The sequence below is a fragment of the Mauremys mutica genome, chromosome 1 (genome assembly GCF_020497125.1).
Source record: "Mauremys mutica isolate MM-2020 ecotype Southern chromosome 1, ASM2049712v1, whole genome shotgun sequence".
In the NCBI taxonomy this organism is placed as follows: domain Eukaryota; kingdom Metazoa; phylum Chordata; order Testudines; family Geoemydidae; genus Mauremys; species Mauremys mutica.
The window spans coordinates 198,734,229-198,863,898 of record NC_059072.1 but is presented as its reverse complement, the minus strand read 5'-3'; the positions used below and the strand labels follow the sequence as shown (position 1 = coordinate 198,863,898).

At 40.3% G+C, this 129,670-nt stretch overlaps 1 protein-coding gene and 1 long non-coding RNA gene across 3 annotated transcripts; one reads left to right on the top strand and one right to left on the bottom strand.

The window, feature by feature from the left end:
* Window positions 1-9,454: 9,454 nt before the first annotated feature.
* SYNJ1 (synaptojanin 1) lies at window positions 9,455-126,596 on the top strand. Its single transcript, XM_045002329.1, has 31 exons — window positions 9,455-9,575; window positions 11,093-11,238; window positions 38,805-38,891; window positions 40,327-40,594; window positions 44,380-44,605; window positions 45,886-45,969; window positions 46,701-46,762; window positions 47,246-47,342; window positions 50,396-50,565; window positions 52,354-52,435; window positions 55,854-56,006; window positions 59,249-59,414; window positions 67,511-67,702; window positions 67,831-67,915; window positions 72,520-72,660; window positions 73,113-73,305; window positions 74,501-74,659; window positions 76,842-76,998; window positions 77,395-77,512; window positions 77,951-78,166; window positions 83,233-83,311; window positions 84,929-85,088; window positions 92,632-92,844; window positions 94,348-94,485; window positions 95,076-95,114; window positions 103,212-103,259; window positions 104,971-105,009; window positions 105,108-105,178; window positions 110,037-110,145; window positions 112,803-113,026; window positions 123,459-126,596. The coding sequence occupies exons 1-31, from the start codon at window positions 9,469-9,471 to the stop codon at window positions 124,311-124,313; spliced, it is 4,884 nt and encodes a 1,627-aa protein (XP_044858264.1). The 5' UTR covers window positions 9,455-9,468; the 3' UTR covers window positions 124,314-126,596.
* Window positions 102,286-110,652, bottom strand: LOC123362055. Of its 2 annotated transcripts, none has more exons than XR_006576330.1 (3): window positions 110,574-110,652; window positions 108,049-108,211; window positions 102,286-103,241 (listed from the first exon to the last, which is right to left on the bottom strand). It is a non-coding gene; the product is annotated as an uncharacterized LOC123362055 (long non-coding RNA). The 2 variants fall into 2 exon arrangements; XR_006576331.1 differs by lacking the exon at window positions 110,574-110,652 and adding an exon at window positions 110,247-110,290.
* Window positions 126,597-129,670: the final 3,074 nt, after the last annotated feature.

Genomic DNA, 129,670 nt, shown 5'->3' with positions numbered 1-129,670 from the left:
GTGATGGGCCAGTTGACAGACATACTGTCCCTCTTCCGACGACTCGGTCTTCTCATCAACACCGAGAAGTCCACCTTGATCCCGTCGCAGCGGGTAGAGTTCATTGGAGCGGTCCTCGACTCCTCGCTGGCCCGGGCTTGCCTACCGCGATCTCGACATCAGACGATGGTCTCCCTCATCCGGGACCTCGTCTCCTTCCTGACCACAACGGTGCGCTCCTGCCTCCGCCTACTGGGCCACATGGCATCATGCACGTATGTCACCGCATACGCGCGGCTTCATCTCCGCCCATTCCAGACTTGGCTAGCGTCGGTGTACCGGCCGCATCGAGATCCCATCGATATGGTGGTCACAGTCTCCAGGCCGACACTCAAGTCCCTCACATGGTGGCTGGACCCGGAGATTGTCTGTGCGGGAGTTCCGTTCCAGCCTCCTCGCCCGTCCGCCACTCTGACCACGGATGCCTCGGCGCTCGGTTGGGGAGCTCACTTGGGCGATCTTCACACCCAAGGCCTGTGGTCGCCCCAGGAGCTCGCTCTGCACATCAATGTCCGCGAGCTGCGAGCGATCCGTCTGGCTTGTCGCACCTTCTGCACCCACCTGCAAGGCCGCTGTGTGACAGTGTTCACGGACAATACATCTGCAATGTTCTACGTGAACAAGCAGGGCGGAGCCCGCTCTTCCCTCCTCTGCAAGGAAGCGATGCTCCTGTGGGACTTCTGCGTGACCCACTCCATTCACCTGGAAGCGTCCTTTCTTCCGGGAGTGCAGAACACGCTGGCCGACCATCTGAGCAGGTCTTTCTTCTCCCACGAGTGGTCTCTCCGTCCCGACGTCGTACTCACGATCTTCCGCAGGTGGGGGTTTCCCCAAGTAGACCTATTCGCATCCAAGGCGAACAGGAAGTGCCACCGGTTCTGCTCGTTCCGGGGTCACGCGCCGGGATCCCTGTTGGACGCCTTCCTGTATTCCTGGAAGGATCACCTCCTCTACGCCTTCCCTCCGTTCCCGCTCGTACATCGAGTGTTACAGAAGCTTCGGAGGGACAGAGCTTCCGTCATTCTCGTAGCTCCGGCCTGGCCGAGGCAGCATTGGTACTCCCTGCTGCTCGAGCTCTCCGTTCGGGATCCCATCCCCCTCCCGTTGTGGCTGGACCTCATTACTCAGAACTTCAGCAGACTCCGCCATCCGAGCCTGCAGTCCCTCCATCTTACAGCTTGGTACCTGAGTGGTTGACCCACGCAGAGAGGGACTGTTCAGTGGCAGTTCAGCAAGTCCTCCTAGAGAGTAGAAAGCCTTCCACTCGCTCCACCTATCTGGCGAAATGGAAGCGGTTCGCGCTCTGGTGTGACCAGCGAGGCCTCAATCCGTTCGTGGTCCCTGTCCCTACCATCCTGGACTACCTCTGGTACCTTAAGGAGCAAGGTCTTGCGGTCTCCTCCTTGAGAGTTCACCTGGCAGCAGTGTCCGCCTTTCGTCCATCCGTGGAAGTTCGGTCCATCTTCTCCAACCAAATGGTTTCCCGCTTCCTTAAAGGCCTGGACCGCTTGTACCCACCTGTGCGGCGTCCTGCCCCGACCTGGGATTTGAACCTCGTGCTGGCCAAGCTGATGGGTCCTCCTTTCGAGCCCTTGGCCACGTGCTCCCTGCTCTACCTCTCATGGAAGATGGCCTTCCTCGTCGCCATTACGTCAGCGAGACGAGTGTCTGAGCTCCGCGCTCTGACGGTTGGTCCGCCATACACCGTCTTCCACGGGGACAAGGTGCAGCTTCGACCTCATCCGGCCTTCCTCCCAAAGGTGGTGTCAGCCTTCCACCTCAACCAGGAGATCTTCCTCCCGGTGTTCTTCCCGAAGCCGCATGCCTCACCTCGGGAGCAACAGCTGCACACCCTCGACGTCCGCAGGGCGCTCGCTTTCTACATCGAGCGGACTAAACCATTCCGGCGTTCGCCCCAGCTGTTCGTAGCGGTTGCTGACCGCATGAAGGGCGAGCCGATATCCTCCCAGCGGATTTCCTCTTGGGTCACTGCGTGTATCCGGACCTGCTACGAGCTTGCTCGCGTGCCGCCTCACCGCTCACTCCACGAGAGCGCACGCCTCGTCGGCCGCCTTCCTGGCCCATGTCCCCATCCAGGACATCTGTCGAGCGGCCACCTGGTCTTCGGTCCATACCTTCACCTCCCACTACGCGTTGGTGCAACAGTCTCAAGACGACGCAGCCTTCGGCTCCGCGGTATTACACTCCGCCACGTCTCACTCCGACCCCACCGCCTAGGTAAGGCTTGGGAATCACCTAACTGGAATGCATAGGAGCAATCACTCGAAGAAGAAAAGACGGTTACTCACCGTAGTAACTGTTGTTCTTCGAGATGTGTTGCTCCTATCCATTCCAGACCCGCCCTCCTTCCCCACTGTCGGAGTAGCCGGCAAGAAGGAACTGAGGAGCGGACGGGCCGGCTGGGGTATATATTCAGCGCCATAGCGGCGCCACTCCAGGGGGCGCCCAGCCGGCCCGCCGGATTTGCTAGGGTAAAAAAGTTCCGAGATGCCGTGCACGCGTGGCGCGCACACCTAACTGGAATGGATAGGAGCAACACATCTCGAAGAACAACAGTTACTACGGTGAGTAACCATCTTTTCTGCATGGTGCCTCCAGTTGGGAAAGGTGTGTCAAAGAAGAAAAAGTGGACTGTGCATTATCCAAACATTCCATCAGCTATACACCCAGTACCCCACGGAGAAGGATGAAACTTCTGGTCCTGAACCATCAATGTCACAGGACCCACATTTTCTCCCATCCTCCTCCTCTGAACCACACCTCATAACACAAGGTGAACTGAATGACCTTGTCAGGGATTTGGAACTACCCAAGAGTAAGGCAGAGCTGTTGGGCTCCAGACTACAGCAGTGGAATCTCCTGGCAGGTGATGTTAGGGTTTCCATGTTCCGTGACCGTCAAAAGGATCTTGTCCCATTCTTCTTCATGGAAGGTGATCTTGTAGCCTGCAACAACATCGATGGTGTGATTGCAGCCCTCAACATCGTTCACGATCCAGATGAGTGGAGACTGTTCATTGATTCATCGAAGACAAGTCTTAAAGCTGTTTTACTGCATAATGGCAATGTTTTGCCATCAATTCCAGTTGGTCATGCAGTCCATATGAAGGAAACCTATGACAACATGAAACAACTTTTGAGGTGCATAAACTATGACCAACATCAGTGGCAGCTTTGTGGCGATTTGAAGGTTGTTGCTCTCTTGCTTGGTCTGCAGACTGGATACACAAAGTACTGCTGTTTTCTCTGCGAATGGGATAGTCGTGCAAGAGATTCCCACTACATCAAGAAAGATTGGCCACTCCGACAGTCATTGGAGCCTGAGAGGAAAAGTGTTCAGCATCCACCACTTGTTGACTCAAGGAAGATTTTGTTACCACCCTTACACATCAAGCTGGGTCTGATGAAGAACTTTGTCAAGGCCATTGACAAAACACAAGCAGCTTCCAAGTACCTCCGTGGAAAATTTTCAAGGTTAAGTGAAGCTAAGATAAAGGAAGGTGTCTTTGTTGGTCCTCAGATTCGTGAACTTCTTCGAGATGATGCATTTGACCATGCACTGCGTGGCAAGGAAAAGACGGCATGGAAAGCCTTCCAGTTAGTGGCAATAAATTTTCTCGGAAACAACAAGGCAGACAACTACATGTTGTTGGTGGAAAACCTCCTCAAGGCATACAAAAGCCTTGGTTGCAACATGTCACTAAAGATACATTTTTTGCACTCTCATCTAGATTTTTTTCCACCGAACTGCGGAGCAGTGAGCGACGAGCACGGCGAGCGATTTCACCAGGACATTGCAACAATGGAGAAACGCTATCAGGGCAAATGGAGCCCATCAATGCTTGCAGACTATTGCTGGACAGTGACAAGAGATGTTCCATTTAATGAATACAAGAGACAAGCCAAGAAGCGCCGAGTAGACACTGAATAGGACTAAACTATGTACATAATAGTTTTTTGCCTTTTGTTTCATAATAAATTTTAGTTATATAACCCTTTTGCTGATTTTTAAAGTGCTACATAATCAGGACAGGTGAAATATTATCATGTAAAGCAACCATAAACACATGAAAAGACCTAGGTTTACAATTTATGATTAAAACTCTATCTACACAATATACATAGACAAAATGTAAAAACTTAAATATCTTAGAAATGGTAGCCAATCAGTTGTTTTAATTGTCATATTTGAATTCAGCACATCAAAATACATAATAAATATCACATTTTATCTCTGAAGCAGATGACTTCTCAAAAATTGTAGACCAGTGTTTTCTGTTGACAAATAAGGAATTTAAATTTGTACTGCAGTCACCTTTACAGAACTACAAGTGATTTGAGCTTTATAAATACTTGAGCACACAATTCAGCTAGAGAGAGAACCTTATTTGTTTAAAAGTGTTGCATTTCTAGTGACAAAATTTAATTAATGTAGCATTTATCTCAAAGCACTTTATAAACTATATATGCAAGAATCATTCACGCAGCAATGCTATACAGCTATCTTGAGAGTGGGATATAATTGCACAGCACCATAATTTAGGACATGAAATAGGACAGTTGACAATTAAAATTGCTAGCTGGAGTTAAGAAGGTCCCTAGTAAATAAATACCAAATTGGCATTTGGCCAGAAAAACCTGCACTCCCTAAATTTTCCAGTAAGTTTTATGGGGTCTCTAGTGGCCACAGGTCATTAGACCCTCAATTTTAAATTCACTGGAGGAACATCAGGGTTACTGGGCTATTAAATCAATAATGATTTGGGGCAGATGATGTTTTACTAAATTAATTACTAATCTCCCCCATCTGCAGCACTTGAGTGATTATTGGATTATTCTGAAAAGGAGCCTTTTTGGTAAGATAAGAGCAAAATCATTAGCAATAAGAAAAGGACCTACCATCCAAATAACATAAAGGGAAGTGAAATTTGACATTGAAAAGTTGGGGGTGGGAGGGAGAGAGAATTTAGCATCTGATCTTTTCTCTCCTTCAGGTACCAATCTTTGCATGAGTTCTTAATCTGAGAGTTCTCTCTTATTTACCCCAAAATATTCCACTGAATCTTTCAGAATGTTAGAGCCTCAAAATTATTTTAAGGAACCTGCATGGAAACATGTGGCTATGATGTAACAATGCTTTTATATGAAGTCTTTAACCTCATTTAGCTACCTAATCTTGCAGGGCACCATTACTGCATGATACAAATTATGAAGTTATATTTTTTTTCTTGAAAGGCAAACAAACATGACAATGCTACCTGTTCATTTGATAGTTACCCAAGTGGAAATTAAATATCCCATGATCATGTTTCTAAAAAATGGGGACTAAATCCAGTGTCTAAGATGACAATCTGGTTTTAAATGTAAGTGCACAAATTGTCATTCTATTTTAGAGTTAATAGTTGAGAGATACAAGCCTGAGAGAAATGGGAACTATAACTAGGAGGCTCCATAAATTTGTAGCTGCAGATAGAGAGTCATGTTTTACCTGAAACTGAACCTCATGTTAGTCTAGTAAAATGGATGTTTTGTTATGAGAGTTGAACATCTTTCTGCATCCAGCATACCTCAGAAATAAATTCTGCAGTGGCATTAGCTGTGTTAATCGCATTAGTGTGTTTCCATTAGATTGTTTAATGGCATTTAAACATTTCTGTATTTATAATTTTAAACCTTTCATTTAGAGTAAAGATGTACGAAATACATTAATCAAAGTAGAATAATAAGAGGGGCAAAATGAATAATAAAAAGGTTGACAAATTAAAAACCCAATCCAACAAATCACATAGAATATACTCTGACTTCAGTAGGACTACTCATCTGCTTACAAATATGTGCTTAGGTGCTTTGCTGGATCCTGGCCTGTGAAATCTGGTAGGGCACTCTCCATTTTGACTAGTGTTTTATGTATTACCAGAGCTGCACAGAGATGCCCCAGCCAGCTCAATGGCAGTTCAAACACACAAAATGCGGACATGGTCCCTGCCCTGAAGAGTTTACAACTGAGGAACCTCAGCCTGCATCCCCATTTTGCCACAGTTATTTTTAGTAAAAGTCATGGACTTCCCAGAATTCTTGTTTTATTGCCCATGACCCATCCTGTCCTTGACTTTTACTAAAAAATTACCATGCAAGTTTTCTCGGCAACCACCCTGCCAGTCAGTTAAGAACATAAGAATGGCCATACTGGGTCAGACCAAAGGTCTATCCAGCCCAGTATCCTGTCTACCAACAGTGGCCAATGCCAGGTGCCCCAGAGGAGTGAACCTAACAGGTAATGATCAAGTGATCTCTCTCCTGCCATCCATCTCTGCCCTCTGACAAACAGAGGCTAGGGACACCATTCCTTATTCATCCTGGCTAATAGCCATTAATGGACTTAACCATGAATTTAATGGTTTAAAAGAGAACTAGATATAGTCCTAGCCATCATAAACTCCTCAGGCAAGGAGTTCCACAGGTTGACTGTGTGCCATGTGAAGAACTTCCTTTTATGTTTTAAACCTCCTGCCCATTAATTTCATTTGGTGGCCCCTAGTTCTGATATTATGGGAACAAGTAAATAACTTTTCCTTATTCACTTTCTCCACACCACTCATGATTTTATATACCTCTATCATATCCCACCCTAAGTCTCCTCTTTTCCAAGCTGAAAAGTCCTAGCCTCTTTAATCTTTCCTCATATGGAACCCATTCCAAACCCCTAATCATTTTAGTTGCCCTTTTCTGAACCTTTTCTAATGCCAGTTTATCTTTTTTGAGATGAGACCACATCTGTCCATAGTATTCAAGATGTGGGCATACCATGGATTTATATAAGGGCAATAAGATATTCTCCATTTTATTCTCTATCCCTTTTTTAATGATTCCTAACATCCTGTTTGCTTTTTTGACTGCTGCTGCACACTGCGTGGACGTCTTTAGAGAACTATCCACGATGACTCCAAGATCTCTTTCCTGATTAGTTGTAGCTAAATTAGCCCTCATCATATTGTATGTATAGTTGGGGTTATTTTTTCCAATGTGCATTACTTTACATTTATCCACATTAAATTTCATTTGCCATGTTGTTGCCCAATCACTTAGTTTTGTGAGCTCTTTTTGAAGTCTTCACAGTGTGCTTTGGTCTTAACTATCCTGAACAGTTTAGTATCATCTGCAAACTTTGCCACCTCACTTTTTACCCCTTTCTCCAGATCATTTCTGAATAAGTTGAACAGGACTGGTCCTAGGACTGACCCTTGGGGAACACCACTAGTCACCCCTCTCCATTCTGAAAATTTACCATTTATTCCTATCCTTTGTTCCCTGTCTTTTAACCAGTTCTCAGTCCATGAAAAGGCTTGGGGGGAGGGATAGCTCAGTGGTTTGAGCATTGGCCTGCTAAATCCAGCATTGTGAGTTCAATCCTTGAGGGGGCCATTTAGGGATCTGGGGCATAAATCTGTCTGGGGAGTGGTCCTGCTTTGAGCAGGGGGTTGGACTAGATGACCTCCTGAGGTCCCTTCCAACTCTGATATTCTATGAAAGGATCTTCCCTCTTATTCCATGACAACTTAATTTACATAAAAGAGCCTTTAGTGAGGGAACCTTGTCAAAGGCTTTCTGGAAATCTAAGTACACTATGTCCACTGGATCCCCCTTGTCCACGTTTACTGACCCCTACAAAGAACTCTAATAGATTAGTAAGACACAATTTCCCTTTAAAGAAGCCATGTTGACTTGCCAAACAATTTATGATGTTCTATGTGTCTGACAATTTTATTCTTTACTATTGTTTCAACTAATTTGCCTGGTACTGACAGACTTACCGGTCTGTAATTGCTGAGATCACCTCTAGAGCCCTTTTTAAATATTGGTCATTGGGTACAGAAGCTGATTTAAAGGACAGGTTACAAACCACAGTTAATAGTTCTGCAATTTCACATTTGTTGGGTGAATACCATCTGGTCCCAGTGACTTGTTACTGTTAATTGATAAACTTAAGTCCAAAACCTCCTCTAGTGATACTTCAATTCCTCAGATTGGTCACCTAGAAAAGACAGCTCAGGTTTGGGAATCTCCCTAACATCCTCAGCCATGAAGACTGAAGCAAAGAATTCATTTAGTTTCTCTGCATTGACTATCATCTTTAAGTGCTCCCTAACACCTGCATTTTCCTAATGACTGGAATTCTTTCCCACAGAGAGGTAACCTTAGTGTGAGAGAATACCCCAACATCATCTGGAAGGAGGGTCCCGACTATGGGAAGGTTTCCCTCTACTCCCGTTGACTACTCTCCTTCCCTGGACCTTTCATCCTCCTTAACAGCACAGGGTCTGTCTGACCAGAGGTGGGACAAATCTACAGTGTCCCAGAAAACCTCATCAACATACCTCTCTGCCTCCCTTAGCTCCTCCAGTTCCGCCACCCTGGCCTCCAAAGCCCGTATGCGGTCTCTGAGGGCCAGAAGCTCCTTGCACCGAATTCACACATATGCCACCCACCCATAGGGCAGGTAATTATACATGCTGCACTGAGCACAAGAACAGGATAGCCCCCACTCTGCTGCTGAGCTTTTACCTGCATTCTGTCCCACAGCTACCTAGGTTAATGAAAGGGTTTTTGTTTAAATCAAGAAGTTTTGATTATAGTTCGGTTTAAAGAATTTCAAGTGTTCCTCACACCTTCCAAACTCCCTCTCAAAACTCCCTGTTAGCAGCCCCTGGTCACTTGCTCATGGCTTTATAAAGCCCGGGCCTTCCTGACAGCCCCGCCCCCTGACTAAGGCTCAGCCAATGAACAGAGACCTCCAAATGCCGGCACAGGGTCCTTCCAACACACACACAGGCTCAGCAGGCAGCAAGTAAAACCCCCCAACACACACACGACAGGGAGCCATGTAGTTGACAGTTTTTTAAAGAAAAGCCGATTCTCCCCCGATCCCAGGACTCCAGGGGACGAGGTTTTAAAATCCGAAGCGCTGCCCAGGCTGCAGCAGGCTCCCCTGGCTCAGGCTGTTTTCCCAGGCCCCGCTGTTTTCCCAACCCCAAGCCCAAGGCTGGGCTAATACCGCCCAGCCCTGCCCGCTCCCACCCACCCCGGGGCTCAGCCGGCCGCGGGGGCGGGTTCCCGGCCCGGTCGCTCATTTTAGACACACATTTAACTCACATTCCCCTCCCCGTGTGCGCCCGCGGCGACCACCCCGGCCCCCGGAGTGCCCCAGCGCGCGCCATGGGGCGGCGCCGACACTACCCCCAGCCAGGCCTGCAGGCTGAGGCGGGGGGGGGGTATCTCGCGCGCCCCTCCGCTTGGAGGCTCGTGAGCGCTTATGTAGGTGACAGCAAACGGCCCCGTCTGACTGCCTCGCGCACCCACCGCAGCTCTCCCCTCCCTCCTCGCCCCCCCCACTTCCGGTCCCGGCGGCGCAATGCGGAAGAGACGGTCGGACCAGAGCGGAAGTGAGGTAGCCGCTGTCGCCGGCAGCAGCGGCAGCAGCAGCAGCAGGAGGCGCCCCTGGAGGTGGCGGCGAAGCCGGTGAGGGGCCGGGGCGCTGGAGGCTGCGCTGTCACTGGGGCCCGGGGCCGGGGGGAGGCTGCGCGGCTCGGGCCCGGGTGCGGCCGGCGCGGGGCTGAGGGAAGCGGCGCCGCAGCAGCTGCACAAGATGGTGGATCCTTGAGCGTCAGCCCCCCACGGCCGCTCTGTCTGTCCGCCCGCCCGTCCGTCTGGTGGGGGAGGCGTTTGGGTCCGTCCATCCGTCCGTCCCCGGGGGAGGGGCCGGGCCGGGCCGCTTGTCTCCCAGCTCTCGGGTTTGCCTGTCCCTGCCCTGGGCGGCTCTGCGTCCTCTCCCGCCCTCCCCCGGCCCCCGCGAGCTGTTCACCGCCCCCCGCCCCCGGGCATTATCCCAGGGAGCCCCGAGGGGGCCGCACCCGGGGTGACCTCGCCCGTGTCTCGTCCCTTCCCCTCTCCGCAGCTCCGGCGCTGCCGTTCGTCCTCCGCGGCGCCTCTGGCCCGGGGCCGGGGAAATAATCCGAGCATGGCAGAGGGCTCTGTGCCCGCTGCGCCCCCGCGCCCGTGAGGAGACAGGTAAATATCGGGCCCTGTCTAGAGAAGGGAATTGAGACATGGAGAGGCTCAGGCGGTACTGCTAGGATAAAAGGTAACCCAGATGTTTTAAAAAGGCACGTTAGCTTGCTAGAATAGTGTTCTTTATTTTACTTTTCCCCTTTTGTACTTTCCCCCTTTCCTTTTTGTTTTGTGTGATTAAAATTAGCCTAATGACTAAGTTCCCGTTTATTTATAGTCTCATTTTAGCGAGTTTCATCTTCTGGTTTCTAGTCAATTTCACTAGCCCAGTGTGGTAATGATTGAGTCATAGTAAATAATGTAGAGGAAGGTTTAAATCCAAACAACAACAACATTCTGCGTCCATTAAAACGACAGTAGTACCAAAAACGTTTCTGTCACCACTAGGTTTTGTAAAAATAAACAGGTTTTGGGCTTAAATTATTGACAGTGGCCCTTTGCTCAGAGTCACTAATAGAGCTAAAAATGGAACCTATCTGGGCTCCCAGTCATCTACTTTCATCATTAGGTAGTTGTCACTCTTTGCTCGTCGTGGTCTGTTTGTCAAGGACTCCCTCTCATCCACATCTGACGAAGTGGGTATTCACCCACGGGACTCTTTGCTCCTCTTATCCAAGAAATCATAGTCTGTTAAATAATGTTTGTGAAATGGTTTTGTTAGCTTGGTGAAACTTGCAAATGAGCTCTTTTAAAAGTTGCTTATTTAGGTGCTTATGTTCTAAAAAACAACTCATTGTAATGCTTGTCCCTTCAATACATTTTTCTGAGCAAACTGAGCTTTATCCTAAATCATTCAGCCCTTGTGTGGGTTCTGTCTTCCGCATATTTCATGTCTTCACCCTTCTCCACCCCACTCCCAATTAGATACTCTCTTAAAATACTTGAGTGAGGATAAGAATTGGGGCTGCTTTGCAGTGAGAACCCTGAAGGTACAGAAGCTTTCACTAACATGGTCTTGTATTGGACAGGGCTGCCTCTGATAAAGGAAAAATGGCTTTCAGCAAAGGATATCGGGTCTACCACAAACTGGATCCACCTCCATTCAGTGTGATAGTGGAAACCAGAAATAAGGAAGAGTGCCTCCTGTTTGAGTCTGGAGCTGTGGCTGTCCTCTGTGAGTCAATATGTTTTATTAAGTACAATGTGAAAAGTTGACTGACATGAAAATGCATTCTATCAACTATTTTTTTATTTATATTTACTTAACTTACAGAAGATGAAGATGACTTGTTACATCACTTAGTCTGTTCTTTTCCCAGTGTTAGATTATTCTCTTTTATATAGTAACTAGTGTTCAGTCTGCTTTCAAATGAGTAAAATGGCAAGGCTTTTCTACCTGCTTAAGAGAGAATTCTACAGTTTAAATGACTTTACTGTCAAAGTTTGTGTTGCCTGACATTTATCCTACGTTTTTCCTGCATTTATTTAATTCTGTTACTCCTAGTTATATTTTGTTCATCGTAATATAAATTCCTCTTCCTCTGTATGTGCCATGCAGTTTTTTCCTACTAATCAACTCCTATTTCCTCACAAAAATTCCATATTTCTCATTTGTTTATTTTCTAAATTTATTTGTTCTCTCTGATCTCTGATGGTTTTCATTTCTTAATCTTCAGTTTTGTTTGTATTATTGCTTTGTCTTGTTACTTTCTATAACAATATATTGTCCATTTCCATTCCTGAGGCCTGTTAAGAAATCACAAATGTGCATATATGCAGTACATCTTAGATTACTAGTAAGTAAAATTATTTTGAAGAAAGATATCTTTACATAGCAGTCACTTTTATAAATATTCAGTGAAGACTATATAAAATGATCAGTGTAATTTTCACATGAAAATATTTACTGTTTTTGAATCACTTAATTGCTCACAAGCATTTGGCATCTGCAGAGTGACATTCGATAGATGCAGTTGTAGGTCTATAAGCCATTTCAAGGCCTTTTCTGTGGTGTGGTGGGTATCATCCAATTCACCTTTGAATCCATGTTTGGAGTACTGAATTATGATGTGTTTGATGGTTTGGATGTTCTCACCGCAGTTGCCTGAAAATGAGTCTTGATTTTACACTTGTGCATCAAGTAGTTGTATCTTCCATGGTTTGTTCAGATGCAGCTCAATGTGGTCGAAAGTCTGCATGGCAGGTTGAAATTGGGATGGCGACTTGTTGGGTCTTGGTTGGAATGATAGATGGGGTCCAGATGCTTTGCCATTCCCAGGCTGCATTCATAGACATGAGGTGGTCATGAGTTTTCATGATTTCAGGCATTGTTGGGGTATGTTATCCATAATCTGCGATGGTCTGGGTAATTTTTGGTGCATTTGAGTTCTTGTGCTGTGGCTATATCTCTGTGGATACCTGAAGATTTGATGTTTGCTAAATAGAAAGCCATGGTAGAGATGTAGAGTTCCTGTGATGATTCAGCTGCCCATCCACAAGTTAAGTATGGAAGCTTTTTGTCCACGCCGGTGCACAGTACTCTGCAACTGAGTATGCCAGGGCCAAAGCCAGTGTTTGTAGCACCGAGGCAGTTGATCCCCAGCTTGTTCCCACTAACTTCTGAATAATGTTGACGTGAATCTTTGCTTTAGAGGCTACTTTTTAAAGGTAGTCATGAAAGGTGAGTGTGTGGTCAAGAATGACATTGAGATATGTTTGCTTTGCGTCATCATGCACAGTTTCACCACAAAACTCAACAGTTAGTGTTTTGTGTGATGCTGTTGTCAAGGTGGAAAGTAGAGCTTACCTATTTGATCTCAGCTGCAACTTGCCTCCATGATCTTAAGGTCAGATGTAAGGGTCACTTCAAATTCTTTAAAGCTATGGGCCTGAATTGCAAGTGCCAAATCATCAGAATACAAAAACTTCTGCGCCATCATTTCAGGCATATCGCTCATGTATACATTGAAGAGTGTTGGAGCAAGTACAGAGCCTTGTGGTAACCCATTAGTCAAAGTGAGCATCTTGCTGGCTTGACTTCTGAGGTACAGTATATGCTCATGGTGTTCAGGAGTCTGAAAATCTGCACATAGGGGATCTCTTTGGCCAGCTTCAGTAGCAGGCAGCCCTTCCAGACTGTCATATCCTAACAGATTGATGAAAGCAGTACTGTTCTTGAGTTTTCATTGGAATATAGCTTTGATGTTTATAGTGAGGTCCAGGACCTGGTCACAGCAACTTCTGTGCATTCCAGCTTGCTGCTTGGGTTGGTGTGCAACCACTTGGGCCTGATTTGGTTTAGAATCATATGCTCCATCACCATGTAGGTGGTCCTCAAGAGAGAGATTAACCTGTAACTAGAAGGGTGATCTGCAGGTCTTCCAGGCTTTAGGAGTGCAATAACCGTGGCTTTTCTTCACACGTGGGGATTTCACTGGTCTTCAGGATGTTGGTGAAAAGTTGCATCATCTATTTCCATGCCAGTGAACTCAGGATGGACACCATCTTTTCCTGCTGCTTTTCCCAATTTCTTGCATCAGTCTCCTTACCTGTGAATGGTCCAGACCATTGGAATGCTGGAGGGCATGTGGATGTCACCTGCCAAAGTCAATGCTGGACTTGTTTGCGATACTGTTTGTTCACTGGCTGTTTTGATGTCCACAAAACTTTAGCAGTGAGAGCATTGACGTTCATCTGCAGCCTAGTGGCATGTGAGGATTTGCAGCCCCGAGGTGTCACAGCAAGTTCTAGGCATGTCTGCTCAAGTGTGTGAAGTTTAGACCTACGCTTTCAAGCCACTGTTTCTGCCTTGCTGCTGGATCCTGTGATGCCAGGAGTACCTTTCCAATTTCTAGGTCTCTAGAATCATCATATTTGTGGAGGAGCTTGTGTTGCTCTGTACCTCTGGGAAACACCCTGTACCCCCATGTTCATCCCTATAATATGATTGTGTGGTATCCAATGCAAAGTTTGTCATGTTGGGTGTCTTCGGAAGGCTCATGATGCACTGAGTCCCATTGTTATAGTAATGTTATAGGTTGTAATTTTATGTATATAGTTAAGACTGAAAATATGTCCTCATGGCTTAAAACATGCGCAGGCAAAAACTCTCCAGGAGCAGAGGGGCAGTTCATGCCTCATCAGGGCCATGTATGGGACAAGCCCAGCCCAGCCTCACAGGAACAAAGGACACTGGCCTAGGCAGCAACAAAGGATCTGTTGGACTCTTGAGTGAGTCACCCCCCTTTCCCTTAGTTAGTTTGGGACTACAGTGAGGTAATGCTCACCTAACTCTGCAAGGGGGTTGGGGGGCAAAGCCAAGAGGGAACAAAGGACATGATAAAAGGGGGAGACGTTTGCCATGTGCGCTCGCTTTCTCTCACACGTCCATCTACAGACACCACTACCAAGTGACTGAAGCACTGATCAAAGGAGAGAGCCTAGCTGAGCCCAGCTAGCGTGTGGTGAGAAGCATCTAAGTTTGTAAGGGCACTGAAACTGTTAAGATCAGCTTAGAATGCGTTTTGCTTTTATTTCATTTGATGAAATCCGACTTGTTGTGTTTTGACTTATAATCACTTAAAATCTATCTTTGTAGTTAATAAATTTGCTTGTTTATTCTGCCTGAAGCAGTGCATTTGGTTTGAAGCTGTCAGACTCCCCTTGGGATAACAAGCCTGGTACATATCAATTTCTTTGTTAAATTGACAAACTCATATAAGCTTGCAGGGTCCAGCGTGCATAACTGGACACTGCAAGACAGCAGTTCCTAGGGTTGTATCTGGGACCGGAGATAATGGCTAATGTCATTCGGTTGCACAATCCAAGCAGCAGCTGGCCAAGAGTGCCCACTCACGTAGCTGGGAGCAGCTTACATGCTAGAGGCTGTGTGTGAACAGCCTGGGAGTGGTGGTTCACAGCAGAGCAGGGTAAGGCTGGCTCCCAGAGTCGAGGATTGGGGTGACCTAGCAGATCACTGATCCAGATAACACCAGGGGAACGTCACAGAGCTCTTGGCTCTCTGCAGTCCAGCAAGGAGTGTGCGATGATTTGAGTCCCTGGGGGATGTTCTTCTTTGTGGTGGAGATTGAGTGCAATAAAACGGTCAAAAGTCTTTGGCGTTGGGGAACTGTCGAAGATTGTGTTGTCCACGGTCATATTCGCTTCTTTGATGTTCCAGCGCAGTGCTGGATTTGAGTAGAGAACTGGGATTTGAATGCCAATATGGTTCAGTATTGGTCTGGGCTGGCTGTTCTGGAATTCACTGAAGACCATCTGCGATGCAGGTATTGGTGTGCCTGTATCATCTTTAGAGATGAATGACAGGTCAGGGCAATATTGTCTACCCCATCTTGCAGAGGGGAAAGTGACGCACTGTTTTGCATCAAAAAGGAGGCGCATATCATTTGCCGATGCCTAGTGTGTCAGTTCTTCGCCTGCCATGCTGTTTGCTGCATAGCCCCATTGCGTGTGGTGACTATTAAAATTGCCCATAACTACAGCAGGGTTTGGTGCATTCTGCAGAGGTGGTTGAGGCCACTGTGCACCAGCCTCTTACAGTGTCAAATTTAACTGTATTCATATTTGAATAATTAAAAAATAAAATGCACTAAACATAAAATAATTCATCCTTGCAGCAGTTCTTGTTGCCATTTTAAATTAAACTCAGTACTTTCAAGCTTCCCATATTCTGAAGAAATGCTTAAATTCAAATTTAATCAAATCTGAAATTAAACTATCAAATCAGTAGTTTATTGCTGAGTAGCATTACAAATTTGCAAACTTAAAATGTCATTATTTTTGCTATCTCTGGCAGACATCTCCATTGTGGTACAATGTGGTTAGCCTTTTAGTGTTTTTCTCAGAAAGTGATTCCTTCTTGTTTGTAAGTAGATGTTTTATATTTACTGAGCTTCTTCCCTGTCAGCTCTGTAGACACCGAGAGAAGACATAACGGTAGAGCAAGCTCTGCCACTTTAGGCACTCGTCCCTTCATAACATTCCAGTAAGCGTAAAGATCCAGTGGGCTCATGTTGAGAGCTGCGCAGAAACACCAACCATTGTTCACACAGATCTGGTGAGGGATGAGAAGTGGTCGCTTGCTGTGCTGATCAGTGTTTTGTTGTGTGTCTGGAGTCTGCCTGGGACCTGCAACTCCTGGTGTGAAACTGACACCACAAGGAACTGAGTTCTCAGAAGCTGCCCTTAAATCCCAGATGCTGACCCTTCTCCCTGAACGCCTACATTCCTTTGTGGCCCTAGCCCCTGAAACCTCCTCCCCACGACTGTTGGTCTCTTACCTCCAGCAGCTGCATGTAGTTCAGTCATGCAGCCTGCCCTGCCCACCTTCCACTGCAGTCCTAGTGCTGGAGAGAGCCTGGATTTCATGTTATTGTTTTGATTCTGCAGTTCCATCCGTATTCTTGTTAATGTGGATTTCATAGAGCCCTACCATGGTAGAAAGTCCTCTTTTGCTCATTGCAGGCAACTGAAGGGTGGAGAGAGCATCCCACTCACTCCCCTTGTTGATTCACTATAGAGGTGCTGGGAGGGGAGTCATCTTCCTGACCAGATAACTGCTGCTCTCTCTATAGTGCATAAATATTTCATGACAACTCTTATTTTAAAACATAGAAATGTATAAGTACTTTTGTTTACTAAATGGGATATAATTGTATAGCAGCCTCCAACAAAACTCTGAACACAGGAGCTGTAGATATGCTTACATTTACTGCTAAAGCTCTGAGAGCAGTGGTTTTCAAGCTGTGGTTCACAGACCTCTGGGGGTCTGCAGACTGTCTAGGATTTCCAAAGGGTCCGCACCTCCATTTGAAATTTTTTAGGGGTTCCCAAATGAAAAAAGCTTGAAAGCACTGTCTTAGAGCAGCGGCTCTCAACCAGGAGTCCACAGCTGGAGCCCTGGTGCTCACCCTGCTGGGCTCTGGAGTTTTAATAGTATGTTGGGGGTGGGGTCTCAGATAAAATGGTTGAGAACCCCTGTCTTGGGAAACCTTAGAGAAAGCATGTTTGTGGGCTCCCTGCAAAGCAGTACAAGAGAGTGTGATGGCTTCATAGTAATGAATGACTAGAAAGTGAAACTGACTAGACATACAGTACCTTTAAATGCACAAAGGAAATATGTTTCCTCTAATCTTTCAATGATAATAACTTCCTTGTTACAAGCAATACATAAAGTTAAACACTTTAGACATATGAGTCTTGAACTGCATTCCTTTTGTTGTTCAACAATAACTGTTCCGAACCATTCCCATTACCCGTTTCCCCTTTTACGTTTTCCCCTCGACTGTTTGTTTGAATGTGTTGTCTTAAATCACACATTCAGTGCAGATACAACTTGCACTGAACACTACGTAGTCAGTGTATGAAATTTTAATGCTAGCATAGAGCACCCAACTGAAAAGCCTCTGAGCCTTTTAAGGTTAATACTTTTATCCCTTCCTTTCCAAATGGGAGGGGGATGGGCTTCTGCTAAGATGACGTTTAAGGGGGTCCCGTAGGTTTGCACACCTTTCTTCTGGTCCAAGTTCAAATTTCAAAACCTGTGTGTTCTGGAAGGTGCAATGTACTCTGAGGCTGGCAGTACTGAAGCTGGTAAATATCTTCTAAGACTCAGTACATTTCATTTGAATGTGTAGTGTATCATTGACACTACATATACCCAAGAGTTATGGTTGTTAATGGAGTTGTGGAGAACATAAAACTACATTTTCTACTTCTGGGCATTTTAAATCCAAGCCACAACCATGTATTCATGTTTAATGTATCATAAATTGGGATTATGAGGGAAAAATACTTTTTCTTACAATTTATTCTGCAGTGCTGCATGCTATGAATTCTACAAAAAGTTACTTTGTCTGCAGCACCCAGCAAAAGTATAGTGTGTGCTTTCTGTAGTTTGAGCTGATGCTCTACTGTATTTAAATGGGAATGTGCTTTTGATTTGGCTACACCTGCTAGTTGTTTCAGTTACACTTTGCAGCTATTTAGGCAGCTTTTCTGCAGACTGTTCTTTCTTCTTTTTCCCTTGCTTGCACTGTGTGTGGAACATCTGGAGGCTTCTGTATTGGAATGGAGAGCTTTTGCTTATTCCTTCCTTGTGATTGGAGATTTGGAGCAGTAGTGCATTGCATAACTTCCCCCAAAGATAAAGAGAGCACAATTGCTGCTATTTCTGAAAAAAGTTTAAAAAAATATATACATTTTGAGGAACTGCTGACGTGTGGATAAGAAGAAGGCTTCAAAAGAGAATAAAAAATGAAGGGTTAGGTCTGGAATTGGATTCTAGTTCTCTTCTGTTTTCAGTTGAAGGCCAGATCCTCACCTCCAAAGCTTCAAAAGATTTTGATCCAGCAACTTTAGTGACCATCTCTATTCATGACTAGCCATGACAGCTACACTTTCCTTGGACAGAGCTGCTTGCAAAGCCCAGGACAAAGAGCTTGATAAACTTAATCAAGGGTGTTCAACAGTAGAATGATTATCTGGAAGATCAGACTAATTGATACTCTTCATATTATGCTGCAAGATGATTCTTTTTGACAAAGCATTTGTACCATAACCAGGATAATAATTATAGATGACTTCTAGAAATTGTATTTTCCCAATAGATGTTCCGTTAATCAGGAAGGGAAGAAGAGTAGAAAACTCCAATAGGTCTGCTAAGTAACGAATCATGCAGTTTTATTTTTGGAGGGAAGGGCTCAGATCTGTGTTGTACATTGTACAAAATATGAGGAGGAAAGATGGAGTTAGTTCTTAAATTGAGACTTAATTTCAAATGATTAGGACTCAAACAAGACTATTAAAATTATTTAATCAGGACAAGTGACCTAGTGAAACAGTGATAACTCAAAGAAAATAACTTCAGATTCAAAATCTATATCTGGCAGCTCCATTAATCCAGATTCATTTTGTATCTACAGTTTAGAGGGATTAAATTATAGATGCAGCCAAGAGGAAGAGAAATACTTAGTATTAATGGATTTTCCCCTCAGACTTGAGTGGAACTATTCAGAAAGAAGAAAAATGTTTCTTTAAGGGTTGAATTAAATAAGTAATACAGGCAAAGAGTCTATGCACTGCGAAGTTATGGATGACATAAATATATTTTTTCCTTTGATTTTGATAGCTCATTTTAAAGAGCTCATAAATCAGTTAATTAATGGATTCTGATGTTGGTCTGCTTGAGATTGTTGCTTAAAGTTAGAATCTCTTGCTCATTTTATGTGTTTAATTCAAAATTTTGGAATATTTGCTTGAGTAAGATCCTTTGGTCCATTTAGTCTTTGCTCCTGTTTTCCCTGGTGTCTTTGTCTAATGAAAAGATCTTAAAAAACAGTGTTTCTCAAACTGGGATCGCCGCTTGTGTAGGGAAAGCCCCTGGCGGGCTGGGCTGGTTTGTTTACCTGCCCCATCTGCAGGTCCGGCCGATCGTGGCTCCCACTGGCCGTGATTCACCACTGCAGGCCAATGGTAGCTGCTGGAAGCAGTGGCCAGTAAGTCTCTCGGCCCGCGCTGCTTCCAGCAGCTCCCATTGGCCCAGAGCAGCAAACTGCGGCCAATGGGATCCGCGATTGGCCATACTTGCGGACGGGGCAGGTAAACAAACTGGCCCGGCCCGCCAGGGGCTTTCCCTAGACAAGCGGTGACCCAGTTTGAGAAACACTGCTTAAAAACAAAAAACAAATCAGTAATAAGTGTGGAACAGTATGTAGCTTTTGCAAATGTATTTTTTAATTAAATAAAATGCTAATATGTGGTTGTAATTACTCTTTCCAGTTATTTGTCTTAAGGTATTCCTTACATATGTTATGGTAATTATAAGAGCTAAAAATTGTAAATATCTGATTGTAGCTTGTGCACAATCTATTCTCATATCTCCTTTAAAACTTTTATTTTTTGTGAATGCTTTTCTGTTCTTCACTGTACGATGTCTCTGCACCACTGTTTTCTCTAACTTTATACCATATACACAGTCTGCCTTTTTACTTGTACAAAGCATTTTAAATACAGGCTGTATGAAAGACACTAAAATCCAGAGGGATGGAAAATATATTGAGTTATGGCTAAACTCTCCATTCAGAAAATGATTGTTAAGGTTGTATACTGCACTTCAATCTTGCCCCTTGTGTGGATTCATTATGGTTAGGTTTGGCAGAATTCAATTTTTTTTTTCATAATTTTGATAGATATCAATGTTTGTTTTAAAGCATTTTTTTCAATTATCAATTTAAATTTTCACAGGCGTGCAAAACTATGGGGGGGGGTCAGACTAATGATTGTAGATGTTAAAGTTAAAACTTTATAACTGTTGAAACATGAATTGTCATGTCAGAATATACAAAATAAACAACATTAAATCAAACTGAATTCTCAAACAGCATTTTTCTTACTTTGCCTATCTGTAAATTTTGATTATCATTGGTGGAAATATTGGTTTGTATGTGTACCATGTAACTGACACTTACCAATTAAAATCTAATCCCTTCCAAACCTGATTATGGTGCAGTATCACATGAGCCTGTGTTAGGTTTGAAATAAACAAACTTTTATATTGTGTTATAATTCCTTAGATACAAATGTGCATCATCTTTTAATATTTTCTTATGGTTTTTCTACTTAGATTATATTTGTCAATGTTTCAGTGTATCTGTATTATCTTAAATATTTGATATAAATTCCTTTTTGTTTAAGATATGTGTTCTGACTTCATAAGCATCCATGTAATATACACTTTTCAACCAGCCATTCAAATTTGCTTCGGTACAATGCAGAGGATAAGGCATTTAACAATAAAAGTAATTTTGATGGTCTGTATGTTTCATCGTGTAATCTGACAACTAGACCAAGAAATCAAAATTGCTGAAGAGATTGTTGATTGTGATAATATAATGTAAAAATCATGTGGTTGATCTAAATATTCACTTGTCTGATTGTGGTTTTGTTTCCACTAGAGTGGCAGTAGTTGAAAGAATTTAAATTTTCCAGATTAATGAACTGTAAAATTGAAGTGGTATTATTCAAACAGGTATCTTTTAATGCACTTGTCTCTCATGTATCTTTATTCAGAACTCAGTGTTTTTACTGGTTTTCAGTATTAAAATGTAATGGCTAGGATCTGAAAAATCTGTGTTTTTTGTTTTGGTTTTTTTGTTGTTTGATTTTTGGTTTATTTTATTACTGCATTGAGATCTTTGCTTTTTGATTCACTCCTCCTCCCCGCAATCTTGAAATGTGTGTGTTTGTGTGGGCTGTTCTATCCTTTAAATGTCTCAGCAATGAATAATTATATCACCACAATGTACTGAACTATGGAAGTGAAACTAAAAATCATGCCTAATAAGTTCAAAAGTGAAGATACAAGCTATGCTTAAAATTGCTCAATCTGTTTATTTCACTCTTTTAAGCAAAGCATTAAAGATAATCTGCAGATGTATTCCTTAATTAAACCCATCCTGCTCCTATTGAAGAGGAGCAGTGTTGCCAACTCGTGACATTTTTTTCTAAGGCCTCAGCTCCTTGAGTTACTTAATTATGTGAGAACCTCAGCTGTAATTCAAAAACAAGTGTTTCTAGTCCTCCTAATTACAAAGACAAACTTGAAAACATAAATCCTAAAGGCTCAAAAACCTGAAGATGCACAAAATGAACCCTAAAATTATTAAAGCTCTCAAGGGTTTTTTTTTGGTAGTCCGACACAATTTTTTGAACCTTTTGAGGTGGTAATACTATGAATTTTGTCATTGATTTTAAACAGTAACAGTACTTGGTCCTAAATAAACTAGATGCAAGGGTAAGAGTTACACTTTTTAAGGCTCCCAAACTATCTATCTACAGAAAGTGGTAGCCCCTTGCTACATAAATATAATGCTGCTTACCTGATTTACTATAGACCTCTTTCATCCTCTTTGTGACGGGTTGGATCGCAGAAACCCCCTTGGGAACTGCCACCTGGTGTGCCGAGACTACCTCTAAGCCCATTTTCCCTGGCAGCTTGGGGCTCCAGTGCCCTGCCTGGTTGGGCTAGACATGCTAGCCTGCTACAAACACAGACCCAGGTCTGAACCACGTCCCCCAAAAGCTTCAGGCTTAACTGAAAACAGCTTAAGAAGTGTTCCTGTCTCCAACCCTCAGATACCCAACTCCCAATGGGCTCCAAACCCAAAGTAAATCAGTTTTACCCTGTTTAAGCTTTATACAGGTAAACTCAAAAATTGTTTGCCTTCTATAACACTGATAGAGGTATGCACAGCTGTTTGTACACACACACGCCCAGGTATTAATACATACTCTGGGTTAATTAATAAGTAAAGGGTGATTTTTATTAAATACAAAAAGTAGGATTGAACTGGTTCCAAGTAATAGACAGAACAAAGTGAATTACCAAGCAAAATAACATAAAACATGCAAGTCTAAACCTAATACAGTAAGAAAACTGAATACAGATAAAATCTCATTCTCAGATATTTCAATAAGCTTCTATCACAGACTGGACGCCTTCCTCGTCTGGGCACAATTCTTTCCCCTGGTACAGTCCTTGTTCCAGCTCAGGTGGTAGCTAGGGGATTTCTCGTGACCACAGCCTCCTTTGTTCTGTTCCACCCCCTTATATATCTTTTGCACAAGGCAGGAATCCTTTGTCCCGCTCTGGGTTCCTGTCCCTCCTTCTAAATGGAAAAGCACCAGGTTTAAGATGGATTCCAGTTCAGGTGACATGATCACGTCACTGTAAGATTTCATTACCCACTTGTGAGCACACACATATACAGGGAGACTTACAAGTAAACAGAGCCATCTACAGTCAATTGTCCTGGTTAATGGAAGTCATCAGGATTCCAAACCACCATTAATGGCCCACACTTTGCATAAATAAAATAGGCCCTCAGTTATATTTCATATTTCTAGTTTCTGATCCATCCATCCATACATCCATCCATACATACATATAGGATGAACACACTCAGTAGATTATAAACTTCGTAATAATCACTTACAAGAGACCTTTTGCATGAAGCATATTCCAGTTACATTATATTCACACTCATTAGCATATTTTCATAAAATCATATAAAGTGCAGTGTCATACTCTCCACGTCCAACAAATTGCATGGAAATAAGTTGTGTATTTGTAAACTGGAATACAGTAATTCCTCGCTTAACGTTGTAGTTATGTTCCTGAAAAATGAGACTTTAAGCAAAATGATGTTAAGCAAATCCAATTTCCCCCTAACGTTAATGTAAATGGGGGGGGTGTTAGGTTCCAGGGAAATTTTTTTCACTAGACAAAAACATTATATATATAAGTATATATATATACTTATATACTTATATATAAGTATATATATAAAAATTAAACACACAGTATAAGTTTTAAACAATTTAATACTGTACACAACAATGATGATTGTGAAGCTTGGTTGAGGTGGTGAAGTAAGAGGGTGGGATATTTCCCAGGGATGCCTTACTGCTAAAAGATGAACTAGAACAGCTGAGCCCTCAAGGGTTAACACATTGTTGTTAATGTAGCCTCACAATCTACAAGACAGCACAAATGGAGGGAGGGGAGACAGCATGGCAGACAGACACACATACCCTGTGTGTGTGTGATAGAGAGAGATGCGCATTGGCCCTTTAAGTATGCTGACTCCATTCTAAGTAGATCAGCAAGATGAGACAGCCCCTGCTGCCAGCATGCTCCCTCCATCCAGAGCCCTGTCGTGTGTCATCCCTCCCTTCCTCACCCCCCCCCCCGTTCTATGGAAATGGGGTAAGCAAGGGGCAGGAGCAAGGGGGAGGTGGACACCCTGCTATTAGCCCCCCTCTTTTCCTCCGTTTTCCCCCTCACTCCCCCCCCAGCAAGCAGGAGGCTCTTGGGAGCAGCTCCAAGGCAGAGGGCAGGAGCAGCACATGGCAGTGGGTGGGAGGGACAGCTGAACTGCTGGCAATTGATTGCCTGCTGCACAGGGAACTTAAGGGAACAGGAAGCTGATAAGGGGGCTGCTGGTCCACCCTGATTCTAAGCCCCCACCGCTAGCTCCAACGGGCTGCTCTTTCTGCAAGCAGTGGACAAAACAGGTGGCTGCCAAACAACATTATGTGGGAGCATTGTGCAACTTTAAGCATGTTCCCTAATTGATCAGCAACAAAACAATGTTAGCCGGGACGACTTTTAAGTGAGAAGTTATCGTAGGCTGCTCTGTGGGCCCAGGTGCCTATCGCTTAGCACACATGATATCCAGCCCCTTGGTTCCCTGACCAGGTAGTTGTGGTTCTTGGTTCCTGATCTTTGGCCAGGAATCTTCTGGCATCCACTTGTATCTGGGCTTCAGCTCTTAAGGGGAAGTGGTAAGGGGACCCCGGCCCTCGCTCTCTAGTGTGTCCTAGCCCAAGACCCTGTGTGAAGCAACTACGGCAAGGTCCTTCCAGCACAGTCGAAGTTTACTGCCCCGACTATTTCCTACATATGTCCCTTCAGTGTGGGGTAGTCCATACAGTCTGTAGAATTATATAAACTTGTTTTGAGGTCTAGAAGGAGGTGAGGCAAACCAGTTGATAGTCTCTGGGTGAAGATGAAAGGCAGATGAGGGTTGGAAACAGAGGTGGCATGATGGTAAGGGTCTGCTATAACCCACCAAATCAGGAGAAGGAGGTGGATAAGGCATTTCTAAAACAAATAATAGAAATATCCCAAATAAGAGACCTAGTAGCGATGGGTGACTCTAACTACCCAGAAATCTGTTGGTCATAGGGTGACCAGATGTCCTGATTTTATAGGGACAGTCCCAATTTTGGGGGCGTTTCTTATATAGGCACCTATTATCCTCCACCCCCGTCCTGATTTTTTTTTTTACACCTACTATCTGGTCACCCTAGTTCCGGGGTCCCCAACGCAGTGCCCGCGGGCGCCATGCAACTGCGGGGGCATCCATGTGCACCCGCCTACTGGCCGCTGGACAAGCAGCCGCCGAAATGCCACCAAGAAGCGGCAACATCAAGAAGTGCTACCGCTGAAATCTTGCTAAATTTCGGCAGCATTTCGGCGGCAACGCCTCTTGACGTTGCCGCTTCACGGCAGCATTTTGGTGGCTGTTTGAGTGGCAGCCACAGTCCTTGGCGGCTAGTCGTCCAGCACCCGCCCCACAGAAAAGGTTGTGGACCACTGCCCTAGTTGGTTAGGTAATACTGCAAAACGCAAAGTCTCCGGACAACTTTTTGTGTCAGAAGAAACAGCGAGGCGTCCTTGCGGCAAAGCTTATGCCCAAATAAATCCGTTAGTATCTAAGGTGTGCCACAAGGACTCCTCGTTGCTTTTGCTGATACAGACTAACACTGCTGCCACTCTGAAACTTATATCAGAAGGTAGAGGAATAACCGGAGGCCAGTCATTTTACACTTGATTCTGGCTAACAGGGAGGAATTGGTTGCAGAACTGAACGTAGGATGCAATTTGGATGAAAATGATGGATTTCATGCTTCTAAGGAAAGGAAAATGTGAGAGCAGCAAAATAAGGACAATAAACTTTTTTTTAAGCAGATTTTAAGAAGCTCAAAGAACTGGTAGGTAAGATTCAATGGGAGAAAATCTAAGGGAAAAAAGAGTTCAGGACAGCTAGCAGTTTCTCAAAAAGACAATATTAAAGGTACAACAGCAAACTATCCTGATTCATAGGAAAGATAGGAGGAATAGTAACAGGCCAATATGGCTCCATCTGAAGCTCTTTAATGGCGGGAAAATCAAAAGGGAATCCCACAAAAATTGGAAACAGACAAATTGTTAAGGAGGAGTACAAAAGAATAGCGCAAGTATGTAGGGACAAAATCAGAAAAGCTAACAGAGAATGAGTTGCATCCAGAAAGGGACATAAAAAGGCAATAAGAGGTTCTGTAAATACATTAGGACCAAGAGGAAAAAATAATGAACGTGTAGGTCCACTACTTAATGAGAAAAGGAGCGCTAACAAAAAAAATCTCAAAAAGGCCGAGGTGCTTAATGTCCTTTTTGCTTCAGTCTTCACTAAAAAGGTTAATTGTGACCAGATGGTTAACACAATATTAACAAGGGGGAAGGAACACAAACCAGCACAGGGAGAGAATAGGTTAAAGTTATATGAATTCAAGTCATTAGGGCCCTGTAGCATTCACCCTAGTACTTAAGGAACTCGCTGAAGCAATCTTGGAACGGTTAGCAAGTATGTTAGAGAACCCATGGCAGGGTAATGTTCCAGAGGACTGGAGAAGGGCGAGCCTAGTACCTAGCTTTAAAAAGCAGAACAATGAGGATGTGGGGAATTATAGACCATTCAGACCTGGTTGGTAACTGGAATGATACTGGAACAAATTATTAAACAATCAATTTGTAAGTAACTAGAGGATAATAGGGTAATAAGTAATAACCAGCATGGATTTGTCAAGAACAAATAATGCCAAACCAACTTAATTTCCTTGTTTGACAGGGTTACTTTCCTAGTGGATGGGGGGAAGCAGTAGATATGATATATCTTGATTTAGTAAGATTTTAATTTGACACAGTCCCACATGACATTCTCATAAATAATCTAGGAAAATGTGGTCTAGATTAAATTACTATAAAGTGGGTGCATAACTGGGTGAAAGACCATACTCAAAGTGTAGTTATCAATGGCTTGCTGTCAAACTGGGAGGAAATGTCTAATGGGGTCCCACAGGAGCATGTCCTGGATCTGGTATGAGTCAACTTTTTTGTTAATGACGTGGATAGTGGTGTAGAAAGTATGCTTGTGTAACCTTCAAATGACACAAAGCTGTGAGGGGATTGCAAACACTTTGGAGCACAAGATTAAAATTCAAACCAACCTTGACAAATCTGAAATCAACAAGATGAAATTCAGTAAAGACACGTGCTAAGTGCTACCCTTGGGAAGGAAAATCAAATGCACAAATACAAAATCAGGAATAACTAGTTGAGAATCTGAGGGTGATAGTGGATCACAAATTGACCAAGTCAGCAATTTGAAGCAGTTGCAAAAAAGGTAATATTCTGGGGTGTATTAACAGAAGAGTCCATATGTAAGACATGGGAGGTAATTGTTCCACACTACTTGGTGCTGGTGAGGCCTCAGCTGGAGTATTGTCCAATTTTGGGCACCACCCTTTAAGAAAGATGTGGTCAAATTGGAGAGAGTCCAGAGGAGAGCAACAGAAATAAAAGGTTTAGAAAACCTGACCTATGAAGAAAGGTTAAAAAAACTGAGTATGTTTAGTCTTGAAAAAAGAACAACGAGGGGGTGCGGTAAGTCTTCAAATATGTTATAAAGAGGACAGTGATGAATTGTTCTCCATATCCACTGAAGGCAAGGACAAGAAGTAATCAGATTAATCTGCAGCATGGGAGATTTAGGTTACCTATTATGTAGCCTATAGAACTAACCTGCTTGCGTGTGTGTGTGTGTGTATATATATATATATATATATATATATAATGTACTGTATTTGGTTTATTGTAATAGGTTTATCAATTTATATTTGTAAATTCTGTGAAGCCAAATTCGGGACAAAAACTTATCTTCTAATCAAACAAATTGGCGATCCTAAAACCCATACTATTAATATTATAATTAATTATTATTAATTAATTAAATAAAATAAAATTAACTTAATAAATTAAATTCCCATATTATCCACATTAATATTATTAGTACACCTTAAATCAGGCTACAGACTGATGAGTCAGCCAGGAGTATCAAAAAGTGGGATTCCAGGCATCCTTAAACCCCTGAGAATCTTACCTAAAACATAAGTAAAAAGTTAAAGCTACAGAGAGTTGAAGAGCAAGATTGTGTGTCTTACTCACTCTTGAGAACGCAAAAACCTAATTTCCTGTGGCTGCGGTTTGGCAGAAAGCCCAGTATTTCCTGTTCTGTATAGTGGTTTAACTTAAAGTTTTACTTTTAAGGTCTAAAATTTAATCTTGCAAAATAAAAAGTAATAGTGTTTATTTAATGTAATACACACATTTAAGGGGCTTTGTTGAAGGTTGAAGTTGTAACGAATGGTACCAATAAAATATAAGCAGTAACATCAGGCCCAATAACCCACACTAAGTGGTGGCGGGGAAGTTAATAAATCTATGTATTAATTACCGCCAAAAGGCTGCAATAACTCAGAACTTGTACAGTTCTTCAGTCCCCACAACTCTCCCAGGCTACACCTCTAATCCATCTGCCTCAGTTCACCAGCTGTTCGGCATGTCCCAACCAAAAAAAACCCTCTCAATCAGCTACAAGTCATTGAGGGATCAAAAAAAGGGAAACACACCACCATCCCTCTATCATTTACTTAAAACGTATTAAACTAGGTGTAATACTGTTTTAGGGTATTGTTTCCTCTTGTTTCTGTAAAGAAACGCCTTCAGTTACAAAGTAAAACAGCAAAGGGTTCATTATAGTTTATTACATAAGCTAGTAAAGTGTTAAAATTCCAACAAGTTCTATGTTACGTGTTAAGGTAAGTAAAGTAAGGGCAAAAGTAAAGTCTGTTAAAGTTACCAGCAGTATGGCTTTAAAAAACTTTGCCAAAAAATACATAAAAAAGGTTTAGAACAGCTAAAAAATAGCTGTTGATAAAAATAATCTCTAAGCATCGTAACCCATGGGGGTTTTGTAAGTAATGTATTTAATGTAAAAACAAAGCGCAAAAAAACCCGGCTAAACTGGTTTAAAAAAAAAGCTGTTAAATGTCTGCTCGTAGCTTGTAGTTCGCTTAAAAAAAATTTAAAAAATTTAAGTAACTCAAAAAAGCCCAGCAAACTTTAAATGCCAGCTTAAAATCGCTGGATGGCTATAAATCAAACTGTGGTCGGCTTTTAAAAAAAAATAAAAAAGTTTAAAATAAAAAATGGTTCCCATCCCTATTGGCATGGTGGAACTGACTAAATAAAATAAATAAATAAACCTGCAGGGCCAGTTACTGAAAGTAGGGCAAAAAAATTAGCTCAGGCTAAAACAGTATCTTTAAAAGCAAAATTAAAAAATTAACAAAAAAAAAAGTTTGCAGTGCAAAAGCTACCAGCAGTCTGCAAATAATAATTAAAAAAAAAAAGTCTCAAGGTGGCACCACAAAAGGTAAAATTAACTAGTAATGTAAAAAATAAAGTAAACAAAGGGGGAAAAAAATCCTCTCCTCTGTTAGTGTCTACCCCAATAGTAAAAATAAAGTGCCTTTAAAAAATGTAATTGTTCAAAAACTAAAAAATGTGGTGTCACAAGTGATATGGGTAGCTAGTGCTTGTAATGTAGGATACAACAACAAAAAATACTACAACCAAAAAATGCATTGGCATATAAACAAATAAATAAATAAACAGCCCCTTTTGTGTTAACACTTACTGGCATTTGGGCAACCATCCACATTACCTAGGTCCCTAAAATTTCGTAAACCCTTTAAGCCCCCTTGGTGAATGCTGGTATCATCTGGTGTACCGGTAAAACACCCTACTACACCAGATCTTAACAAACAAACAAAAAAAAGTCCTGTGTCAGTGTAAAAATGCCTTAAGTGTAAAACATAAAGGTTTTATAAAAAGTAACCCTGCTCATCCAAAACTATCTCCACTGCAATACTTCAAAACCTACAAACTAATACCACTGTAAAAATTAAGAAACCCCCAGGGTTAAGCCAAGGTGTTCCTAAATTCCCTAGGTACCAGCATTGGCAAAATATCCCTAACCCACGTAGTAACCCTGGAGTGGGCATGCCCCTCGACAGGGTTATTCATTTAAATCGCCATATAGGGGACCAAAATGCCGCACAAAACAATTCACGCCTGCAAAAACCCAAGTCAATAATAAAAACTCAGTTGTAATAATGTTTAAGCAAATGCTTAAGTCTCAACAATAAAATATTCAAAAACTCCAAGCCCATGTAAATAAACTAATAAAAAAAGGCTAAGGGCCTGGCACCCTCAAACCATCCGGTGGCCTCCATTAACCCATTTCCTTTTCTCTGATAAACAGCCTCCAAAAAAACCGAACCCTGTACATTTGTCTGCATACTCTACAAATTACTCGGCATAACACCAATAGGCCCCAAGTACAGTCATAGCCCCATTTAGGCAAAAATGCAAGCAAAAAACCCACAGCATCTGCAATGGTAGGGGGCCACCACAAAAAAATTATTATAAATAGTGTGAGAGCAATTAGTATTATCCCTGTCAAAAATCCTGAATCCTCGTCTCTGTCATCAGGGTGTACAAAAACACTTGCAACTTTTGCAAGTAATCAGGTTGTTACCACACTTCCTATACCCATTAAAGTACAAATAGGTCACCTAAAAATGTTTATACCTTTGTGTTAATAAAATTAGCAAACCCAGAAAATTGTCTATTTAAAAACTAATTTCCTATACAAACAAAAATGTTGGTAACCAATTGTTGTCTTACTGTAAAATAGGTAAAAAATAACTCAACAATAATCATACCTAAGTGTGGCATAGTATCTCCAGTAAAGAACTCTCAACCTACGGAGTATAATTTAAACAAAATAGTAGCTAATCATGCAAACCAACCTAAGTTATGGGCGTTGCTTTGCAAGCATGTAAATGCCTTTGCTAAACGCAAACAATTGTAAATGTATGGCAGTCACTGTTTTTTTTAAACAACAATAATCAGCCTAAAAACAATATCCTTACCCAAAACAGGCAATCCCATACATTAAAAAAAACCCTATCATGTTGGGATCAAGGAGACGCGGAGTCAAGAGGTTTGTTAAGCAGGCGTCCCGAGCTCTCTTGAGCTGGGTTTTTATTAGTAATTAGAACAAAGAGCATGAGATCATAGTTACTTGTAACATATTGATTGGTTCACCCATAGCCATCTCCCTTTGTGCAATATATCATAATTGGTGAAGGGGCTACGTGAGCTATTGGAGGGGCTACGTGCGCTATTGCCTAGTCTGTGCTTAATCAATAACCTGAGCATTGCTTTACCTTAAGCCAGGAGTAAATGTAATAAACATGTGTGTGGTTTGCCAGCACAGCATATTTTCACTACACTATCAAGTCTTTATTAACATAGGAATAAAGACTTGTAAATGTACTTCCACTGACAATTCACCTATTTGACCTGTAAAAAAACCAAATGGTTCTTGGCATGTCTCAATTAATTATAAACGTCTAAATCAGGTCATACCCACTTGTGCCCCTACAGTGGCCAAAATGCCAAATCTAATCAAGTCCTTTAATCCAAAGGCTGTGTGGTTTACTGTCCTTAACATCAGTAAACAGCTTTTAAACATTATCATTGGCACACATTTCACAGTACCGTTTTGCATTTAGTTTCTAAAAAGTCCAATATTCCCAAACACATCTACCGCAGAGGTATAAAAATTCTCCAGCTTTATTCCATGTGCAAATAAGGCAGGTACTGTTGCAATTTTCTAGACCAACTGTTTCATTTCAATATGTAAATAACCTGTGTTTAGCAACACAGACCAAAAAAAAAAAATCTAAAAAAGCTTAAGCTCCTACAAATCCTAAAAAAAGCAGGGTTAAAGTGCAATCTGGCCAAGTCACAGCTAATGGCCAACTGTGCCTCTTTCTGGGGTCTCACCCTAACAAAATGGGGTAGAACCCCAGCACAACAAAAAATAAATGCAATCCAAACATTGCCTTTACCACAAAACCCTTTAAGATCCTTTTTGGGTTTAACTGAGTACCACAAAAATTTCATTCCCAATTTTGCTTCCATTGAAGGTCCCTTAAACCAACTATTAAAAAAAGAAAAAAAGTATCCAATAAAATTTACTAAGCAACACACAAAAGCAGTATCCCACCTAAAACAGGCCATTATCAAGGCTCCGGTGTTAATCACTCTAAATCCTAAAATACCCTATTATCTAAAGTTAGCAGTAGGCGTTAATGTGTTGGCGGCTGTGGCTTCACCAAAAAAGGTGGAAAAAAATCAGATCTGTGTCTTATGCCTCAAGTTTAATGTAATCAATTAAACTTACGTATAACAATTATAAAAAGTACCTGTTGGCAACCAGTTGGACCATACAACACCTTTCTTTTCTAATTGGTCTCAGCCCAATCATATTACACTCATCGCACGCTCCCCTTCAGTTCTTACTGTCCAATAGGGTAAAAAATGGGCAAGTCTCAAATGCTCGCCTAGCCCACTGGGCATTACTGCTGCCAAAAATATATATATATAAATATATTGCAGTAAACCTATTAAAACACCATCTTTGTTACTATCTGCTCTACTATATCAAGGGAAGCCACACGTGTCCCAATCTTAATCAATTAAATCTAACAAAAAAAACCCCTCCAACCATTAATCCAAAAAACAGTTTCTGTTAATGGGTATCATTTCTTTGTTAATGGTTCCAGTCATTGCCATCAAGGTAATCCTCATACCAAATTTAATAAATGCAAAAATCAAATAAAAACATAGTAAAAGTAATCCTAAAGATTTCCAAAACAACAAAAAAGGGTCGCTAACAGTAAATCCTTTGTACAAAAAATATGTGCCATTAAAATCTCAGGTGTATAAAGGTCCTTAAATGGCTTTGCAGGTTAACTTTGTAGGTCCTTTGCCAAGAACTCAGAGGTAACCAATATCTAGTGATCAATCCTTTTTCAAAGTGGGTAAAGGCATTTCCTCTTAAGGCCAATACTGCAAAAGCCACCGCCAAGGTCCTAATAAAGCAAGTCTTCTCTCAATAAAAAAAATCCCTGCAAAGGTAAAATCAAACCAAAAATCACATTTAATTGAAGAGTTCTTTAGGAACTATAAATTAATAAAAGTCCCGCAAAAACTACACATCTCATACAAACCACGGTCATTTAAAATGGTAAAACAAACTAATCAAACAATAAAAATAATGTGTTATTAAACAATAAAAAACTGGTTAATGTAACTAAAACACTCTCATGCCTCTAATTTTAATGGCATTAAAAACAACACTGGCTGCATCGACTAATAAAACTCCCTTTAAATTAATAACAGGCCAACCAATGCAATTACCAAAACATTTAATTTGGCACACCAGTGGCACACAATTAAAAACAAATAAAAAAAATACCTACCTGCAAAAACATTTAAATTAAATCCACTTGCAGGTAGCAGCCAAATTTAAAAATCCAAACAAAAGGCAAAGGCTTACTTTAACAAAAACCAAAAAAAAAAAAAACACAAAAAAAATCTTAAGTTAAAAAACAAGTAGTGTTGTTGTTGTATAAATCACCGAAACATGGGCTGTGTAACCAATAAATTGAACCCTTCCGAATCATCGATAAACTCAGTTCAGCAGTGTATAAAATTAAAATAACAAAAGGCAAGTGTAATAAAAACAAAATCTATTATACTAATCAGCAGTTTCCTCCTCAAAACGTAAGTAAATCAGCATCCAACAAAATAGCAAAAACTAAAGCCCAGCAAATTGCAACCATAAAATAAACATTAATATTTCTAATTTACTACGTTATCGTTGCTCTAAAGGTAAAGCTAAGCCAAAATCACAAATTTAAAACTAAACTGTTACAGCCCCATAAAACCAAACAACATGGTCGTGCTCAATTGCCAGAGCATGTAAAACAAAACATACCTACACAAAAAAAAGCAATTTACTGTTTATAATATGCATAACATAACCCAACTGTTTAATAAAACCCAATGTAAAATTAACCAGCTAATCATTTTAAACAATAATCAGCACAAAAATCAACATTTTAAAAAAGATATGTTCTGCATATGAAAAATGTCATAAATGCAATCACTAATGTATTACAATCCTTAAAATTAAAAAAGGTTCCTTAATTAAAAATAAGCAACTATTAAGTTGGTACTGTCCCCAGGTGTTTTTCAAAGGCTAAAAAAAAAACCCTAATCCACATGTTTAAATTCATGCCAGCATTTGGCAGTGGGTGCTATAAAAAAAATAAAATCTGTAACACCTCACTCGAACCAAAACAGTTGTTTTCTTCAAAAAAAAAACCCATGTATAATGGCACAATCTTTGTATGTCTCATGTACGGTCTCGTTACCAGTATTTAATCCAAACAAAAATGTGTACAGGCAATTGGCTGCTGTCCATTCTATAGGTCACCCCCAAAACAACATCTATTAAAAAAGCATTAATGCACCTCTTCTGGTGGTCTGTCACATTCCAACTCAAACTTAAAAAGTGCCACAAATGTTGCTCTTTTTAAAAAAAAAAAAAAAAAAAAAAAAAAAAGCCTCAGTACATCTATAGGTGTAATGTGTTTAAAACAAACACTGTTCTGTGTAAACTACCAAAAAAAAAAAAAAGGTACAAAATTCATCATCGTCATGCCTGGTAAGGCTAACCAAATAAAAAACTCCAATAAAAAGGGTAACCTATGCTAAAAATAACCAATTGTGTGTGGTTACCAACCAAAAAGGTACCAATATAGTCCCTTAAACTCCTGTTACAAAACCAAATTTTTGTTTTACTCCAAAGCAACCTACTTTAATAAAAGATTATTTCTCCTATTCCCACTTTTAAAAACATTACTATTATTTAGTCTAACCCAGCTTATCATCTTTATAAAAATGGGGTTAAAACAGTCCCCATAAATACTTAACCACCTACATCCTACCTGTGTGACAGGGTTCATTGGTGCAAACCACCCTGCCAAAGGGGAGCATATAGCCTATAGAACTAACCTGCTTGCTTGCGCATATGCATATATATATATAATTTTCTTATTGTTTAAGTATTTGGTTTATTGTAATAGGTTTATAAATTTATATTAAAGTAAGTTTGGCTGTAATGCAAAAGACCCACAGGCTATATCAGGGGTCGGCAACCTTTCAGAAGTGCTGTGCCGAATCTTCATTTATTCACTCTAATTTAAGGATTCGCGTGCCGGTAATACATTTTAATGTTTTTTAGAAGGTCTCTCTCTACAAGTCTATATATTATATAACTAAACTAGTGTTTTATTGTAAAATAAACAAGGTTTTCAAAATGTTTAAGAAGCTTCATTTAAAATTAAATTAAAATGTTGATCTTACGCCACTGGCCCGCTCAGCCCGCTGCTGGTCTGGGGTTCTGTTCACCTAGGCCGGTAGCGGGCTGAGTGGGGCCTGCGGCTGGGACCCCAGCTGGCAAGGGTCCGGCAGCCAGAACCCAGACCGGCAGCAGACTGCGGGGCCAGCAGCCGGGACCCTCAGGGCTTCCATCCGCCGGCTCCTGCCAGCCGGGATCCCGGCTGCTGGACCCACTCAGCCCACTGCCGGTCTGGGGTCCCGGCCCTGCCCACATACAGTGGGTACCTACCTTCTCCCTGGTTCTGGCCCGTTCTCTTCCTCTCTCTGCACTGAGCTGAGGGTGGGAGTGGACTAAGCACAGGGCTGGGGGTGAAGGTCTGGCCAGGAGCTAGAATGAGGGATGGGGCTCAGGGTTGGGGCAGGAGGTTTGGGTGTGGGGGCACTTACCTGGGCAGCTCCCATTTGGTGTGAGGGGTGCAGGTGGGAATGTGAGTGGGGGTGTAGGAGCTCCCGTTTGGTGCTCGGGATGGGGATGTGCGGGGTGCATGGGATGTGGGGGGGCTGGGGATGTGGGGGGGTGCCAGAGTCAGGGCTGGGGTCATGGGGTGTGTGTGAAGGAGTCAACAGAGGGCTGGGTAGTACAGGGCTCAGGGCAGGGGACTGGGGTGTGTGTGGGGGTGCAGGGCTCAGGGCAGAGGGCTGGGTGTGTGTGTGTGGGTGGGTCAGAGTTCAGGGCAGAGGGCTGGGTGACTGCCCCCCCAGAACCCCCAACCCCACCCCCTGCTCCTTGGCCTGACTACCTCCTCCTGCGACCCTACCCCCTATCTAAGCCTCCCTGCCCCTTGTCCCCTGACTGCCCCCCTAGGACCCTACCCCCTACCTGTCCCCTGACTGCCCCAACCCTTATCCACACCCTCTCACCCAGACAGAACACCCTGGACTCCCATGCCTATCTAACCGCTCCCCGGCCCCTGTCAGGACCCCCAGAACTCTGGACCCATACAACCCCCCCCGCTCCCTGCCTGCCCCAACCCCTCTCCACACCCCTGCCTCCTGACAGCCCCCCCAGAACTCCCAACTCATCCAGCCCCCCCAGCTCCTTGTCTCCTGACCACCCCCTCCAGAAACCCTCCCACCCTAACTGCCCCCCCATGACCCTCCTTGCTCCCTGACCCGTATCCACCCCCCACCCCCTGACAGACCCCGGACTCCCATGCCCCATCCAACCGCCCCTGCTCCCTGACTGCCCCCTCCAGAGATCCCCGCCCCTAACCACTCCCCCGGGATCCCACCCATCCTGCTCCCTGTCCCTTGACTCCCCCCACCCCTTACCCAACGCCCCCCCCCCCGGCCCCAGACCCCTTACTATGAGGCTCCCTGCTCATCTGGAGCCCTATCGCTGCCACTCGCGCGCGCAGCCCCACCCTGCCCCTCAGAGCGCTGTGCGCGAGGCAGCAGGGCTCCGGATGAGCGGGGAGCGTCTTTCCCTCCCCATGGAGCCAAACACTGCCCCGCGGGAGTGCGCAGCCCCGGCCCCCAGAGTGCTGCGCACACGGCGGCAGGGCTCCAGGGGAAGGGGGGGAAGGCGGAGGAGGGGCCGGCGGCTTGCTGCGCTCGGCCGGACGCTCCGGCCCAGGAGCGCGGACCCTGAGGCTTGCCGCATCGGCAGGACTTTTAATGGCATGCTGAGTCCCAGCAGGCAGCCGCGCGCCATTAAAAAACGGCTCGCGTGCCATCGGTTGCCGATCCCTGGGCTATATCCTGGATGTTAAGCTAAGGAAAAGTTAGCATGTCTATATTAAAACTTTTTACTCAAAAAGCAAAGTTAACCTGTAGCTTGTTACCTAAATAAATAAGTACTTATGCCTATGTCTATAACCTTTTATCTAAACCAATAAACAATAAAGTATGGCATTGGGTTTTTTTCAGTGTTGTACCTGTTAAGTTTGTGGATACATCACAAAAAAACTTATGTGCGTATGTACATGTCATCAATACGCACATACATACTAACCTATAAAGTAAGTGTACCCTAACATTTTGTGAGTAAGAAATACAATTTGGGCATAAAAAAAAATTTCCGTCACTTGTGCCCTATAAAAAAGGTAACCCACCTCGCTAAAGCACTCCGCTCTATCATTCTCACTTACATTCTATTTCTCTATCTATTGTATCTATTTACAATAACTACTAGTATTAGTAGGCTATACTTGTTCTTCTTAAACTTTGTTTCAAAAAAATTAGGCTAATCTTGGTTTCCCTAAGATTTATTTAAGTTTTGTTTATTAGGTTTTAATTTTAAGTTTGTTAGTCAAGTAAACCCTAATTTAGTTTTAATAGCTTTTAGCATTAAATTTTTCTAAGCACTGCATCCCTCACTCAAAAATTAAAAAACCTAAACTGCAAGGCTGGTCCTGTCTCTCTTACCACCAGGTTATCAAAAAAGGGTGTAAGTATATTAACCAAAACTTTGTTGCATATAATACTATATTAGCATATGTATCTTTTAAATAGCAGTAATGCAGTTGTAACTTTGTAACTATAAATATTTTACCATTTACTTACTATTATTAATTTTAATCAAAAGTCTAAGGCTATATCTGTGTCAGTGGAAGCTTCCTGTCATACCCCCAAGGGTCCTTTGTAAATTCTGTAAAGCCTAATTCGGAACAAAAACATTTATCTTCTAATCAAACAAATTAACAAGCCTAAAACTCATACTATTAATATTAGTAATTAATTATTACTATTATCAATAAAATAAAATTAATAAATTAAATTCCCATATTATCCAAATTAATATTATTAGTATGCTCTAAATCAGGCTACAGTTAGGAAAAAAATTCTAACTACAGTTAAGTACTGGAATAGCTTATCAAGGGAGGTTGTGGAATCCCTGTCATTGGAGATTTTAAAAGAACAGGTTAGACATCTGTCAGAGATGGTGTAAGTATACTTTGTCCTGTCTCGGGGTGGGGGGAGAGCAGGGAAAGGGGCTGGACTAGATGACTTCTCAAGGTCCCTTCCATCCCTTCGTTTCTGTGAGTCTATGATTATGCAGTTGAGTTTGAAACTTCTTAAGGGTGTGACTGCTGCTTTGATGGCAGCGAAGTGACGGTGGTGTATTTTTCAAGAAATGTGTTGTCTTGAGTCTACTGACCTGTTTTTTCTGCCACTGGTGCTAGTTCTGTTTCTTCCTGCTTTTTCCATTGTAGGTCATCAGAAAACAGAAGCAATTTGTCTAGGTGATAAGATGGGAAAGGGTGCTTTGGTCTGGTGCTTGAGTAACAGCAGTAACTGAAAGACTGTAGTACTTCACTAAGTCTATTTTTATCCCCCTTTTGTGTCTTGGTTCAAGGTTGACTTTTCTATAAGTAAGTCTTAACATTTGGCAGTGTTCACTGTTTTAAGCACTGACTTGCTAAAGCTTAGCAAAGATAGGAGGCATGTTGTTCATCTTCACATAGCAACACAAGTAAAATCTATTGTAATCCCCAGAAGACAGAGTGGCTACTATTTTAAAATGTCACTAATGCTGCTAGGAGTCCTTAGGAATAGTGACATAATTGAATGAATGTTGTAACTTTCTAAGAGCTTCAGATACCTTAAGCATTATTGTTGTATTTTCTTAAATTTCTAGTTCAGAGTGGAACTATTTTCAGAGCTACACTGTTAAGTCAAAAGGGTATTTTTTTTTTTAGAATAGTGACTTTATCTTCTTTTTTTTATAGCATCTGCAGAGAAAGAGGCAATCAAGAGCACATACTCCAAAGTAATGGATGCATATGGACTTTTAGGTGTATTAAGGTTAAATCTGGGTGAGTTTAAAAAAAAATGAAAAAGGTGACTATTTATTAATTGGAGAAAGCCTCTCTGTCCGTGTAAGAAACCTCAGTCTAACATCTTCTTCAGGACAAGGATTATACTTCCTTTAGTGTTTGTACTGTGCCTAGCATGTTGTGAGTATTACCACAAACAAAGAGTAAACACAAATAACTTCCACTTTCACAACCCCTCTTGCTTTCAATAATACACTCCCCATCTTTGCAATCCCTTAGGAGAAGTTGAGAGCTCACAAATTAGGGGTGCATGTGTATACTTGTTCAAGAAGTGAACACCAATATCTTCCAAGATCACCCACCCAGCAAGGTTCACTGTACTGCCTCTGAATTCGATTTTCACTGTTTAATGAACAAAGTTAATGCTTAACCCAAAACTAGATCTAGTATATAGTTGTTTTATGACTTGTAAAATTATCGTATTGCTATGTCAAAATATTCATGCAAAATAGAATACCAAAAGGAATTGCCTTGGTTAAAAATTAAGAGTACCGTATATACTCGATCATAAGCCGGGTCATTTATAAGCTGACCCCCACAAGATGGATAAGTAAAAAATGGAAAATTTTTATAACCTGTTCATAAGCCGACCCTCTAATTCAGGGGTCAGCAGACTTTGGCTCCCGGGCCATCAGGACGAGCCACTAGCGGGCTGAGATGGTTTGTTTACCTCGAGCGTCCGCAGGCATGGAGGTAAACTTAAGTAAACAAAGTGTCCTGGCGCACCAGCTGCTTAAAACTGACAGGCCGGGACAGCAACTGGTGGGGGAATTTTTTTGCGGGGGAGAAGCTAGGAGTCAGGGGAGTAACCCCTGTGACCACCCCCCACATTACCCTAGCCCGGGACCCCCACACGCTCCCTATCCCACCCCACCTTATCTAGGATGGGCCAGGGGAGGATGTCTCTGACCTGGCTGGAGCTGCTCTGGCAGGCTGGGTGGCATGGCCACAGCATGTTCCGGCGGGCTGGGCCGGGCAGCACGGCCACCGCTTGCCAGTCCTGGAGCTGCAGCTGCTTTGGAGGCTGTGGGGACAGCAGCGTGGCCAGAAGAGGACAGACTCTGGTCCCACCTCTTCCTTTCTGGCTCTGCTGGCTGTGCTGCCTCTCCTTGCTCCCTCTGTTGCGGGGAGGGGCTGTGTCCCACCTCTCCTTCTCTATACCCGTTCATAAACCGACCCCCTTCTCTGGTGCTTCCCTTTTTTACTAAAAAAATTCGGCTTATGAACGAGTATATACGGTAAGTACATTTTCCAGAGCTGTAGAACTAAGCTTGGTGGATGTAACCATTGGCTTTATTGAAATGGCAAATTGGGTTTAGGGGGGAAAGGCTGAAAATCACTGATGATCTCGCTTGTTATTTTTAAAATATTTGTAATCAGAATTCATCACTCAACTATATTTCTGGTTTTACAGGAGACACTTTGTTACATTATCTGGTTCTAGTCACAGGATGTATGTCTGTGGGAAAGATTCAAGAATCTGAAGTTTTTCGGGTTACTTCCACTGAATTCATATCATTACGAAGTGACCCTTCAGATGAAGATCGTATTTCAGAAGTGCGCAAAGTTTTGAACTCAGGAAATTTTTATTTTGCATGGTCTGCTACTGGGGTCAGTTTAGATCTTAGTCTTAATGCTCACCGTAGCATGCAAGAACACACCACTGACAATAGATTTTTCTGGTGAGTTGATAATACATTTTGCCAAGCCTGATATAATGTAATGCGTGTACGTATTGATCTATGGCAAGTTTTGATCATTGACTCTGTCCTGCAAATCTTGATTGTTAAAATTGCACTCATGTATAATTCCATGTTATTTTATTTCAGCCTACTATAAAAGTGAGTTTGAACATTTTCTATAACAACAATCAGACATAGTTCGGGGTGTCGTCTTCACTAAAAGATCAAGTTGTGAAAACAGACAATACTGTACTTTGATCAAAATGCTTGTCACAACAGTGTAACATTTTGCTTTTTGTGTTGCCTGAAGAAACTGATTGAACCTCTGTAAAATGTATCATTGCTTTTCTATAGAAAACTGGTATTGGATGGGAGATTCCAAAGGGCATTTCTTACTTCTGAGCACTGTTGTTTCTAAGAGCTTGTCTACACTGGTACTTTAAAGCGCTGCAACTTTCTTTCTCAGGGGTGTAAAAAAACACCCCGCTGAGCCCAGCAAGTTTCAGCACTGTAATGTGCCACTGTAGATCGTGCACCAGCGCTGGGCACTATGCCCCTCATGGAGGTGGGGTTTTTTGAGTGCTGGGCGGGCTCTCTCCCAGCACCGCGACCACACAAGCCATGTTAAAGCACTGCCGGGGCAGCGCTTTAACTGTTTGGAAACTACATGTTGCATTCGCTCTGTTTGCAGCTCCTTATTACACAGTTTACTACATTGTGTTCTTCCTTGTAGAAAGTAGTTTTAAATAAAATGTATGTGGCTTTTTTTATATATGTAATTCTTGATAAAACAAGTACTACTGCTTTTGTTTCTACTGAGACTGCAAACAAATGGGTCAGTTAGTGCCAATGGTGAGAAATATGGACAGTATTACAACTCTTAAGAGTAAATCTTAGAACTTTTGAAGGTTAGTATACTTGTTCTTATGATTCTTAGGTGAGGTTCTGCTCCAGTTTCTCTTCTCCCCTGCCTTTAGCCTGCCTTCCTTCCATTTTCTCATGCTTAGCGAATATAGGTAACCCTCCTACAACCCAATAGATACAGGCATCTATATAAAACAAAACTACTGAAAGACTCAGCACTGCCCCATTGATGTACATGCACATTAGAAGAGGTGAAAAGCTACTTGTTTCTCACCTGCTATAACTTTTCCACTGACGTGGCACCTTGAGCCTAGAGCAGCTCTGGTTTTGTGCCAGTTCTGTCCTACCCTTCGTGGGAAGTGGAGATAGAGGGATGACAAAGTAGAGCTGTAGTATGAGGTCAGGCATACAAAACAAGGGGGGGGGGGGGATTCTGGGCTTTGAGGAGATGGGTCAGTTCAGGAATGTCTCCACACACAAATTCCAGTAGAATTCTAATCTTTGTGTGCCAATACCCCCAGGAAATTGGCATTGGCTATATGAATAGGCTAGTAACTTAAGTCTTAAGATCATCATGCTAGAGGACCATCATAGTAGCTGACACTATTCAGATCAACTTGGCTTTAAATTTTCTGTGCATCCTTAAATTTCATTTTTTTAATTTAAATCACCTGCTTTTTATGCCTTTAATAGCTAGCTAGTAAATCACTAGTTACAATGTGAAATAAATTAAATGACCCAGATTTGATATCCAGCAAATTAAATACTAAAAATCAGTTTTAAAAAGTGCTATTCTGTATACACATTTTAATCTTGCCAGGAGTTTTGTATATAAAATCCATTTGTCACATTCTGCGAAGAAAAATGTTGTTTACTTTCCCAATCTCCTATTTCAACAGAGCATATCGTTGTACTGTATTGCAAAATAATACATACCCAACCCACAATTTTTGAGGTTTCATTAATAAATACTTGTAAATTTCTCTGGAATGCGTGCTAAAAGTCAGATATGTATTTTGAAAAACAATGGAGACACTATTAAAATAAACAACTAAACTAAAAATAAACCACTAATGCACCGAGAGTGTTAAGAGACAAGTTCTTAAATTATTTGTGGTTACAATAAAATTTTGTGAGAACCAGCTCTCTTACTGACTATCTTTTTTTCCTATTCAATAAACGTTCCCTCTTTTCATAAGTGAATCTCTCACTCAGAAAGAGTACAAAAACTAAACACTAGCTGCAAAACTATAATCTTATTTACCAGATACTGACAATTTATTTTTAAAGTGCTTCCTGTTGGCTCTCAGACATATCTAGTTTATCCTTTTTTCATTGTACTTAATTTTAGAACATTGTGAATGTTATGTTACAACATGTCAGCACTCTGAATTATTGCCCCTCTTTACCTTTTCTCTCATACTAACCCTGCTTCACAGTATAAAAAAGTTGTTTGAATTAACTAATGAAATGCTGCTAATATTACTGTTGTGACTCATATTAATTTAAAATACTACTTTAGATATTTTGTTTTATGAGAATTCTTAGTGTCTATACTGTTGCTTATGAAACACTACTGTAATTACATTGTTTTTGTTACCTGTAGTTAACACTAAACATTATCTGAAGTATGCTAAAGGAGTAAAAAAAACTGAATTCACTTAGTTTTATACTTCATACATTACACAGTAATAACACCAAAGTTATAATTTTTGACTTGTATACCTATTACAAAATCCCATAACCAGTAGTTTAACAAGGTGGATTACACTTCATAATCACCTATCCCATTGTTTGAATCAATGAGTTTTATCATTAGGCTGTAGTGTTGACTAATTCGCAGTAAACTCACAATGGTCATGGGGTGCTTCAAAGAAAACAAGCACTGTTAGCTTAAGCAAACATCTTTTGAACAAAACTGAGATGCCCCAAATACTGATGACAGTCCTAGAAGCCTGTTGAATTATTCTTGCACTACAGGACCTCTGACATGGTAACATGTTCCACGGTTTTAAAATAAGCTTTTTGGGGGAGGGAAACTGTCCTGGGAAATTATTAAATGTGTGTACACAGATTTTTTTCAGTTTGTAGCCAGTCCAAATTCTGTCCTCGTTAGCAGTGTTCCAATTGGTTATTGGGTGGCCTATATGAAATGAGTTAGTGGGTCACACATGACACACAAAATAGCCCCACCATTGGCATTCTGGTTTTATTTTCTCTGAGGCTGACTGACCATGAAAACTCTACTCTCTAATCCCGTGGTTCCCAAACTTGTTCCGCCGCTTGTGCAGGGAAAGCCCCTGGCGGGCCGGGCTGGTTTGTTTACCTGCCGCATCCGCAGGTTCGGCCGATTGCGGCTCCCAGTGGCTGTGGTTCGCTGCTCCAGGCCAATAGGAGCCGCTGGAAGCAGCGGTCAATATGTCCCTCAGCGCCACTTCCAGCAGCTAATATTGGCCTGGAGAAGCGAACCGCAGCCACTGGGAGCCGTGATCGGCCGAACCTGCGGACGCGGCAGGTAAACAAACCAGCCCAGCCTGCCAGGGGCTTTTCCTGCACATGGGGCAGAACAAGTTTGGGAACCACTGCTCTAATCCATGGTTTTCACATTAGTAGGAAAGGATAGGGGTATCTGCAGTATTAACAGAAGATTCTAGGTTGTCAGTTTTTATGTCCATTAAAAATCACTACAGACATTTTTTGTCCTACAGACATCTAAGCTACTGTCTAGAAGGTTTTGCTATGTCAGGTTTGTTTAAATAGAAGTTGTGGATGAAACTGTGCATGTTATGGAAAGCTTTCCTTTTGACATTCCTTATATGGAGTGTGGAGTTTCAGAAATAAGACAGCAGTTGCCTAAACAAAATGAGCCATTTTATTTCTCTCTCATTGTCATTAATTTGAGTCCCTTCTCTTTCTGATAGGAACCAATCACTGCATTTGCATCTTAAACACTATGGTGTGAACTGTGATGACTGGTTATTGCGTCTCATGTGTGGAGGAGTAGAGATTAGAACAATTTATGCAGCTCACAAACAGGCAAAGGCTTGCCTCATTTCACGACTAAGCTGTGAACGAGCTGGAACCAGGTTTAACGTACGGGGAACGAATGATGATGGTCATGTTGCTAATTTTGTTGAAACAGAACAGGTATGCTGTATTATTATAACTATATTGCCCATCTGTCTGTACTCAATATAATGATAGTAAACAATTTATGGTTTTTTGCTCCAGGTCAATAGATTTTGAGCCAGATCCATAGCTAATGTAGGTTGGTGTTCATCTTTTGAAGTCAGTGAAGCTAAGTCAATTTACACTGAGGATTTTGTCCTATATTTGGAACTATTACTATGCTGTAATGCATGAAATTATAGATTATTCTGTGGTAGGTACTTTTGATTGCATTGTTATGAAGAGCCTGATCCTGCAGTTGTATTCATGTGGGTAGGTCATATCTGGGTGAATCTCTGTGCTTGTTCTGAGTCCCATTAAGTTTGCTAGTTTCACCCAGGTGCAGGATTGGGGTCAGCATGCCGTCAAGTTTCTTGAACCATATTTTTCCAGTAAGCTACTTATTAGATGATAAATTGCAGTTTATTTTTATAACATTTGAAATTTATTATTTTAACCTAAGGCTAAATATTAGCACTTTGAGGAAATCTTGAAGTTGACATTGTCAAGTAATGAGTTAATATATTTAAAAAACATGCATCACAGGATGGTTTAGTTACTTTATTTCCATTATAAGTCCCAAATTTAACTCTTGTGAGCTAAGAAGTTACATAACTGAATGTTTTCTTATTTCTGTAAGAAGAGTGAATATTAAATACTGAAAGAGAAATCAAAGCTTCTACACAAACTTTGAAAGAGCCTTATGGAAAGTTTTAAAGATAAACGTGAAAGGGTTCCTAGAAACTAAATTGAGAGAATCAGGTTAAATATTTTTGTCTGTTTTACAGGATTCTTAAATGGGATTTTGTGTAAGAGAAATGGAAAACTTAAGTCTTCTCTATGCTTTTTGTCTAAATGTTACCAAAATATATATTAAAAAGTGGATGTAAAATTAAAAAGTTGTAAATATACTCTGCCTTGCCGTCTTAAAGAAATCTTTACAGGGAAACACTTTTTATGAGAACTTGGAGCAGGACTTAATTTAAAAAGAAAAATACTCTTTCTAAAACCACAATAAACTTGTCCCTGTGGTATATTGTATCTTCTTACTATTGAATATTTATTTATTCAAGTTGTGCATTCTGAGGCATTAGACACACAGGTCATTTAATATGAATTTTTTAAAATAACAAATATTGTTACTCCTGCTTATACTATGACATAGTTGTATTTTATTCACTGTGTTTAGATAATGCAAAAAAGACTGCTTTGTTTCTGCAATTCCCCAGTAAAATTACAGTACTGCTTTTTCTCATCAGGTGATATTCCTAGATGACTGTGTGTCTTCCTTCATACAAATTCGTGGATCTGTTCCATTATTTTGGGAGCAACCTGGTCTGCAGGTAAGTAGTTAAGATAAAGGTTGAGGCCCTGTTGCACTGTTATCTTTTTGGCTGAGCTCTGAATGAAATTCTTGTTTGGGAGAGAGACTTTTGCTTCTTAACAGACTGGAGGTATTGCTGTTGAAGACACTACTTCCTATGGGACCTGAGTACACTATCTCTAATGCTTAGTTTCTTTTGGCCTAGAAGTTTTGAATTATTTGATTTTTAACGATTGCTTCTTGGAACAGGTTGTTCTGGAGCACACAAGCGGAGAGGCGCTACTCTTGATTTAGTCATAAATAATACAAAGGAGTCTATGCAAGGAGTAACTATGCGTGAGACACTAAGTAATAGTGACTACAGTATAATTAAGCTCAACATCCTTGGGAGAGGAATTGTATGAAAATTTAGTACTGTGACACTAAAATAAAAAATGAGGACATTTTAAAAATTCTTAGATGTAGCATGGCAGCTGTATAAGCATACCATAACAGAGTCACAGAAGGCTCATGTATCCCTAAACAAAAAAGCTAGAAGTGCAGTTATATGACAAGATTCAAGAGGTTGTGTCAAAAAGGTGTTCTTCAGAAAACTAACATTAATGAAACCAATAGAAAGAAGCACATATTATGGAAGGAATAATGTATGACAGAAATAGGATTTAAACGGATTTTGGAGAGCAGATTAACCAAACACACAAACAAACAAAAAATTCAAGTATATAACTAAATGTACTCTTCTTGTCAAAGGTGGGATCCCATCGTGTCAGAATGTCAAGGGGATTTGAAGCAAATGCACCGGCTTTTGACAGGTGAAATAGTGGCTTGCATTTTTCTTAATATGATGTTCTGATCAAGTAGTTTTACTGATTTAAAGCTGTAATTCAGCAAACCATGTGAATAGTCCTTTTGAAGTTCAGTGGGCTACTCCTGTGCTTAATATTTCATCTTGTAATCTTTATTTGGCAACTTCTTTATTAAAATTGGAGTTCAGAATTTCATTTCATACTGTATATAACAATGCTTGGTTAAACTCCATGTAACTTCTTGGTATTAGCCAAATGTTTCCTCTTAAGTAGAATTTTTGCTACCATTGACCTAAATAAGTCAGTTGTCACTTGGTATCACTGGGCTAGATCACTTCCTTGGGATGCATTTCAATAAAATGGATGCCATAATAAACGTACAGTGCACTCTAGTACTTCATTCAGATGGGGTTGATTAAGAGAAGATGCTGATTATATTACCTTGTTACTAGTCAAAAGGTGAGTGAGGCTTTTTTCTTCTGTTAACAGGCATTTCCGAACACTTAAAAATGTATATGGCAAACAAATTATTGTAAATTTACTTGGGGCAAAAGAAGGGGAGCACATGCTTAGCAAAGCCTTCCAGGTAAGTATTACGATTATCTCATGCCCTGTATGTTCTCAGAATTGGCTTATGCCTTAGGTGGGTGTTAAATAGTCATTAGAGAATGAAATAGATATGTTATACGCTAGAGTAACTGCTTGTTGTTAAAATAAATCTGTACCCATTTTGCTCAATATAGGATCCTAAAAGCTCACAGAGACATTTCTTAGGATATATACAATGAAATGGATTTTAAAATAGTTTTAATGACAATCAATATGTCTGAGCATGTTAGCCAAAATAAGCATTCTTTTTAAAAATTATAACTGCAATATGGCAGGCCATTGATAATAAATTGTAAATTATATTCCCTTAATACTTGTTTATGTCTAAAGGAAATAACTTCTGCATTCTAATGTTAATATATAGGCAACAGATGTTTTGGTATTTAATACTGAGTGTGCTTCAGGTAAACTATTTTTTTTTCTCCAAAATACTGCTCTAGGAATTCCTGGGTGTATTTTTAGACTGTCGAGAAAAGGACTTCTTGAACTTCAAATGAATACATCACTTGAGGCTTAAAAATAATTTAATAGTTTAGTTGAAATTTAAACTTTTAAAACTTATTCAGAAGACCAGCATTTTGATTGTAACTGACCAGTCTCAAGATTTCTTGCTACTGAGTTATATAGTTGAATAAAGATTCTCCTGGGTTCTAATTAATTAGAGAATAGCCTGTAATATCAGTCTAGTTTCTCTCATATTATCTTTTTTTCACAGCCGAGATAATTTTCTAATTACTTAATAATTTATTTACAAATTAATTGTTTATATTACCAATTTAGACTGTGAAATCACCTGTAAGATGCTCAGTTATACTTATAAAATATATCTAACCTTAAAATAATACCAAGATAGAAATTCCAATAAAAAGAAAACTAAGCTGAAGATGACAATATTGTGTGTCTGGGATACAGAAAATTTTATTTCATTGTAAATGTCACTTGAGTTATTTTTTTAATCTAATTTTAATATAAGATGCTGTTAATGCAGTATAAAGTTTATTTTCATCATTCCATTTTACATAGTACTCTTAGAGAGAATTGTAAGGAATGTAGGAGCTGCCTTAGTGGAACAACAAATGATCAGTCTAGTCTGATATTTAACAGTATCAATGCCATGTTTCAGGGAGCAGCATAAAACTGTGAAATCTACCTCAGTAGAGTGCTGTGGGGCAATGTTCTTGGACTCTATTGGTGTTCTGTAGATACCCTACATAAGAAGAATTTTGCTAGTCTTTATTTTTATTCTACTTAGGTTTCTCCTAGCTACAGATGCTCTTCATTTAAATGTCTATTGTTTCCTTTTTGTTTGTTCCCCAGTATTACCAGGATACGTTTATATTGATTTAAGAATCATAGGCATTGAATTTTGAATAAGTTTAAAAAGGAGAAACAAATTTTCTTCTGATAAAAGCCATTATTTACGTAAGATGGCAACTCTAGTATTCATTCACTACTTCTACCACTGGACTTGCATATTAACACTGCTGGAAATGATTTAATTGGTATACTGTCACCAGCTGTGATCTCAAAATGGACATTTTAAATTAAAACTGTACCAAGTATATTTTCACTTCTGAAAAAATTGCATTTATCTTTGACTGCTTTATGAGCACGACTTTTAACATTCCAAACTTCTGAACAACTTCACATAATTTAGTAGTCTCTCTTCCAGGCTGAACAATCCCAGTCTCTTTACTTTCTCCTCATATAGAAGCTGTTCCTTACTCCTAATGATTTTTATTGCCCCTCTCTGTACTTGTTCCAATTCGAATATATCATTTTTGAGATGGGGTGACCAGAACTACACACAGTATACAAGGGGTGGGTCTGCCCTGGATTTATAGAGTAGCATTATGATGTTTTCTGTCTTATTATCTATCCCTTTCCTAATGGTTCCTAACATTCTGTTTTCTTTTTTGACTGCCACTGCATGTTCTTGGCTAATATTATTAACTAAGTTCCAATGAGCAAAATTTAACTTTGCCTTGGTTAAGCTTCTAAACTCCATTAGAACAGTAAAGTTGTCCAAATGTAACTGAGATCACAATTTGGTTTGCAGATTCTTTATTCTTTAGTGGTGATGTGTGGGCAGGAAAGAACTTAGGATGACTTTCAGAGTTTACGATGAATTTTCAGGCTGGTACATTTAAAAAAAAAAGACGTTGTTTTACTTGTAAAGAGAGCAAATTTGCTCAGAAGGCATTGAGACAAAAACTTGGAATTCCCCTTCAATGCCACTTATACAAAGTTACTTTTCAGAGCAGATTGGCAATTTAAGATGACAAAGAAGCTATGTATAGAATTAAGCTGCAAATAAACAGTCTGTGGCAGGGGATCTCAGACTTCAGTATGGGTCACATCTTAGTAGAGTGCATCTCTTGGACTCATACTCTCACATTTGCAATCCTACAGGCTTCCTCCCCATCTGTTTATGATCACATAACATGTGGCAACTACAGCAACTGTTTACATGCAAAAATAATATTAGGAAATCAGTTAATGTACTTTAGCTGGATTTTTTAAATGTAATTTAACAGCTGAAAACCAGGAGAGTAGGCACCATGTGACCAATCAGCTCCCCATAGACCGTCACTGGTCCACGGGCCACTGTTTGCGAACATCAATTCTAAAACTAGAGAACTTGTCAACATACGTTTTGTTTTTTTCCTGCCGTGGTTGATGAGCTTACTAACTCCTTAAACTGTGGAAGAAAATTGTAATACTTACATTGCTTTAATTATGTTAAAGTAGAAGGTAGAATATAAATCTATTTCTGGTTTTGGCAATTAAAAAACAAAAATTCAGTTGTAATAATTTAGAGCCTTGGTTTATATTTTATTAGAATGATTTGGATTAGTATATAATAAAGTGTGTCTCATTTTAGTAGAAAAAGTGATAATGATAAAGATACTGAACAAATGGAGTTAATAACTTTCTTAACATTGGTGGCATATTTGGCTTATACTAATCTAACATCCTGTTTGTTGCTTGGTATATTTATACTTTTTCCTCTCTCTTTCCTGATATCAGAGCCACTTGAAAGCCTCTGAACATGCTATTGATATCAAAATGGTGAACTTTGACTATCATCAAATGGTTAAAGGCGGAAAGGCAGAAAAACTACACAGCGTGCTTAAACCTCAAGTCCAAAAATTCTTAGAATGTGGATTTTTTTATTTCGATGGAAAGGAAGTTCAAAGGTTTGACTATATAACTTCTGTAACTTTCCTACAATCAGAATATGATCGTAATTTATTTTTTCACTCTTTTAGCCACAAATATAGAAGAAAAATATTTCTGGTTGTTTGTGTGAAGACACTGTTTTTCATTTATCTAGGATGATGACCTGAGACTGAAATATGAACCAATTATTTTGTGTTTATATTATAAATGTATGCCATGTTCTCTTGTTTCTGAATAGTCTCTAAAAGTCTAGGGTGATACGAAATTCATACTGGTATTAGATTCAAGTCTTTGTTTTGAATTCACCATTTTGTCATATTTAATGCAATCTTCCTTGTACGTTATTAGAATAAGGAAGTAACTTTTGACAGGGAAAGCAGAACCTATTTTCCCTGTTGCTGGTACTAACACTGTCTAAATTATCTTTGGTGATGGAGCATAGCGCTTAGATTGAATGGCAAATAGCTGTCAGCCAATGGGTCTGATTCCCTTAAATTATTTCTGAACCTGAGTTTCCCATGTGGTTGTAGAGGGCTGTCCACAAAAATTGACTTTTTTTTTTTTACAGAACAATAAAATATCCTAAAATCTACTCCAACACATGATCACATTTTAATATCGTATTAGCCATATCAGTTTGAGAGTTTCTTTTTTAAAAACTATAATTTTTGCCATTGAGAGAACTAGAATTAGACATCTGTCTTAATTGTGATGTGTGGGTAAAAATGGTTTTATTAGGTTGTCCTCTTGGAAAAACAAACAGCTCTTTTGTCCCGTCCCTCGTCCCCCCTCTGTCCTGGCAAATAAGATTTACTAATACCCTCTTTATTTTGACCAGTGCAATCTTTTTTGTTGACTGCACTAGAAGTAAATATGTATTGTCACAATAAACGTCCATTCTAGCATAATTAGGAGATGGAAAATAAAATAAAACACAATTTAGAGATATTTGTTCTTGGAGGATTATAGGTGTTCAATTGGCTCCTAAGATACATTTTTCCAGTTTTACCCAAATATTGTTTTAGTTTTAACTTTTATTAAAGATAAACAAAATTGACAAGACAAATTATTTTTTTAAAATAACTATTAAGAAGCTGACAAATATAGAAGGTAAGGGAGTACAACAGAAATAAAACATTAAGTTATAACTTGCAGTAGGTATAAAAAAATTTTAAGTTTTGCTATAACTTTTTAAAATCTATTCATCCTATTTGTTTTATCTCTTCTCCATAGGTAAATTGTTAATCTAGTACAGACAATAAGTCACTTCATTTTTCTTTATTCTTTTATTGTGTCAACCTATAGTTGTTTTTTCCCAAAGATAGTGTTGAAATAATGTACTGGATGCAGTTTTATTACATTTACAGTTTACTATAGTCTTACTTTAATTTCAGCAAATCAGGGCACTTTCCTAATGCTTTGTTTTCTAACATTTGTTTTGTTTTATAAATAGTTTGTTTTAACTAGAAGTGAGTACCCCTGAAATACTTAGAAAATGCATGTTGTATTTCCTGGGTTGTCTAGAAAGAGAGTTCATTCCAGCATTACACTTCAGAAAACAAGGACCACACCAAAAAATTTTGTTTTTGCTGGAGATAAATTGCTCTTGTGTAAAGAGATGCCAGTCTTGTTGCTATTGGTGGATCTATAGCTGCCAACATTTTAAATGTATTTTTATAACAATAATATTGCAATTACAGTGCCTTGATTTACTAGTCTCTTTAAGATCTTGGTGTCCTTTGTTGATGATCTTTGTCTTACTGAGTTATTTCAGTGGTTCTCTTTATTTGTTGTACTTGGCACAGATATCAAAGTGGTACTATCAGGACAAACTGCTTGGACTGTCTGGATAGAACAAACAGTGTGCAGGCGTTCTTTGGCTTAGAGGTAGGAAAATAATGTAGATTCTTGATGTAGAACTTACAACCACTGATTGATTCTGATGCTTCTGTAATACTTGAATGACAATATTACCATAATTGTCAATAGGCAAGATTAATTACAATATGCTCAAATTATGAGTTAGAATCTGATTTGTAGCATGGCCCTGTAATTCAGTGGGCTAACATATCTTGGTAGGTCACAATTCTTAGTACAAAAGTTGTGGTATACCAGTTTTAAGGAAAGTATATTTTGAAGCACTACCACTGATGTATTTCCCTTTCTTTGTATGTCCATCTGTTTTTCCTTTCAGTTTCAGGCTTGCAATTCCAAAGGAAGAGTAGTGTAACAGTCCTTCACAAAAGCACTTTACCCATAGCACTTGCTGCGAGTTCAACTAAGATTCTTCAAATTGAACTTACAGTAAGCACTGTGGATAAAGGTCTTTGGTGCACATGCTACTGTCCTAAATGGTTACCAGTACTGCTGTCTAGGAAACCTCATTAGTCCATGAGTTTTGGATTACATAGAGAATGTTACAGTTGGGCCCCCAGCTATGCCCCAAATCTGTGGCTGTGAATTCACTCTAGAATTCAGTCTTTTCTATAAAATTGTGCTCCAGGATATCAGCTTTAATATTTAAAAAAAAAAAAGTTTCTAGTACTCAAGGTTATAAAGCAAAGCTTGAAAAGATGAACTGAATGTAAACTGATGTAGTGATGTCTGTGAGCCTGAAACAATATCCTTGAGAGATTTGGCATGCTCCACTCATCTTAATAAATTATTAATTCTGAAACCTAAACATGAAAGCCTGCAACATATTTAAAAATAGAAATGGATGGACACTAAAACTAAATTAATAGAAAAATAAACAAGACTACTTTACTTAAGATGTTTATTTTTCTTCTAATTCAATAAAACCCTCCAATTTTAACATTTATATGAAAATTCTGCAGAATTTTCAGTGGAAAGCTGTAGAATCCAGTGACTTTGAAGCAAAATTTGAGTCAAATTGTCTGCCAAAAACATAGAGCTTTGATTATAGTAGTTTGCCTGTACAATGATCTTGTAGTCAAATAATCCACTGAATTGAAACTTTATCTGATTTTTTGTTTTCTTCACTGTTAACCTGTCTCATCCATAGGTAAATGGTGGATCTAACCAAAGCTTGAAAGATCTAAGGTTTTGTAGTGTTTCAGCTGCCTGTACTACAGGGAATTATAATTTTCATCTTGTAGAACTCAGAGAAATAAAGGGAAAAACATGCCAGCTAGGGTCTTGGTTGGTTTTGGAATTCTTCCTCTTTCTGTATGACTTAATTCACTGCGTGTACTGTAAAAAAAAGAATTTGATTAAGTATTTGTTCATCCATATATCTATCCCATATTGATCTTGTCATGGAAAAGATACAGAGATTGTAACCTTAAGGAAGATCCTTTTGATCCTAAATCTGTGTCCATCATAGTTTTGAGCTTGACAGTTCATGGCAGACTGATACTCAGGTTCTGAAGTAGTCCGGTTGAGTGAGCTAGGATGACCTGTATTGAATAATCATTTCATGTACATTTCAGTTTTCTGTTTTGTAATAGACACCTGATGCTCACTTGAATCAAAATGTATAGCAATTTTATATTTACAGGTCTATGTTTTGTTCTCTTATACCAGTGTAAATCTGGAATAAAGTCACTAATTTCATTACAGCAGGAATGTCCAACTCATTCTGTAGTAAGGGCCACATTACCATTTCAGTTAAAATTCATGAGCTGTCAATATAAAGCTCACCAGCAAGAGGCAATTTTTTCAGTAGTCTCCAACTGTTGAATGAGCCCCTTGAATTGTATTTAAATGAAATACTTAAAAAAAAAAATAGTGCATGTAGGAAGCCTGTTTTTTCTCTTCCAATTAGCTTATCTCTAGTTCCCTCTGGTTCTATAGCCACACTGTAGGTTTTTTTTTCCCTCCCTTTTCTCCAACCCCTGCCCCACTTTGGACATTTCTCTTCTCCCTTCAGCCTAACCATACCACTTTAGGATTCCTCCCCAAATCTCTTTTTCTCCTTGCATCCTTCATAGCATTGCCAATCCTAGGTGTTCAAAAATCACAAGTAAGGCCCCAAAATCATGAAATTTGAAAAAAATCTTATTTGCCTTCTGTTTTTTGAACATTTAATGTTTGTTTTCAAGCTTATATCCATAACCATAAGGGTTAGAATCATTAAAAGAAAGAAATTCCCATGTGATTATATGACTCTAGAAACTTGGACTTTTATGAAAATACCAGATGTTGTGAGACTCATAAAATTGCAAGAGTTGGCATAATTCTGTCCCTTGGAAGATTCTTCCTCTCCCTTCTCCTGGGGATTTGTCCTACCCCATTTGATGCTCTCCCTGCTTCCTCGGGAATTTTTCTTTCTCTTTTTCTCAACCTCCTTCCCCCACACCCTTTTGTTATCTCCAGGAGTTTTCTCCCCCACAATTTGGAAAATTTTCCTCCTCCTTCTTTTTGGAATGGACAGTGAGTGAGGAGAGAGAACATAAAAGGAGCTGATACCCAATCCCAGGCTTGGGGAAACAGCAGCTGGTACAAGAGGAAGTAGATGTCCAGCTGAGTCTGTTGCAGTAAGGTTCAGTGACTACATCAGGGACTGGAGAGCAAGGGAAATCTCTGTTCCCCTGAGCCTTTTATGTGTGGCATTGTGAAGGTGGCAATGGTGACTATAAAAATTGCTGCTAGGGCCAAGTCAGGCAGATCTCCTCCCACTTTATCTCCAGCTCCTTCCAAGATCTTTTCAGCTACACCTGGCAGATAGATGCTTCTGAGAAGGCTGTCTGGAAGGAAAGATCCTAGGAGCTAGATCTACCTGTGGGACATATATGTCTGACACCTCCAGTTTTAAACTCGTGCAACTGTAACTTATAAAGCTTACTTGATAAATTAACATCCTGCCTACAGTGACTATAAGAATAGTGATTTGAAAATTGTTTCTTGACTCTATTAGACTTTTGAGGGAAGATAAAGTGAACCACAAAAGACATTGCTGTCTTACTCATTTGAGTATCACAGAGCTCTACATCCACTGCATTCTGTTGGGAAAGGTCAGTGATACTCTGAGACTTAGCTGAGGCTCTGATAGGAAGAATGTAGAGTAAACTCTATTTGAATACTAATGCAGAATTAAAGACCTGGAAATAAAAAATAAGGTTAGATATTAAAAAAAGTCAAACCAGAAATAGCTAATTCGATATAGGTGGTCTTTCAATGTTTTAATGTTATGCTGCTGTGAAAAAGAGTTTAACGTGATAGTGTCATTTTCTCCAGAATGCAGAGTTAAATTCCCTTTTTTTTTTTTTTTTTTGGAAGGGAGAATTTGACAATATATATTGTACTGTATTCACTTCATGAGCCTTCTCTTGAACTGTTGCAGATGCTAACAAAGCAACTGGAGGTTTTAGGTTTAGCTGAGAAGCCTCAGTTGGTTACTCGCTTCCAGGAAGTTTTCCGGTCCATGTGGTCATTGAATGGTGATTCTGTCAGTAAAATATATGCAGGAACAGGAGCTCTTGAAGGAAAGGCTAAGGTAAAAGAACTTTTTAATAATAAACATTTAGCAGTATTTGAAGTGAGTGTTTCATTTTACCATAAATGCAATTACTGTGAAGGTTTTCCTTTTATCAAATGTACTTTTGTAAAAAGTAATGGTGTAATAAAAAAAAAGATAAAATTGAATTAAAATAAAAAAGAAGTCCTAATTAACAAACAGTATTTCAGTAACATCTTTCCCAATTTGAATTTCCCCCCTATTCCTGGTTAGTACCCTCTTCAGAGTGTGGAGAGGCTCAGAGAAGACCCACTGGTCAATTCACACTGCAGCATCAGAAGATCTATGTTCAATCCACACTAGTTTCTTTGCATAGTTTGTTTCCTCTCTGGGCCGTTTCCTTCAATTGCATTAATTTCATCTAAAACATCAACTTTCAATTGAACATATTGTGAAAGAAAGTAATAATTCTTGTGTTTACTCTGGTTGGTCTTGTCTTATCTCTTCTATTTACCATGTTAATTTGGCTAGATCAGGGGTCTCAAACACGTGGCCGCCTGCGGAGTTGTTTGCTGCAGTCTGCCAAGCTCCCCGCCCCCTTCGCCTCCCTGGAGTTATTTCCTGTGGCTGCCAAGCTCCCCTCCCCTACCAGCCCCCTTGCCCCCCAACGCGCCACGTCCCTGCTCCTCTGCCTACTTCCAGGCGCTTCCTGCCACCAAACAGCTGTTTGGCAGCGCTTAGCGCTTTCCAGGAGGGAGTGGGGAGGAGCGGGGAGCTGTGCGCTCAGGGGAGGAGACGGAGAAGAGGCTGGGCAAGGGCGAGGATTTGGGGAAGCGGTTGGAATAGGGGAAGGGAGTGGGTGGAGTTGGGGTGGGGACTTTGGGGAAGAGGGAGGGTCCTCGTGAAAGGGATGGAGTGGCGGTGGGGTGGAGGAGGGCTTTTGTACCTTTATATGAAAAGGTGTCAGTGATGTGGCCCTTGGGTCACTGTGCTAGTCCTCATGTGGCCCTAGTGGTGATTTGAGTTTGAATTCCCTGGGCTAGATCATAGTTCATGTTCCTTCAGCTGTACCTTTCTAGTTTTCTGGTTACTGGGAGGAAAAAAACAACCAAACAACTCCTTTTCTAGTTTCCTATGTCTTGTAATATGCAATTCTGTGCTTTTTCCCAGCGTATTGTTCGGTTTATTTCTTCAGCCTATTTTGTCCCAGTTAATACACAAGTTGTTCAAATCACCTAATGCTATTGTTTTCTTATCAGGTGATATATAGCAAATGTTGCATCATAAAAATTAAATCCCTCTCTTAATTCCTCCAGTGTGTCCTTTTTCACTCTCATGCAGTACTTCATGTACAAGAATACTCTTCTTTGCAGTCTTTCAGATCTCCATTTCCATCTTCATTGTGTCATTAATATTTAGTCCTTATTTAACTATTTTGTTTTTCCACCATACTTCAGTTAATCCATAATGTCAGAAATCCTATGCACATGTAGCTGTCAATGGCAATAGGCTCCATAAAAATTAGTTACCTCATGGATCAGATTCTGCCTTTAGATTGGTACATGCAAGTCCCATTGATTTGGGAATTGTTTGTGTTCCTCTGAGGGTAGAATTTGGCCCAGTATTTTTAATTCTATTTTCTGTGCTAGCAGTGTGACCCAGAACCTGGAAACTTAAGAGTTTCTTCTTAGGCCTTATATCTTTGTTTGTTCAATTACATTAATGCTTCCCTGTCATGCTTCTAATTATTTAGCATTTCATTCACTTTACTGGTTTCTATTTAGGCACGCTATATCTTGTTCCTGTTTGTAAGCTGTAAATATTCCTTGTACACCTGTTAACCGTCTTTGCTAGTTCAAAAGTACTCTTTGGTCAGGCACAACTCATTCTACCTGGAAAAGGTCCATCTGTTCTAAAAGAAACAGTAATACTCACAAAGCTCTGCAATATATGACATTATTTTTGGTAACACATCTAGATCCCGCATGAACTATCATCTGCTTCAGGGGCGTGTTGTTAATATACCTAAAAATATTGCTGGTAGGTTTCTATCCTAATTTCTCAAAGCTTGTTTGTAATCTGTATAGTTGTCATTTATTTGTAATTTTGATTCTTCAAGATCCAAGAGTGCTTAAAAATTTAAAAAAAAAAAATCACATTTAAGATATGAAAAGATTCTACCTTTAAATTGAAATGTATAATAGACAGTATATTTATATATAGAAGAATCTAGCTTTAAGGACTATTATATTAATTTACATCTAACACCTTAACTACTCTTTCTTTTGCTTTCTCTGGGTTCCTTTCAATTAATTGCCTGAAATATAAATGGTGAGTGTGTTTTTTAGATCATGTCATACATTCTGTACATTGTCTGATAGAAAGGAAACAGCCTTTTATTTAAAAAAAAAATCGTGGTAAAATAGTGAAACAACTTTACCACAAGAACACTTCATCTATAAGTTTTTGAAATCCATGATTCTGGTTAACTTCCTTCTAACCTTGACAACAGAATAACTTCTTTTGCTATTTTGTATTATGCTCAACAGACCTAAATAGGGATGATTTTGAGCTTTCTTAAAGCTTTGTTTTTAACTATAGTATGCACTGAAGTGTCCTTTACAAACAATTCAAGCTATAAATTTACAATTCTGTAGAGAATATAATCCCATGCAACATCCATGAAGGAATATAGTCTACATGCAGTACTGACTGTGCGTATACCACTGAATGAAATGTTAGGCATGCATGATGTGATTTATATCATCCTCTCATGTCAGCTGACTCAGGCTTGGGCTGTTTAATTGTAATGTAGATGTTCAGGCTCAGGCTCCAGGCTAAGCCCAAATGTCTCTGCTGCAATTAAACAGCCCCATAGTTAAATATAGATATTTCATAACATTAATTATGAATGCATATATTCATGTGTAAATATATTCCATAGCATGGTCTAAACATTGCACTGTGTGAATTTTTTTTTTAAGACCAAGAACTTAGGTAAGGCTAATGTTCTTCTCCCCTCTTTTACTGTAATAATTTGGTTTTTAAATGTACCTTGACATCTTAGAATTGTCTTGTGACTTTTGTGGAAGGAAACAAATGACATAATACAGACATATTACAGTAAACCCAGAAGTTGGAGTTATTTTAGCATTTAAAGTAAATCAACTCATTGATTGTAAAAGTTAGAAATTGAAATTTCAAAATATGTGAATGAGTGTTGCCAGTGTTTTATGAGTTATTTCCAATGTACAATATTTTATAATCTTCCTCTCTAACAGGCTGGAAAGCTGAAGGATGGTGCTCGTTCTGTGACCAGAACAATTCAGAATAACTTTTTTGATAGCTCCAAGCAGGAGGCCATTGACGTTTTGTTATTGGGGAATACCCTAAATAGTGATTTAGCAGATAAAGCACGGGCTCTCTTAACCACCAGCAGTTTACGTGGTATGTGTATTTCAGGATTTTACTCTATCTGATAACTCTTGATGCTAATAAAATTACGCAGATTCAGTTTCTAAGCATTATTTAAAAGTATAAATGTCAGATAATCTGCTTATTTAAAAATATAGATTCTTATGCTTTACTAATATTGCCAGGCTACCCTGCAGTGATGGTTTCTGTGCTATTTATATGGTGTGGCTAGTTGAAGTCGGATGGTACAAGGGATAAATATTTATAAACTACATTTTTAGAAAATAGCTTTGTCAGACAAGTACTGTACTTTTAATAGACAGCTTATAGATGTAATTGTTTTTCTCAAACTTTGTTTTATAGCAATTAGAAACCCAAGTAATTACATATCTAATTTGAGAAACCAAAATTCCTGGTTTAGTAAAACTTTCTACCTTTTTTTTCCTGGTTGGGAGCAGGATGTCGTCATCTGTCATGTCATATTCATAGTGAAGGGAATTCCCAGTATGAAAATATATTCCCAATAAATTTGGTTAAAGGGTTTGGAAAACACCTCTTTTTACAGTCAAGTTTTATTTCAGAATACTAGTGTTTATCGCAATGTCAGTTTTCTAAGGCATTTCACTGAACAATTAAAATAGTGCAGTGATTAGGGGAAAATTAAAGTTATAACTCTGGATGGTGTATTTACTGCTTGAAGCCCTGCAAGTCTTCATCCCTCGGCCCCCTCGTTTTTGCCCTGGTTGACACACACGACTCTGTATCATTGCAGTCTTCCGTGCAGCTGAGGAGTGTTAGATGAATCTCATAGAGCAATTCAGTGTTGCTCTGAAACGGACTGAATGTTGTTCTGGATTGACTCTGCTAGTTTCTTCTCAATCCCGCTGCTGAATGCAAACTGTCTGTTCAGTGCACACAGATGCTGTTAGCCCAAGAAACAAGAGAGTCCCTGTTCATCAAATGTGGATTTTTTTGCATGATGATGTGGCCTAGTAACAATAGGGTTACCTGGCCATCATGCAAATCATTTTAAATTAGAGTTCACCAGGAATAGGAACCTTAGTTTATGACCATTTTGGAGCTTTTTTAAACATCTGGATGCGAATATCAGGATTTTGTAGCACACATAAAGATATGCTTGAACTGATAAAGCCAAAAAATGATGTTACAAAAGTTATATTTCAGTGCATATTCTCATAGCACTACAGTTTTTAAAGCATAATTGTTTACTAATTTCTTCTTGTTTTCTTCTTGCTGCATCCATAGTTTCAGAGCAGTCATTGCAATCAGGTATAGTATAGTAAATTAAGCCAGAAACATCTGAGTAATTATTGTTCTTCCCTAGCTTTCTCTTGGGTTTCTGCTGAAGTATTCACTTATTCCCTGTTTGCATAATTTAAGCAAGAGACCAAGTCTGCTTTGCCTTCAGATTTTTTTGGACTCTGCACTTCTGTACTTACCACAAAGTTGGGGATGGTTGTGTAATATGGGGAAAGCTGATGGGGAGAGGGGAAATAAAACATATTTAATTTGTTTGGGAGTGTGATGACAAATTTAATGGATGTTTTTCAGACTGTTTCTTTCAAGTCACAAAGGAAATTTTTTGTTTTTAGTCAAAACCAATATTTCAGCTAGGATAAGGAGTAATATACAATAGCAATATCTTTAGACCAGTCACAGTTTTAAGTACTGTAACTTAGGCTAACTTGCTTTTAGAGAATATCTCTTCTTACTGGTTTTGTGTCCTTGCGCACATAATTAACTAAGTTCAGAATGTGTCATAGGTAAAGATCTAATTGGTTACCCAGTCTCTCCACTATGTCAGGCACAACTTTCAGTTATACATTACACTAAAGCTTAGAACCCTGCTGTTTAACAATAATATATTGTACTTAGATATATGATGTGTTTTATCCTTCAGATAAAACACAACACATTTTACAAACTTTAATTAACATTTTACAAACATTAAGCCTCACAGCGCCCTACAGTATTATTCTTGTTTTACTGATGGGAAATCTGAGGCATAGAGACATTCAGCATGTCCATACAGAGACTTAGCGTACAGCAAGCTGGGAGGTAAACCTAGAGCACACTAGCCTGCTGTGGATCCTGTTGCCATGTGGACCTTGCTATCATGCACTAAAAGTTCCCTAGTGCAATTTGACTTATTGATGAAGCAACTATAGGTCAAAGCACCCTATGGAACTTTTAGTGCAGAGTATTAGGGTTCACCTGGCCAGTAATGCGCAGCAGGCTAGTGCGATGTAACTTCATACCCTAGCTGGCTTTACACTGAGTCTCCATGTGGACGAGCCCTAAGTGACTTACATAGTTTTACACAGTGAATCATTTGCAGAATATAAGAGAGAGGCAGAAAACATGTTATGGGAACTGAAGGTTCCAGTGGGTCTTGTAACTCTGCCCAGCCTCAAGAACCTGAAGTGTACGTACAGTCATCTTGTTCCTTAGCTACCTAAATGCAGTCATCATATTAGTATGTTGTATAAGACATGTTGTTGACTGGTACAATTATCATATAAAGTGCTTACTTATTTCTACCACAGTACTGTTTCTGCATATAAGAAATATTGTGAATTCACTTGGGTATGTAGCCTCTGAAATGGAGCTACTCCTGAATATGTAAACAGGTGATGTCTGTACTTCAGTAAAACTCCTGTGGCTGGCCCGTGTCCGCTGACTCTGGCTCATGAGGCTTGGGTTAGAAAATTGCAGTGTAAATGTTCAGGCTTGGGCTGGAGCCTGGGCTCTGGGACACTATAAGGTGGTAGGGTTCCAGCCCAAGCCCAGTTGTCCACTCTGCAATTTTATAGGCCTGCAGCCTGAACCCCGTGAGCCCAAGTCACCTGACACTGGCCAGCTATGGGTATTTTATTGCAGTGTAGACATACCCTTAAAGTTTAGTAGCAGTCAGTATTCTCCAATGCTTGATACACAGATAACGGCCTACTATTGTTCCAAAGCTAATCCAGCTACTCCTAATATATGGCGATATAGAGTTGGAAGGGACCCCAAAAGGTCATTGAGTCCAGCCCCCTGCCTTCACTGACAGGACCAAGTACTGATTTTTGCCGCAGATCCCTAAGTGGCCCCCTCAATGATTGAACTCACAACCCTGGGTTTAGCAAGCCAATTCTCAAACAACTGAGCTATCCCTCCCCCCCTCCTGTAGCTCATTTGCATGGATAATGCATGGCAGGGGTCATTATAGTTGCACATGACTTTTTTTCCCTTTTTTTAAGAACTCAGAAATTAAATTTTAAAAGAATGTTACGGTTGCAAAATCAAGCACTCAGCATTTAGGAAATGCAAGAATTAATGGATAGTAATACAAAATGCTACTATATGTAAAGTACAGAATAAAGACCTGGTGCTGCAGCCATTATATTGTCAAAACTCCCACTGACTTGGCCTGAGAGAGAACTACATAATCAAGCCCATGTCTTATCATTTAAATCACCAAAATACCTTGACTCATGGGTGTGATGGTTTGCCTGTAAATTAACAGATCATACTATTTTAAAAATGTCCTTGTGGATTATGAAAGTAAGGCACTTTTGCAACATTCTGAGGAGAAGGAAGAGGGAATGAATAATAGAATATTTGATTGGGTAGGTGCAGGGAATAAAAAGGTTGGATTCTATCTTTAATTTTTTTTTAATCCTTAGATTGTAGTTGTTTTGAATGATTTGCTAGTATACTCATTTTTATCTGAAAGCCACTTTCTACTGTTGTGCAAGCAATATAAATATAATAAAGTTGTGCCATTCTTAATCTGTTGTATATATTATGAGACAATGTAGACCACTTGCTATCTGCCTCTTGTGCAGTGCACTATCTCCCTCTTCCAGAAACTCTTCTTTAAAATAAATTACTCACCCGCAGAGGTGTTAAACTTTTTTTGGACATATATTTTGTACAACAGTTTCTGGGCCTTAATCTTACAGGGCTTGATCCAACACCGGTTGAAGTCAATGGCTTCAGTGGAGTATCCAGCTCCACATGCCCTTAGTCCCTGGGTGAGGAGAGATTGTAGACTTACCCAGTGGGAGAGTCCTTAGTATTGTTCTGCAGAGACCCTTTGGCCACCTGGGGGGCATTGATAGGTAGAGCTGGGCAAATTTTTTTATCAAACTTGTTTAAAAAAAAAAAAAGTAAAGTAGATTGGGTGATACCAAAACATTTTGAAGGCTCAAGTTGGTTGTCAAATTGTTTTGGTTGGGAGGTGAGGGGAATTTCAAAAAAGCCTTTAATTTTATTTTAGCTAATTAAAAAGTCATTTTGAACTAAAAAACTGAAACATTTTATTTACAAAAGTAAACACAAAACATTTTTACTTTTAGGACTTTTTTAAAGTCAATTTTAAAATGGTTTTTCAATTTTGTCCAAGTGAAAGTTTAGTTTGACCAAAAATTATTTTTTTATTTTTCATAATTGCCAGCAAACCAAAAACATTTGTTATTCACATAGACCTCTTGTCAGATTCTGCAAGGCATCCTATTGAACACTTTGCCTAGAGGCTGTTGCCTGAGGCTTTAAAATAATGAGGATTACAGGGATAGGATTTTTGGAAGGAACCCAGGATAACCCTAAAGAGAACTTAATCAAGAATGTATTGCTCTATAGAGTAAATTATTTAAACAGTACTTAAATGTTAAAAGCTTTTTGCTGCTAACTTATAATTAAGCATGTAAATAGACTACAATTGGAGCTTTAAACATGTAGGTTTCCCCCCTGCACCCCACCCCTGGACTTCCTATTAGCTTTGGGAGGTTTTTTATTAGTGCTCATTGCAGCCACTTAACTTTTTATTTAGTATGTCTAAATGAGACCACTAAAACTCTTGTACTGACCTTTTAAAATATGAAGTCTAAAGAGTCATTGGTAATGTATTATTCAAATTAATGGATAGGCTATCATTTTGCAGTTTTAAAAGCATTTTAAATATTTTTATTACATTAAATGTTGGTGATTGCATTTGTGATCTCACCCACTTGAACAACAGCAGTCTGACTTCCCTAATTCATTGGGGGTGACATAAATGTCAATTATTCTTCAAACTATTGACTTAACAGTTCATCACTAGCCTTGTATATGAGTATATATAATCTCTTAAACATGAATATTGAAAATAAACATGCACAGTAATTTTACTGTGTAGCAAGATTATTTGAAGTATATCTTAAATATTTTTTGTTTAAAAAAAAAAAAGTCTAAAATGTCTCAAACGTACACTGCAGTTAAATTACTTTTTCTTTTCTGAGATGTAATTTGAAAGGTAGCTACTGGGTTTGTGGAGTGATGGAATAAGACATTTTTATTGAAAGGAGAAAAAATGGGAGGAGATAATGTTGATAGGGAGTTAAGAAAGAAAATGGGTTCATTAAATCTTTTGGGAATGAGAAGCACAATCTCAAATTTTGTATTTGTTTTCCTTTTCATATATTTCAATTTAGGACAACAGTCGTGTGGTTTAGAAATCTTTCTGGTTTAAAACATTGTTGATTTTATGCCTGTATTAAACATGCTGCTAGCAATCTCCTGAAAAATTAAACCCCAGGCCTGTAAGAAGATATGCCAAAAGGGGCTCCTTGCAAAATCAAGGGCTAAGTGATCAAATATTTAATTTTGTGACACTTTTAAAAAGCTATGTGGTATCAGAGCACTACTTTTTTTAATCTAAAATAGCCACTGTAAATAAGGATGCAAATTTGAGTTGAATAGATGAGAGAGAATTGTGGTACTTTTCCAAAATATGGCCACTTGTTGCCACTTGCAGTAGGTTGTGCAGATGTTCAGAATATGACCGTGCATACATTGATGGGTTCCTTTTTGTTTTTGTCTCATCTTCTTTGGAGTTTGGATACTCACATTGGCTCTGCTAAGCTTCTTGGGCTTGGTTTCCCTTCAGAGAGTCTCAGATGCTTTGCTTGGCTTCCCTTCAGTGGGATTTGGATACTTCTCTGGCATCTGTTGGGCTCCTTGACTTGGCTTTCCCTTGATGGGGTATGGATGTTCCACTAGTCTCTGTTTGGCTCCCCCTAGGTGAACTCAGATACCTCAGGCTCCATTCCTCCCTCTGGTTTGTTGGCCCCCACAGCCCAGGTTGTGGGAAGGAAATCCGTGGTATTCTCCCAAGTACCACCCATTTGTGGTACCCAGAGGAGATGTCATTAAGTACATTGGGCACATCTTGCATAATGGTGATCATCCCTCTCCTTTCTTAATGTTTTAATCAGCAGTGAAATAGTTAAACTCGATAAACTATATTGGTTTACACTCCCTTGACCTTTTGAAGATTTTTCTTCCAAACTGTAAGGGCTAGAAATTTACTGAGGGCTTTTTTTTCCTCTCACAATTTGAAAGCTGAGATTCTGGAACAAAGATGGTAGCTTAAAAAGTAAAAAAAAAAAAAAAAAAATACTAGCTCGCCAAACTGCCATGAGCTGACCCAGTCCGATCTCTAAATATATCGTGATCGGTTGCCCACTGTTTCTCAGTGGAGTACAAGGCTAAGGGAAAAATACAATCGGGCTGTTTGCTTTTTTAAATTTTGATAGCGCACACGCACCATGATGATGGTGTTACAAATATGTAAAATAACTATTAGTTGGTAAAGCATAATGCACATAAGACTTGCTGTTAATCTATTGCATTTTTAACTGTGGTTAAAGGAAAACTACAATGTTAATATAAAAATATTTGTCTCTTTAATCTAATTAGGGAGAGGTATTATTCACTCTAAAAGTGTATGTAAGAAACTTAGTCCCCCAATACCATGGTATCAGAGCATCTCACTGTCATGCTGTCAGGAGTGGCTCACGACCATGAGTGCCAACCTCAGGGAGACTGTCAAAAAATAGAGCAGACACTCCAAACTGGCTCTTCTGTTCTAGAATTAGATTTCCTCCAATCCAGTAACAAGTGTGAACTACTAAACAGTCTTACCAAGGAGTCACAGACAGTCTCCATGGGAATTTGAGTATCTCTTGCCACCCAGGCAAGCTAGACTGTGATATAGATGGTCACTTTACACCAAAAATCACAGTAGTGTTGTAGTTACTCCCAGTCCCAAAGGACCGGTTGCTTACCCCATGTTGTTTGTTCTCAGATCTCTTCCCAAAGACAATGTCTGTAGCCAGTCCTGTTATAAATTAAGTAAAGGTTTATTAACTAGGAAAAGAAATAAGTTATTTACAAGATTAAAACAGGAAACATACACACAAATATGTTAGTCTTAGATTTTAAAAGATAATATGAGCTTCTGTAGTAATCAGTTCTATATGTCCTTTACGGCTGACCTGGGGGGTCTCTTGATTATATTTAGGAATCTTTGCCCCTCCGAGTCCAGACAGCGTGAAGATCCCAGTTTCTCCAAGTCCTAGGCTAGTGCCCTAACCATTAATGAATCTTTCCTCGGCTGATACAGAGTTGGACTTTGGGAATTCATCTCCCATTTCACACACACACAAAATCAGATTTATAAATTTCTATTACAGTGTATGATTAATTTCTATGTGTCTAACCAAAATAAATCTATTAAAATTATAGGTAAGATAAACTATTTGTATAGATTTATTTATTTAAACTCGCCACATTTAATCAGGGTAGTTTTTCAGTGATACAAATTAAGAAACCTGAAAGTCGTCTTTTGTGTGCATTTAAACAGGAACTGAATTTCATTTATTAATCAACATAATCAGAGAGGACTTCATGTTGGGATGAATCATTAAAAATGTTGTTTTCCACTGAGACAATCATTCAGATTAGAGACAGTGCAACAGTGATAGATATTTCTAAAACTGTTTAGAAAATTATCTTAATGTATTTTCTTTCTTAGAAAAGTTAAGAATTTAACTCTAAAACATTACAAATTACTCCAGTTTTGCTTTGTTGGCATCCTTCCCAGACAAGAAACATTCTTATTTCCCATTGTGAAGTACATCCCTCTTTTTCAATACACTGCAGTTTGCTTTCAAAGCTGATAATTTTCTGCATGCATGTGCATGGATTAGTTGCATTTTGTTTAAGAGAAATGTGTCTTCTAGGATCTTGTTCTGTTGAATTTTGTGAAAGTCGTCTTATGCTGACCAATTTTTTTTTTACAGCATCTGTAAAAACGCTAAAGGGTATGTGTGAAAATTTTTATAAGTATTCAAAACCAAAAAAAATTCGAGTATGTGTTGGAACATGGAATGTCAATGGTGGGAAGCAATTTCGAAGCATTGCATTTAAAAATCAAACACTCACTGACTGGCTTCTAGATGCACCAAAGATAGCTGGTATCCATGAATTCCAAGGTAGGATATATATTCTCTTGATTTGCTTGAAACCTTTTGATCATTAGAAATAAAAATTGGGATACGAGGTCTTAGTTATAAAGATAATTGTGAAGAAACAAATAGCTTTTTTTTATACTTAAATGCAGATCGAAGAAGCAAACCTATTGACATATTTGCCATTGGATTCGAAGAAATGGTTGAGTTAAATGCAGGAAACATTGTGAATGCAAGGTAAGTGATATCATTATATACAAATACTGTTCATCTGATACAAGTATAAAGTTTCAAGTTTTAGTAAATATTACATTACATTTTAGGAAAATTATAGCAATTTATAACACTTGTGATTAATTTAAATAACTTTGGCAGAAGTAACTGGTACAGTGACAATCTTCCAAAAGACACGTACTTTTCCCCAGAAAAAACTGGAAAGCAGTGACCACTAGGACCAAATCCAATATGCTCTCACAGATCCAAATAGTCAATACAAGTACATATCTAGAATTGTACACTCACCAGCCCTAAGACTTTGTTCCTTCCTCTAGTGCTGTTGAGGCAATTTTATCCCAGAAAAATTATTCTTCTTTCAGAGTCTTTGTACATTCCCACTTCTCGGACAGCAGCTCCTAATGTGAGCATGTGGAACCCTCTTTCGAAGCACTGTCGGAGGGGGTGCAAAGACACTAGGCAGGACGTATGTCAGATGCCCTATTTTATATAAGAAAGCACATTCCTCCAGCCTGGCTGTTTCTTCACCACAGCAAAGAGCAGAAGGGACTCTTGGTTGTGTCCTGGGCTATTCCTAGTTTGCATTTAGCTATTTTATTTCTTGTATATAGTTTTCCTTCAATCCCAGAATCAGCTGCACATGTTCACTGCCTTGGATGCCTGGGCAAGTCACACTCTATTGCATGATAGGTTGATGAGTAAAGTCAGAACTGGGATTTGAAGCAGCCATCGCCACCCTGGACAACAGCCCGTTCTCTTCTCTAGGTCTTCCAGTGAACTGGAAGAAATTCCTTTGACTCACTCTGAGGATAATGTTTCTTGGTGCAATGCTGGCCTTATCACAAGCCAGAGCATTCCTTCTGGAAACGGATTCCTCTGCATCCAGCAGGCCCGTGTCATTCTAAAAAGGTTTCCAAAGCAGACCACTTGCTTCTTTCAGAGACTCCTGGAGCTTGTGGCATTGACATGTGTCATTTCTATCACCATCTGCATGTGAGACTCTTCAGTATTGGGTAACTCAGCTCCATGCCCCAAATAGAGACAGGCTGGAAAGGAGGCTCACTGTCTTGATGCAAGTTTTGTTGCAGTTGAACTGGTGGGAGTCCAGGGACGGTATTCTCTGAGGATTGTCTTCCTTTTTCCACCTGTGATTCTAGATTAGGTGAAGCAGATAAAGTTTGAAGGACCCTCTGCCTGTTCCTTGAAAGTACATCAAACAACTATATCTGCATGCCACCAGCATGTTAAAAGGAAGATTGAGTTTCTCACCTTACAGCTGTCAGATTCTTAAAGGAACTTGTTAGTTGCTTTTCCTCCTACAAAGGACTCTTCCACTTCCTGGGACTAGAATCTACTAACGAGGCGATGGAGCCTTCCAAGAACAACTTTTCTTAAAGACAGCTTTCATTTGTTGCCATTACCTCAGCAAGGAGAGTTAGTGAGTTAAGAGCTCTGATGGCCAGTCTACTGTATATAGTAATCTACAAAGATGAAGTGGTATCTACCCTTCACCTTTCTCAAAGTCCTTCCCATCCCGTGTTCTTCCTTAGACTCCATTCACAGCTTTTATCCTGAGAACACAAAATCCTTTGGAAAGTCAAACAGGTTACTTTCAGCAAAAGAGGAAAGATGCTAGGGTGAACTTACATCAATCCAGAAACTGTTTTAGTGAATTAGGAAGCACATAAGCTCTTTTACGATATAACTAGAGTGCCAGTGCCTGCAGGATAAGGGTCCACTGCATATGGCCACTGCTGCCTCCAGGGCTTTTTTAGGCATCTTCCAACATTGGAGGTTGGTAGGGCAGCAACTTGGAGTTTAACATGTATTATTCCACAGACTTGACATCACGCTCCAGTGCCCATTTTGGGATAGTGGTGCTACAGTCCATATTTCACTAAGAACTCCTTGCCCACTGTTCATGAGAGAGTGCACAGCCTAGAAGTTTAAAAAAAAAAAAAAGTTATTTACCAGTTACCAGTAACTGCTTCTTTTTGAGAGCGGCCTCTGTGCGTTCACATTTCCTGCCCATCTTCACCTCTAGCTTGATGTTCTCCAAGTCATCACTGCTTGTGGTTCAGGAGAAGGAACTGAGGCAGTTTGGAGATGGGGTGTGTTTGACTAGGGTATCTGATGTAAGATGCCATGCAAGAGTGATTGTGCCCTCCTCAATGGACATGGCTTTAAAAGAGGGTTCCGCATGAACTCTTCTAAAAGCATTATAATTTCTATTTCTGTTCACTTGGCTACTACAGCATTGGTTTTGTTACATCTGGAATGAGAGCCAAGGTTTTTGGTTGCATAAAGAAAAAGCTTTCCAGTCATTGCCTCAATGGGGAAAGCAGTTAAACTGAAGTAAATGGAGTAACCGCACATTTACACTGGTGTAGCAGAGTTCAGAATTGGACATGGTGCTCTGTACTTACTGTTGCAAATTGTTAGGCAGTGATTACCCAGTACAATTTCTGTGTCTGGGATTTGTTTGATCCTTTCTTGGACCATTTGGTTGCTGACAAATAAAAAGAGAGCGAGATCATTATGCAGGTCCAGAATGTGCCTTACCATTCTGTTTAGGCAATGTGAGGTGTATTTGATACAGTAACTCCTCACTTAGTCGTCCCGGTTAACATTGTTTTGTTGTTACGCTGCTGATCAATTAAAGAACATGTTCGTTTAAAGATGTGCAGTGCTCCCTTACAATATTGTTTGGCAGCTGCTTGCTTTGTCCACTGCTTGCAGAAAGGGCAGCCCGTTGGAACTGGCTGGTGGGGGTCTTGGAACCAGCCTCCCATCAGCTCCCGGCTCCCCTAAGTTCCCTGTATGGCAGCTGCCCAGCAGGCTATCAGTTGCCGACAGCTGTCCCTTCCGCACTGCCATGTGCTGCTCCTGCCCTCTGCCTTGGAGCTGCTTCCAGAGACTCCTGCTTGCTGTGCGGGGGTTGAGGGTGGGAAGAAGGGGGCTAATGTCAGGGTGTCCCCCTCCCCCTTGCTCCTGCCTCCTGCTACTCCATCTACATAGAATGGGTGGGGGGAGACAGGACAGGGCTCAGGACAGAGGGAACTTGCTGACAGCAGCTGCTGATCTACTTAAAAAGGCAATGTACTTAGCGTGGAGTCAGCGTACTTAAAGGAGCAATGTCTGTCTGTCTGTCTGCCATGCTACCTCCCCTCCCTCCATTTGTGCTGCCTTGTAGAGTGTGAGGCAAAGTAACAACATTGTTAACCCTTGAGGGCTCAGCCAAGTACTAGTTCATCATTTAGCAGTAAGGCATTCCCTGGGGACTATCCCACCCTCTGACTCCTCCACCTCAACCAAGCTTCGCAATCATCATTGCTGTGTACAGTATTAAATTGTTTGTTTAAAACTGATAGTGTGTGTGTGTGTGGATAGATAGTCTTTTGTCTGGTGAAAAAAATTTCCCTGGAACCTAACGTCCCCCCTCCCTTTACATTAATTCTTATGGGGAAATTGGATTCACTTAACATTGTTTCGCTTAAAGTTGCATTTTTCAGGAACATAACTACAACGTTAAGCGAGGAGTTACTGTACAAGACTGATCAGTGACAATCACTGTTACACTGTGACCCTAGAGCCTCTGGCCTCTCCCAAGAAGTTCAGAACAGACCTGCCCTTCAGAAATTGTGATTCTAACATCTCAGTGGTCTTCCTGCTAAAGAGGAACTTTAGTGAGACTAAAATCAACTGCCCAATCCTTGGGCTTCTCCTAGCTGTTTTAATGAAAGATCAACTTCCTTCACCCAAAGGCAGCTTCCACTTATACAGTTTCCATCTCATTAAAAAGGCTGTCCGAAAGCTCCTCCCAAACAGTTTCATGTTTCAGACTCTTCCTGTGGTGAGACCAGCGAAGAGACCACATGATTCAGTTCCACATCAAGCTACCTCCTTTCTCCCTTCCTTTTTCAGGGATCGCTTTCAAAGAGATGGGGAAGATGTTGCTTCTCTCATCAAATTTGGAGTAATAAAAGAGATCCCTCAGTATTGCCTGGAGAAAGGGATTTTATTTTGATAATTTTATCTCTTCCTTATCATAAAAAAAGAAGTGGGGGGAAGGTCTTCTGATACTTCAGACTGGAGAAATCTGAATGAACATATGAATGTTGAATTTTCATATTGTGATGTTGACTGCTGTTATCCCTTCCCCAAATTAATAAGACTGGCCTCCACTGTGGAGGCAGGCACTAGACCTTGCTTATTTTTTTTTCTTCTGTAAAATCTGTTGATTCCACTCCATTCCCACTATGAAAGCCCTTGTTCAGACCGTGCTTATTTCTCATGCTGACAACTGCAACCTCCTTTGGCCTACTGGACTTGCACTTTGCCTCCCCCTCATTCTGTACAAAATGTAGCTGCAAACGTCATCCACTTTGTTCACCACTCTAACAATGTCTAATCAGTCTTCAAATCCCTTCATTATTTCCCACATCAAGTTAAATTTCTTGTCCTGCCCTTCAAGATCATTGACAATCTCACTTTTGTCTACTTTATTGTTTTATACAATATCCTTGAAAATATATATATTTAAATGCAACACACTGTCTTTCTTTTATTTCTTTTTTTTTTAAACTGCTTTTTTATCACATTGGTAGCACAACCAATCAGAAGCTGTGGGCTGCTGAACTGCAAAAGACCATCTCAAGAGATTACAAATATGTGCTGCTGGCTTCTGAGCAATTGGTGGGCGTCTGTCTCTTTGTATTCATCAGGCCCCAGCATGCTCCTTTTATCAGGTCAGTGAACAGACAGCTGTACTAAAATTGGTATGCTTGCCAGACTGCTTTATGCTTCAAAATAAAACCCAACACAAGTGATTTGCAAAGTGTGTGTATGGCTTGACACCAACACTTAAGAAAAGCTGTTGCATTTCCTGTTAAAAGTAGTTGCTTAAATTCTGTAATCTTAAATTTGGAAATCTTGTACCTTGCCTGCAAGACTTGGAAAGCATCCATATATCCATGCCTTATCTGCTCAAAAACAGTTGATGTCTTTAAAACATTGTATTGCAATGTGATGATCATATTACTGATGATGAAATGATGTAAATATCCAACACCCTGTCATTATTTTTTACTTCTCCAGTTTCATTCAGTGACCATTAGAGCTCTCTTTGAATGTCACTAATGGCTGCTAATTTTTTTCATTGATTTAAGGTTTAATAGTAAACATTTACATTATTTTTTAGGGATGTTGCTGTTGATACTGTAAAGACTGGTATGGGAGGAGCTACTGGTAATAAAGGTGCAGTAGCAATTCGAATGTTGTTTCATACGTCCAGTCTTTGCTTTGTCTGTAGTCACTTTGCTGCAGGGCAATCACAAGTCAAAGAGAGAAACGAAGACTACATAGAAATAGCCCGAAAACTCAGTTTCCCAATGGTAAGCAACAATGCTGTTCAGATTCCATAATAAAAGAAAAATTAAATCCTTAAGGCCATTAGGGCAGCTGCTGAGAGTGTGATACTTTTGATTTTTAAAATGAGTCTAACAAAGATAATCTGTTAACAATCAAGAGCATTACTCCTAAAACTTTAACATGGTGTACTCTGCCTTGCATCCTACAGAAGTTTTAAACATAACGTAAATATTTGGAGATTTGAACAAACTGAAAAATGTTTTGTTGAATTCTAAGCTGTTAAAAAGAAATCCAAGCTGTGATCACTAATTTTAGTTTAGATTTATAACTGCGCCTACTACCTTTAGTATTAGTATTATGCCCAAATTAGCCTTCGCTGGTTTTCTGTGGCATTGTTTGAAGAGAGGGTTCCTTCCCCTTCAGCTTTCTCATATTTCAGCCATATGAGATGGTCATATTTCATTTTCTCTGTAAGATGCTCAAACATGTATTGTCTCCACTGACCATTTCCAAGACCTAAATCAGACTATTAAATTGAAAGCAGACTAGATTGGCAAATTATATAGAGAGAGTGGGGAAATCAAACTCCAAAAAGAGAGGTACAAAAGAGATTCACATAGTTAATTATTTGCTAGATAGGCCCCTGGCTTTGTTACAAAATGTTGTTTAACACTTAAAGATCTTTCATAGCTGAAATGTCTACAATCTAACCTGAACAGCAAAGCTGCCTTTCTCTCAGCATATCATCTTAGTACACCAAATGATCCCAGGGAAGTGGCTCTTTGTTCTTAAAAATCCTTTTGTGAGGCAGAGTTCAGGTTTCTCATTACAGCACCTTTTGAAACCAGAGCAGAATGATAAAATCTGTCAAAATCCAGTTCACATAACTCTTGCATAAATATGACTGTCATCTCATGAAATATGTTTTTCTCTCTTAATGTTCTGCCCATGAGACTTTGGTTATCGTATGGCTTCATCCAGATGATCAGTATCCACAAATATGTATTTCGGATCCCACCAGAAAACACATATGCAGATAGAAATTGTGGATCAGTATCCACAAATATGTATTCCGATCCCACCAGAAAACACATATGCAGATAGAAATTACATTGATTTTTAAGATTGAAAAGGCTCATGAAGTATAACTCACGCATCTAGATGTAGATTTCTGTCACCAGATTGTTTTTAATTTCAACATGTGTATTTATTTTTCAGGGAAGGCTCCTCTTTTCCCATGACTATATATTTTGGTGCGGCGATTTTAATTATCGTATAGATCTTCCTAATGAGGAAGTGAAAGAGTTAATTCGCCAGCAGAATTGGGATTCCCTTATTGCAGGAGATCAACTTGTCAACCAGAAAAATGCTGGACAGGTAACTCTTCAGAAAATGTTGCATTTAAGAGACTTTTATTTTTCATACTGGAACTTTTACTAAAGCCACTTCACGAGGGGGGTGCTTGTGCAAGATTGTTTCTGCATTGCATTGTTAGCTTGTCACTTTTGTCCAATCACCAGTCTGGAATAGGGTGGAGTGGAAAAACAGTCAGTAGGATGCTTGTATCAGTTGCTCTGAAGAAATTGTTAGTAGTGTAACTACAGTGACTAGCTTTGAGGATGAGATTTTTTGATGTCCCTTATAAAAGAGGAACTGCATTGTCATCCTGTGAATAGCGTTTGGAGCATATTAAAGAGAAAACAGTAAAGGTTATCAAATGCAGTTGTCACAGCACTGGATTTTTTTTATATTTTTTTGGGGTCTTTTTTTGGTAACACCACTTGTCGCATTCAAATTATGTTAATAGAATGAATATATTTGCTATCAACTACTTAGTAGTGAGCAAATAGACAACTGATAGCAGCTTCAAATAAATTATGGAATTTAGGAACAAAAAGATTTTAGGGGGTTTATTGTAGCAAGGCTTCTGACATCAACTTTTTTTAGCATGCCATAGTTAAAGGGACACTGGCAATGTAAAAATCATACCTCTGTGTGAAAGTGTTTTATCCTAGTTGTTAAAGTATCAACACATACTTTAGTTGAAACATTAGAGACAAATATTTTTTCTATTTCTCTTTAGTTTATTTTCTGCGCTTGGCAACACTTTATTTATAGGTAGTGTCTCCTTTACCGGAGTTAACTTTCCCTTATGTGTGTAGGTCTTTCACACAGCAACAGTGGAGAGAGAAACATTTTATAAAGGAATATTATAAAAACAAAAATTGTCAGGGAAATTCAGAGGTGAGCAAAGTAGCAGAAACTATTTTAAATTAGGTTTGTTTTTTTTAATTAACTAGATTTGAAGTTGATTGTGTCCAGGGCCGACGTGGGGGGGTGGGGGGGGGAGCTGGTACAAATTACTGGGGCCGGCAGTCCGGAAGGGGGCCCGGGGCCCAGCTTTGTCAGCCCTGTTTAGCCGGTCCGCCCTTGCTGGGGGGGGCCAAAAAATTTTTTTTACCGGGGCCCGAACCCTCCGGCCCTGATTGTGTTCCTTTAAAACAAGAAAATCAGGCAAATACTGTATTTTTATGAGGTCAGCCTTTGGCTAGAGGATCAAAGTTAGATTCATATCTCAGGGTTCCTTTAATTTTATTGAGACTGCCAAACGCAAAACCAAGTTCAAAGTAGCAGTTGACTCAGAGTTCTTGCTTATGTAGCATACGTTTCACCAGTGAGAAGGCGTCTTTGCCTTTTAAGGAAGCAGACTAATTGGTCTGTCTTGTTATTGGGGAGAATTTCAAAAGTGCCTAAGGGATTTAGTGATGTTTAATAGGACCTATGCTCCTAAATTCTATAGGCACTCTTGACAGATTTCACAGAATTCTCAGAATTTTCCTTTTCTCATATTTTTGTGCATTGATCAATAATACAACAGTATTATCTTTTGTACTTACTGTACTTCTGCTCTTCTGTGTCTCTTCCCTTAAGACACTTTTTGTTTTTGGTAACTTGTTGGGAGACATTGATGGGAAGCATCTTCTGTCCAGGCAAGCACCTCTGGTGTAAACATGTCTGCTTAGAAATATAGATGTTACTAGGGTGGGATAGACCAATCTATGTAGCTGAGTATCTAGTCCTAGTATTTGTTCACACAGCGCCAGCAAAGTGCACCACAAGGATGTGATTTGTAGAATGTGCTAGCATGTTGCGTTCTAATTGTCTCATATCGACCCTGCTGGCGCACTCTAAAAGGTACCTAGTTCACGCTGAGGTAGTTTCATACAGGACTACATTAATGTGAACTACATACCTTTTTAGACAGTGCCAGCACAGTCTATGTGGTCAGAGCGCAGCACATTAGTGGCTTTACGAATCACACCCCTCTGGTATGCTTTGCTGTGCCATATAGACAAGTTCTTAGACAATGGCTGATGCAGGATGCATTCAAAAGTTAGACTATGAAGATGGAGTCACATTCTTCTGAGAGATGTGCTTGGGCTCAGTCTTTTCCTACCACTGAAGGAAGACAGAATTTTTTATTAGTTTCAGGAAGTTTTCCACAATGATTTCCTATCTTTGTCTTTTAATATAACTAAAAATGTCTTTGTTTATGCAGATCTTTAGGGGATTTTTAGAGGGAAAGATAACTTTTGCACCTACATACAAATATGACTTGTTTTCTGATGACTATGACACGAGTGAAAAATGTCGCACGCCAGCATGGACAGATCGTATTCTTTGGAGAAGAAGAAAATGGCCATTTGACCGATCAGGTTTGAGAGTTTTACATAAGTTTTTAATTCAGTATCAATTTAAATTACTTAGAGTAGCTTTCTGGCAGTATTCATAATTCCTAAAATGTTTCAGGATTACTACTGAATTCATACCAGAAAAAAGTAATTGTTCATTTTGTTAGATCATTTCAACAAGGAAGTATATATCGCCCTTGTTCTTCTTTATATGCTGCCTTTGTTTTTTGGGTGCAATGTTGTAACGTTTCATGGCAGTAGCCAGAGTTGAATATCAGTTACTGGCATTTGTGTAAAGTAAACGAGCCTACAATTTTCCCCATCCTGTTTTCAGTTTGGTTTAATATCTAGATTTTTTTTTTTTTTTAGCCGGTCTGTGCAGTCACTCTTGTTTTTTGTTTTCTTTTATGCTTAATATAGCTGAAGACCTGGATCTTCTGAATGCTAGTTTTCAGGATGAGAGTAATATCCTTTACACATGGAATCCTGGTACTTTGTTGCACTATGGAAGAGCAGAGCTGAAAACATCTGATCATAGGTTTAAACTTTACTTTCTGTTTCACTCTTTAACCATCTAAAACGGGTAGGCAACCTGCGTGCTGAAGGCTGCTCGCAAGCTGATTTTCAGTGGCACTCACACTGCCCGGGTCCTGGCCACCAGTCTGGGGGGCTCTGCATTTTAATTTAATTTTAAATGAAGCTTCTTAAACATTTAAAAAACCTTATTTACTTTACATACAACAATAGTTTAGTTATATATTATAGACTTATAGAAAGAGACCTTCTAAAAACGTTAAAATGTATTATTGGCATCCAAAACCTTAAATTAGAGTGAATAAACGAAAACTCAGCACACCACTTCTGAAAGGTTGCTGACCCCTGATCTAAAATATAATGCTTTTGCTTTATTATTGTGTTCCTCAGGCACTCTGATGTTTTCTAACTTTTCATATATATGTATGTATATTTCTTTAAGGCCTGTTGTTGCATTGATTGACATAGATATATTTGAAGTTGAGGCAGAAGAGAGACAGAAAATTTATAAGGAGGTGATTGCTGTGCAGGGACCACCTGATGGTACTGTAATGGTCTCCATCCAAAGCTCTTCACCAGAAGAAAACTATTTTGATGATAACTTGATTGATGAACTTCTTCAGAAGTTTGCAGCCTATGGTGAAGTTATACTTATAAGGTTAGAACACTTCTATTTACTATTTAAACAATACTCTTTATTATTTATCAACTTTCTTATCAACTTTCTGAATTGACTTTCTTAGGATGCATTTGTGTTCTTATTTACTTCATTGTTAGAATTGAGAAAATGTCTAAATTCAATCTGTTTAAATTGTGGCCAGTGATGAGAGCAATCAATATGGGGGGGGGGGGTTTACATAAAGAGCCTTATTCCATTCTCCATCCAAAAGAGATGAAAAAAATTGTAAAGCAAAAAATTGATGGTGGGTTCTATTTCTACCCCTCCCTTAAGCTTAATTTCAAAATAGTAACCTTTTGGAAACTAATTCCCAGTTGCAGTTCCCATGGAAACTAATTTGGTATCTGGCCAGTGGAGGGTGGGCCATATCATGACTTGGGAGTGGAATTTAAATATGCACCGAGATAGGCTCTGTGCAGGAAAACTTCCCAGCAGCCAAGGGGAAATAGATGGGGACATTGGTGTGCATAGAATGACCTAAGAAAGGAGAAAAGAGCTCGTGCTGAGTGGCATGGAAGAAGGAATAGAGATTTGTGGTGATTTTATTGCATTATGCTAAGAACAGTTCCATTCACCTTCAGTGTTCAAAGGGTTGAAAAGATCCAATTTTAAAATAGGATCTAGCAAAAGTCACTAATTTGACACTGGGGACAAATGTGGTGAAAACTGATAAGCAACGAGTTCATCTGTAGTCTCTGGGACAGGTGTCAGATGATAAAAACATCAATTCTTACGAAACTGAATATAAGGGGAAATAGAAGATACAGAGCAGAAAAAAGTCAGTTTGCAATTTTAATCTTGTTAAATAATGAGTACTCAAACAGGTCAGTTTGACTTCAAGTGGCATCTTGACACAAACCTGAAGTGAAGAAGGAAACCAAAATTATGGTTGTTGGCAGGGAAGTGAGACTTAAAAGATCTAGAGGAGTCCCTATTTCTGACTCTTCTCTTGTCTTCTGTTTTGCTTCCTCCTTTTTGCTTCCATCCACTACCCACTGGTGGAGGGTGGATTTATCATGTTCCCTGCTCAGTTATCTATTGGCAACCTGGATGCATCTTTGGTGGCAACCAATTTATCAGTAGCCAAAGAAGCTGTCCAGCTTAGCAGTAATGCTTTATCAATGGAGACAGCTGAAAAGGGAAATTCATGAAGCTCACATAACCTAGTCTTATGGTCATTTCCTTTTGTAGCCTTACCATGTATATATTGATCTGAATACATCAGTGAATGAGGACAGACACGGATGGATTTTAAGCAGGAGGCTGCAACTTTATTAATCTCAACTCTGGGAAGGGTTGCTACCCACCCTGTCACCCATACTTTCACATACCAGAAAATTTAAGTGGCTCTAGAGCAGCACCTACCATATAACCCATTACTCAGAATAAATTCTTCAGCCTACCCCAGGGTGGATAAAAATACATGATTGTTTTAATTTTAATAGATATTTTATTTACATACATTTTTCTTTTTCAAAATAAACCATTAAATAAATCTGAAATTATGAAAACCTATGTTAAGACCAATTTACTATAATCTATTAAAATAATTTAAATTAATTTAAAATATTAAGCAGAATGTGTTTGTTGCCCAAGTTTTAAAGCAAGTCAAGCCACTGAACTGGTGGAAGTCATTGGATAAGCATCTGGAACCAAGAGTTTAGATTATTTTTTACACCAGTAGCCTCTTCTGCAAGTACAAAGAGATTGTCTTCATTTCAGTTTATTCAGCTAGTACAGTTCAATGTCTAGTTCACTGAAAATTGAGAAAATTAGGAGTTGAAAAAAGCAGGAAAGCTTGTTTTCTTTTTCCAATCTATGAATAAATAGACATGAGAATGAGATCTACTAGCATTAAAATCTTGAAGATGACTAGAAGCAATCAGTTCAATTCACTACCTACAGATTCCTTTGTTTAATAAATCAATTAAGTTTTAAATACAAAAATGCAGAACTTCTTTTTTCTTCCACCACATTTACGACAATTTTATTTAACTAGTTAAAAAATAGTTTTAAAAGGCCATTTTTATGAATTTTTAATTAAATTCTAATTTACATCCAAACAGCTTATAACAAATCAAGTAAAAATTAATAATCTATTAAAGAAATCCATAATTCACCATTTTCTAAAAATATAAAAAAGTAAAAATTAAGAATGCGAATTGTTAAGCTATACAACTGCTTAAATTAATATATGTATACCAAACTTAGTGTAAAGGCAATATTTTGTTGCAAAACAACTTGTTTTAATGATTGCCAACCAATGAGAATAGTTAATTTCCTAAAGAAAGATTTAAAGTACCAATGCAAAGCATGATTAAAACTAATTATTTAAATCAGTCTCCTGCTTGCTAATTGAAATCATGATTAAGAGTGATTTAAATTGCTTTGATTTAAATCAATCCACCCTGCAGCCAGGTGTAAGATTCTGCTTGCACAGATGAACCTGGATCAGGGCTTTATATAGTGAAAGTCTGGGGCAAAATTCTGGCCCCAATGAGTTTTGTCCTTAACCTCAGTGGGGCCAGTATTGTTTCTTCTGCTTAGTTCTTAGGAAAGGGTGGGGGTAAATCTCACTCATACAATAATGGTACATGGAAATATTGAAGAAAGTATATTGAAATGTGGTGAGGAGATTCCCCAATTAATATTAAATATAGTACACACACACCACCCCCCAGGCCCTACACACATTTTCTGGCTTAGTTATAAGGGTTGACCAATAGTAACCTAATGCACTACCAAAAGTACAAGGTGACAAAGGTACACTTTTTTTTCCCCCCAAGCTTGATCTTATCAGAATCAGCAGCCCTACCTACCACCCACCTGCCTCAACAGGTGGAAAACTTGATGGGAATGGTGGTGATTGGGAAAGCCCCAATAGAAGGGTGGGGGGAAGAGAACATATGTTGGTGGGGGGTATGGGAAAATGCAGGGATGACACCTCTTTTCACTTTCATTAATTTAAACCCTAGCCCTAGGCCATGTGGAGCCTCTTCTTGCTGTTTTAGCAGCCCCACCTCCACTCCCCGTAACTGTAGTTTTGGAACTGTGTTCTGCAAGTGCTGTGGGTCTTCCCATTTTGGGGTTCAGGAAGAATTTTTTCTTCTCATTGGGGCCAAATCGGCAGAGGCCTTGTGAGTTTATTCACCTTCCTTACAGCATCGTGGAAGCACAGTTAAGTTGTTTTAGTAATATGTGGTAGGGATGTCAGTTCATCACAGCTTTTCAGCTGGATTCCAGTGTAATTCAAGGCTAAAAGGGATCATTCCAACTTATTTTTACTTTTGGGATTTTGCTGATGGGCCTTGTGCCCTTGGGATAGGGGAAGACCTTGTGGCCTTCAAATGCCAGTACCTGCTTTGGCACCTCTGTTCTCCTTGTAGGGTGAGGTGGGAGAAGGATGTTAAAAGGATTCAGTGGAGTGAGCTGAGTCCTAGGGCTAGGATGGTGTCCCCGTTAGGGTTGCTACATTTCTACTCACAAAATCGAACACCCTGCCCCTCCTCCAGCCCTGCCCCTCCTCCAAGGTCCCACCCCCCGCTCACTCCATCCCCTCATCACTCGCTCTCCCCACTCTCACTCACTCACTCATTTTTACCAGGCTGGCTCAGGGGGCTGGGGTGCGGGCTCCGGAGTGGGGCCAGAAATGAGGAGTCCAGACTGAGGAAGGGGGCTCCAGGCAGTGGATTGGGATGTGAGAGGGGGTGAGGTCTTCAGCTGAGGGTGCAGGCTCTGGGGTGGGGCCAAGGGGATGAGGGGTTTGGAGTGCAGGGGGGGGCTCTAGGCTGGGGCATGGGGTTAGAGTGTGAGGACTCTGGCTGGGGGTGCAGACCCTGGGGTGGGGCTGGGGATGAAGGGATTGGGGTGTGTAGGAGGGTGCTCTGGACAGGGACCGAGGGGTTCGAAGGGTAGGAGGGGGATCAGGACTGGGCCTGGGAGGGGGTCAGGGTGCAGGCTCTGGGCGGCGCTTACCTCAAGCAGCTTCCAGAAAGCAGCCTCCTCACCGCACGGCTCCTGGGAAGCAGCCGCCATGTCTCCCCTCCAGCTCCTATTGGGAGGCGTGGCCAGGCGGCTTTGCGCACTGCCCTGTCCACAGGCGCCGCCCCCGCAGCTCCCATTGGCCAGTGGGAGATGCAGGGGCAGTTTGGGGTAGGGGCAGTGTGTGGAGTCCCCCTGGCTGCCCCTACGGGTAGGAGGCAGAGGGCGGACATGGCAGCTGCTTCCTGGGAGCGGCATGGCGCGAAGGCTATGAGGGAGCCTGCCAGCCCCACTGCGCGGCGTCATCAACCAGACAGTCAACGGCCTGGTCAGCAGTGCTGATGGAAGCCACCAGGATCCCTTTGAGACTGGGTGTTCCGATTGAAAACCAGACACCTGGTCACCCTAGTCCCCGTTGAAATCATGTGGAGTAGCTTGTAGGACCAGAGCTGTAGTCAGATCCTGCAAGGTGCTGAGAGCCCTTCCATTAATCCAGTAGGAGGAGTGAAAGGAATTCAACACCTTGCAGGTTCAAGCGCTTATGCCTTTCCTTCTTTTTTTATAGGGTCTTATTTGTTCTTATATGACATAAAGCCCAAAATATATGTAAGGAAAAGGCTTTGATGATGAGTAGATAGTAAAACCAAACTTTATATATATAAATAAAAATAAAGCAAAGAAAATTGCATGTAATATACTGTACTCATACAGACAGATAATACGATTTGACATATGCCACAATATGATTTAACTTTGAGTACTTTAGGCAGATACCTAATAATGTGCCACTGCAGTGTTTCCTAAGAGGGCAATAACAATTGTACTGTATGATTTTCATTTGTACTGTCTTTTGTCTTCTGGTTTAAAATAATGACAGATTATGGAAATTATGAACCAAATAAATAGGCTTATTTTTAAAATGGAAAAATTTAATTTATTTTTGCCTTAATTTTTTTTATTGCTTCATTTACAAAGGTTTATAAGATACGATAGTTAATAGATGATGACAAAGTAGTTCAATCATATTTTGTCATTTCATCATTATTTGTCAATGTACTTTGAAGGTTTGTAGAAGACAAAATGTGGGTAACATTTTTGGAAGGAAGCTCCGCTTTGAGCGCTCTGGACCTGAATGGTACTGAGGTAAAGTACAAATTACTGAAATTATCTGTAGTATGCTAAATTTGTAATTCGTTAAGCACTGTGTGGTTTTCAGGTTTTCTAGATAAATGTTTCTTAGCAGACTAACACTCGGCATATAGATTTGTAACATATACTCTCTTCTTTTGAATTTTATTTCATTATCACTCAGCAATTTAAGTATGGTAAACTGCATTTTGCAAATAAGCAGCATTAGCAGGAGAACAACTTGTTAATCTGCAACTTCTGCCAAGCATTTATGCACTTCAATCCCATTTACTTTTATGGGATTCAAGTACATACATTATGCTTTGCTTAATAGATATGAACTTAAGCCCCGCTTTAGGTTCTTCTTAGGAACTGGAACCTTAGTGTAAATATGGGGCCATATTTAGTCCTAGCAGAAGCAGGAGAACTCATTTGAAGTCATTGTCACCCGTGTTTAGTAATTTAAGCTGCTATACCAGTTGTAAAAGTGCCTATATCTAAGTAGATCCTAGGCCAAATGGATGAGGTTCTTTGGCTTGTGTTACGGAGGAGATCAGACTAGATGATCATAATTATCCCTCTGGCCTTAAAATCTATGAGATCTTCACTTCTATTGATATTTATTTTTTTGCAAATCAGTTCAGTTTTTTATAGTTCTAAGGATGCAAAAAAAATGAGGTGTTTTTTTTTACTGGTTTATGATACTTTTATTTGCTTAAAAAACAAATGTAAGAATTCTGAGACTACAGTGTGACTAGGCTCTAATTTCTATGGTAGAGTATATTATTAATCCAAAATTTAGCACTCCTGTGCATAGGTGCTAGAACTAGGAGTTTGCGGGGGGTGCTGCAGCACCCCTGGGCTTGAAGTGGTTTCCATTATATACAGGGTTTACAGTTTGGTTCAATGGCTCTCAGCACCTCCACTATACAAATTGTTCCAGCATCCCTGCTCCTGTGGTGCAATCCTGACCCTATTAAAGTTGTTGGGAATTTTGCCATTGATTTCACTGTGACCAGGATTTCACCTGTGGTACATAGTAACTTCTATTCAGGTTTGGAATTGGCTAGATCCCTAATAAGACTTTTTGATCTTGTAATCTTATCCTCACAGGTAGACTCTTACAACTTGGAAGTCACTGAGGCTCTACACAGGGAGTAGGAGTTCAATTCATGGGTCAGATTGCATTGTATTAGTCCATATTACAGAATTGTCACGATTTGCTTAGCTCATAATTAAGGCTGACTGTCATGACAAAAAAAGAGGAAATAATGCTTTTGTCAGAGTAAAGAATGCAAAAGCCATATTTTAATTTTTTTATTACAAAAGTATTAAATAGTTGTAATTAATAGTTAAAAAGCAAGTGAAGATGTCAAAATGTCAAAAAAGAAACAAATGGCTTAAAACTTTTGGAACACGCTTGCTGTATAGTAGGAAGATTAGAATGAAAAAGATCATGGCTTTTCATAAAATCATTGTTTTGCCACAGAAATCCTGAAAAACATAGAGCCTTGTTCATAATATTCTGTATAGCAGAATGTGCTTTTTGTATATCTTTAGATCCCTGATTTTAGTGCTTAGTTGTAAATTTTTGTACTTGGAGTTTGTCTTTTTTATCATGTGGAAATTCAGCTTTTAGGAAGGATCATAAACATTAACTTGAAAAACTCAGACTGGATCAGAAGTTTGGAAGAGGAGATGAATCTAGAGAAGATGGTTGGATTGCCTTCATCCACCAGCTCCACTTTGCTTTGTGAAGATGCTGAGGTTTCTGCAGACTATGATATGGAAGGTCTGTTGGATCAAATTAGCTTCTTTCCATCCTAGATATATTACTTAAATTGTTTAAGAGATGTATAGATTTATTTTAACTTCATGCCAAACAGTCCAAAGGTGATCAGTTTAAAAATCAGAGACTCTCCAGCAACATATGCGTGGCTTGCAGAGCAATGTTAGTTTTGGTTTCAGTTTGCACTCTATCTGTGCTAGTGGCTTTGATTAATTTGCCACCATTTTTTTTCTAGATTTGCTGGGTATTGTTCAGAGGTATAGGAGGCACTGGGAATAAAATATGAGGTTTTCAAAGGATTTTAATTAGGGCTGTTAACTCACGTGATTAACGCCAAAAAATTAATTGAGATTAAAAAATTACTCATGATTAATCGCAGTGTTAAACAATAGAATACCAATTGAAATTTATTAAATATTTTTGGGTTTCTTTTCTACATTTTTCAAATATATTGATTTCTATTACAACACACAATACAAAGTGCAGAGTGCTCACTTTATATTATTTTTATTACAAATATTTGCACCGTAAAAATGATAAACAAAAGAAATAGTATTTTTCAATTCACCTCATACAAGTACTATAGATTTTTTTTTTGTTACATAACTGCATTCAAAAACAAAACAATGTAAAACTTTAGAGCCTACAAGTCCACTCAATCCTACTTCTTGTTCAGCCAATCGCTAAGACAAACAAGTTTGTTTACATTTACGGGAGATACTGCTGCCTGCTTCTTACTTACAATGTCACCTGAAAGTGAGAACAGGCGTTCACGTGGCACTTTTGTAGCTGGCGTTGCAAGGTATTTATGTGCCAGATATGCTAAATCTTCATATTCTGTTATTGTTTAACTATGCAATTAATCGCAATTAATTTTTGTAATTGCTTGGCTGCTCTAGTTTTAATGAAATTAGGCTTCCAACTCCTATTGAAAGGCAATTAGTGTGGCACTTAACTCTCTTAATCCACTTTGAAAATACCAGATAAAATGACCAGAGTGAATTTAGGTATGTAAAGTGGCTGATTTTATACCTGGGTCAAAAGAGGAAAAAATGTTGGCTCTTACTGATGGAAGGAAATTAGGTTCCTTTGATTTTAAAATAGCAGTTACCCCCATTATCAGCATCCTCCATAAGAGGTTTGATAGTTTACAGAATGGTCTTTTTTTAATTGGGGGAAGAAAGGGATCTAATAACCAGCCAAATGAAGAATATAGACGTATGTGTTACTGATAAAATAGGATTCCTCCTCTGGTTATCTGGCTCAGAGAGTAGATATATTTGAAAATAGGTACAGTATTGCTAATCTTCACATTGTCTCTGGAAGAAAGACAAGATGCAGTGGATGTGGTTTAATTAAGCCACAACTTTATTCACTTAACATGTCTGCGAATAATAATAAGCACCTGCTCTGGCTACCTGCCACACCTACTGCCTATGAAATTGTGACATCTTGACTTAATCTCTTTACCTACTTCACCAGGTCCTTGACCTGACTCCCTAGAAAGTCAAAAACCCACCACAAATTCACCAATCTAGTGATTGGGGGGAGGGAGGGAAGAATGCCTTTCTAGCCCCAAAAAGAAAAACGGTGAACTAGCACAAGTCCGCAGCCAGTCTGAAACCAGGTCCTGCTCTGTTCAGATGGGTGGGAGGGTGAGTGGTGCAGATCAGTGTCTGAGGAGAAAGCGTGAATTCCTTCCAGAATACATAGGGTATAAATACCTCTCCCTTCCCCCAGTCCATATGGTGGGTCAGTGCCCCCATCAGGTTCGGCCATTTCCAGTTCTCCCCTTGATGCTGCTCAGGTTAGTCTGTTCACGTTCCCCTCCCTCATAACCCAAATGCAGTAGGGACATTTAAAGGAGCCCAAGGCTTGCTTTCCTGCTGTCCAGACAACAATCCACTGCATTAAGTTGCAGTGAGCACATTGTGGTAGCTGAGGAAAAGATTTGTTATGGCTAAGAAAGTACTGTACTGGAGAGGAAGACTTCATGAGGTTTCACTCAAGCTACAAGAAAGAGAATTGGTCAAGCAGGATTGGCAATTTTTTAATGTGCTAGAGGGAAAGTAGAAGACTTCCAGATTATACCAGACCTTCCTATACTGTCCGAAGAAGTTGAGTATGTCAAAAAGAGCCAAACACACGATTTCATTATCTGTATTCATATTCCCTAACTGACTGTGAGTTGTATACTCTGGCTGCAGTTTGTTTATTTGACAACTCAAAGTTGTTAATAAACCTCTACCCTGATATAACGCGACCCGATATAACACAAATTCGGCTATAACGTGGTAAAGCAGCGCTCTGGGGGGGTGGGGCTATGCACTCTGACGGATCAAAGCAAGTTCGACATAACGCGGTTTCACCTGTATCACAGTAAGATTTTTTTGACCCCCCCCCCCCCGCCCCCGAAGGACAGCGTTATATCAGGGTAGAGGTGTACAGCTTTTTGTTTATGATGGTCAATGAAGAGATTTTACCAGAGAATTGGATGAGTTTTGAACAGTAGAACTGAGTTGATCTCCATTTTTCTTTCATTAATTGATCTGTTCGTTTTTTAGACTCTCAATTTCAATACAGTATTTTTTCTTTCCAGACCTTTGAAGTAGTTTAATAGATTCTACTGTCTTTGTGGATTTATCTCATTACTGGTTTCCTGAACAAAGGTCTATTCAGTTGCTTGGCCCACAGAGTTTAGACACTGGAGAAATGGGAGGGTGTGGGGGGGTATTATTTAAGTATTAATACAAAGAAGAATACATTTCTGCAGCCCAGTGTCTCCAACAGTTCTGATAAATATGGGCTATTGCCTTCGTTGGCAGTTTCTAGAGATAGTTCAGAGCTGCAGCACACCTTGTGCTGGCCATGCTCCCTTCTCCGGCTTGCTGCCAGATACTCTGCCTCCGTGGCAGCCATTAAGTGGCAGTTCACTTTGCTCCTGACTTTTCTTTGACAGCATTGTTTTTTATTTGGTTTTTGTTTTTTGGAGCAGAATGAGCAACTTTTCTCTTTTCTTTTCCTCTCTTGGATCGGGTATAGAGCAGTGGGGTTGCCTCAGCTACCGGAATCCAGCACTGCAGCGCCCCTCTGCCAGAATCCCACCCACACCCTGTGTGACAGGGCTACCTTGCAAACACCAGGCTAAATCATAGTATTCTATATGGAAGGCAGCTTTTACAGGTTCTTTGGAGGGCGAATTATGCCCCGCCTGTTCTAAGCCAGCCAGTCCTCTTGTTGCTAGGGTTTGGGGCGCTGAGTTAGGGTGACCAGATGTCCTGATTTTATAGGGGCAGTCCCGATTTTTGGGTCTTTTTCTTATATAGGCTCCTATTTCCCCCCTCCCCCCGCCGTCCCATTTTTTCACACTTGCTGTCTGGTCACCCTACGCTGAGTTAGACAGGCATGTTGGGTCTCCCCCCTACCCCAAGAAGCCATGACTTCACCACAGAAAAGTCTGATCCAGAGATGTAGAACAGAGAAAGGAGAGACTCCAAGGACAAGGTGGACCTCAGCCAGCCAAGTCAACCTGTAAGTCCTGGGGCATTGAGGGGGCCATATCCAGAGGGCTCAGGGTGCTGCATAAAGTGAGCCACAAAAGACCATGCCTTGGTCACAGCTAGGGGGCAACACTTACAAAGTGGGCCAAAAAATCCAAAAAGAGAGAATGAAAATGTATAAGAAACCTGAGAAGCTTTTGTCCTCAGACACTCCCACCTCTACTGAGGAAAGGGAGTTCCGAGATTTATGTTCTGAGCCAGGTCTGGAAAAAATGCAGCAAATATTTTGTTTTGCCTTTTCCCCTGAGATGTTTGAAACCATCTGCAAAAAGGTGCATCAGCAATACATACCCAGCTGGTGCAGGTGATAGAGGACAAACCTAATGACAAAGACTTGCCTTCCAAATCTTTGCCTGAGTGGGGAATCTCACAGCACCGATCCTTTGAGGATGTCATCAGAGAGGAATGGGAAAACCCTGACAAGCATAATTATAAGTTGCAAGAACAAAAAGTGTCTCAGACATACCAAAGGTTGATGCTGCAGTGGGATCTATAGCGCAAAAAAAAAAAAAAGTAATCCCATCTGAAGGGGATTTCTTTCCCAAAGACCCACCGATAGAAAGGTGAAAGCTATCCTTGGAAGGGACTTTGAGCTTTGTTGGCCACCCTTACAGTGTGCTATATGCTTTGCAAGAGCCATAATCTCCTGGCTGGATGATAAGGCCAAGAAGGGCAGAGACCATCTTGACTTCCAGTCTACGTTTAAAAAACTTATCTAGCAAAAGCCTTTGTGCCACAGACCAAAATGGATGCAGTGAGCCACGGCATCCAGGTCAGCATCCACACACCAGACCTGGCATCAGCTCTGGAAGGTTCAAGCACACTCCAAAGAAATTCTGTGGTCATCTAAATTCACGGGTTCTCTCCTCTTTGGAGAAGAATTAGATAAGATGGTGGCAGAAAGCATTGCCAAATGAACAGTCCTTCCCTTCCCCAAACAGTGCTCACAAAAGTACCAGAGGAAAGACAACAGGCCATTGGGAGAACCTTGGAACCAGGGGTCAGGTGGCAAATCTAGAGGTGGTTTCATCACCTCAAAGAGTCCATTGTGATGAGCCAAATGTGTCTCCATCCAGATCTAAATCTAGGAGGCAGAATTTACCACCACGGATCAGTGGGTGAGAGAAGTAGTGAGTTGCGGATACTTCCTTGAACTAAAGCCCTACCCCATCCCTGTTTTATCCAATCCATCTTGAATGACCCCATCAAACCTGAGTTAGTATTATGTCAAATCTTGCATCTTCTGGACATAAAAGCTATAGAAATTGTTCCCTCAAAAGAAAGGTTCCTAGGTCTATACTCCAAATTTTCATTATCCAGAAATGTACCGGGGTAGTGGGAAATGGAGGTCAGAGCCATCCTGGATCACAACAATGGATGAAGAAAACAAGATTCCAAATGGAGACCCTAGCTTCAGCAGTAGTATTCTTGTCCCAAGGGGACTTCCTTGCTTCTGTGGAACTAGTAGATGCCTAGCTGCACATCCCCTGTAGGGCCACACGACCTTAGACTAGTGAGATTTGCACAGCCCGTTACCAGTACCAAACACTACCATTCAGCCTGTCATCGGCCCTCAGGGTCTTCACCAGATGCTAGTGGTGATAATAGCTAGATTCAGGTCTTAGGGCACTCAACCTATGTTCCTTCTGGGTGATATCTTGATCAGATACACTGGATCTGCTTCATACACATTGTTTCATGGCAAACACTAGGAAAATTCCTTGATTCTTTCCACAAGGATAGTCTCCATGCATCTGAAGAAGTGAGGTTTTTTACCCATGAAAGCTTATGCCCAAATAAATCTGTTAGTCTTTAAGGTGCCACCGGACTCGTTGTTTTTGTGGATACAGACTAATATGGCTACCCCCTGATACTTCACTGGGAGTGAAAATAGACGTTTTGTAGCAGAGATCACTGGACAGATTCCAGGAAAACTGGAACCTGATAGTCATGTTAGTAAAGTGCACAAGGCCAGCCATAGCTCAATCTCTCTAATTAATGGGCCTTCTGGTCTCATGTGTAAGATTCACAACATGGGCAAGGTCTCATGTCAGGTGTCTCCAGGCCTTTCTCTTGAAAGTATGGAACCATTCACTGGAACAAATGCAACATCACATACTGGTTCCAATTCAGTTAAATGCTTTAACTGGTTTTCCTCCTTTCCTATAGCTTTGATAAAATGTTCAAAGGATTAATTTTGTTTAAAACTGTTTGTTTAATGGTGGACAGTGATTGGGTTGTGTAAACACCGTTGACTCCTTTGGGCCCATTTATTCCATCTACATTAATATAGCCTGCCTCACAGGAGATCATCATCCCATTGTTACGTCCGAAGCCAAAGATCCCCACAGAAGAGCTGTGGCATACTTTGGCTGTTTGAAGAGCACTGAAGATGTATCTCAAGTACACAGAATTGACAAGAATATTGGGCTCCTTGTTCATCTGTTTTCATCCAAAGTGCTAAGGACTCAGAGTATATCCAAACTATCCCTGGCCAGATGGATCAAGTGCTCTTGTTCCAGATGGAATCAAGGCACACTCCACAAGATCTGTGGTGACTTCATGGGGAAGGGGGTGTGGCCAGCATAGATTGTGCTGCAGGTTGGAACTGCCTCTGAAAACAGGCGGGGAATAATCCATATGTATCAGAATTGTGCGAGGTGCTACTAGCAGAAAGAAAATGATCAGATAAAAGATTTATCAATCCTCAATACAGAAGATTTTACTTTCCAAGGTCATATCAAATTACACTTCATTTAACATAACATAGTCCCTTTAACAGGAAAAACACCATAAATAATAATTCCCCACAACTACCTCAGAATCTCTCACCCATCCTTCTATGAAACATCTGAAAGGATAGATGAGCCTTAAAGCAAGTTTATAAAGATTTTTTAAAAATCCAGGTCTTGTCAAACCAAGGAGGTAATGGGGTCAAGAACTTCTGGCTGAGAATGCTCTGTCTGGTGTTTCCTCCTTTAAAACTAGTTAACTGTTGATTTAAGCAACTTGGCAGATTGCAGTTGAGGTAGTATCACACGTGGTACTGTACCCAAACCATTTACAGCTTTTATTGATTAAAAATACCATCATAAATTCCACCCAGAAATTAATGAAGAGCAAGTGCAGATCTCCTAGTACTGGTATGAGTTCTCTGCATGAAGCACTACATGTAGAACATACTATTGAAAAGATTCACACACTTAAAAAAAATAAAATAAAATAAAACCTCAGACACCAGTTGCAATGTCCCACGGGGACATGAAAGGCACTCCAAAGTCTCTCCTAAATGATGGAAGGAGTGCAGGGACCTCTGTTATCTACCAGTATCTTCAGAAAGAAAAATCATAGCTATATAGTTATTTTACTTATCTTTGAGGTATGACTAATATATCTGGTGAAAATATTTCCCAGAACTCAGCAAGCTTTCCTCATTCCCAGCTTGGATTTTTCTCATTCGATATATTTTTCTGAGTAGGAATTATTCATTTGTTTTGGGACATGGGCTCCTATTTTTAGTAACCTTTGGGCTATAGAATTACTTATTCCCCGGTTAGATATATGTTTCACAATTAGCTTCTGGGTCCTTTAAGTACATACCTAATTAAAATATCTATTGAAGAAATCTTTGTGTTTTATGAGCAGAACTTGTTCTTCTCTGGTGGCCATCTGAAAGGATACAAAATCAAGATTTTTAGATACTGTGATTTTCCTTTTGTACTTGGCATTTTCAGTAATCACAGAATTTGAGTATTTCCAGCTGCTCTGGGTATGCCTACGTTCTTCATATGAACAGTTGTATCGTATAAGAATCATGTAGAAAGGATCTTTCAGTGGTTAGTTAATTCTTTGAAACATAGGATTTTGATGATTTCATTATGAAAAGTAGATCTCACAATAAATAACTTCCATGCCTGGAGTCAGTGTGGATGGGACGAACATTTGTAGATCCCTTTACTTTATATGCTTTTTTTCTGTTTTTGTAGGTGATATTGATGACTATAGTACTGAAGTGGAAGAAATTTTTCCTCAACATCTACAGCCAGGTACAAGTTCTGGTCTTGGAACCTCACCAGGCTCTTCACCTCGTTCCAGTCCCTGCCAATCACCCACATTGTCAGATGGACCGCTACCCACCCTTCCAGTTAGACCAAGTCGAGCACCTACAAGAACTCCTGGACCACCTATATCCTCACAAAGTATGTATCATATTACATAAATCAGACAACTACATCTCATTCTAGTTACCTACAATTTGACCTTGAAGAATATAGTAAATATTAAACTGGTTAGTAGGTATTTTATCAGGCTTACATATTATTCAAGGTCAGGTTGTAGATAACTAGAATAAGTGAAGTAATCTGTTTTATACCTCCAGTGAAGAACCCTGTGACATGGTGTATCAATATAATCCTAATTTATTTTAACCACACTGATTAGATAAGCATTTCTCAAATGTGACCACAGCCTCCTGGCTGTGATTGAGTGGGACAGCAAAGCAGCGGCTCCTCCCCCGGGGCTGCCTGCATAGGTCCCCCAGCCATAGGGTTTTAGAGTCCATCCCTGGACTCACCCCCTGCCATCACCTCAACCCCCGCTGTCTCCTCCAGACCCCATCACCCCTGGCCCTCATCCCTCCTTACCCACCTCCTCATCCAGGGCTTAATTTGTCCCCCAGCATGCCAGGGCTGAGTAAGTTTGCTGTGAAAAGTGATATTAACAAATATCACTTTTCATAGTAGCAGACTTACTAACTAGCAACCATAAAAAAAAAAAAACATGCAAAGCACCTTATTTTTTTCTATTCTGTTTACATCCAGTAAAGAATAGAGACAACTGTACATTATTTTTATTATTGAGTCTGCAAAAAAACATACATACATAAATTACAATGATCTGGACATGTATACGGGCATATTTATTTGTTTTTCCTAAAGTTAATTTAAGTATTTTAGGAAAAATTCTCAGAGCGGCCACCAGCAAGAGTTGGTGGTAGCACTCTGAGGCCACCAAAAGATATGTTGAGAATTAGATACATCTCATTTCAGTGAAAAGTGAACTTGTACCATTATGATATAAGGCAAGATTGTTGCATGACTAACTTCAACTGCTAGGAGAAAGGAGCTTTATGTATATGACTTTCAGTTTAAACAGCTTTATCTTAGTGATAAGAATGGGAATAGGGAACTGTAATGATATTTTGGCACTTTAAAAAACATTGCCACACAAATTAATTTTTAAACAGTTTGTTTGTGTCACTGTAATGGGAAGTAGTTTTTTTACAGTGATTATACTTATCTGACAGAACACCCTCCAAATTGCCTTTAAAATTTCCCTTTCTCCAAGGAAATAAGCGAATAAAGAAAGCCTGGGTTGAAATAGAATGGAAATGTATTTGATGAAATGTGGTTTATAAGAATCCTTAAGGTACCCAGAAAATACTTAATGGTCAAACTTTTTGGCAGATATCATTCCTAATCAACCTGTGAATTAATTCACACTCTCACCAAAGTCCATTTCTCTTATTCTTACTTCCCAGAAACTTCGATGCCACATGACAATGCAACACAACCACAGTGTGTGTATCCACAGTTGGTGGTATTGACAGAAACCTTTACAAAAAACTTTTCAATAGAAAATCTTTACTTGATTTTTTTTTTTTTAAACAAGGTCATTAAATATGTGCTGATTTTCTTGATCAGGTTCTCCAGTTGATTTTCAACCAATTACACAACAGAAAGAGTCTACTCAGAGTTTAGAGCCTAAACGTCTTCCTCCCCCTCGCCCAGTGGCTCCACCTACGCGGCCTGCTCCACCACAGAGACCACCCCCACCATCAGGTAATGCAGTGATGTATACCACACAGTGGGCAACCTTTTGATGTACGGTTTTATTTAAGTCTGTGTGATTTTATTTATCCATCCATCCATCCATCCATCCAGTTGACTTACTGATCTTTTCTTTACAAAATGTATTAAACCATTTAACTACTTTTAAAAAATGGAATTTTTCAGTTAGAGTTTACATATCACAGCTTTTTATGATTACTTTTTAATACACAGTTATGCTAATTTTTTTGAGTTAGGAATATCGGCTTCCTATGGATGTTTGTATTTAACATTTTAATTATCTACGGCATTTTAATGTTTCTTAAAAACTAATTCTTAATCTTTTGATTTTACTAATTTAATTCAAATGTTAATGAGTAAGTACAGATTTCATATGTATGTTTAATATAGTAAAGTTAATCATTTTAGGGAAAAGTATTTCTAGATAAATTGGAAGTGGTAAGCAGTGGAGCATTAAGAGAAACTGGATGTTGAGAGAGCATACATGAGCCATGTAACAAATAACCAAAGTGACTCTTGATGTTCGTAACTTTCTCATTCTTTTTTCTTTAATGCTACATACATTTCTTATATACTATAAGGGGGTAGGAGCCCTGCACCTGCTAGAAAAGAATTTGGAGGTAATAATTTAATTGTGTTTTCAAACATGACTAATAAATAGCAAAACTTCTATGGCTATTAATATAACCGTATATTTATCCTGAGAATATTTAATCTGATGCTTCCCAAAGGCAGAAGTTGATGTGTTGTGGCATATATTCAGTTACTTTAAAAAAATAATTCCTTTAAAAAGCAATATTTTTTTTTCTGACCCCTTAAACTCTATCCTCTCTCTAGAATTACAGTTTAATCTTAGGGGTCAGTAAATTCTGGACAGCAGCTACTACTACTTGATGAGTAAATAAGGAGCATGACAATATTTGTTCAACAGTTAATTACATGCTATAATCATGTCAGTTAAAACTGGTCCTGACGTTCATAATTTAAACTTAGTCAATATGCACAACACAGTTCTTAAAAGTATAAAGCTGTCTTAACTTCAGACTAGCTGTTTTTCTCCATGAGGAGCATTGTAAAAAGGAGGATTGTTGTTAACTGGTAGTCATGCAGGTAGGTAGTAACATTTCACAGATTAAGACTAGTTCATCCACAATACCTTCTCTTGTGGTTTTAAAGTAGAAAAATCAGTAGAGAAAATCGTTTAGTTTTATATTATTTTTTTTAAATGTTACCATAAAAAACAAAGTTAAATGGAAATTAAAAGGAACAGTCACAAGAGTGAAATGCATGCATATTGCATGAAAACTTTTTTAAAAATACTGTTATAGAGGCTCAAACTATAAAAGAAAAAAAAAAGTGCAAGGGCCAAAAAAAAGGCACCACGGCTAAATAACAGACTGAAAAAGGCAGAGAGAGAGAAAAAAAAAATCTTTTAAAAATTGGAAGTCGGATATTACTGAGGAAAATAGAAGGGAGTATAAACTCTTGCAAGCCAAGTGTAAAAAAAGGATAATTAGGCAGGCCAAAAAAGAATTTGAAGAGCAACTAGCAAAAGACACAAAAACTAACAACAAAATATTTTTAAATACATCAGACACAGGAAGCCTGCCAAGCAGTCAGTGGAGCCACTGGATGATCAAGGTGCTAAAAGAGCACTTAAGGTAGCAAAGCCTTTGCGGAGAAGCTATATGAATTCTTTGCATTGGTCTTCACTGCAGAGGAATTGAGGGAGATTCCCACACCTGAGCCATTCTTTTTTGGTAACAAAAAGGGAACTATCCCAGATTGAGGTGTCAATAGAGGAGGTTTTGGTACAAATGGATAAATTAAACAGTAATAAGTCACCAGGACCAGATGGTATTCACCCCAGAGTTCTGAAGGAACTAAAATATGAAATTGCAGTGCTACTAACTGTGGTATGTAACCTGTCGCTTAAATCAGTCTCTGTACCAGATGACTGGAGGATAGCTTATGTAATGCCAATTTTTAAAAAAGCTCCAGAGTTAATCCTGGCAGTTACATGTCAATAAGCCTAACTTCAGTACCAAGTAAATTGGTGGAAACTGTGGTAAAGAACAGAAATATCAGACACCTAAATGAATATGATATGTTGTGGGGGGAAGTCAACATGGCTTTTGTAAATGGAAATCATGCCTCACCAATCTATTAAAATTCTTTGAGGGTGTCAAAAAGCGTGTGGATAAAGATGAGCCAGTGGAATTAGTATACTTGAACTTTCTGAATGTTTCTGACAAGGTCCCTCATCTAAGGCTCTTAAGCAAAGTAAGCAATCCTGGGATAAAAAGGGAAGTCCTCTCATGGATCTGTAACTGGTTAAAAGATATGAAACAAAGAGCAGGAATAAATGGTCAACTTTCACAGTGCAGAGAGGTAAATAGCGGGGTCTCCCTCTGTATTGGGACAAATGCTGTTCAATATATTTATAAATTATCTGGAAAAATGGGTAAACATTGAGGTAGCAAAGTTTGCAGATGATACAAAATTACTCAAGATAGTTAGGTCCAAAGCAGACTGTGAAAAATTACGAAGGGATCTCACTAACCAGCGTGACTGGGCCAACAAAATGGTAGATGAAATTCAGTATCGATAAATGCAAAGTAATGCACATTGGAAAACATAATCCCAACTATACATATAAAATGATGGGGTCTAAATTAGCTGTTACCACTAAAGAGAGAGATCTTGGAATAATTTTGGATAGTTCTCTGAGAACATCTGCTCAATGTGCAGCAGCAGTCAAAAAAGCTAACAATGCTGGGAATCATTAGGAAAGAGATCATAAAACAGCAAATATCATAATGCCACTACATAAATCCATGGTACACCCACAACCTTGAATACTGTGTGTAGTTTTGGTCACCCCATCTAAAAAAAAAGATAGAGTTGGAAAAGGTACAGAGAGCTATCCGTGTGAGGAGAGATTAAGACTGGAACAGTTCAACTCAGAAAAGAGACGACGAAGAGGGGATATGATAGAGGTCTATAAGATCATGGTGTGGAGAAAGCAAATAAGGAAGTGTTATTTACCCCTTCACATAACACAAGAACCAGGGGTCACCCAATGAAATGAATAGGCAGCAGGTTTAAAACAAAAGGAAGTACTTCTTCACACAATGCACACTCAACCTGTGGAACTCATTGCAAGGGAATGTTGTGAAAGCTGAAAATATAACTGGTTTCAGAAAAGAATTAGCCGTGATGGATCTATCCTCCATGAACTTATAGGCAGGATGGTCAGGGACGCAACCCCATGCTCTGCGTGTCACTAGCCTCTGACTACCAGAAGTTGAGAATCAGTGACAGGCACGGATCACTTGATAAATGCTCTGTTCTGTTAATTTCTTCAGAAGCATCTGACACTGGCCACTGTTGGAAGACAGGATACTGGGCTAGTTGGACTATTGGTCTGACACATTATGACCATTCTTACGTTCTTATGAAGCTGGCTGTGTATACATATACTTGATTTCAGAACTTCAGGTATAAAATAGATGAATTGGAAGATAATTCTGGGTATTCATATATGCATGAACATACTATGTGTGTCACTCGTTTTCAAATTTCCCGTTACTTCCACAAGAGATTCTTGAGTGAGAGTTAAAGTTAACATGTACCTGCTTGCAAGAAATCATGTTCCAGAAAAATAAAACTGCAGACTTTTGGTGAGTCTTATAAAACAGGATAAATGTTGTACACAGTACATAAGTTAACAACTCGTATTTTTATTGTATTGAGCCATAGATGTACGTAGCAATTAAATACATTTGAGTGGGGAGGACGAGGAAACATTTCTGTGGCAGTTTGATTTATTTTGTTTTTTTTAAATGGCAGCTGTTTGAAACTTTTCCTGGATTTGGAATGTTAGAATAAATAATGAGGCAATGGATTATTGAACAGGTGGAGGTGGCTAAAGGCATATTAAAATTGCATGTGGCTGTGCAATTCATCACATGGCTATAATTTATATATGCACACAATTAACTTCTGTGTGTGTGTTTACACATCTATTATTCACAATTATCTCTAAATGTATATTTTAAGTTAGAACATTGTAGAACACAAACCCTTTCACTCAATTTCTCAAGTTTAGATAGGCATAAGAAAGTGTGTTTATTGTGCATCAGTCAAACTGTCAAAATCTAGTTTTGCCAGCATTTAGTAATCGGTAGTTTAAGATGAACCATTCTGGTTTTAGTTAAAATAATTACAATTTTAGAAAGCAGCTAATACATGTTGCACTTTCTGTATATTATTATATGGTTAGTTTGCATCATATGTCCTTGCCAAGTATTTTTCTGTACAATGACAGAATCCTGTCTATCCTACCTTCAGCCTAAGCGGTGAAAAAACTAGTGTGTCACTCAATGAGCATTGCAAATTATTATTTCATTCTTATATAACTAGTAAATAAAATTGTCATGCTATCTTTCATTTCCTATCCTGGCCGTACATTCATCCCATTATTTCTACTTTACTCGTTCCTTCTCTACTTCCCACGCGCAGCTTCATGCCTTCTGCCTTGCTGCTGCATACACTTGGAATAGGCATTCTCTGTATCTTCTTTCCAATCCTTCATAAAGCCATCTCTTCGAGCAATTCCTCCTTTCTTCCATCAAGCCTGTGACACCTCTCCTTGGACTGTTGTCCTGTGTCTCATTTTATTTCTTTCATCTTGTTTAGAGTGTAAGCTGTTTGGATCTGATCTGTATTTATAATGCATGGTGTAGGTGGTACTGCATACTGTAAAAAATGTTGCAGCACGTGGTATACAATAAATATCAAATGCTGTTCATAGACCTATGCAACACATACACTGACACGAGTTAAGGATAGCTTTCATGTCCTCTTTAATTATAAATTGATGTATTGGTATGCATGTAAGTTGAACCCTTCACATCATTTTAAACATAGACACCTTATGTGATAGTTTTTCCCATAATAAATTTTTTTTTCACCTTTTATCTCAGGCACTTTACATCTTCAGGGTCTGTGGCACTCCTCCTTGTGCTGCTGTATGCTTTTGAAGACTCCTAGTGGGACTCTAAGCTTTCCCGCAGTGTAATTATGTCTTGCATCTGTATTAGGAGTAGGCTAGAACTCAAGGGTTTTTTTTGTCTTCAGCTTTTAGATATTTGCAAATGAATAATGCTTTTGCCTGATCATTCAAACTGTGATTGTCATTGGGCACCTTATAATAATAATGTAATAAATAAAATTAGCTTTCAGTTGTTTGGAGTTCAGGATTCAGTTAGCTTATTTTGTAGTGCCTTACATATTTATGATTTACAAACACATTAAGTAATTTCTTACAGAATATGAAGAAAGTTAATGATTGTGACTTGTCACCATTATATAATATTTTTTTCCTTTAGCAATACCAAATTCTGTATAGAGAATATTTCTGTTTAACTGTACAAAGGGCTAAAATTTGTCTTTGTCAGTTTAAAAACTATTGTTAAGATGGAGTTAAGTTTGAGGGTATGTACTAGTAATGTAGAGTGAATACGTTACAGGGACATTGTCATTATCCCAAAAACAAATATTCTAAAACCAGGAAATTCATAGTTAAGGTTTACCTTAAAAGAAATACAAACACATTAACGTATGGAGATATGCAATTTATATACCCACACAACCTTTACGCCACCTTGTGGTGATGTCATGAAATAACCAGACAGTTAAGGATCGGTGCATAATGTTTTTGTACTCCCAGATTAGGTTAAACCGATTTCAAAGACCTATTCCATTCCCTCCCCTGCCCCCTTTTTTTTTTCTGGTGTGTCTATGGGGCAGAGTTAAGGTTGTCTGGATGCATTAGGACATGGCAACCATTTTGAAAATGGGTAATTCTTTGGAATTCTGTTTAAAACAAAAAACAAAATTCTGCATCCTTTACTGAAGAAATTTTCAGTAATGAAGAAAAGTGGCAAAAAAAGATAAATCTTTTTTTAAAAAAAATTAAACATAGGGTTCTAAATTTCTGAAAGGAACACTTTTTAAAAATTTTTCACTCTAACAGATTTACTTGTTAAGTCTCAGAAAATTCGTTCAGTACTCAAGAGTAAGTGCTGTAATTTAAGTGTAAAACTCAATTCAGCCTTAAATATAGAATAGGGACTGGCGCTTCCATAATTTTGCCTGTATCTGCTGCTACTGTGCTAGGATAGCAGTGCTCTCAGTGTTATTTCCAGAGTGTTGGGACTGCTACTGTGCCAGTAGGCTCACACTGGGGGCAAGTATATAATGAAGGAATTGTGGGGGCAGCCAGTCTGGTAACTGGAAGAGAGAAAGATGGGGAGAGTAATCTTCACACTGGACAAAATAAATTTTTTAAATGTTAGGCAACAAACTTAAACAAGCTTAAAGAAACCCAAAAAACCCCTCTTCAAAGGACTAGTGGAAAGTGGACATTGACTAACGTGGCAGCAGAATACTGTCATTAATCAAAACAGTAATTTATGTTGTGAAAAATAAACACACAACAAATTTCAACATTCTATCAGTAATAATTCATCCAGTATGCACAAACAATGGATTACACCTATCAGTTTCACTCCTTAAAGGGTTGTTCCTTGGAAACATGGTTGTGAAGGAAATGTGAGACACTAGAAGAATTTCAGTCACAAGGCTCTTTTTAAGACAGACAAAGCAAATGTCAGATGGTATTTTCCTCCACACCCTGCTATTTTAAAAAATAATCAAGAGGTGCACAAACTACAATAAAAGTGAAAAGTGATACTGTAACAGAAAAGACAGAATTTTTGTAGAGCTTTTTCACTACTGTTAAAATAGAAATCCTGATGTAACCTTAACTATTAACATCAAGAGTAGTATTAGTGGTGGACGTTGGGGCCATTTGATCCAGGGGTTCCCAATATATGGTTCCCCACATTATGATCTTTTAATTTTCAGTGTTTTAAAATCCATGTGTCTATTGGTATGCCACAACAGAGTCAGGGGTATACTTGCTGTAAATTTGGTGTCATTTAGTCCAAAATTTCTCAAATAAAATCTCCCATAGGGAGCTGATTTTAATTCAAATTGCTCTAAAACTTGCATGCACAGTGAGATTTTTTTGAAAACTTGTATTCCACACTGGGAGCTGAGGTAAACATTGGGAGAGGGAGGAGGAGAACACTCGAGTAGATGAACGAGTCAGTTCACACCTCTGCAGTGAGGAAGATTGTGCAGAGTCCCTTCCTCCTACACTAGCCCCTGAGTTAGAGTATGGAGTCTGGGGCTTCCCTCCAACTGGTAGATGTGTTCAGAGCCCATCAGTTACTGCCTTCCTCACTCCCTTGCTGAAGACGTGGAGGGGATACAGGAAGAACAGAACTAGTAGCTGAGTGGCAGTGAGATGTTCCCAGGAAGCCTTCTTTTGCTCCCCAATCATGCCCTCCTCTCAACCACACCTTCCTCAAAAAATAAAGGAAATTCACTTCCTTAACACAAAGTTATGGTTGGTAGCAGTGCCCTGTCCCCTTCCAGAATACTAAGTGCACCTATACTTAAACCTCTGAAAACCAGGAAATACAGGATTAAGTTACACACCAGTCCCCCCCACAACATTAACAATGCCCACTTTGAGTGAGTCTCCATCCTGCTCCTGGCAAATTTTTGTAGCACTCTGTCCTTCCACATGCTATGGAACACTCTGGGAATACAGCATATGGGTACGGAGGAGAAATCATCGATGTGTGGCTTCACTAAGGCAAAAGTTGCCTTTAAGGCAGTCTTAGTGAAGACTAGCTGACTCTGCCTGGCCTCTACTTGACCACCGAGATCTACTAATGAAAAGGACTATGTAAGAGCTAGGTAATAATAATATCATATTTACTCTGCACAAATCACTCTATAGGTCCCAGATGTTACTGTCCCTTTATCCATATCCTAAGGATTGCCTCTGGAACATCCCCTGCACTTGGGTCTGTCTTGTAGTGCGGTGTTATGTGCCACCAGACTACTATTTTCACAGTCCAAATAACTCAGAACAGAAACAAGAGTCCCTCATGCCTTTGGGCACAGCCACACCTCTCCTCATATTTTAGTGTGAACTGTGGGAACCTACTGCAAGATGTAGCTGCCCCTAATACAGTGAAGGGCAGTTGGTGTGCATACAAATGAATGAAAGAATACAGTTTTGAAGAACACCATATACCTGGTAAAATATCACATGTACTTAGCCATTCCTCATGTCTGCTTAGTATAGGGCAGCCCAGGCTGAAACATTGGGCTCATCTACATAGAGAAATTGATGGGCAGAACTAACCCCCTGTGTGGACACTTTATTCCAGAGTAAAAGTGACTTTATTATGGTATAATTATTCCCACATAACTACAGCAGTATAATATAATTAAGATATTTTGGAAGAGTGCAAGGCTCTGCCAGTCAACTTTAATTGTGCCTTAACAAAATTTTTAGGCAGTGAATATAGCAGACATTTAAATTCTCTTTAACAGAAATGTAAAACTGAAGCCATGTAATACTTCTAAACATTAACTGATTTGTTGAGTTATTTCCAATTAGTGTGACTTTCTTGTGCTGCTGCAAGTGGTAGAGTGCAATATGGTTAGGCCATTTAAAAATTCCTTAAATATGAAAGTTCTTTTGTATGTTATGTCCTGTATGTTTCTGCCTCTTTTCAGTCTGCTGCTTTCCTTATGCAATATACACCTTCTCTTCTTTCTCTGAAAAGGTCTTGGAGCTCCTCCCAGTCCTGGGGTAGCTAGGAGAGAAATAGAAGGTAACATAATGATTTTTGCATGGTAGAAATGAATCTTTAATATCTGAATGACATTAGTGTCCTCGCTGCTTAAAGACATTCTTGCTGTTTAAATCCAACAATTTGTTGTGTAACTCCTAAACTTTTATCCTTCTATAGTATATTTTTTCCAGACTGTTTTCTATTTAATTACTTGCATTTATTGGTTGCTTGCAACTTTATGTTCAAAATTCACTCATGAAAGATTAAGTGAAAAAATTAAACCATGGTAATGAAAACTTTCAAGATTTAATCTCAGAATTGTTTAAAATAATTCAGAAGGGTGTGTGTATGTGTGCATGGGTGGGTTAAGGTGAAATCTTTTAAATAGGTGCTTATAGGTATCTGTTCTAGGCAGAAGACTTAGGAATAAAGAATATTTTATCTGTGACTAAAGCAGGGCTCTAGCAAGTTCTTTTTTTCTCTTAAACAAAGAACTGAATGTCGTGTACTTTCAAGGGAGTAATTTTCATTAAAATAATTTAGCACACTGAAAATAGAGTATTGCCACAGTGGGAGGGGCTAGCTACCCCACATACATGCCTGTTTTGAACGGGATCATACTCGGGACAGCTAGACCCTCCCCTGTACCGCCATGGCTACGCTCAATCTTTAGCATGCTAGCTTAATTGGAGTTAGCATGGGTATGTCTACTCCAACTGGAAATTACACGTTCCAGCTCTTATGTAGACATACCCATAGGCCATGTCTACACTAGAGAGCTTACAGCCGCATAGCTGTACTGCTGCAGCTGTGCTGCTGTCAGATCTCCCGTATAGCCGCTCCGTGCCAATGGGAGAGAGCTTCCTGTCCATATAATTCAACCCACTCCCAACGAGTAGCGGTAGCATGTCTCCCACCAACATAGTGCTGTCCACACTAGCGCCTCTGTTGGTGTCACTTATGTTGTTCAGAGAGGTTTTTTTCGAAACCCCTGAGCAGCATAAGTTTTACCAACAAAAGTGCTAGTGTAGACATAGCCTTTGAGAGCAGAATTATCTGCCAATTGGAGCAAATTTAACCAATTAAGAGCTGCCTGTCTTGAGATTAGACACACCCATTATTCGGCCTCCTTCAAGTTACCATATCTGACGTTCTGCCTGGGACCTTCATGATTAATTGGCAGTAGATCTGTCACTAGTGAGCCTCTCTCCCTTCCTGAGGCATTCAGAGGTGTGTTTGTGTCAGTTGGAAATAATTTTTTTAACATATTTTGCACTTCATAATTCGAATGTTGCATTCAAGGCTGATCATCAGAATCATCATTCAAATATTGATTTCATTGTCAAAATGTTGTGTCCAATAACAGGAGGAAGTTAGAGCCAGGAATCTGTATATAAATTCTTTAACTCACTGAACAATATACAGTTACAGACAGACTTTATTGAGACCATGTTTTTGAATCAGCTCCTCTTCCTGAAACTTACCCTTTTTGAAGACATAGCTGCCAGAGTTGCTGCAGAATATGCTATACAGTACAGCAACTCTAACAGAGGCAGTCTTAACCCTAATATCAATAACATAGGCAATATCTGCAGAAAGAGATCTCACACAAAGGTTTTTTCATCACTAATGCAATCCTATTGTTCCCATTTCTGTTAGTGATAACATACCATTATTGCGTAATATCAATTTGCACCTGATCTGTCAATGAAAATCTCATTTGTGACTGATTTTTCTTCATGCTTCAAAGTTCAAAAAAGCCCCGGAACACAAAGAAAAGATAACTTAGGTAATACAGATAATGTTTGTTTTGTATTAATTATATTACAGAAAATTTCAACTTATAAATACGTCCTAAATCAATGGTCTCTAATGGCTTTGTTACAGTTCGTAGTCAGCCTCCACCTCCAGCTGGATTCACAAGCACAGGAACTGCTGGATATAGTGGAGCCAGACCGGTAGGCATTCAAACTTTAAATTTCCTTTTAAAGTTTTTACACTGTATTAGTTAGTTGAGAGGTTTTCTTAAGAATGGTGTTATGGACGAGAGATATGTAAAATTGAGTGGATATCTTACAAGTTGTGTGAGGAGACACAATTTTAAATCATATTCCTGCTGTGTTCAGACTGTAGATACACCAATAAAGATTTTGAGCTGACTTTGTATTGCCTTGGACCTTTATATAGTAATTTACACATGCATAGTATATATAAAACTTTATCAAATAAGAGTGATTGTGCTTTATGGCCACTTTTAAATAATGACACGATGTGTGAAGCAGAATCAGACACTTTATAGTTATTTTGTATGTTTTATAATCTTGTTTAAAATGAGATGATTTGGAAGGATAGGATTTATCATCCGTGCTTATGTGCATTCTGAAGTCTACAATTTATTGATAAATAATGGTGGTTGTACCTTGATTTTAATCAACCTTAACACTTTGCCTGGGATCTTTGTATAACAGTGAAGGACTCGGTTGAATGTACAGTGCCTTTAGTTCCTCTTTGTGCAGTGTTAGTGTGACTAAATTGAAATACTGTGTACAGTTTTCAGTAGTTTGGGTACTTCTCTACAAGTAAGAAATCAAAAAATATAGAGAGGGTCAAGAAAAGGGCAACTAATATTATCAAAATTGGATGGAATGACCTATGAGCAGGCAAGCTTGACCGGTCAAAGGACTAAACTTGCTAACCAAAGGCTGATATGAAAAATTGTTGTTGGAGCAACAACTGACACTCAGGGGTGAAGCTCAGCCCATAGCTGGTGTTCTTCAGGGCTCCACTATTTATATCATTGCTGGGTAGTAGGTTTCAGATAAATTTGAAGCCACCCACATCTCTGGCTCCTAGAAGGAAAAATGAACACTTGCAAACTCTTGATTTCTTCCCACCTGCCCCAGAAGCCTCCTAATTGTGAGAGGGACTTGACTGCTCTGTCTCATTCACCAGCAGTGAGTTGGCAAATACTTTTTTCCAAGAGTTGCCTATGGGGAAAAATTAAAAGGTGTTAGATATTGTGGCAAAGTCAGACTGCACAGCTGTAAGAGAGTGGTGGAATCCATACTAGAAAAGTAAAGACCCTTTTCTCCATGAGCTGAAAAGAGGCTACCTCAGGTCAACTAGCGATGCCTGAGTCCAATTAAGGGCTTCCTGTGACCTTTAAAAACCCCTTTTCTGGTGAGAGAGAGGTGGAGAGATGAGAGAGAACCTGCAGCAGGGAGAAAAGACTTCTCCTGGGTGGAAAGCTTCTCTCCTCCCAGCAACCAAGCTAATTGCCTGTTTGGGGAAGAACTGGCACCCAGCATCACAAGGCAACATCCCAGAGAGGGGACAGGGAAAGGTATTCCTTTGTTCTGTTGTGAATTTGTTTCTTTGGTTTGGCTAAAGAGTACTACTCCCTGGGCCTTGTAAATATTGGAGAGGGAGGTGGGTGGGAAATACCCAAGTGAAGAATAAAACCTTCCTTAGTGGAACTTATTTACTCCAGATCCTTCTACCACAACCCCCCCACCCTGACAAAGGGGGAAAATGCTGAGCCCAAGAAGGCAAAGGAGGTGCCTTGCCACAACATGTACATTTTGTTAAAAAGACTACTAAGAGGTGATAACTGTCTACAGATATCGGAGATAATTGTTTAAAGTATTTACTGGGTTGTGGAAGGCTTGTATTTATTAGGACATTTGCATGAAAAACAGGAGCTCTGTTGCTTAGGAGATCTCTGCTCCTTCTGTTTGTTCCTCACTGCAATCACAATAGCCATTTCAGAGGAAAAGAAACTGCAGTAGCATATTCTAGATAGAATATTTTTGTGTGCATTTGAGGCATTAAGTGCCCATCAAGTTATGAAAGAAAGCAGCTATGGAATAAACTTGTTAAAGGGAATTTAGGCTAAATATAAGGAAATATTTTTGAAAATAAAAATCACGTAGGCTGTATTTTGGTCTTCTAAAGGAAGTTGTAGGGAATTCCATCAAAAGAGACATTTACAAAATGCTTGGAGCTATACAGGGTTAAGATTTTGTATTGGTGTCTGCCAATACATTCTGTTTCCTAGTGAACTGACAGGAGAGAGGCAGATCCAGACCAATCACTTTTTGGCTTTGGAGTTAAGCTCTGTCGCCTTAGTTTCTTGGATATTTATAGCACTTTTTTTCAAGTTTGCTGCTTTTTGTTTTGTTTAGATAATTTACTTAAATTTCTAAATTGACTCCTTGGGCTTTTGCTGGCTATTGGAGAATGTTGTCTCCCTTCTCTAAGGCATCTCAGCAGTGCTCCTCTTTGGATAGGCTCCCAAAATGACTGACAAGACAGAGGCCAAGCTAACAGTCCTGAGAGACTGCTTAGGGCATGTTTGCATGGTAGGACAATGCACACTGTGGGAGTGTGACTTCTAAAGCACTCTCATATGTTGTGCATTAATTGGTCCGCGAAGACTCTCCTGGTGCGCACCAGGGAATTTTTAGATAGTATTGTTTTAAACGGCACTATGTTAAAGAGCGCTAGAGAACTATTAGTGCATACCTGCAGAGTTTACATGGACCAATTAAGGTTCAATATGTTAGTGCCCTTTAGAGATCACACCCCTGTAGTGCGCATTACCCTACTGTGTAGACATGACCTTAGCCTGCATAGATCTCTTCTTAGGAGGTACTGAAGGGAATTTTTGCCTTTCTTGCAAATAGCTCCAAAGTTTTCTTCCATTATCAATACAACACAAGAACTCAATAGCCTACCACCAAATCAGCACTTAGGTTAGATCACCAAGTCCTAGGCAGGAGATAATCAATTCTGAGATCTCTTCAATCCACATGGCTTGATGACCTACCTGCTGACCAGGAAGATGATGTGTTGGGGAGAAACCATTGAGGAAAAGTCCTTGCTAGCCATAAAGTTGAATCTGAGTCATCTCTCCTCCACAAAACCAGAAATGTAGATACCTCATTGTGGATGCACTTCATATCACCTTAGCGAGTGAGAGAGCAAAGACCCTGCCAAGAGAAAGCAGAGGTTATTTTCAATCTTCAGTTGTTCCTGGACAACTACTACTGAATCAACTTTCCTGCTGCCTCAGACCTGACTAGTGCAAGGATCTTGAGGTAATTTTCAACAATCTGGCCTTCGTTGTTCCACCAGAAATGTTAAACTGGCTGTTTTCATTTCTGAGGAAACAGACACAGTTTGAGCCATGGGAGAAATCTTTTCCTGTCCCTTTTCTGGAGCTGACATGAGACTGTTGCCATTACTAACCAAAAAGGGATACTCCAAAGAAGTTGTTAAAACAGGCTGGCATCCAGCAAAGATTCCACCAATAGTTCCTATTCAAAGAAATAGCTTTAATTCAACCATTGCTGTTTAGATGAATAAATCAGATCAAAATCAACATTTTGTATCACTTTTTTCAAAAATAATTAAATTTGAGGCTAAAACCCAATTCCTGGAAGGTCCACATCTTGGCAATTGCCGGCATAATTCAATAAAACAAACCAAATCTCATCCCTTCCTATCTGTATGTGAAGGATTTCTTAAAGCCCTAACCCACTAATCATTCAAATCTCAGAGATCAATTTCCTTATTTTCCTTGCCTTACACAGCCTTTCTGGCAGCAGTTATTTCTGCTAGAAGACTTTCAGAATTAGAGATAGCCACGGTGTCCTATTGTCTATTCCATGAACACTGAGTGGTTTTAAGGACTGCTTCAGCCTTTATTTCTATTCTATTCTGATTCGGAGGAGCCTGTATAGGTTTCATAAGGAAAACAACTTCTTTTATAGATCTTGGAATATAATCCTATTGTCCTAAATATCCATTTCCTAAACATCCAAAGGAACAGAAGTGGGCTTGTTTCTTGGGATGGATTTTATTCTAACAAAACTTGTTTCTTAAAAACTACCCTGGTTGGTTGGTTTTTTTGTGTGTTGTGTTGTTTGTTAGCCAGCCAGCCAGCCACTTGGCAGTCAAAAGGAAGAAAGCTATACTTTTTTTTTGATGCTTGATAGCTTAAAGCATTTAAAAGTCACTAGATGGATTTAATCCCGGTATACTGGACCACGGCCATTAAACATTGTCTTCTAAATCTAGTAAATGTATTAGGCCAGATCAAGGGTGATTTCTTCTTCTTCTTTTTTTAAGACACAGTTTGTATGAGGAATTGTGTATAAGTTTTTTGTTCCAAAAAATCCCTGGGACATTCTCACTGCTGTTAAATCTCACAGTAGGATTGGCAACAACGGATAAACTGGGGACAGAAAACATTTGCTTTACATGATCATTCGTTTTCTTCTGGTATCCATTCTTGGCAGCATGACTCACACCACACGCAGTTTATAGGCATGTGTGTTCTTTCAAATTATATTCCTCTTTGTAATAGTTTCATATTTCTCCTTTAATGCTCTGCTCTATAAGTTCATCAAAAAAGGATAGCCAACATATTTACTGGCACTCTTTGGTTAGGCAGAATGTCTCCATCCTGCCTGGAGACAGTATACCCACATGTAAGATTTGCAAACATGGGTTCTAAAGAATAAGTCCCATGTCAAGCATAACATTTTCTGTACTGCACATCACAGAACCTATATTTCTTGAGACCACAGAACAAAAGTTTGAAGCCACCTATGTGACTCCCACTTCTCTGGGTAAACGACTGTCTTTTTGTTATGTGTTTGTACAGTTCTGAGAACAGTAGGGCTTCTAGTCTATGACTGGGGGCCCTTGACACTGCTGCAATACAAAAAAAAAATCATCAGTCATTCAGCAGGAGATCACTTCAATTCCAGAAGTATAGCTTAAGTATTTTATTTTTACCAATTATTTCAGACTGTTCCACCCCGAGCCGGAGTTATTAGTGCACCACAAAGCCATGTCCGACCATCTGTGGGGAGGCCAACACCTGAAACCCAAACCAAGCCAGCTGAGCCACCAAGAGGTAATACTATACTTTAGAAGAAAAAGAAATGTAGTGTACTGTTTAATGGCAAATCTAGGTTGGCTGCCTTATTACCCTATCCAAACCTACCCCACTCTTACCTTTGACTTGCTTCCAACTGAAAAAGTCATCCGTTTTCTTTGAAAATGAAGATTCTTGCATGTAATAATGTATGGCCGTTCCTCATAATTAAGGCTGCAGGTTTGTCATGAAGGTCACAGAAGTCACGGATTCCATGGCTTTCCGTGACTTCCGGGATTTCTGCAGCTGCTGGTGCACCTGGCTCAGAGGCAGCTCAGGCAGCCCCTGCGCCAGTCACACTGGCTGCTGCTGGAGCAGTCTCGGGCCACTGTGTCCCCCTCTCTCCCAGCAGAAGACTTGGGGGTGGGGCACAGGATGGGGTGAGGAGGGCTCTGGGTGTCGCTTACCTGGGGGGCTCCCCGCAAGTGATGACATTCCCCTCACTCAGCTCCATCCTAGGTGGAGGCATGGCCAGGAAACTCTGTGCGCTGCCTCCGCCCAGAGCACTAGCTTCGCAGCACCCATTGGCCGGAAACTGCGGCCAATGGAGCGGCGGGGGCGGTGCCTGCAGCCATGACATTTACTAAAAATGTCTGACTAAAACTTAGCCTTATTCATTATTCCATAATGTGTGGAATAATCTAAGTCAGCAGCTAATGCCTTAAACTGCACTTAGAAATAAACTAGCAACCAGTGTAGAGGCTCAAAAGTAATGTGCTTTTAGAGGGAAACTACAGTAACTCCTCACTTAATATTGTAGTTATGTTCCTGAAAAATGCAACTTTAAGCGAAATGATGTTAAGGGAATCGAATTTCCCCATAAGAATAATGTAAATCGGGGTGTTAGGTTCCAGGGAATATTTTCTCTCTCTCTCTCACACTCACACTCACACACGTTTTAAACAAGCAATTTAATACCGGTACACAGTGATGATCATTGTGAAGCTTGGTTGAGGTGGTGGAGTCAGAGGGTGGGATATTTCCCAGGGAATGCCTTACTGTTAAATGATGAACTAGCAGTTGGCTGAGCCCTCATGGGTTAATTCTCATACTCTACAAGGCAGCAGGAATGGAGGGAGGGGAGACAGCATTGCAGAGACAGAGACACACAGGGGCGGCTCTAGAAATTCCGCCGCCACAAGCAGGGCGGCGCGCTGCGCCGCCCGGTCCCGCAGCCGGGGCAGAAGTGCCTGCGGACGGTCCCGTGGTCCCGCGGCTCCGGTGCAGCATCCACAGGCATGCCTGCGGGAGCTCCGTCCGAGCCGCGGGACCAGCGCACCCGCCGCAGTCATGCCTGCGGGAGCTCAAGCCGAGCCGCAGGAAGAGGGGACCCTCCGCAGTCATGCCTGCGGCAGGTCCGCTCGTCCCGGGGCTCCGGTGGACCTCCCGCAGGCATGACTGCGGAAGGTCCGCCGGAGCCAAATGCCGCCCTGCCAGGACAATGCCGCCCCACGCGCCTGCTTGGCGCGCTGGGGTCTGGAGCCGGCCCTGGAGACACATACCCTGTGAGAGAGAGAGAGATGCGCATTTCCACCACTGCCTTGTTAATTAGATCAGCTTGCTGAGACTGCAGCTGCTGCCAGAAGCTCCCTCCATCCTGAGCCCTGTCATGTCCCCCCTGCTCTATGGAAGATGGGGTAAGTGGGGTAGAGGAGCAGGGAAGGTGGGGGACACACTGACATTAGCCCTCCTCTTTCTCTCCTCCCTCCGCCCCAGCAAGCAGGCGTCTCAGGGAGCAGCTCCAAGGCAGAGGGCAGGAGCAGCACATGGCAGTGGGGGGAGGGACAGCTGCAATTGCTAGCCTGCTGGGCAGCTGCTGCACAGGGAACTTAGGGGAGTGGGGAGCTAATGGGGGGCTGCCGGTCCACCCTGGTTCCAAGCCCCCACAAGCTAGCTGCAACGAGCTGCTCTTCCTGCAAGCAGTGGACAAAGAAGGTGGTTGCCAAATGACGTTAGAAGGGAGTATTGCACAACTTTAAACGAGCATGTTCCCTAATTGATCAGCAACGTAACAACAAAACAACATTAACCGGGACAACTTTAAGTGAGGAGTTACTGTACTTAAGAAGTGACAGGTTTCAGAGTGGTAGCCGTGTTAGATTGTATCAGCAAAAACAATGAGGAGTCCTTGTGGCACCTTAGAGACTAACAAATTTATTTGGGCATAAGCTTTCGTGAGCTAGAACCCACTTCATCAGATGCATGGAGTAGAAAATACAGGAGTGGGCTGCCTCATTTTGCCCTGGACACAGTACTACCTCCTGCCTTAGTTGTATTTCAGAAGTAACTTTTAATGTACCAAGAGGAATATGTAACAAATTGTGTGTTGTGGTGGCCTGGTACTCATGATGGCTGCACCGCTAGTGTTATCTTGGGATTTTCAAAAGCACCTAAGTGATTTAGGAGAACACAACCAATTGACTTTCAAAGGGACCACCTTCAGCTTCCATCCTAAACTGACTGATAAAACTGTCTTAAATATGTATTGTTCGGCGTATGCATCTGTACAACAGTGATTTTCAAAATATATTTTATGTTTGACCTTAGTTATCTAGATACCTATTTTAATAATCATTTTTATGGAGAAAATATCCAGAATATATTTCTAATAAAATGCATTGTAAATGTATTTGTAGGGTCGCCTTTGCTTCCTGAACCACTAAAACCTCAGGCCGTAGTTCCTCTTCAACCCACCATTCAGCCACCATCTGTTCAAAAAATGCAAGAGCCTCTTATACCTATGATGATGCATACATCTCAGACAACTCCTCCACAGACTCTGGAAGCACCACCGCAGCCACCTCCCCGGAGTAGGTCATCCCACAGCTTGCCTTCAGAATCGGTTCCTTCACAACAGCAAGTAAGTGTACAACTGAATATTTTAGTTTGTGCCTTAACACAGCCTACCTTGACTTATCACAGATTGCGGGAAAGCCCCAGAACAAAAAAAAGTACCATTAATGATTAAACTTAGGATATATTTCTTGAGAATTTTTAATTTTGATAGTTACCTAAAATATAAATTACATGTTCTTACATCGTGTCATATAACAATAGAATTATAATCTTGTACCTTATATGAAAAATGTGTTTTCTAAAATTGAATACATTTCACAATAACACAAATCCATAACTTACAGACTAAGCAACTTGAGAGAGATCTCTTAAGAAAAAGTATCTATTTAAATCTTGCACAGAAATACTTGGAGCTTCGTACTGGAGCCAATTCATTTCAAGGGTGGAATGCTGAGTCCTAATTTTAACTAAGTACATTTATTCTGTTTATTTCCTGGTGTTCATTAAAATATACAATACTCTAAAATAATTTGACATTTTAACAGTAACACTGAATGCTCTGTTCTGTGTACTAGCTAAAGTATTTATTTAAAAACAAGCCCTTTGTTTAAAAAAAAGCAATAGTTCTTCAGGGAGTGTCCCTGTGGGTGCTCCACTTTAGGTTGTTTGGCACCCTGCGTTTCTTGTCGGAGACTTTTGGTAGCAGTGTGCTGGTTGGCTGTGCACGCGCAGCCACTGTCTTGCGCCACTCCAAAGGCTACCCCAGGCACACAGGCAACCGCCACCCAGTTCCTTCTCTACCACCTTTGATTTCGGTTGGAATGATAGCAGCGCCCTTACCTACTTTCATATGCCTTTATTCTCTGCCCTTTTCTCAGTTTAATTTCCCTTATTGCTAATCTCCCTTCATTTTTCTTTCATTTCCCATTTGAAAAAAAAACTGTCCTTTTTTTTTTTTTTTCTCCCCACCATCAGGCGGATAGTCCCTGAAGAGGCATTAGACTGGGACTATTCCTATTCTTTATTCAGCTAGGCTTGGACATGCTTGGCTTGCCAGGTTTCAAGCACTGTCTGACCTGCAGACGTTCAGTACCAGTGACAGACAGCCACTCACAGTGTGGCCGTTGCCTGGGGCGGGGGGAACACGTTACTCATAAGTGTCCCCACTGCAAGAAACTCACAGCAAGGACAAGAAAGGCCAGGGACCTCCAGTTAAAACTTTGAATGATGTAGAGATCCCTGCGACCTGCCTCCGACCTTGAGTCCAAGACATCTTCTTACCAGGCCTCACCTGCAGCTGCCTCAGATATGGGGTCCTCTTCAAAAATGGCTGCTAAGGACCATGGTCCTAGCAAAGCCACAAACAAGCGGTCTCACTCCTCACCAGACCGGGATTCACCTAAAAAGAAAGCCATCCCCGACCGGACCCAGAGCACCGGGCCGTGAGGCAGCGGGACTGTCCGGTACCGAGAAGCAAAAGACCCTGTGCAGTCTCACTCTCACAGCAGCAAAACTAAGCCTTATAGCTCGGTATCGAGGGAACAGAAATCTCAGCCACAGAGCAGCACTAAGATGCCACCTGCTGCACCAATACAATATGACAAGTCTGCGGCACCAACAACACTGGTTCCTCCCAGCCTGAGCTTGCCTGCACTGCTGACACCAAGTATCCCGGTACTGCAGCAGTTTGTCAGCCATGCAGACCTCCTCATTGCTTCCACCCTGGGAACTCCACTCTTTGGCACCGATGGCACCCCAGCCAGGTCAAGGCCAAGTGTTATCAATACACCTGCTGGCTTGGCCCCTCCTTTCTCCAGTGATGAAGAGGAGGATGTGGAGACAGGAGTGAGCACATCTCACCACCCCTCTCCTAAACTCACTCAGCAACAGAGCATGGGTTGGCAACCCTCACAATGGGTGTCCCCTCCCATGGCCTTCCTGCTGCAGTGGGCATACTGGGACCTCTGAGCATTATACAGAGCCCAGAAAACCCAGCCATCCAATCCATCCAGATTCAGGACACAGCAGTTGCCTCCACCATCTGCCCTGGCTTCCCCAGAACTGCTGGAGGAGGAAGCTGAAGAATCTGCAGACAAGCCAGAGGGTGACACCTTCTCACCTACTCACATCCTGACTTCGTCTCTGGACGACACAGTAATGCCACCTCCCCCCACATTGGGAGATGACTTTAAATCCTTTCATGATTTGTTTAAAAAAAAAAAAAGTAGCGGATTCATTAGACATCCCACTGGCTGAGTTACCAGAGACACAACACAAGCTGACAGATATATTGTAAGCTTCTCCGTCAGCCAAGATAGCACTGCCCATTAATGCTGCCATCATGGACGGAGCAAAAACCATAGGGCAGACTCCAGCCACAGCCCCACCTTCTTGTAAGTGATCTGACAAGAAGTACGACATGCCAGCTAGAGGAGCTGAGTTCTTCTTTACCCACCCTACTCCAAACTCATTGGTAGTAGAAACAGTTAATCAAAGGGGGAAGCAACATCCACCCAAAACCACCCCCTATGATAAAGATTGGAAAGGCCTAGACCTCTTCAGCAAGAGAGCCTATTCATCAGCGACCTTCCAGTTTCGCATAGTAAACTACTCTGCATTACTGGCCAAGTACACACGCAGGTGTCATTTTTTCCCTCAGGTGTCAACTTTTATTGAACACATCCCAGCTGCCAAAAAAGAACAATATAAAGCCGATATAGCAGAAGGCTTCCTCATCGCCAGAACTGCCCTGCAGGCTTCTCTGGATTCTGCTGACACGGTGGCTCACTTCATCGCCACATCCATTGTCATGTGGAGGGCTTCATGGCTCCATCTCTCTGGCTTCCCCAGAGAGGTCCAGGCGACAGTAGAGGACTTACCTTTTAAGAGGCAAAAATTGTTTGCAGAGAACACAGACATCTCCTTACACACCTTGAAGGACTCCCGTGCAACATTAAAGATGCTTGGTGTCTATATCCCTGCAAACAAAAAGAAACAAGGCATTCTACAACCAGTGATTCCGTCCTGCCCCCATACACACACACTCAGCTTCAACAACATTATGATCAACTCCACAAGCAGCGCCAGACAACACTCTGTCAGACACAGGACCAGTCGTCTACATCTCAGCCATCCACTTCTAGGTGAACGTTTTGAAGTGTTGGTTGAGGACATGAGAGCCCCACATTCTCCAATCCCAGAGTCACCTCTAATTTCCAGCCCATTTGGGGACCCTTTTACCCAGTCTGAAGAACCATCACCACAGACAAATGGGTTCTGGAGATTATGCAGAAGGGCTATTCCATCCCCTTTCTTTCCATTCTACCTACCTACCCCCATTTCCCATCCCTCTTCAGGGACCCATCTCACGAGCACCTGTTACAGCAGGAAATACACCATCTCCTGCAATTAGGTGCTGTGGAACCAGTACTGGTTCAGCACAGGAGTTGGGGGCTCTACTCGCATTACTTTCTCACTCCAAAGAAAACAGGTGGATGGAGGCCCATTCTGGACCTACGCAAACTGAACAAGTTTGTGAGAACACAGCGCTTCAAGATTGTAACCCGAGCAACAATAATTCCAGCACTGGAGAAAGGAAATTGGCTCTCAGCCCTCGACCTACAGGATGCTCACTTTCACGTCAATATACACCTGGTGCACAGGAGATTCTTATGATTCACTCTTGGCAACCTACACTATCAATACAAAGTACTTCTCTTTGTCCTCTGTACGGCTCCAAAGGTTTTTCCCAAAGTATTGGCTGTGGCAGCAGCACATCTTCGCAATCAGGGTGTGACCATATTCTCCTATCTAGACAACTGCCTGTTAAAAGCACCAACATACGACGAGGCAGTTCACGCCACTCTAATCCTATTTACAAACCTAGGGTTACAAATAAACCTACAGAAATCCATCCTGACCCCAACCCAACAACTGGACTTTATAGGGGCACACCTCAACTGTGTCACGGCATCAGCATGGCTATCCCAACAACGGTTTCTTGCCTTAACAAAGCTAATCACAACATTAAGACACAGTCAACAAACGTCTGCCGGAACGTGCCTACAACTTCTAGGACACATGTCGGCTACAACATGCCAGGCTGCATATGAGATGTCTACAAACCTGGCTATGCACTGTATACATTCGTCACAGACACTCGATCAACATACGGCTTACAATTCCCAGCAGAGTGAAAGACTCGCTCATATGGTGGACAAAACAAACGTCCACTCAGGCGTTCCCTTCTAAAGGGAAACCCCATCAGTCACTATCACCACGGATGCCTCTCTGGTAGGATGTGGGGCACGCTTGGCTGACAACACCATCCAGGGCCACTGGTCCCTACAGGAGCTCCAAGCAGTTTGAAACACCTGACATCACTTTCTCCCCCGATCCACAACGAAACTGTCCAGATTCTCATGGCGACTATGTCTTATATATATATATATATATCATCAAGGAGGGGCCCTATCTTACCTGCTCTGCACAGAAGCAGTCCACCTCTGGCAATGGTGCATTTTCAACAACGTAGACATCACGGCATCCTAATTACCTGGAAACCAGAATGCCAGAGCAGACAACCTCAGCAGGAACTTCTCACAGATGCATGAGTGGGAACTGGACCCACAAATTCTGCGAACTATATTCTGATAATGGGGATTCCCCTCAATCGACCTCTTCGCCATGACCCACAATGCCAAATGCACACAATACTGCTCCCAAGCGGGACCAGGACACAAATCTCTTGGAGATGTTTTCCTCATCAAATGAGAGGCCCCACTCCTGTATGCCTTCTCCCCGATCCCCCCGTTGAGTCATGTCCTACACAAGATCAGACAAGACAAAGCCAGGGTTATCTTGATTACACCAACATGGCCCAGACAAACATGGTTCTCATACCTGACCCAGATGTCTGTCAGAGCATGAACCCTTCCCCTCCTGCCTCACCTACTGACACAGGATGCAGGATGCCTCCATCACTCCAACATTCCAACACTTTGTCTCAAAGCATGGCTAATCCAGGGATGACAGAACTCGAAACATGCTGCTCCAAGGAGGTCCAAGACATTCTACTTAACAGCCTACGTCTCTTCACATGAAAAACATACGCACACAAGTGGCAAAGATTCTCCATTTGGTGCAGAGACAAGCAGATCATTCCACAATTGGCCCCGTTACCCACTATCCTTGAGTACATATTGACACTCAAAAAATCAGGCCTCTCAACTAGCTCACTCAAAGTGCACTTATCAGCCATCACCACCTTTCACGACAAGGTGGACAGACTCATGGTCTTCACCCATCCACTGACTTAAGCATTTTCTCAAGGGTATTGAGAACACTTATCCCACATTAAGGGACACAACCCCTATGTGCCTCCCTCTTCCAGCTCAATGAACCCATTTACTTACCTGTATTCTTCCCCAAGCCACACGCCGACAACAGGGAGGCGTCCTTTCACTTGCTAGACATCCACAGAGCGCTTGTGCTATATGTAGCGAGAACAAAAACATTCAGAAAATCATCCAGGCTATATTCATATCCACAGCAGAACAATCAAGAGGCCAAACCATTTCCAAACAGAGACTTTCTAAATGTATCTCTAATTGTAGCAAGCTATGTTACCAAAATTACAATTTGCAAGCTTCTTCTGGACTTCGCGCACACTCCACTAGAGCTATGTCCACATTCATAGCCTTTTTCAAACATATATCCATCACTGATATTTGTAAAGCAGCTACCTGGGCATCGCCCCATACTTTAACCAAACATTATGCCTTGGAACAGCAGTCAGCTGCAGACGCTCACTTCAGTCTATCGGTGCTCTCCACCATACATAAATCAACTCTGAAGCCCCTCCTCTCCACTGAGGGGCACTGCTCTTCAGTCACCTAAAGTGGAGGACCCACAGGGACACTCTTCGAAGAAGAAGAGAAGGTTACTCATCTTGTGCAGTAACTGGGGTTCTTCGAGATGGTTGTCCCTGTGGGTACTCCACTACCCACCCTCCTCCCCTCTGCTTCAGAGTTTCGACTTGATCCTCTGGGGGTAGAAGAGGAACTGGGTGGCAGTTGGCTGCACGCCTGGGGTAGCCGCTCGGAGCGGTGTGAGCACAGCCAACCGGGGTACTGCTACCCAAAGTCTCTGACTAGAAGCGCAGGGCCCCAAGACACCTAAAGTTGAGCACCCAGAGGGACAACCATCTCGAAGAACCTCAGTTTATTGCACAAGGTGAGTAACCTTCTCTTTTTAGACATTTCTTAAAAAAAAAAAATTAAAAGCACATTTGCAGTATGTTGTGTATGCACAAAAGGCTGAAATTCTTCCCTAAGCTATAATATACTAAAGATCAATGTTAGCAATTAGGGACTTTGCTTCCAGGTAACCAGATATTTAACCAAATTCTCCACTGCCTTAAAGTATCAGTGTATTTGTGCCCATTTACACCAGCAGTGAATTTGGTGTACAGTACTTCTCAGCTGCTGGACTGCTTACTTGGACTGAAAATCAACAAGTAGGCATTGAAACATTTTTTAGAAGACATTTTCTATGGAACAAGAAATAGATGCTTTACGTTTATGCCAACATTCTAGTTATTTTTTCACATCAAAGAATGTGTCAGCCTTAAAAGCATTTAAGCATGTGCTTAAATTGATCCCTATTCATGGTTAAGACGAGGGCCGAATGGGTCTTTGATGGGTTAAAGATCTTAAATTCTAGTTGAAAGCCTATAAATACCCCTTTCTTCTTCCTTCTCCTGCACTTCTTCCTGCCTCTGAATCACTCCCTGCATTGTGCACCTTTGGCTGCTAATTTTTTTTTCTTCTGATGGAAACTTATAACAATAAAATAGTTTTAAAAATAACCAAAACTTGATTATCACACTTTGGAGGTTTTTTTTAAACATAATAGTTATGACAGTTTATCTCCATTTTCACAACATGTATAGACTCTACAAATATACTTAAATGGTTAAACAAATGTATCAGAACATCAGAGCTTCTGCAATTCTGTATTCAGAAGTAGATATGACATTGTGATAGAGGCACCTGAGCTTCCACAAGAAGTACTGCAGAATGTATTAAATGTTCTGATTAAATATTGATTCTGAAACGTCATTTTCAAAAGCCTTATTTTTAAGCTTTCTGATGTAGTTTAAAACTTGAAATTCTTTGTGAAATATGTGCAGGGAATGTCCTTACCGAATCTTATTCTAAAGTTATCTGTATTAATCACAAGGAAAAATTCAGAAGTCTTAAGTTATTGTTCTCATCTTTCATTTTTCTTTTCTTTGTAGAATTTAATTATAGAATGGAAACCATGGCTACCCCATTTATTTAGTATTTATCAACATATAGTCTTCTGAAAGGAGTTTTGGATTGAAAATATTAAGTTGAAGTTCAAGTCTTGAAAGTTTATGGGTCCAGATCCCACTCTCTGATTAAAGATTACTGAATTTTTATGCATTTGAAAACTTTGAAACTCCTGCTGTCTTTATAAAATAAACTACTGTATGAATTGCATGGGTTCTATAACTATAAGGGTAATCAAAACGTTGCAATATAAAAAAGTACCTTTCAAACTAAGGTAAAACTGATCACTTTAAATGTAAAACGACATTTTCTGATAGAATGTGAGATTTAAATGCTATAGGCCCTCTCTTGCAAAATGAACTACGTGGACTAAGTGCTTGGAAAAAGTCTTTTAAAATGATCCTGGACTGCTCCATAGCACGTGGTTAATGTCAAAGTAATATCTGACTTAAATTAACCAGAAAGTATGTTGTTGAGTCTTCATGATCAAATTTATAAAATCTTATGCTCCAGTTGCAATTCTTCTTCAACAAAATTTTAAAATTCAATATACAGAGTATTAAGTCCACTGGTACACTCATCTTGTATCTGTTGTATACATAACATCAGACATATTTTTCTTCACACGTAACTATACTATTTAAAACATTTTGGATAATAAGGATTATTGAGGTTGGTGAGGTACCTTGGATTTTTCCTCTAATTTTTTCCTTTGATGTCTTTTTTTTCTTTCGCAAGCAGGAGCAACCATCAGGGTAACAGGTACCTGACTACTTACCAATCTTGTATGTGATCTCCATCTCTTCTAGCAGAAAAGATGTATGAGTCTTTTTTTGCTTCATACATCTGCAGTCTCATCCACATTAAAACCACTTGTCCACATACTAAAACAACTGTCATCCCATAAAGTTTGCTTTTTTCTTTCTTAATAGATGAATATTGACAGAAGGAGTCTCTTAGCTGTATTTGCTAGCACTATAGTGAAAATTTGACTTCATCATCTTTTATGAACTAATTAAAGTCTTACACAGCTTGTTTATTTTGTAGAGCAAAATATATCTTTGAAGTAACATGTACCATTACCTCAAATTTAGTCTTGATGAAGCTTTCAGAAAAGTGTTTTTTCATGAGAAACAGATTTTACCTTTTCAAAGTCTAAACAGCAGAATAGCTGCTATCCTGGGAAGTAAAATATACACCTCTACCTCGATATAATGCTGTCCTTGGGAGCCAAAAAATCTTACCTCGTTATAGGTGAAATCGTGTTATATTGAACTTGCTTTGATCCACCGGAGTGCGCAGCCCCGCCCCCCGGAGCACTGCTTTACCGCGTTATATCCAAATTTGTGTTATATCAGGTGGCGTTATATCGAGGTAGCGGTGTACTCCTTGCCTCAATATAAAAAATTCAGTCCTTATATGTGAATCCATGAAAGACAAGAATTTGTTTTGAAGACCTCTGACCAACATTACTTAAATATGTCTAGTTAAAATTAAAGAGTAATTGTGTTGTAGTTGATTTTGGACATCATAAAATTAAATTACTTGCCTGATCAACATGAGATTCAAGCAGACTGTGTTGAACTGTAGCTGACTACTTACATTCATCTTATAGTTAGCTTTACCTTTTTTCTACATTCCCCATGAAAATTATTAAATGTATATAGTCTAATGCTATTTTTTTCCACAAATTACTCCTGCAATTTATGTAGTGTAGTTAAAGATGCATTATTTTTTAATTACAGATTGATATCTGTATTAGGCCAGATCTACACTAGAAACATTTGCAGGCGGAGCAGTGTCAGCTGAGGTGTGATTTGTCTGCAAAATTTGTATGCTAGCAAAAGCTCTAGTCTAAAAGTGTTTTTGCTGGTATAGCTCCTTTTGCTTGCCTAAATGGGATAAGCTATCCTGGCAGAAGCTGCTGGTGCAGCTATACTGGTAAAAGTTTTAATAGTAGAGTAGGCCTTAGACTTATAAAGCACATAATCCCATAATTGTGCATTGCTGCCTACTGAGTATGTTGCTTTATAAAACAATTCTCAGGAGTCAGAACAGCCTGAAAGTAATTATAGTAAATAAATAACACTCCGATTGTGAGATAAACAAATGTAGATTCTTTGTAAACTAAATTTTAGTTGATGGTTGCAGTTAGTGTCCTAGTTCAACAAAACTTTCACTAACAAAAGAATGTTCAGGTTGAAAATTCCAAATTAAGGCTGACACAGCTATGTTAAAAGTTTGAGTTGCTTATGAATTTGAGAATCTCAACAAATATTTTACCTTGAACATAATTCCCTCACTTTAGTTAATTATGGAGCATAAAACTATCCATCATAAGCAATATGATTAATTTAACAAATCTCAGATTTGAGCTTTTTTTAGATAGTGTTAGAGAATGTGAAGGTTATACTGTACACACTTGGTCACCCAAGGAAATTATAAAAGCAGGAATGTTTTTTCATAAGTTTTTAAAAGATGAGGAAGTTGCATGGAGAAAAATTTTATTATTCTCATTTGGTCATATTCTAAACAATGATAACTTGCTATTTAAAATAAATTTTCAGTTTTTTTTTTTAAAGGCTGGTGATCATCACTTCATGTGCAGAGAAATGAGTTCCTTAATTTAGGCTTTTTAAAAGTAAAATATATACTACTAACACTAATTTTCCATTCATTGTGATACTTAAATATTAATAACATCACCCTTTTTATAAATTGTGAATAAAGAATGACCCCACAGCACTTAAAACCTTTTCTGTGCTGTGTTATCAGTTGTTTAGAATATACCATATTTGCCCCAGTTCTTCAAATGGTAACATGTAATTTTTGTAATTTATTAAATGTGGTGTACAATAGTGCTTTGTCTGATTCAGATAGTTGCATGAAATGTATTCAAGTTGCATCAGCAAATAAGAGTAAAATTTTTATATTTACAAGAACTAAGGAGGTATTTGTCTTTGTGCACTTAGCAAGTGGGATTTTTAAAAGAATGTTGCCTAGAAAACAAATCATCATTACTATGTGTACATTGTATATATTATAACTAAACTGCATTGAAGCTTCTGTTTAAGCCCCAAAGCTTCTACTCTTGTTATAGGAACAATGAGAAATGGGAGATAGTAAGGATCTTAAAAGCAAACTGAAATGCTACTACTGAACACCTTGTTTTCTTTACAGATTAACGCAAATGGAGTCTATGGCATTAAACTTGAAACAAAGTTAAACAATGACCCTTTTGAAGATCTGTCATTTAATCTGCTTGCTGCATCAAAGGTTCAGACATCTGTTCGAATATCACCTATTCCAACTTTAAACCAAAAGGAGTTGACGTGGTTGCCTTCTGCAACACAAAGCAATGTTAACACTTTGGATACTGTAAATTGCATGCCAGCAATGCCTCCTAATCCAGCCTATAGCAGATCCCAGGAACATGTACGCAGCTCTCCAAATTCATTGGCTACCAGACTGAACAGCACAAATCCTTTCACTGAAAGAACTGTTAATGCTGGAAACCCATTTAGAACTGAAACCCAAGAACCTGACGTAACTTCACAGCTTTTAATAGAAGGACCTGCTGCTTATAACCCTTTCCCCTCTCTAAATCCTCCAAATCCTAGTAAATGCAAGCCTATGTTCTCTATCAGTGCTTTTGAAGACAAGTTTTGTTTGCAAAGTAAATCTTCTATAGTGAAAAATGCAAAACCAAAAGGATGGGTAACATTTGAGGAAGAGGAGGATTCCAGTGTAAAACTAAAGACGTCCTCTGAATGTGTTACAGAATTCAAGAGAGTCAGTTCCAGGAAACCTCCTAGTTTTCCAGATTTAGTGGGCACTGAACCAAATATATTTCCTGGCTCAGACTTTACCTTTGATAATGACTGGAATTCTACTGATTCCTTCTATACGCTGCCAGCAAGAAGACCACCTGCACCTCCTGTACCATCAAGAATAACCCAGACCATATCCACTGCAGATCCTTTTGCTTTGTTGGCACCTAAAGTGTCACCAACACAAGATTTTACAGAAAGATAGACATTCTAAAATACAAGAGATTTTAAGTTTGTTGCTTGGTGTATCCAAAAGAATAATTGGGCATTGAGGTTATTCTATGTGCAATATTCATTGTCAAATGCACTGAACCTTAACTCTATTCATAGCAACCACTGTTTGTGTACAAATTTTGAATATGTATATATGGTAGTGCACAAAAGAATTGTCCACAATTACTATACATTTAGATATAGTCATATTTGAAAGGATTAGTTAATCCTAATAGAATGTATACCACTCTTGGAAATTAGTTTTTGTTTATGAAGCACTTTCATTTCTGTTCTCCTCAGAGGAATTTCAAAATGCTCAAGAGACTTCCAGCTGTTAGACCCCTCCAGTCCCTTTTTACTGTTTGGTAACTGATATTTATAAATATTTACCAAAGACCAGCCAAAGTTTAATCAAAATATTGAATGTGGACAGGTACTATTTAGAAAGCAATTTATAACAGAGGTTATGGAGATTAGTAAGGCTTAATTATATTTAAATTTGAGGCACAAATTAAAATAGTTACTTTCAAAATACAAACAAGACCTCATGTACTAATATAGTAAATATTAAATTTATTGACTTTTGTGTCTAGTAATTTCCACCATTTGTTGATGTAAACTTAGAATAGCTATTTAGTATTCAATTTCTTTCATTTATTCATCACTCTCTTAAAGGCTTTTTTCCCCTAGAAATTGGATACTACTGATATTACGAAAGTCTTTCTCTTCACCCTTAAAAAATAAATCCCATTTTTCATCTTTTGCCTTGATTTTTAAAAACAGGCTCCCTCAATGGAGAGCAACGTATTTCAATTAGTTTATCTCCCACTATCTCATTGTTGTGTCCCAGTCATTCCAGAAGAGTTTCTCGTCCTCTGTAAAGATCTGGGTGAGAAAATAAGCAATTATGCTGTGACTTCAGGAGTGTTTTGAGCACCATTTTGCCCAGTTTCATCTCTCTCTACTAACTGCTATATTTTCAAAACCTTGGCTTCAGCAGAGAAAGCAGGAGAGCAGCAACCCTCTGAGCTGAAGTGTACTTTTCTATCCCTGTGCTAAACCAGCACTCTTCCCTCCCCCAGAGGTTGTAAATACCACATTTGTTGTGCTGCTTTGAAGTCAGTGGAGGCTACATCTTTTCGCATAGGATACTGTAAACATGCAACTGGTCCTGTTTCTATGATTGTCTGAAGTTCACAGTATTTACATAAAATGTGGTATTTTGGTATCTTGAAGGAATTTAAAATAACAGATTTCTTTAGCAACACTTATGTATGCTAAAGAAATGGTAATGTTCCTTACCATTCACAGTATCTTTTATAACATGACTTTTATATAAAAAAGTTGTGTACATTCACCAAAAATGGAATGCATCAAAAATTGATTATGAGATGTATTGGGGGTGAGCCACCATATACACCTACACTTACTGGCTTATTAGCAAACAAATTATTTTTGCAACATTTGTAAGTGAATCATAGTTTACTAGCATTACATTTATAGCAGCAAAAGAATGACAATACTACTTCTAAATTCTCCAATACTATCAGAAATATTCCATTCAGAAATAATCCACTCTTCCTTTAACAGTAAAATTAGGAGATGCTGTTGGATAGAAGTTACAGTAGTGAGTTTTATATTGTGCTTTTCTTCTGTTCAGGTCATTAAAAAATTATTGTAAATTTTAAACATGGTACCTGTGATAAATTTTGTGCTTCAATATGTGAATTAACTAGATTAAACTGTAGGTATTAACATCTATGTGATTGGTGGTTTTGGTATACAGGCTTACATTAGCAAAACAATTTTATTTTGGAAACTTTGCTTGTGCAAATTGCAGTTTTGTGATGAATATGTTCCTTGATGAATATTTAATTACAGTGCTTACAAACTGCTGTCTAAAATGTACTTAATATGCAGCACCTCAACACTTGTATGGGATTAAGGAGTTTGACAAAATACTGCACAAAAAGATGCTAAAATATATAGTACAAATAGCTAACCACTGTAATGTGTATTACTGGAAATAATTACTACCAAAAGTACTAAAATACTGAGAATTAAAATTAGAAATGCTAAATGTATTTTCATGAATTGTGTTCCCTGTAGTAAATTGCTCTGTTAATGTGTAACAATTTTATTGCTTGTGGCACACAATACTTATGACTGTATACTTTACAAAACTGCAGTATTAAAACTCGGTGGCATACAACATTCCGTATCTATCCTGTGAAATGCAGTGATGTATTATTGAAGTAAATACACCTGTCTTTAAGAAGTTTAGCTTTATTCTCTCTTATTTTAGGTACTTACATGGCCCCTATTATCACGATATGTGAGTGCCTCATGATCTGTAATGCATTTATTCTCACAATATCCCTGTGAGGTAGGAAAAGACTGTTATCTCCATTTCACAATTGGAGAACAGAGGCACGGAGAGTAAGTGACTGAACCAAGATCACAGGCAGAGCAGAGAGTTGGATGTCAGGCCAGGTCTACACTGACTTATAACTACGTTGCTCAGAGGTGCGAACATTCCACACCCCTTATCTCAACCTAACCCTCTTGTAGACAGCAGTATGTTGACAAGAGAGCTTCTCTTGTTGACATAATCCACCTTCCTGAGAGATGGTACTTAACTACCCCAGTGGGAGAAGCTCTCCCATTGGCGTAGTAGCATCTTCACTGCAGCACTATTGTGGCGCAGCTGTACTGCGGTAGTGCTGTACATTGACCAGTCTTCGAAGTCCCAGGTTAAAACCCTAACCACAGGACTGTCCTTCCTCTCCTAAATTAAAGGATAATGTCGACCACAAATAGAGACCCACACAGCAATCCCTCCTGCTGCTGCTGCTTTTTAGCTGGGCCAGAAGAAAAGCAGCTTCCATTGCTGCTGTTGCCTCTACTTCTGAATGAGGAGGAACAGCCACTGCCCTCACTAAACGACCTCTTCACCATCAAATCATTCTTCCATTCTCTTAAATTTCCAATTCAGCTTGAATTTATAACTTTAAAATCTACTTTTCTGTGTTAGTAGGGTCCTTTTAAAACATATGGTAACTTTCTGAGAATCGTAGTCACAAGACTTTTTACTCATGGATAATGAATTTTCACAGTAACGTGGTGAACTGCTTGACATTAGGTACCGTATTTATCGGCGTATAACACGCACTTTTTCCCCCTGAAAATAGGGGGCAAATGATGTGTGCGTGTTATACGCCGATATAGCCTATAACCACCCCCCCAGCGGCGCGGAGCGGCGCCCTAGCCCCTGCCCCACTCCCGAGCAGCGCGGCCCTAGCCGCCCCCCCCCCAGCGGCCCGAGCCCCCGCCCTCTCCCCCCCCCCCAGCGGCGCGGAGCGGCGCCCTAGCCCCGGCCCCACTCCCGAGCAGCGCGGCCCGAGCCCCCGCCCTCTCCCCCCCCCAGCGGTGGGGCCTGAGCCCCGAGCCCCGGCCTGCGCGAGCCCCCACCTCCCGAGCGGCGCGGCCCGGCCCTAGCCCCCTCCCGAGCGGCCCGGCCCGAGCTGCCTTAGCCCCCGCGCCCCTCCAGAGCGGCCCGAGACCCCGTCCTCCCTCCCTCCCCCGAGCGGCCCTGGCCCTAGCCCCCGCCCCCCTCCCGAGCGGCCCGAGACCCCGTCCCCGTCCCCCCCCCCCGAGCGGCCCTAACCCGCGGAGCACCGCCCTAGCCCCCGCCCCCCTCCCGAGCGGCCCGGCCCGGCCCGAGCCCCCGAGCGGCCTTAGTCCCCGACCCCCCCCCGCGCGGCCCGAGACCCCCGCCCCGGCCCCCCCCCCCCCGAGCGGCCCTAACCCGCGGAGCACCGCCCTAGCCCCCGCCCCCCTCAGGAGCGGCGCAGCCCGGCCCGGCCCGAGCCCCCGAGCGGCCTTAGTCCCCGACCCCCTCCCGAGCGGCCCGAGATCCCGTCCCCCCTCCCCCCCGAGCTTCAAAGTCCTTTATTTGAAATTTAAGTCTTTTTCCTGAAATTTCCCCCTTAAAATGAAGGTGCGTGTTATACGCCTGTGCGTGTTATACGCCGATAAATACGGTATATTAACAGGTCTGAAAGTATAAAATAAGTGCCCAAATTTGCAATGATTTTGGATCAGATAGGCACCCTCTCTCAGGTTTTGTAAATTATGTTAGAGGTGCAGCTATTTTAGTGTGGAGTGTATTAGAAGTAGATATTTTCCCACCAGGATCCGCTGTCTATTCACAGTGAATGGGCATTGATCCCTGTCGTAGCTAGACTGAGATTGGCTGCTGTGCAATCACTTTGGATGGCTGCAGCCATGACTGGTGTGTTGAGGGCACTAGATGTGCTATTTCTTTAGAGTTATATTCCTTTCTATGTTTTGAGGCAACTCCCCATCCCTGCCCTCCCACTATAGGCAGGGTAACTCTCACCTTGTTATACATGCCTGGAAAAAGAGAAACCCCTGAAATTACCCTCTTGACTATTACCAGTACCATATTGTCTGGGCTTCCTTCTGCCATTTTAAAAAGTATTGACATCTTTTATTAAAAATCAAGAAAAAATATCACAAAAGGCTTTATAAGCAGCAAAGAGTCCTGTGGCACCTTATAGACTAACAGAAGTTTTGGAGCATGAGCTTTCGTGGGTGAATACCCACTTTGTCGGATGCATGTAGTGGAAATTTTAGGCTTTATATTCACACTTGTCTTATACTAGTAAAAGTGCTACTGTAGCCAAGACTGTAGTGTTTCTTCACCACCATGCCATCATATGCTGCACAGAGAAATAAAATGTCAGTGGTCTGGTCTACACCAGTCATTCCACTATGGTAGCGCTGCTATTAAACTAGCAGCGGCCAAAGAACTGACAATTCCCAGGGTAGTAGGTGCAGCCAAAGACTCTGTAAACTCCACTGCTGCTTCAACCCTTGCTGTGGTCCCTGGGCCTTTAAGCTAAACACCAGCTATCCCAAGACCCATGATAAAATCCTGAGTTGGTAACGCAGCCAAGGTAGCAACAGAGGCAACTTCTAGACAATGTGTCTGTTCTAGCCTGGGCTGCTGGGACCCCTGTCCTGTTGGAGCGGTTTGTGGCTGGGGTGGTTGGGGCATCACATCCCTCAAAGTATGCAAGAACATACATTTTATATATATATATATATATATCTACACACACTAAATACCAATTGTGAACACAGTAGCTCCATATAGATTTGCTGTGCTGCTTTTGGGTGGTATTTAGCAGTAGGGTGGTGCCTCCTCCACTGCCCCTGTAACACCTGCCCAGGCTGTGGCTTGAGCAGTGGCCGTGAATGCAGCACCCCAAACCCTACTGACAATCACCATGGACTGGCTACCTCTTAGGCAGATCTGCACAG

Bases quoted from the DNA above. Each gene is read 5' to 3' on its own strand.
- SYNJ1 (XM_045002329.1), top strand. From the start codon at position 9,469: ATGCGGAAGAGACGGTCGGACCAGAGCGGAAGTGAGGTAGCCGCTGTC. The intron at 46,763-47,245 runs GTGAAATAGTGG...TTCTGTTAACAG, and splicing joins AATGCACCGGCTTTTGACAG to GCATTTCCGAACACTTAAAA. The intron at 67,916-72,519 runs GTAAGTGATATC...TCACATTGGTAG, and splicing joins GGAAACATTGTGAATGCAAG to CACAACCAATCAGAAGCTGT.